The sequence below is a fragment of the Vulpes vulpes genome, chromosome 8 (assembly GCF_048418805.1).
Source record: "Vulpes vulpes isolate BD-2025 chromosome 8, VulVul3, whole genome shotgun sequence".
In the NCBI taxonomy this organism is placed as follows: domain Eukaryota; kingdom Metazoa; phylum Chordata; class Mammalia; order Carnivora; family Canidae; genus Vulpes; species Vulpes vulpes.
This window is the reverse complement of record NC_132787.1, coordinates 2581533-2703925: the sequence shown is the minus strand read 5'-3', so window position 1 is coordinate 2703925 and position 122393 is coordinate 2581533. Positions and strand designations below refer to the sequence as shown.

General features: G+C 50.2%; 7 protein-coding genes and 1 pseudogene across 8 annotated transcripts in view; all 8 read right to left on the bottom strand.

Moving 5' to 3' along the window:
* Positions 1–3847: 3847 nt before the first annotated feature.
* KRT84 (keratin 84) lies at positions 3848–11688 on the bottom strand. The gene is made up of 9 exons (XM_072765089.1): positions 11152–11688; positions 9519–9727; positions 8835–8895; positions 8199–8294; positions 6956–7120; positions 6669–6794; positions 6328–6548; positions 5817–5848; positions 3848–4191 (listed from the first exon to the last, which is right to left on the bottom strand). Exons 1-9 carry the CDS (start codon positions 11686–11688, stop codon positions 3848–3850), a joined length of 1791 nt encoding a protein of 596 aa, XP_072621190.1.
* Positions 11689–20131: 8443 nt separating this feature from the next.
* Positions 20132–32020, bottom strand: KRT82 (keratin 82). The gene is made up of 9 exons (XM_026000499.2): positions 31559–32020; positions 29537–29745; positions 27162–27222; positions 26407–26502; positions 25876–26040; positions 23778–23903; positions 22075–22295; positions 21816–21847; positions 20132–21305 (listed from the first exon to the last, which is right to left on the bottom strand). Exons 1-9 carry the CDS (start codon positions 31961–31963, stop codon positions 21064–21066), a joined length of 1557 nt encoding a protein of 518 aa, XP_025856284.2. The 5' UTR covers positions 31964–32020; the 3' UTR covers positions 20132–21063.
* Positions 32021–34081: 2061 nt separating this feature from the next.
* On the bottom strand, positions 34082–48502 carry LOC112920998 (keratin, type II cytoskeletal 75-like). Its single transcript, XM_026000035.2, has 9 exons — positions 47630–48502; positions 45607–45815; positions 42436–42496; positions 41528–41623; positions 39253–39417; positions 38374–38499; positions 37682–37902; positions 37037–37071; positions 34082–35940 (listed from the first exon to the last, which is right to left on the bottom strand). Exons 1-9 carry the CDS (start codon positions 48104–48106, stop codon positions 35738–35740), a joined length of 1593 nt encoding a protein of 530 aa, XP_025855820.1. The 5' UTR covers positions 48107–48502; the 3' UTR covers positions 34082–35737.
* Positions 48503–49794: 1292 nt separating this feature from the next.
* On the bottom strand, positions 49795–60088 carry LOC112920997 (keratin, type II cytoskeletal 75). Its single transcript, XM_026000034.2, has 9 exons — positions 59465–60088; positions 58692–58906; positions 57695–57755; positions 57209–57304; positions 56202–56366; positions 54221–54346; positions 53855–54075; positions 52434–52468; positions 49795–50502 (listed from the first exon to the last, which is right to left on the bottom strand). Exons 1-9 carry the CDS (start codon positions 59960–59962, stop codon positions 50264–50266), a joined length of 1656 nt encoding a protein of 551 aa, XP_025855819.2. The 5' UTR covers positions 59963–60088; the 3' UTR covers positions 49795–50263.
* An 11810-nt stretch (positions 60089–71898) lies between these two features.
* LOC112921258 (keratin, type II cytoskeletal 6B-like) lies at positions 71899–73639 on the bottom strand (annotated as a pseudogene).
* Positions 73640–81170: 7531 nt separating this feature from the next.
* On the bottom strand, positions 81171–86854 carry LOC112920999 (keratin, type II cytoskeletal 6B-like). The gene is made up of 9 exons (XM_026000036.2): positions 86052–86854; positions 84945–85159; positions 84540–84600; positions 84290–84385; positions 84002–84166; positions 83383–83508; positions 82328–82548; positions 82077–82111; positions 81171–81963 (listed from the first exon to the last, which is right to left on the bottom strand). The coding sequence occupies exons 1-9, from the start codon at positions 86589–86591 to the stop codon at positions 81710–81712; spliced, it is 1713 nt and encodes a 570-aa protein (XP_025855821.2). The 5' UTR covers positions 86592–86854; the 3' UTR covers positions 81171–81709.
* An 11915-nt stretch (positions 86855–98769) lies between these two features.
* On the bottom strand, positions 98770–104647 carry KRT6A (keratin 6A). The gene is made up of 9 exons (XM_026000037.2): positions 103660–104647; positions 102343–102557; positions 101938–101998; positions 101688–101783; positions 101400–101564; positions 100796–100921; positions 99783–100003; positions 99532–99566; positions 98770–99418 (listed from the first exon to the last, which is right to left on the bottom strand). The coding sequence occupies exons 1-9, from the start codon at positions 104197–104199 to the stop codon at positions 99165–99167; spliced, it is 1713 nt and encodes a 570-aa protein (XP_025855822.2). The 5' UTR covers positions 104200–104647; the 3' UTR covers positions 98770–99164.
* A 17168-nt stretch (positions 104648–121815) lies between these two features.
* The window catches only part of KRT5 (keratin 5), a 7479-nt gene continuing 6901 nt past the window's right edge, over positions 121816–122393 (bottom strand). For both annotated transcript variants that reach the window (XM_072765217.1, XM_026000038.2), the window contains one exon: positions 121816–122393. This exon is cut by the window's right edge and continues 90 nt beyond it. In XM_072765217.1, coding sequence (XP_072621318.1) covers positions 122179–122393 — 215 coding nt within the window. In that variant the 3' untranslated portion in view covers positions 121816–122178.

Below are 122393 nucleotides of genomic sequence, written 5' to 3'. Positions count from 1 at the left end.
CCCATCAATGACTTTTAAACTTCAAATGTGGTATTTTTTTTTAGTTCTAAAATTTCCATCTGGTTCCATTTTTATAGTTTCTTTTTCTGCTGAGAATTCTTAACTTTTAATTCACTTCAAATGTGTTTACCTTTCTCTTATGGAACATTGTTATAATAGTGATTTAAAATCTTTGTGTGATAGTTCCAACATCTGTGTCATCTTGGGATTAGCATCCGTTGTTTTTCTTTCCCCTTGAAAATTGGTCACAATTTCCTGGTTCCTGGATGTCAAAATAATTTTAGATCATATCTTGGAAAGTTTAATGATGACGTGTAGACTCTTGGTCCTGGTAAATCCTATGAAGAGTTTTCTGTTTTGATTTATTTGTTTGATAGAGAATCTGCCTAATTAGGTTCAGATTAAAAGTTCTTCATCTGTGGGAAACTTAGTTCAATTTCAATTTTCAAGCCTTTCTTTGCTTGCTGATTTGTGTCTGTCCTGTGTCTATTCCACTTAGGGTTTGTCTGAAACGTGGGCAGTGACTTAACTGTTATTTAGTTCTCAAAGCTTTGGCGCGCTGTTTGGGTCTCCCTTGCACGTATAGCTCAAGGGAGAGCCCAGGACTTGTACATGTGTGGATTTACACACAGAGGAATACCCCTCCCCAGTTTTTCTCTCTCATTTCTTCTCCCAAATGGGGGTCTCTTTTCCTGGCTTCCCCTGCCAAAAAGATCAGGCTTCTCTTGGAGTTTCTCCTACCAGATTCTGGCTGCTGCACAGCCTCATGACTGGGATCTGCTCTCAGGCAAAACCATGAGAGAAAAGAGAAAAACAGGAGGATTCCCCCTATGTATTTTCCAGCTCACAAGCACCCTCTTTCCTGCTTCCCCTGGATAGAAAGATGGACTTTCTTTCTTTTTTAAAAAAAAATTTATTTATTTATTTGAGAGAGAGAGAGAGAGAGAGAGAGAGAGAGATAGCAAGAGAGAGGATGAATGGGGAGGAGAGGGAGAAACAGGCTCCTTGATGAACAGGGATCCCATTGTGTGGCTCCCTCCCAGGGCTCTGGGCTCATGACCTGAGCTGAAGGCAGATGCTTAACTGCTGAGCCACCCACATGCCCCAGAAAGATGGGATTTCTATTAGAGTTAATGGCTCACAGCCTTACTACTGGTCTCTTTGGACAGGGCACAACCACTGCTCACTGGATTCCAGAGAAGTCATTGTGGTGTCGCACTGATGGAACTTGCTGGAAATCTCCCATCCAGAACTTACCAAAAATCCACCCTCTAGGGTGCTGGGGAAAGTTTTTCATAAAGAGTGCTGGAGGAACTCCCTTTGAAATTGCCCAAGACGGGTGCTGGGGAAGCTGCTGGCTGCTGGGTGCTCTGCTGTGCATTGTGGGGTCTTGATATTATCTGGCAGTAGAGAAACTGCTGAGACAGCTCAATGGAAGGAAAGCCCTACTCCTGCAACGTCTCTCCGTTGATTCTGGAAATGCCTACTGACAAGGCTTATTTAACACCTTGCCAGCTGGCAAAATAAAATTTTTAGAAGGATCAGATCCATTTTCACAGGGGAGGCAATAAGGGTGAATTTGGAACCAAGGCAAGAAATTGATAACCAGCACAGGGTAGACGTGGGTCTGGCTGAGGAGACGCACCAAGGCCAGACGGGGGCTGCCTTGCTGTCGCTGCTACCTGAGGGGCGTGTGTGACTTCACATGGCAGACGAAGTGTGTAGTGTGGAGCTCCTGGAAGCAGGAGAACAGGTGGGCTGGGGAGCCCCGGGTCAGGCAGGCCTTAGACTGCGAGCAGAGCGACATGTAAGTTGTCAGGTTGCTGGCTGAGGTGTGGGCGAGGTGGATTCCATAAAGGTGAAAGGTGTGCTTCTTGCAGAGGAGGGCTCTCGAGGCGAGGCAGAGGGCAAACAGTCCCTGTGTGAGCCGTGGGCCCTGATGGAGCTGTGCCCCGGGAGCCGATCCTGAGTGCGTGTTGTCTGACTCCTGTCCCCACCTCTGCTGTCACTTGCGGGCTGTGTCATTCAGCCCCAGCGAGATCTCCAAACTGGGCACGCTCTCTCCAGCCTCTTGGTTTTTGCACACCCTGTTTCCTCTGATTGGAGCACTTCCTCCTCCTTAGTATGGCCAATCCATCGGCCTTCACATCTCTGCTGGGACATGACATCCTCCAGGAAGCTTTTAATAATGCCCCACGTCTAGGTTGGGCCTCTCGTCTGTGGGGTGCAGCATTGACTCCACTCTGAACACGGCACGTAGCATGTCAAGTCACAGTGCTTGTCCACCTGTCCGCCTGTCAGCCTGGACTGTGGGCTCTCTGACGACAAGGACCACGTCTCATTCACTGCTGTTTTCCCCGCATCGTGCCTGGCATGTAGTAAGCATTTCACGAGCATCTGTTGGGTGAAGGAATAAAGGATGAGAGGCCAGAGTGTGGTGCGTGGAGGGATGGCACGGGGTGGAAGTGCATGGGCAGATCACTCAGGGCTTATATGCCATGTTGAGAAGTTTGGATTCTTTCTGAAAGGCAGTGGGGAGCCACGGAGGGCTATTAGTGGGGGTGGGGCATGATCAGTTTTCTATGAGTGAGGCCTTTCTAGCAGCATCATGATGAGTGAGCTGGATGGAGACAAGAGTGAGGGCAGAAGATGAGTGTCCCACAATGATCCCAGAGGAAGTGGGGCTGGGACAGGACCTGGGGAACAGGGGGAAGGGTTTCTGTTGGTCAGGAGGTGTGGGGCAATGCCTGGAGAGAAGTGGGCTGCTGGGCACTTGTTCTTGGGGCCTCTGCTGCATTTCTTCTCTCCCTCACTGAGTCGTGAGCCCCCGCAGGGAAGGGCCTGAGCCCTCTTTCCTCGGTGCTTCCTCTGTGCCCAGGACAGCAGCCTCTGCCCTTGGCAAGTCCCTGGGGCGGTGGGGGTGAGCGCATGGTGGAGAGGGCAGGGGTTGGAGTGGTGGAGTCCAGGAGGCAATGTCTCCCATCGGCAATGTGATCCAGAAGGAGAGGCCAGAGTCCTAGTGAGGTTAGCTTGGCAAGTTTATTGAAAACCCAGCAATGCAAAGGATAGTACAAACAGGCACCCACCCCACCCCAGACCCCCTGGAGTTGCAGACATAAACCCTCCTGCAGCACACGGGGCTTGGGCCTCCCTCACACCACCAACAGGGGCAGGGGCCATGCAGCATAGCAGAGCCCACCTCTCCATTTGCACCCACCCACCACGTGCGCTCACATGCACATTAAACCAACAACGCAGGAAGAGAAGCTGCTGGGACGTTTGCCACTTGGAGAAGAACCATCTCAGGGGACTTAGGGATCCCTTGGGCCACCAAGGACTGTGGATCCTTTCGGGTGAGGAAGAGAAGGAAAGAACCTTCTCCTGCCAGGGAAAGGAAGGAGGAGGCAAAGGGCAGTGGGCTAAGGACGCCCGCAGTGTGGACAGCCCACTCTCCATTCTCCAAATTAATCCCAAGCCATGGATGGCGATGGTGCCTGGCACATTCTTTTTGGCTTTGGACTGTTCCTTTCTCCCCGGGGCCCTGATTTGTGGAACTGTGTGGAATGAGCCTTTCTTCGGGACTGAAAGGTGAAGAGTGATCTGAAGAGTGGAAATGGGGAGTCAGGGAGAGGCCAGTCTACTGGGGCTGCAGACGGAGCATCCGGGTGGTGGAAAAAAATGACCCGAGGACAGGGCCCGGCAGATCAATCCCTGGGGAGAGCGGCGTTGCCTGCCTGGCAGGAGGGGTGGCTGGAGCTCCCTCGGGCCCAGAGTCCAGACGCCTCTGGGACAGAAGCAGGTGACTTTGAGGTGGCTCTTCTCGGGCAGTGGCTGGCTGGCGTGGCCTCTAGTACTTGGTGCGATGGCAGGTGGTGGTGGACACGAAGCGGACGCTGGAGCTGCGGCTGCCTCGGCCCCCACTGCAGCTGCTGAAGGCCCCGTCGGGGGGCAGCGGGCAGGGGACGCTGGGGGCGCAGGCCTCGCCCCCCAGCACCGAGCCGCCCCGGGAGCCGGCGCTCAGCAGGTCCCCGCTGGCCTTGATGACTCGGGTCCCCCCCAGGCTGGAGGCGCAGGTGCTGACGGAGCGGATGCCGCTGCCGGACGGGCAGGTGGCTGCGCTGCGGGACAGGGCGGCGCTGGCGGCCAGGGCCTCGGGCCCACACACCGTCCCGCCCCGGGAGCTGCTCACGGCTGCGGGCGGGAGAGGGACCTGTCAGCGGGCAGGCCGCCCACTCCTGGGGCCCGGGGCCGTGCCCTGTGCTGGCGGGCACCGGGGGAAGGGCCCGCGCAAGCCGTCCCTCTCGTCCACACAGACAACACCCCCCCCCCTCCTCTTGTCTGGGCGACTCTAGGGCTGTGACTCCCCTCAAGTTAAACGTTCAGATTAAAATGGGAGAATTTGGGATCCCTGGGGGGCTCAGCGGTTGAGCGTCTGCCTTCAGCTCGGGGCGTGATCCTGGGGTCCCGGGATCGAGTCCCACATCAGGCTCCTTGCACGGAGCCTACTTTTCCCTCTGCCTGTGTCTCTGCCTCTCTCTCTATCTCTCATGAATAAATCAATAATTTTTTTTTAAAAAAAATAGGGAGAACTCAACCAATTCCCCAGGTGGCATAGAGTTGTAAGTTGACTGTCATACATATAAGGCTGAAGTCAGGTTGGGCAGAGAGCTGGATTATCCAGACAACTGGAACAGTAGCTCCTACAAAGCCATGGGCTTTTCTCTCCTGATTATAGCATGTCCCTGGGGGGGGTCCCCACATTGTCCCTCCAATAAGAGTCTCTCGTCAGTTCTCTTTTGACCCACTGACGTCTTTGCTCTGTAGCCCTCTGGTATCCACTGGGGATATCTCCATGCTCCAGGGCACCAACCCAACTAAGATCCTTGCTTAGAGCAGCCCCGTCTGTGGAGGGGTCCCCTCTCCTTCCCTCTCCTTTCACCAGAATCCTTCCTACCTTCTGTGACCTCCATTCAAGCTTGACCTCTTGCAGGAAGCCACACCTTCTCCGAGGGCAGGCTCATCCGAGGACGAGCAGCTCTACCCGCCTGACCCCCCCAGTGTAGCGCTCACCCCACCAGACATCCATGTAGGTTTGTACTTTTGGATCAGGAATCTGAGTTTGAATTCTGGTTGTGCCACTGACCAGCTTTGTGACTTCTGGCAAACCACCTATTTTCTCCAAGTGAGCACTAAAGGGGTGCTCATGCCTCTCTTCAGGGCTTTGAGGGTCAGGCTGACAATGGGTAGGGCTCATCTCAAGAAGATTATAGTTCTAGAGAGCAGGGGGTGGTCTTGCCTTCTCTGTGCCTGCCCCCCCACTTGCCGCCGGAAGTGCCCAGCACAATCCCCTGCATGCTTTGGGCACAAATGAGGCTTTGGCAGCAGCAGCAGCAGCAGCAGCAGCAGCAAGAGTTGTGCTCATCCTTGTCCCATCCCCTGCTATGAGTGGGGGCAACTCCTGGGCACAGGCCTTTTCATTCCTTCTCTGACCTTTGTCCCTGAAGGACAGGACACTCACAAGAGAAAGGCTGACTCTCTTCTGGGACCTTCTCCCACCCATTCGACCCTGCAAACCTTTGTGATTGCTTCCTCTGGGGAGATCTCAGACCTCAGCTAAGGGATGCTCCCAGTCCAGGGGCTAAATGGTCCTTGCCTCCCTGACTATCACGGCCAAGCCCAGCATGGGTTCCGGATCCCAACGCAAGCCTGACTTCAAAGGAATTTTGCAGAGCAAAAGTGTGAGCAAAAAAAAAAAAAAAAAAAAAAAGATTTTGCAGGAGAGAAGTGTGAAGAGGAAAAAAACTCAAGTTTCTTACATATGTTGACTGGTCCAACACCTTCGCAGATCCTGGGGAGAGAAAGAAATAAGTCAGTTCACAAGCAGAGTTGTTCCTTGAAAAGCTGCCTGCTATCGGGACGGCTTTCTTGCAGAGTGAACCCACCCATGGTTCTTACCCTTGGCTTACAAGCATCTCGGGAGCTTTGAAAAAAACACATTCTGCTAGACTCTGCCCCAAAACTATTGAGTCAAAAAATTCGAGGAAATGTGTTTTTATTATTATTTTTCAACAGATAACCCATCGCAGAAAATATCCCATGATTCTGGTGCAGCCTGTCTACAGACTTGCATTTTGGAGGCAAAAATCTAGAAGCATCTTCTAATTCCCTGGCAAGGGCAACCTGACTAATACTTGCAGGGAAGCTACTGCTGCCTGTAGAGATGGTTCAAGCGGACGATTCCTCACCTGGTCCCCTTCCCCACGCAGTTGGTCTAGAAGTCTAAGTCTCACCTCACCCCCCACACACCCCCGCACTGGGAGCTCTCACCGGATCTCCTCGCCCTCCAGCAGGCGCCTGTACGTGGCGATCTCGATGTCCAGGGCCAGCTTGACGTTCATGAGCTCCTGGTACTCGCGCAGCTGCCGGGCCATGTCCTGCTTGGCCTGCTGCAGGGCGCCCTCCAGCTCGGCCAGCTTGCACTTGGCGTCGGTGAGGGCCGCCTCGCCCTGCTGCTCCGCCTCGGCCACTGCAGCCTCCAGCTTGGCCCGCTGCGGGGAGGGCATCAGGCAGGTGGGCTTTGGCCGGGATTAGGGCCAAATCCCTGGGTGAGGCTAGAAACAGAGCCCCTCCTCCTCCCTCTGAGGCTTTCTCTCCTCTCCTTTGCCCACCTGAGACTTGGCGTGCTCGATCTCCGCCTTCAGTCTCTGGATCAGGCGGGTCAGCTCATTGATCTCATCCCGTGTGTTGCGCAGGTTGTCACAATGTTGACTAGCTGTCACCCGCATCTCCTCATACTGTGTGCGGGGGGAGGAGGTTATAAGGCCAAAGTCTGAGTGAAGACTGCAGCCCCACTGAGTTGAGGGCCTTAGACCTCCACTGGGTCCACTCCATCGTACATGAGTCTTACTCTAGGGCTGCCTACACCCCTTCCTCAGCCCCCCACTCCCTTTCCCACCTTGGTCTGGTACCAGGCTTCAGCATCAGCCCGACTGCGCCTGGCGACCTCTTCATACTGGGCCTTGATTTCATCGATGATTCCATCAACGTTCAGGTCCCGGCTGTTGTCCATCTTCACGATGACCGATGTCTCTGAGATGTGTGACTGCAGCAACTGGATTTCCTGTGTTGGACGATCAGCAAGACAGATGGGCTCAGAGTCTCATCAGTGGCTGGAACTCTGCCCAGGAGTAGCTTCAGGAGCCGAGAGCATTGCTCATTTGTTCAGAGCAAAAAGATGGAGCTGACCATCCAAACCCAGGATGAAGAAGGAGACGTGAACCATTTCAGTGTGAATTTAAGCCCTTGTTATAGGGGTGGGTCCGTGGTTGAGTGTCTGCCTTTGGTTCAGGTCCTGGGATTGAGTCCTGCATGGGGCTCCCCGCAGGGAGCCTGCTTCTCCCTCTGCCTGTGTCTCTGCCTCTCTCTCTCTGTGTCTCTCATGAATGAATAAAATAAAATATTTAGGAAAAAAAAAGTGACCCCTTGTTATATGCTCGAAGATACCCCTTTAACACCTTATTTGCTTAGGTGAATACACGGGGCCTAGGAACTTGGCAGAGGGGAGCGAGAGCCATGCTAGGGTTGAAACTTTCCTTTGGCTTATCCACAGAGTGACTGTGGTGGTCATGGATCACTGAAAGTTAATAATGTTCTAGAACATGATGGTCTAGGAATTCCTGTATCTCCAGTCCTTAAAAGAACCAGGGGCTTAGAATTGGCCGGTAAGGGCTCTAGAGAGAGCTTTCTGATGCCTTTCCACTCAGAGCCAGACATTAGCTCTGGCTGGCTCTGTACCAGACCAAACAGACCACTTACGAAACAAAAGATAACTAGTTCATTTAGTTAATTAGATCAAACACAGTTTTTCTTACATCTTCTAGCAAATCAGTTTTCCAGATTCTTCTGGTAGAGAGGAAGTGACACTCTTAGAGCCCAGTCTTTGGTTTGGCCAAAGAGGAGTCGCATCATAGACCCAAAGAGTTTATTCATAAACCTGAGTCAGGCTGCTGAGAAGCCTTACTTGCTTACCTTCCCTTCTCCCCTTGTGGATACATCGACATATAGAGAGGATATGGATTGGAACGGGAGGAAGATATATGGTACTAAATGTTAGAAATTATGCCAGTCCAGACGAAGTCCCCCAGGAGTCCAGGCTGAGCACTGATCTCCTTGTTTGGCTCAGAGGAATGGATGCTTACCGCCATGTATAGAGTTTTCAGAAAGTCAATTTCCTGAGTTAGGGTATCCACGTTGGCCTCTAGGTCAGACTTATTTAAGAAAGCTGTATCCACATCCTGCAGACAAGAGAGGAGGATAAAATGGTCATGACTTGTGCACTGTTTAAACTTGGTGGGGTCTGGAGATGGGTGGGAAGATCAGGCCAATCCGCATAGGGCCAGGCCAGGCTTTGGGATGGGTGGGAGAGTCCCTGGAATGCAGTTTAGTGACTGTTGTTCTTCTCCCTACTATGACATGAAAACTCCCCTGGGGGCTCCTGGACATTTCAAATGCTTATTTAGAGACAAGAAGAATATGGATAACCTAAGACTCTCTCTCTCTCTCTCTCTTTTTTTAATCTAAGACTCTTACAAGGTCACGTCTTCAGACCTCTGCTCTTGTGAAGACCCAATCCTAAATAATCTGAGGCCAAATCAGAACTCCAAAGGGAACCTGTTATGACCTTAGAGGTTCCACCTTGTGTGGGTGGCCCTAGACTCCACTGGGCTTCCCTGGGCCATTTATAGGTAAGGAGTTGGGGGTGGGAGCAGGTTTTGTCTTCAGAACATTTTCCTGTCTGGGGGAGAAGTTTGCTTGGACCTGTTGGTCTGTCTTACCTTCTTCAGAGCCACAAACTCATTCTCAGCGTTGGCCCGGAATCCCACCTCCTCTTCGTACCTGGTTGATAAGGATTGAGAGGGTGAGTTCTCATTCTGAACTGAGAAGCAATTACTCCCAGCAACCCAGTGAGCCTCTTAAGACATCTCTGTTACGTCCAGGAGCATGGGTCTCTGTTGCCACCTATGTGTTCTCATCTACTTTGTCTCATCCTTAGGACCATTTGTGAGCCTATGGCCTTCAGTTTTCCCAAATCTCTTTTACTTTCTCAAATTAGATTTGGGGTCTGAAAATGTGGACCATTGTTAGGCTCCTCTGCCGGAAAAGACTTGGAGTCATTGTACTTGAACATAGAGAAAGTAGGACCCCACTCACTGCTGAACCCGAGCACTATTCTTAAAACCAGAGGGCTCCTTTTTCTGGAGTCCACTCTCCATTCCCATAGACAAGACTAGGGATAAACCATGCCCAATTCCAAAACTCCTTTTTACTCAGGACCTGCAGAGGGCTTTCTCCTCCTTCCCTACTACATACATATCATTGCCCCTACTCCCATCTCTAGGCTGAGTATTGAAACCCACATTCAACCCCGATCCTTCCAGCTGCTGTTATCTGAGCTTGGCAGCTGCTTTGGGGACCAAACCCTGGTGGTCCTTGTTCTATGAAGTAGAGATGCCACTTACTTCTTCTTGAAACCCTCAAGGACATCCTGCATGTGGTTCCTTTCAGCCTCAAACCGAGCCCGGTCACTGTTTGCTACGTCCAGCTGCCTCCGCAGGTTGGTGATATAATTCTCGAAGAGGGGCTCCAGGTTGCTCCTGGCACATTTCTGCTCTTGGAGGAAGTTCCACTTGGTCTCTAGGAGCTTATTCTGCTGTTCCAGGAACCGCACCTAAATCCGCAGGGACAGAGAAATGGCACCTGAAGAACTTGATGGGGTCGCCTACATGTCGGCCAGTTCTTCAGGTGGCCAGAGATGACTCTGAGCCTTACGTTGACGTTGTTCTCTTGTCTGTTGACTTTTTTAAAAAATTTTTATTTATTTATGATAGTCACAGAGAGAGAGAGAGGCAGAGACACAGGCAGAGGGAGAAGCAGGCTCCATGCACCGGGAACCCGACGTGGGACTGGATCCTGGGTCTCCAGGATCACACCCTGGGCCAAAGGCAGGCGCCAAACCACTGCGCCACCCAGGGATCCCGTCTGTTGACTTTCATTCCTCCTGTAACTCAGTAGAAGCTGTAAAAGTATGTCTGCAACCCCCTCCTCATGCTCAGCCAGGCTCAGCTGCAAACAGAAGCTTTCAAACCAAAGCACTTCAGTACCATTTCCTCTCTACACTCCAAGAATGGTGTAAGCCAGTCCACTGGAAAGTTTGAAAAATTGATTTTACCTGAGCTGGGATTTGCCTATATCTAAAAATTGGTATCGGCCATCTCTCACCGAGAATGAGGAGCAAAGTATATTGGGATAGGATAAGGCATTAGGAGATGGGAATTCTCAGGTTATAAGTCCTATCCACCATCCCAGATACTCCATCAGCTGAGAATTGTAGAGCTGGAGAAGAACTTGGATCATTTGCTCCACCCGTTCATTTCAGAGATAGGAACCTGAAGCTCACAGAAGGGGGTTTCCATTCTCAGAGAGAGAGGATTCCCACTCCATGGAGGCATGGTTTGTGGGATGTCAGTTCCACATCATCAGGGTGTCACTGTTCCTCTCATCAGTCTGAAGATCATGACTTTCTGGGTGGCTTCCTACTATTTCCTTCTATCTAGGCAACTCAGCTGGATCTTGGTATATAGCCCACAGGGGAGAGCATATATTCTTTCTGTTGTGCAAAAATCACTCAGTTCCATTCTCTACTTTCCTGATCCTGAACAGATGTGGTTACCCAGCCTCAGAGACTGTGACAATTTCAAAAAGAGCACAAAAATCTTAAAGGATAAAACGCTTTAAACACGTAGCCAACATTTGGCCTGGCCAAAATCTTAAGGTTTCTAGCCCATCTGAGAGATATTTCTGAGTGACTAGGTGCTAGGACTTAGTTTGTCCAGGTGCCCTCAGATTTGCCTGGATGTTTCTCTTTCCTCCAGAAGACACAACCACTGTCTTAGTCTACCCCATCATGCACCATTTCCTCAAGTTTGTCCTTGTTTTGCAACAAAGTGACCCAGAAATCACACTGCAGTGCCTGAAGGATGTGGGTCAAGGCTGATGCCTCAGGCCTGGGCTATTTTTTCTTAAGGGAGAGGACACTCCAATGCATTTTAGCTCTTCCCATCCCAGATCTAAAGATTGAGCTGTCATAGGTACCTTGTCAATGAAGGAGGCAAATTTGTTGTTGAGGGTCTTGATTTGATCCTTCTCATCCTTCTTCACCCTCTGGGCATTGGGATCAATCTCCAGGTTGAGGGGGGTCAGCAGGCTCTGGTTAACGGTCACTGCTGTGATAGATGGGGCTGCTGGGATTCCACCTCCTCCAACTCTGTAGCCAAAGCCATAGCCAAGGCCCCTGCCGGCTCCAAATCCCAGGCCAACACAACTGCTGGCCCCGAAGCCCATACCAGCACCACTGCCATCACCAAAGCCAAAGGCCATCCCACTGCCAGCACCAAAGCCAACGCCACAGCGGATGGGACGAGGGCCTACAGCTGCTATCCGGGGTGAGCACGATCCAAAAGCCATGACGCTCCGACTACCAAAGCTGCCAAGGCCCCGGAAGCTAGTCCCACTTCTGCAGGAGACAGAGCTTGCCCGGAAGCGGTTCAGTTTCTGGGGGGTCACTGTGGAGCAAGAGCTGAAGTTGCCCATGCGGCACCCAGAGCTGACTCGGTAGGAGCGGCAAGACATGATGGCTTCCAGAGCGGGGATTGCAGAGTGGGGCGAGCTGGAGCTGGGAGTCCCTCTGAGGCTAGTGGATCTCTTTCCCCCTTTTATGTGTCTGAGAATCTGAGGATTGGCCCCATAAAAATGCAAAAAAATCCATTTGGATGCATTTATGAGCTTGGGTAGTTAGCAGAAACTCTTCATGCCTGTGACCTTGTTAATAATGAGCTAATCTCAGACACACCTATTCTCCTCAGGATCCGGCTATAACATCAAGCCTATAAAGATTAAAAACACATAAACACATAAACATTATGGTCCTATTTTCCCCCCACAAGTTCACCACAATTGCCATTATGGGGACATAAATTTGCTTTGGTCATAAATCCAATGGCCTTTTTCACTGCAGGTGCGGCTAACCACCAGAAAGTTAGGATGGTACGATTCCAGCAAGAGGCTCAAAAGAGATGCAACCGTATGGATGTTACCCCCTAAATAGATGGGGTGTGAGAGGGGTATGCAGAAGAGACAGGGTCTGCACAGCTCTGGGTCAGAAATGATACAGCAAGAATATGGCTTGTTGCATCTCTGTAGATGGACTAAGTAGTCCAAAACCCTTTTGTACTGTCTTATCTGTCCTCCATGCTCTGGTTTGGTGGTTTACAGAAGAGCTGAATCTTCAGCAAAGCTCACTTGGGTTGGTGTAGATGCACGTCTGATTTGAGACACTCAGAAGAGACTAATTCATGAATTCATTACTTCACTCAACGATGATCAGTTGTCCCTGTGTCCCAGGCAGTGTGCCTGGTGCTGAGGATGGAGAGATAAAAAGACAGTCTCTGTGTTGGGGGGAAGATTTATGTTAAGGTCTTCCACTGGTCAACACTTTCATGGCATAATTTGAGGCCAAAGCATGCTGATGGTTTAACCATGTATCTATGTGGAAAGTTAATTACATGATTTTGAATCCCCAAAAATACACATTAAGGCTGATCTATAGGCTTGTGTGTGGGTTTCTTGTGCTGATGAATCTTTGGTTAGGGTAGAGAGACCCAAAGCCATGAGCCTCTGGTCTAGGGCCATACCATCCTGAATGCATCTACCTTGGAAGCTAAGCAGGGTTGGGCCTGGTTAGCACTTGGTGGGAGACAAAGCAATAAGTCTCTGGGTAGAAAAGGAAGAGCTCTAAGCAATTGGATATTATCAATTGTTACCAGTATTGCAGATATTTCAGGATGCAGGGCAGGTGTTCGCCTTTTCTATTCCAGCACGTGACATGGTTCATCCTACTTGTCCATCCTACTTGTATCTGGTGGAACTTGGGCTTGACTGGATGTTCGGGATTCTTTGGGATGCTTGGGATTCTACTTGGAAGGGGATGCGTGCTTTTGACCTGAGCTATCCAGCCGGGGTCTTTGCCATTTTCTTCCTTTCCAGTCGCAAAGGGGCTTATTTCCTTTGGTCTTACTGTATTAGCTAGGACTTCCAGTACAATGTTGAAAAGCAGTGGTGAGAGAGGACCTCTTGGCCTTATCATTTTTATTTTTAAGGTTTTATTTATTCATGAGAGACACACACAGAGGCAGAGACCTAGGTAGAGGGAGAAGCAGGCTCCCTGCGGGGACCCCGGGATCACAACCTGAGCCAAAGGCAGACACTCAACCACTGAGCCACCCAGGTGCCCCACTTGGCCTTATTTTTAATTTTAGTCGGAAAGCTTCAAGTTTCTCACCATTATTAAGTAGGATGTTAGGTGCAGGCTTTTTTCTGTAGATGTTCTTCATCAAATTCAGGACACTTCCCTCTGTTCCTAGTTTACTACTATTTTCCATAGACCCAGCTATCAGGCATATGACTGAAGAGAGAAGCAGGAAAGTAATGACGAGAGAATCCTTTTCGTGAAGATGCCAGTGATCCCCGTGCTGCTAACCGGGCTCTCACTTAGCTTCTCAGCAATATTCGATCATTTCTCTTTCCTTGAAACACTTTCTTCTTTTGGTTTCCAGACACCGTGCTCTCCCGATTTCCTTGCCATATTACTGGCAGCTTTTTTTGTTTTTTTTTGGTTGTCTTAGCCAGTTTCTCCTCCCATCCCCAACCTTTACACACTGCAACATCCTTCGGCTCGGCCTTTGTACCTGTTCACATCTTTATCTGCACTCATTCCCTTGGTGACGTCATACAGTCTCATGTCTTTTTTTTTTTTAAATTTTATTTATTTATGATAGTCATCACAGAGAGAGAGAGAAAGAGAGGCAGAGACACAGGCAGAGGGAGAAGCAGGCTCCATGCACCGGGAGCCTGACGTGGGATTTGATCCTGGGTCTCCAGGATCGTGCCCTGGGCCAAAGGCAGGCGCTAAACTGCTGAGCCACCCAGGGATCCCCCAGTCTCATGTCTTTAAGTACCACCTCTCCACTGATGACTGCCGAGGCATATCGCTGTGCTGAACATCCCTTCTGTTCTCCGCACATAAATTTTAATGAACATCTTTATTTGGGTGCCAAGTAGGCATCTCAACCTTAATGCATCCCAAACTGTTTTCCCAATTGTTCCTGCTACATACATTCCACTTGCCAGGCTCACCATCCATCCCTAGAGTGGCTCCGGCCAAAAATCTGGCAGTCATCCTTGGGTCCTCTGGGTTTTTTCTCATGTCCCACATTCAATCCGTTGGCTGATCCTCCCTTCGGAACATTTGTGGGTTCCTTCTCCCTCTCACCACCCCACTGCTGCGCTGTTGCCCCAGCCCATCACTTCTCACTGGGTCCATTGATGTGTCCTCAAGCTAGTCTCCCTTTCCCCATCATCGTTTTCTTGAACAGCGCAGAGCGATCCTTTAGCAACGTGTTAGATCATGTCATCTCTAGGCCCTTCTGGTTTCCCATCCCACTCAGGGTAAACGGTGTACAGGACCCTCCACAGTCTGCTCTCCTGCTTTCACGGACTTTGTCACCCTCTGTCCACCCTAACTGGCTCCCGCTGCCCTGACCTCCTGGTTGTCCATCAAACAGGCGGGAAAACTCCTGCCTCGGACACTCCCCGCTTGCTTTTTTCTCTGCTGGAAGCTCCTTTTCCTCAAATAGCTGCATGACCAGGTCCTTCAACTTCCAGCTCTTTGCTCATATGACACCTCCTACTTCAAGCTCCCTTCCGCACGTCCTCCCTACCCCCCCTTCCCCTAGTAGTTGTCACCATCAGAGGTGCCCTCCTGCATCGATTTGCTTGTTTCTCTACTGTTCTCTGGCTGGGACAGAAGCTCCAGGATGCAGGCACTTGGGGTGATTGGTTCTGCATCCCCGGTGCCGAGGAGAGTGGGGCACGTGGAGGGAACACTCCCGCCCTGTAGAATGCAGGAATGCCCCTCAAAGAGTCAGGGTGGGAAGAAAAGGGGGAGAAAGGAGCAGAAAGTCAAAAGAAGAGAAATTCCAGCATCTGGTTTTGGAGATACATCACGAAGAGGAGACTCCAGCCTCTAAGGTGGGTGGGCACGGCCCTGAGGACACCGCTCGTGCAGAAACTCATGTGCTCCCTCGGGAGCCAGCACAGTTCGCCCTCTGGCTCTGGCCTCTTGAGCTCTGAGTCTGGGCTGCTTGGAGGAAAGGGCCAGGCCAGGGGATCCAGGAGATTGGGAGGGCGACTGGTGGATCCCTGGGGAGGCAGAAGAAGGGGGAGGAGAAGCATCGAGAACACCAACGAGGGTGCCAGGCCAACGACAGAGACGTGACACAGCCCTCGGAGTCAGATGGACCCGGGTTCAGTCCCGTTTTGCCACCTGCCAGTGGAGTGACCTTGGCCGGCGGTGCACCGAGGGCAGGGTGGGGACAGGACTCTGCTCCGGACTCTGCTTATGTGTAGAGAACTTAGAAATGAGAATACGAGGGGCTGAAAGTCAGTCTGCTTTTTAGTGTCACTGTGTGCCGGCCATTTGGAACAGTGTGGGGCAGCGAGCACGCACCCTCCATGGAGTAGCGGTGACCTGGGGACGTCCCTTAACCTGCCTCAGCCTCAGTTTCTCCATCTGTAGGGTGGACTGACACCTCCTTCTCCTTCACAGTATTGTAGGGATGAACGTGGAGGTGTCTGGGCCGTGGCAGGCGGCTGGCTACCCGCAGCTATTTCCGCCCAGTGGCCTCTCTGCTCCTCCCCTCGCTTGCCCGGGCCTCCCCTCCCTGCCAGGCGGGCACCCTGGCCCGGTTCCTGCCCACAGCCGTGCTTCCACCGCCCGCCAGTCTGGGGCTGTCCCCAGCTGGGCTTCCCCGGGCCCCAGCCGGCGGGGCCGGTGGGGCCTGTCCTGGGCTGACGAGCCGCGTCAGCAGTTACGGTTCTGAGGCATCATTTCGCCAGGTGATGCCAGGTGATGCGTAACACAACCCTCAGCCCTTTGCTCGGGGTGGCACGCGGGCGGGGCGGGGGGCGGGTGCCCCGGGGCCCCGGGCTGGCTGGAGCCTCTGCGGCCCTGGCGGTTCCTCCCTCCTGCCCGCGGGTCTGGGGGCTGGAGATCTCCCGCTGTGCTGCGCGGGGCTGAGATGCCCGGGTGCGGGCACGGGTGCGGGAGCGGGTGCAGGTGCAAGCCCGCGGGAGGGGAGGAGCGAGGCCGGGGATCCCAGGTGCTGGGAGGCTTTGCTAAAAGCCGCCCTCTTCAGTGTTTCCGTTTTGCCTGGAGACAATGTGTGCTGGGGAGAGACGGCACCGGGCGGTGTTCGCGCCGGGACCTGCCGCTGTGGCAAGGGAAGCTCGGGGTCCCCCAGTGGAAGGAGGGGGGCAGCGGGGAGACGCCGAGCTCACCCTGCCTAGACCCTCCCCCCTCTGTCCTCTCAGACTAATGACACTGTGATGGAAGCTAAACACCCCCGCGGGAGCGAGAGAGCCCCCCCTTGTTCGGGGCCCCCACTCTTCCAGGCAGGATGATCTCCTCTTGCAGGTGTGATCCAGATTCCTCGCGTTGCCCACGCAGCTGTCGCCTGTCCAGAGCCAAAACGATGCTCCTGGAAGGTGCATGGCTCAGGCCGCTTTCACGGCCGCGCTGGGGGCCACTGGGCCTGGCGTGGCGGTCACGTGCTGGCACCGCTGACACCCAGCTGTCTTCCTTCCCCGACACGGAGGCCCTGTTCTCTCAGCTCCGTTCACAGGGCCGCTTCTGAAGCTGCTCCTCCCAGTAGAAGCCCTGGCTGGAGAGCGGCAGTGGTGGGTGCACCTGGGCCACCCAGGGGACTGGGATGACGAAGGGGTCCTGGCAAGACAAGGGCCTCTGGGGGGCAGAGGCAGAGGGCACCTGAGGGAGGGGGCAGTGGGGCCTGGAAGGGCCTCATAGGGGGGAGAGAGGCCCCGGGGTGAGGACGGACATGGGAGATGTTCTGGGGAGGCAGGCCCAGAGACAAGGAGCTCCATTCTGGGTGCTTCCATCCTCCCTGGGATGCTGTTCCCGTCCTGTCCTCACACGGGTGCTTGGGGGGGGGGCAGGGTTTGGATTCCTGAGGCCCAGTGGAGTGCAGTGAAGCTCGGACCCCGTGCAGTCCCCCATCCTCTCCGTACCCTCGCACCTGCACCACCTACACCAGGCTGGCCCTGGCTCCTGGCTTCTCCCGCGCTCAGGAGCCGCTTGCCACCACTAGGAGGCACTTTTGTCCTGTCTGCCTCGAGTCAGCTCCTCAGTGCGGAGGAAAGGAGATTGGGGTGCTGCTGCATAGCACTGAAGGGGACCCCCCGGCATATGGTCTGGAGGGGCCACCAGGCCAAACCCACCTCACAGTGAGGGGGGCAGCCTCCCCCCACCCCCACCCCCACCTTTACCCGGTGGCGTGTTTCCTGGGCCTCGGCCTGTGGGCTGGAGGTGGAAGGGCCGTGCGGACTCCTGGCCAGAGCATCCTTGCAGTTTTCAGGGCTTCGCGTGTTCGTCAGCAAGGAGCTCCACTGGCTCTGGGACCAGGTCCAGAGTGACAGGGCTGCAAGTGGGGACTGAGGCGGGGAGGCCCTGCTCTCCTGTCCCCCTCCTCCCCTCTGCATGGTTGTGTGGGCCTGGACTCCAGACTCTCACCGGCGTGGGCACGGTGCGCTCGGGCTCCCGGTCGCTGGTCCCTGAGCCTGGAACAGCACCTGCCCCGCCCCTGCCGCCGCCACCACCAGGCTTCCTTCCCCGGAGTCCAGCTGCCCTTCAGGGTCCAGCTTGGGGACCTTCCCAAAGCCCAGGACCAGGTAGGACCCCCAGTCACGTCCCCCTTGGCAGCCATCCTCACATCTTTAATTCCCGTCCCAGGTCTGCATGCCCGGCTGGGCTGTAAACCCTGTGCGGCTTGCATCGCGGGGGCCGCACTTAAGAAATCCACAAACAAACAGCTGGGTTGAGATACAATCCACAGGCCATATAATTAGCTCATTTATTGTTTTTATTGTTATGTTTTGAAGATCTTATTTATTTATTTTAGAGAGAGAGAGAATGCAGGCGTGAGCGGAGCAGGAGGGACAGGGGGCGGGGAGGGAATCTCACCCAGACTCCCCGCTGAGCGTGGAGCCCGACGTGGGGCTCCATCCAGGACCCTGACATCATGGCCTGAGCCAAAACCAAGAGTCAGACGCTTAACTGACTGAGCCACCCGGGTGTCCCTATCATTTGCTGATTTAAAACGCACAGTCGGGGGCAGCCCGGGTGGCTCAGCGGTTTAGCACCGCCTTCAGCCCAGGGCGTGATCCTGGGGTCCCAGGATCGAGTCCCGTGTCCGGCTCCCTGCGTGGAGCCTGCTTCTCTCTCTGCCTCTCTCTCTGTGTCTCTATGAATAAATAAATAAATAAATAAATAAATAAATAAATAAATAAATCAATCTTTAAAAAATAATGCACAGTCGGGTGGTTTTGGTATATGCTCAGGCACATGCAACCATCACCATAGTCCAACTTAGAACGTTTTCACCACTTCCAAAGGGAACCTTCAGCCGTCACCCCCCACCCCATCTTCTCCTCCCTCCAGCCCTAAGCAACCGCTGATTTGCTTTCTGCCTCTATGGATTCCCCTCTTCTGGACTTGCATAGGAAAGGACTCGTCGAACAGGCGCTCTTCATGTCTGGCTTCTTTCACTTGCCATGTGTGATGTTTTCAAGGATCGTCCCTGTGGTAGCACGTGTGAGCGCTTCGTTCCCTTTCACCACCGGATAGTATTCCATTGTGTGGACAGACTACGGCTGTCCCCACCCTCTGGCCCCTGTGAATAATGCTGCTACGAGCACTCACATACAGGACTCTGTGGGGACATGTGCTTTCATTTCTTCTGGGTGTACATGGCCACCAGGGGAAGTGCCGGGTCCTACGGCCGCTCCGTGTTTAGAGGAAACGCCAGGCTGCTTTCCAAGGTGGCTGCACCATTTGGCAGTCCCAACCGTGGGCTCTAGCTACTGCGTCTATACTACCTGTTGAGCAAGTCAACCCTGACTGGAGCTGTCTTGTTCATCACTGTGTCACCAGCCGCGGGGTGGCCTGACCCATAGCAGGTACTTGATAAATATATATCGAATGAATGAAAAAGTAAATGAATGGGTCCTTTTGAATATGCTGCTCCAGACTTCCACCCAGACTCTCTCCTCCTTACAAATCTTCTCTGTGAACCTCTCTCTGACCCCCTTTCCGGGCATAATCATTAGTTGCCTCTTCTTGTTGCTCCCATACTCTCTGCCTCTCATTATCTATGACTCCTCTGTGAGGCCAAGAGTCCCTCCAGGGTTAAGAGAGGGTCTGAGTCACCTCTGTATCACCCGCTTCTCATGCAGGGGTTGGCACAGAATAGATGCTCTGCATGGGGCCGTGGGGGAAGGGGAGCTGCACCCTGACACTCAGGAGAGGGGAGCCCCCACGGGGAGGTTGCAGTGGGCAGCTGGTTACAGGGGATCAGTGAGGCCACAGGAAGGATGTGGGGGCCCCACAGAGGGTAGATAGAACTGCTCCTACCAACTCTCATCTCTAAGTCTTGGGGTTCCCAAAGAGGGAAAGGGGTCTGGGGGGTCCTCCTTTTTGGCTGGGCTTCTACCCATCTGCACAGCTTTCCCCAGGCCTGTCCCTGACCTGCCCCGAGACTGGTCCAGGATGGGGAAGCAGAACCCAGGGCTTGGAGGCTGCTAAGTATAGACATGATAGCCCCCTCCCCACAACAGGCTTTCTCTGGGGCCTGTGCAGGGGACCAGGAGGTGAGGAGGCCTATGTGCACAAGGCCATGGTTTTAACATGGCAAGTGTCTTGCAATCTATTGGGGTGTGATATGTGGGTTTTAAATGCAATTTGTATGGATCTGCATTTATTCCACAGGCTGCTTACCAATCATCCAAATGTAGGTTTTCCATCTGTATGATAACCTTCATTTCCACTCCCAAGCCCCCCTCCATCCCAGCTCCCAGGTCCCAAAGCCTGCTCATTGGTTCCCCTTCTGCCTCCTTGTACCCCACAGAGCAGGTGGGGGTGCAAGAAATAATCCTGATGCCTGCAGTCTGTGAACAGTCAGTTTATTGGGAACAGAGAAGCCCAGAGGCTCATGGCAGAGATGGTGGCTCCCTGGGTGGGTGGCAGGATGCAACACTAGGGGCCTCTGGGGAGACGGGGTCAGTGCAACACCTTCTGTGCAGCCTCTGAGCCAAAGCCTCCCAGTTTCTGGGCAGCCCCATATCACTGTAGCCAGGAAAACCTGTTCACATCAGCCCGAAAGCAAGAGGTTCTAAAAGGAGACAGAGCAGGAGGTGGGGGGTTGGCCTGGGGCCTGGGCGGGCTATGTACAGAGGGTGGGGCGGGGGCTTGATTCCGCTGAGCCAAGGGTGTCAGCTCTCGACCGTCTCTCCGTCCAGTAAGTTCCCCTACATCCCCTGGCCTTTGTTTTGGCATTTCCCGGCCGTCAGCTGCCAACGGGACTCAGGAAAAAGATGTATTTTCATAGTGTGAGTTCCGCACCCCTGAGCAGGGAAACCTAGTGCCCAAAGACGGCCTCTTGATTCCGTGTGCCAACCGAGAGGGCCGTTAACAGGTCTAGAGCGATCCTGAAACGCGGGCACCTGGGTCCGGAATTCAGAGTGGGATTCGGGTGATCGCCGCGGTGCGTGTCAGCTGGGTGTTGAAAGGGGTTCGCTTTTCTGGGTGCACGAGAGCCGTAAGGGGGCGGGGAGCCTGCAGGGGTGTGGGGCCGGGAGACTGGCTCTGTGGGGAAAGTTGCAGGGGACGGTCCACAAAGCGGAGCTTTGGTGCGTTCACCCCCAGGGGCTGGCTCGGGGTGGCGCACAGCTAAGTGAAAGGTGACTCCTGACGATGCCCGAGGGGCGCCTCGGTACAGGAAGGCGGGGTTTGGAAACATCCTTCAGCCCTGGTGGGGGGACGGCATCCAGGCTGCGGGCTGGAGGCCTGTCCCTGGGCTTCCAGCCTCTGGGGCCGCGCTAACACTTGTGGGGGGAGGCGCTGCCCCCAGCGCCCACCTTCGTGCTGGGGCTCCGGCCGCTCACGCAGCCCAGTACCCCTTGGGGCTCGCAGGGGATGTAGACTTCGCCGGAGCCCACCACGCTGCAGGCCCCGCTGCTCTTGAGGACCCCGGGGGCCCCTGGGCAGTATTCGGTCCTCAGGACGGGTGTGCTGACCATGCATGGCTCGTAGAGGACCGCGCCTTTGGAGCTGCTCACAGCTGTGGGAACAGGGAGGGCTGCTTAGGGTCCTGCGGCCTGTGGCTCTAAGGGCATTGCCCTGAGGTGTCTCAGCCAGGCCATCCCCCCGCCTGCTGCCACTCGCCAATACGGACACCCCCACGCCAGCCACCGACTTTCTACTCTAGCCACAAAAAGTGCTTAGAAGCTCTCCTCTTCCTCCCAAAGCCTCGGCTTCCGCTTCACGCTTGTTTCTACTTGTCTGAGCCTGCTTCCCAACTGCTTTCTCCAGAGAGGCATCCCCTCGTCACGATGGTTCCCAGCAGCTTCTAGACCCCAAAGCACTGAGGCCCTGCTGTATATCTGCTCCTGATTCTGCCCCCCAAAGTGAAGTACAGCCTCTCCGTCTGGCCAGGAGCTCCCGGCAGACAGAGCTCCTCCGGGAGGGGGGGGCATCCCCGCAGCCTGGGCAGGGGGCAGTGTGACCTGTCCTTGTTGGGTTGATCGGCCCCACGACCCCAGAGCCCCCGCAGGAATGCTCATCTACTCACAGATATTCACGGGCCCGATGCCCTCGCACAGCCTGGAGTGAGGGGAAGAAGACACAAGGAGACCGCGTCAGAGAGAGCAAGGCTGATGAAGGGGGGGGCACCCATCCTCCTGCCCCCACCGCGGCCCTGCACTGCGTGAAGGGGTGGCACTGGGGATTCTGTGCCCTTTGGGCCTTCCCCCTGACCGCAGGGTGGGCAAGCGGAGCCCCAGGGAGCAGAGGGCGGGAGGACCTGGCCTTGATGGGCAGCGGGGCCTCACCTGTGCTCCTCGCCCTCCAGCAGCCGCCTGTACGTGGCGATCTCGATGTCCAGGCCCAGCTTGGAGTTCATCACCTCCTGGTACTCCTTGAGCAGGCAGGCCATGTCCTGCTTGGCCTTCTGCAGGGCGGCCTCCAGCCCCGCCAGCTTGCACTTGGCGTCACCGAGGGCCGCCTCGCCCTGCTGCTCCGCCTGCGTCACGGCAGCCTCCAGCTTGCAGCGCTGGGGGCGAGGGCACAGAAGGGCATTACTGGGGGCTCCCTGGAGCCCAACGCTGACTCTCAGAAAAACGGGGAGAACATGGTCATTAGGAGATAATTAAAAAATATATATATATAGGTCTCTGCCTCCAGTTCCTGGCACAGAACCCCAAAAGTCTTGCAAATCTCCCAAGTGGTAAGAGCATTAGGAGCATCTTTTGTTTTGATATTTGGTCTCGGACCTTGGGTTCTGACACAAAGTTCTCAAATCCCTTGGGATTCGTGGATGATAGCAGTGTCTTTTGTTCCAATGAGGTGAGTCTGGGTGAGTCCCGCATGGCTCCTGGATGGCGACTGGTCACCAGAACAACCAAGCCATGCCCAGAAGCTTGGAATTTTCAGCCCCCCCGGCCCCATGACCAGAGAGAGGGGAGGGGCTGGAGATGGACTTAATAACTGGTCATGCCCAAGAGAGGAGGCCTCTGTAAAAATCCCCAAAGTATGGGATTCACAGAGCTTCCAGGTTGGTGAACAAGCAGGGGTGCTGGGACGGTCGTGTGCCCAGAGAGGGGCATGGAGGTTCCACGTCCTTCCCGTCTAGCCCGCCCTATGCCTCTCTTCCACCCGGATGTCCATCCGGATTCCTGATCATATCCTTTTATAACAAATGGCTAAATAGTAGCTGAACTGTTTCCCTGAGTTCCGTGAGCCACTCCAGCAAATTAATCGACTGGAAGAGGGGGTCGCGGGAACCTCTGATGGGTCAGAAGCACAGGTGACAACCTGGACCTGCCATGGGCATCTGAAGTGGGGGCGGTCGTGTGGGACCCTGACCCTGTGGGATCTGACCCTCTCTCCGGTTAGATAGTGTCGGAGCGGAGTTGAGGCGTAGGACACCCGCTGGGGCGGCATAACCGGCTGTGTGGGCAGATTTGTGAGTGTGGGAGTGAGGCGACAGTAAAGGGAACACATAGGAGAGGAAGGGGACTTCCTTCCCAGTCGTGGTGACATGCCAGCTTCAAAGCTGCTGTGCATCTCGTCCTGGGGCCGTGACATCTGGTTTCTCCAAGGACATGGGTCCACCTCTACCCGTGACACTTCAAGGAGATCTTGGGGCTAAGACTTCAAGTGCCTGGCTGGGTTTCACCAGCCTCGGAGAACAGAGTGGGTCTGTTTATGGACCCCTGGGAGTCACCTGGAATTTTTCAGGATCACAGGACTGGAGTCCTTGGGTTAGAAGGGGCCGTGGCGACCACCTTTTCTGCGCCCGCACCTAGGGGAGCACCCTTGCTATTTCCCCTGTGACCAAAGGTTGCTTAGGGTCCGTCGGGACCTCGCTGTTTCCCAAGGCCGCTCCTGCCTGCGGTGGGCCAGCTTCTGTACCACGGCCTGCACCTCCCGGAGTGAGGGCCAGACGTCCATCCCTTCCTCCCCGCGCTCCCAGGGAGAACGGAGCCGCCCGGGACCGCGAGGTGGGGCCTCACACGAGGCTTCCTGGCCTCACCTGGGCTTTCACGGCCTCAGTCTCTTGCTGAAGCCGCTGGATCAGCTTGTTCATCTCCAGGATCTTGTTCTTGCGGTTGCGGAGGTTGTCACAGTGGTTCCCGGCTGTCAGCCGCAGCTCCTCATACTGCAGGGACCCCGGGAGCCAGCGGTCAGAGCCCGGGCCCCCCAACCGGCACCCGCCCCTGCAACGCAGCGCCCCTTCTCACAGTCGGGAGCCCCTCCTCCCGTGGCTGCCTCGCTCAGGCTCTCGGGATTCTCAGGCTTGGGCTGCTCCCCGCCCCTTTGCATCTCTGGTCACTTTGGGGGTCCTTTCCTGGGCTGCTGCTTATTTCCTTCCCCAGCTCCGAACCTTCAAACTTACTAAACGCCGCCCCTAGCTCTCCTTCTCTCTGTTTAGCTGTTCTGCGGCTCTTCTTTGTCCCCCTCGCCCGGAGCCCCAGGGTCTCCTGAGCGCTCCTTCCCCTTTAGACTTCCCTCTTGGATCCTAGGAGGGGTTTCTGCGCTTGGCCTGCGAGGCCTAACGGATCCAGGAGTGAGGACAAACCGCATTGGCCTCACCAGGGTGAGAACCTTCGGATATTCTCCTCCAAAAATTGAAAACAGAATGCAACGTTACTTCCTACTCTGGCTTAACTTTTTTTTTAAACCATTGCAGGAAAAAAAAAAAAAAAACACAAAAACCATTGCAGCTCCAAAATCAATCTCTGAATCATGTTTTATCGATCACACCTATAGATGCAAAAAATTAGCCGACTTTAGGTTTTCTGCCCATGATGGATGGGAGCACTTTGCACAGAGAAGGCAAAATAAGTGATTAAGCACAAATCACTCCCTTGGGCTCTTTTGTTATTCGGCTGCTGCGACAAAGCCTACAGCTGCCCAACCAATGTGCACCCTCTTCTTCCAAAGAACTCTGTTTCTGTTTGGGGTGGCAGCGAGCCTCAGAAGGGAGGCCTGGCTTTTGCATTAATGAGGTCTGTGGGTCAGGCTTCCAGGAAAGCTGTTTCAAGTGGGGGAGAACCCAGCTGGCCTGTGTCTTTTGCCCCGTGTTCTTCTTCCTACCCAGAACGAGCATGCGAGATTAGCAACATGGCAGCCTCATTGGGACATGAGGCGACCGTGGGGACTATGGCAATGATAAGGACGGCGGAGCAGAAAGCTGGAGGGAGCCGTGTCCCTGACGGCAACAGAAAACCCCTGTGTCATCTGTGGGCAGTCTATTGCTGTGGCCTCTTTGCGGGCAGGGACGGTGTGACTCTCAGTATCCTCATGGTCCCTCCATGCCACCCCAGTAAGGCTGCCCTTTCCTGGCCGCCCTATTTAAAACCTCATTCCCGCACCACTCCCTTCACTTCACGCTGATTGGTTTTCTTCAAAGCACACGCCACCGCCTCACACACATCCACGGTACTGAGTCACCCCGTTTATCACCAGCCCCCCCCCCCCCGCTGCCCCTGCCTCTAAAAGGAAAGTGACCCGAAGGCAGGGTTTGCCGTCCGTTCTGTAACCTGCTGGGATCCAGCCCCTAGGACAGTGCTTGGCTTATGACGGATGCTCAACAAACGGTTGTTGGATGAATAAATGACGGAGCGAATGAATGCCTGGTGCCTTTCACAGACAGGGCGGGAGACACGGAGGTGATACTAGTTGTGAAATCAAGTTGCCCTCGGGGGTATCAAGCTCCCTCCCAGCAAGCGCCTGATTCCCTAAGTCTGGGGCCGCCTTAACGACCGCTCGTGCCCTGCCATTAGCGACCGTTGCGCCACTAGCCTCCCCGACGCCCCGAAGCCCAGGGCCCTCTTTGCAGCCCTTGCCAATTAGTGCCTCCTGAGTGATGCTTAGAGGAAGGCCTCCAGGGCGTCTGTGCGTGGGGAGCGCTGGGAGGCCCCGGCGCCCTGATGACAGGCCTGGGCTGTCGGTGGGGTCCCCTCCCACACCCTCTGCGGGGACCTGGCCTGGGGCCTGGCAGAAACGACAGGACCCGAGGCTCATGGGGTTCCCTATGGCTGTGGTGCAATGCAGCCCTCGTCACCCTCTCACTCACTCCCTGGGGGACAGGGGGCTGGGGTCCCCACCCCGTCCTGCCCGGGCCTCACCCGGCTCTGGTACCAGGCCTCAGCTTCGGCTTTGCTGCGGCTGGCGATGTCGTCATACTGGGCCTTGATCTCGGCGATGATGCCATCCACGTCCAGCTCCCGGCTGTTGTCCATCTTCACAATGACGGAGGTCTCGGAGATCTGAGACTGGAGCAGGCACATCTCCTGGGGTGATGGGGGGGGGGCAGGTGGGAAGGCGGGAGTATTTTGAGGATGGAGACGGGAAGGGACAGCTCTTGCCTTCCCAGAGCAGATTTGCACGGCACCTTGCGTAGCTGTCTCGAGCCTCCCGTCACCAACCTGCTCCTCGTCCCCCCTCTAATTATGCAGACCCAAGAGCCGAGGCTTGGCCCCTTTGACTCCTGGGAGCCTCCCCGCCTGAGAACCAGCTGTTCGTGCTGATTTCTTCCAGGGCTCACTTTTGGGGCTGCCTGCCCCGGACAGCACCCGCTGGCAGGAGCGCTCCCTCCCCACCGTGCCCACCCAGCCGGCCCCTGACTGAGCATCTGTGGGCGGTGGGGCTGCAGGTACCTCTTCGTACAGGCCTTTCAGGAAGTCAATCTCCTGGACCAGAGCCTCAGCGTTGGTCTCCAGGTCAGCCTTTATCAGGAAGGCCGTGTCCACCTCCTGCAGCCAGAGCAGAGACAACCATAACCTGGGGCCGGGGGACCACGAGACGGCCACCCCCTCTTCCCACTGGGCCACCTCCCCCAGGTTAGTGGCGGGTGTGAGACCACATGCAGGCCCGCGTGGAAGTGGAAAGGCGACAAAGCCAAGGATGGAGGGAGGGGTCCCAGCCCAGGACCCCATGCCCGAACCTGGAACCCTGATGGGGAAGGCTCTGATGGAGCTGGTTTTGAAGGGGCCTTGACTGTGGCTTCCCTGAGTCCGCTTTGTGAAGCACGGGCCATAGAGCACCTCGGTGCTATTGTTTTCCTCTTTTGTGGTCCGAGCCAGTTTGTTTGATTTTTGATTTGGCCTGGGCTATATCTCTAACCGCTAGGGCAGGTGTATGTACGACCCTAACTGGGTCGGGACCACGTGAGTCAGGAGTGGAGGCGGGTCAATCACTGCCTTTCTGCAAGAAGTGGGGGAAAGCTGGCTTTCCTCTTTCCCAGGGTCAGTGGGATTGGCCCTAGGCCCCGAGGGGTGAGAGGCCCCGTCAGGGAGTGGGGGGTGGGCTGCGGACACGTGTGGACCCCATCAGGGGCTGAGTGCGGCGAAGCCACCTGGGCTGGCTTGGGGGGCTTCTGTCTCCCTGTCTTCCCTGGGACCGACCCCCTCACCTTCTTCAAGGCGACAAACTCATTCTCGGCGCAGGGCCGCAGGGAGAGCTCCTCTTCATACCTGGTGGATGGGCGGGAAGAAATATCCTAGTCTGGCTTGGGGTTTGGAAGCAGCCTTGGTATCCAGCCTGAGGGAGGGCCGGCGGGGGAGGGAGGAGGGGAATCCTGCCTCTCACTGCCTTAACGCCCTAAGGAGCCCGTCGTCACTGGACACCTCCAGGCCCTCCAGCCGCTCAGGACAGAGCACTGTCGCCATGGCCTCTCCGTAGCCACCTTGTGTGCTTATCTCCCTCCCCGCCGCCCAGTAGCCTGTTCCTGGGATTAGTCGTCTTCTGGGAAGTCCTTCTTAAGGCCCCCTTCATTCCACCTTGCTGCCCAGGAAGCCCATCTCATCTAGCTGTTTGCTCTGGGAAGGTGCTGAGGAGTTGGCTGCCTGCAGCTGGCACCTCTGTCTCTCCTCGGGGTGGTTCTCAGATCGGGCTGCAGACCCTGGAGTCCCAGCCCGCCCGGTCCTTCCCCGCCAGGAGAGGTCTGAGCCGGGCCTCCACTTGCAGCTCCCTTGCAGAGGTAGCAATTACCCACTTTACCGAGCTGTGGAGACAGCCCGACCATCTCCTCCAGGCTCCGAGGGAGCTCCTCGCCCACTCACTGTGGCCCTGGGCAGCGGAACCAGGGCCAGGGGGTTCCGTGTGGCCAGGATGACTCAGTCTGCCGAGGGATGTGGAGCCATTAAACGCCTCACTGAGCTTCCCGACGCTCGTCCTTCCTTATCCCGGCCTCAGCGTGGGCCCGGCAGCCGGAGCCTTCTGTCCGGGTGCGAATCCCAGCTTGGTCAGGTGCTAGCCACGTGACTCTGGGTAAGGGACCTGGGTCGGGGACCTGTGGGTGCCTCAGCTTCATCACGTACAGAACGAGAATAACCCCGGTCCGGCCTCACGGAGCTGCCGCGAGCCAACACGGGCCACGGGTTAGTGTCTGTCCGGCTCGCGGACGCCACCAGTGCTGGCCGTGACCGGCCAAACGGCGCTTCGTCTCATCCCTCTACCCCCACCGCCACTTCCCCAGCCCAAAGTCCTCCTTGTGAGCTGCAAACCACATCTCCCGCCGAGAAGGGCATCGCCCCTGCCGCAAGGGCCGGCCTCGCCGTGCCTCTCCTGTCGGGCTCCGCTTGAGTGGTCTCACCTGGCGCACTCTGGCCCCTCTTGTCACCTGCTCCCATCCCTTCCCCTTTACTGGGATCTACTCTGGACTCCCCTTTCGTGAGGCCCAACTGGAATGAAATTTCATCATGGCCCCGAGCAAATGGCACCTCCTCCTGGGAGCTCTCCTGGGCCCCGTGTGCGCTCTCACTGTCTGGGCTTTCTTCTCCGCCTCTGTCCTGTCTCCCGTCATCACTGTTGGATCGTGTGCGTGGAGGTCTGTGCCTGACGGGGGCATCTTGAGGGCAGGAGCCAGCTCAGCACAGGGTTGGCACCAAGTAGGCATGTGACCAACACCTGCAGCTCAAGCGCCTGCCACGTGGCTCCATGACGCTGATGCATGTCCCCTGGGAACCACTGCTCTGAGCATACTTGCTCTGCTTCTTGTCAATGGAAACGTGTCTCTCTCTACCTTCCCCCAGCAACCTGTGCTCCCATGGGACCCTGGGCCCAGAGACACCCTCCCAGGAGCCGTGAGGCAGCGTGTCTGGGCGTCAAGCCTCTTGTGGGCACTGGACCTAGAAGCCTGCTCTTAGTTGACATCCATTTCCCGGCTACCTTCTCCTGCAAGTCAGGCCGGGAGCCGAACCTTAACCACAAGAACTGGGGACGTAGAGCCCTGAAGGTGAGGAGGGGTGATGGCTTCCAGCTGTGGACACCGGGTCTGGAAGCTGGGTGTTGGGGAGTGAGAGGAAACGTGGGCTGTGGTGGCAGCTTGGGTGCCGTCCCGAGAGGAGCCGAGGGGGGCTTATCGGGGGAAGGGACAGCGGGAGCAAAAGCTTGAAGGGAAGAGGGTTTGGGGGGCGAGTTTGGGGAATGAGACATAGTTCCGCATCTGGACGGGGATGGTTGGAAGATACAGCAGGGCGAGTGGTGGAGCAGAGCCCCGGCTGCTGGCAAAGGGCGGGAGCAAGAACACGTACCACGTTGGGACGACTGAGCGAGCGTGGGGCAAGGGAGGTGCAGACAAACACACAACCTCAGAGCTTCTACCGCGAGCTCTGCCCCACGGGCGGTGTCCCCGGGGCTGTGCCTGTGTCATCCCACTGCCCTGACGCCTCACCTAATCAACCAAGTTTTAGGCCTCCCGTTGCATAGGTGGGGAAACCGAGGCCCAGGCTGTTGCACATGCCTTGCTCCAGGCTCCATGGAGGGGTGAAAGTGGGCCACACTCACTTTTTCTTGTAGCTTTCCAGTGCGTCCTGGAGGCTGCAGAGCTCCGACTCCAGCCTGGCCCGATCGCCCGCCACGCAGTCCAGCTGCCTCCGAAGGGCGCAGATGTAGGCCTCGAAGATGGGCTCTATGTTACTCTGGCAGCATCTCTGCTGCTGCATGAAGTTCCACTTGGTCTCCAGCAGCTTGTTCTTCTGCTCCAGGAACCGGACCTGCAGCCAAGCACAGGACGTCACCGGAGAGCAGGGAGCTGGGGACCACGGCTGGGAGCCGGTAAGAGGTGGCGGGTGGGTGGGCAGCGCGCTCTTGCTCCCGGCACGCTGCCGCCAGCCAGCTGCAATTTTCAGATGAGGCTGTCCGCATAGACTGGCCCCTGAGGATGTGTCTCCACAACTCCCCTGCCCCAGGGGAGCTTTCATAGACCCCCACCTTCCACCCAGGGGTCGCGCATTGTCATGGAAGGAGTAGTGGCCCCAGCGGCCTGGGACAGGTCCACCTTCCAGCGCTGCCTGCCGACCTCCCACGAGCCTTGCGACCTTGGCCAACACATCCTGTCCCTCGAGCCTCGGGTATGGGAACCGCTTCGTGAGTCCTCATACTGATGTCAGCTGGCGACACTACGCCTGGGAGTTCAGGCTTGCTTTGGTCGCAGCCCAGGGACACTCAGGGGAGGTCAAGTCGAAGACTTTGTCCCAGGACTCCAAGCCCTTTCCCCTGACTCTGCTGCGCTCTGTGTGGCTGCGTCCAAAATGTGTCCCTGTCACGGCAACGGGGAGAGCTCCCGCCAGCCGGGCTTCTCCCTTTGTGGGCTTAGAACCCGAGATTGGGAGAAGCCGAGTGAGCCCATCACGGCCACACCATCGGCCGCTGGCGGAGGGAGCACGCGCCCGATCCTCGAGAGGAGTCTGCGGGGCCAGCGATGTGGCCCTACGTCCGGAGCCGCCCCAGAGGTGCTGCGATGTTGCTGACGATCAGGGCCCAGAACCTAATGAGCTTTAAGGGTAAAACTGGGAGCAGCCCTGGTGGCTCAGCGGTTTGGCGCCGCCTTCAGCCCAGGGCATGATCCTGGGGACCCGGGATCGAGTCCCACGTCGGCCTCCCTGCATGGAGCCTGCTTCTCCCTCTGCCTGTGTCTCTGCCTCTCTCTCTCTGTGTCTCTCATGCATAAATAAATAAAATATTAAAAAAAAGATAAAACTGCAAGTGGGACAGTTCTCATTTACTAAAATAAGTTTCTTTCTGGAGCACTTTTAGGTATATGACCTAGTTTGATTCCCCACTGCCACGGCCCTTCCCTGCGGGCGGCCAGCGCCCTGAGGCTGAGAAGTGACAACATTGGCACAGGGCCTTGGGGATCCGGCAGGAGTGGGGCCAACGCCAGGGCCCAGGCTGCCTGACTTCTGACCCGGGATTCTTTGCCCTCCGTCCGGGGCCGGGGGCGGCAGAAACACTGGCTCAGCCCCTGATCCCAAGAGCCTCCCCGGGTGTCGGGACAGGTGCAAATGCACCTGCTTGAAGTCTGCTTGGTCACTTCTGTGCCTTTCAAGGCTTGGGTGACAGCGACCCTGTGTTCCCAGCTCTGAGTGCTCCATCTTCTCCTCCTACCAGGCCTACACCGGGGGCAAGCGTGGGGTCAGGGGGCCCATCCCTGCCTCCAGACCCAAGGGTCTCGCCCCCGCTCAGGCACTCAGAAGGCGGCTCTATCGTTAGAGCCTCCTCTGCCTCGTTGGTTTTTCTTTTCGGCTCTATCATTGCTTTGGAAGTTCCTCTTATAGTCTGACTGCAGGCAGCCCTGGTGATTTCATCAGATGTTGTTCAGAGAGAGATGACAAGAGTAAGACAAGAAGCAGCAGGTGGAAATGTCTAGTGCTGAGCCCGACCTAAGCGGCTTTCAAGGGTTCGTGGTCATGCCGTGCAGCAGAGGCCAATCACCTCGGCTTCCCAGTTGCCTCTCCCTGCCTCCCTGGACCAGACGCGAGGTGCTCTCTGCCCCCACAGCCCCGGAGCGTGGCGCCTCCCTGTTACCTTGTTGATGAAGGATGCAAAGCGGTTATTCAGGCACTTGATCTGCTCCTTCTCGTCCCTCTTCACCCTCTGCACGGCCGGGTCGATCTCCAGCTCGAGCGGGACCAGCAGGCTCTCGTTGATGGTGACCGGGGCGATGCAGGCCGAGGGTCCACAGACGGCCCCCACTCGGTACCCGAAGCTAGGCAGGCCGCACCTGGAGGCCACCCGGGGCCTCCCGAAGCCCACGTTGCACAGGCTCCGGGAGCCCAGGCAGCCCAGGGCTCGGAGGCCCCCCCCGCCCCCGGGCCGGCACGGCCCCTTGCTCACTGCATGGTGGGTGACCATCCGGGGCAGCACAGCCGAGCACGAGCTGAAGCTCTGACCGCCGCACCTGGAGCCCAGCTGGAAGGAGCGGCACGACATGGCGGGAGAGAGGCAGAGAGGCAGAGAGGCGGCTGGCGGGGAGAGCTCGAGGGCCCAGTTATCAGGCCAGCCCGGCTTCCACCCTTTTATCTGGTGGTGGACGGAGGGCTGGGCAGGGCCAAACCCCAAATCACCATTAACAAGTTTATAAGCTTGGGATATTGGCAGCTGCTAAGTACCAAGGTGGATAATTAGGGTAGCAGAGAGCAAAGGGAAGGAGCCAGTGGACAGTGCTGGTGTCCTCTTTCCTTGTTTATGGGGCTGACGAAAGCGGCCAGCCAGACAGGCGTTTGGCATGCTGGGTGGCTCAGCATCAAGGAAAGGGAGAGTTAGGACTTCATGCCACTTCATGGCAGGGAGAGGCATGAATTATACGCCCCTGTTGCCCAAGACTAGAGGCCAAATTAACTACGCTTGGGGATGCTCTATTTCCCCAAGGCTGCTTTTCTGCCAACGTGCCAGACCCTCCACGGGTTCCTAGGTGCCCTAGAAGCTCGCTGGGAGAGAGGATTTTGGAGTGGGCGAAGCCTCCCCAAGCCAGCTGGGCCCTGCCCCTCCTCAGGTCAGGCGGGTGCTGGCTGTGGCTTAGTGTCACCAGGGCTCCCGACGTTGACTCTTGTCTGTGGGGCCCGTTTAGTCCAAAAGAGCCTGCAGGGGACTCAAGAGGAGCTGCTTTGCTCCCCGGGGAGGGGAGAGGAAGGGGGACGCTCCCCCCAAGACTCTTTGGATCCTCAAAGATGGTATCAGCTTTATGTTGACACTATTGTGTCATCAGCCTCTTGCCTTTTGTCCCCACCTCATCTCTAGCCTCCACTGTCCTGGCCTGGGGACATTCCCAGGGACCGTTGCTGACCTCAGGAATTGCTCAGATGCATGCGGGATGCAGGCTTCATCCCCATCACCCAGGTCACAGCCCTTTGGAGATGCTTGAAATGCCCCCTAATCCTCTAATCCTCTTCCCTCCTCGTTTCCATCAGTTCTATCCATGAGGCATCTACTGTGGCCGACGGTCTTACCCCGCCACGCTGGCTGCTTCTTCTTTTTTTTTTTCCTTTTCCAGGTCACAATTAAGCCAGTAATAATAATAGTAACATTTATGGGGCGTTTACTGAGTCCTGGGACCACTGCGAGCTCTACACCCACGATCTCATTTAATTGTATGACAACACCATGGTGTCGTTTCTGCTTTACATAAAGATGAGGAAAGTAAGGAGCAGAGTGATTAAAATTAAGTACCCCAAACCACGCAGCTCCTCGTGGTAGGCTGGGATTCCATCCTATTCTTTCTGACGTCCCCGTGCCCTGCTGCTCTAGTGGAGAGAGGCCTGGTTGACGTTGGGCGGCTAAGAGAGTAGTTATAAAGGGGGAGAAGGGTCTCCTGCCCATGTGCATTATGTATTCTCTGTCCCACCTGAAGATTAGGAGCTTGGAGGTCCAGTTTTGGACTAACTGTGATGTTTCACTGTCCCCTTTCCTGTAGTCTTGACTTTAGGTCCCAGAAGGCTGGGGAGGGAAATTGGGGCTCGGGGAGGTCAGGGACGTCACAGGAGGCCACGGGCAATGGTGGGAGGCTGAGGTGGGTTGGGGTGGGTCTTGGTACTTGACGGCAGGACAGGGGGATTCCCATTCCACCCTGGGGGAAGTGTCCCAAGAGGTGGGCTCAGGAGACGGAGTCAGAGGGGATGGTGACACCAGGAAACCAGACTGGAGAGCATCCCCCACCGCTCCCAGGCCAGAGCAAGGTGCAGTGGCACGTTGGGTCCCCAGGAGCCTGGGGCCAGAGCTGGGGATCAGAGAGTAGGATGGTTGGCTGGATCTGTTGTGGGTGGAAGGCTCCTGTTCCCAGAGAACACCAGTTCTTTTTTTTTTTTTTTTTAATTTTTATTTATTTATGATAGTCACAGAGAGAGAGAGAGAGGCAGAGACACAGGCAGAGGGAGAAGCAGGCTTCATGCACCGGGAGCCCGACGTGGGATTCGATCCCGGGTCTCCAGGATCGTGCCCTGGGCCAAAGGCAGGCGCCAAACGGCTGCGCCACCCAGGGATCCCTGAGAACACCAGTTCTAACCACCAACCTCCCCCTCAAATGTGAGATAAGACGCGGACTCTACCAAGACCTAGACAGCTCAGTGATGCTTTATTGAAGCAATTTCAGGAAAGGGGCACACACGGGGAGCAGGCAGGTCAGGAGGGTCTAGGACGACCGGATGGGGGTGACTTTGTTTTCTGACTTGTATCTCTACTGTCTTCATGTCCACAGCGGGCAGCCAGTCCCTGCTTGCCTTTGGGATGCATGCACGAGGGCATGGCAGGTGTTTTGAGGACTCACAGCTCCTCAAGGAGGGAGACCACACCATGAAGGCCAGCCTCAAAGAGATCTCTTTGCCTATGTCTTCTTCCCTCTCCCACGGCTCCTCTACTTCTGCTTCCTCCACAGACCGAGCAGGCATCCTCTGAGGGGGAGGAAAGACGCCGGAGGACGCTCAGCCTCTCTTCTGAGTCTGCCCAGTTAGGTGTCCCCTGTGGGGCAGGGGGTTTGGTGGACTGCCCTCAAGAGTGTCATTTCTAGCCAGGCCAGGGGCACAGGCAAATCCACACTGTAGACGTTTCAGAGACAGGTCAGGAGAGAGGGAGCGGGAGATATATCGCCAAACTGATGAGTGGGAGGGCAAGAAAGGAGAGCAGTAAAGGAGCAGAGAGGAGGGGTGGAGAGAGAGGAGACGCACAGGGCGGTGGCGGAGGGGGAGACGAGGAGGGAGGGGGGAAAGAGCAAGGTAAGGAGGACAGAGAACTTTCCAGAAAAGGGACATGGATACCAGAGGGAGGAGGACGACTTCTGAGCCTGGAGGGTTATTCTGTGGGAGGAGCGTCCCAGGGCCGCGCGGACACAGCCTAGCTGGGCTCCTCTTCCTGGCGCGTCTGCTGCGCGGCCGCCTCCCCACGCCTGGCACGAGCCTGCCTCCCCCCGCTCGGCAGCAGGGCGGTTCTGCACGCGGTGGGAAGTCTAACGTTGGCTTAAGTGAGGCAGATTTGGAAGGAATTTGGCTGTGAGCTATCACGGAAGGCAGCCCCGGGACGTGGAGAACCCTTGGGTTCTTGGTAAAATCCTTCTGTTCTAGTATGAACAATCGAGTTGGTCATATTTTGAAGGGGGCTGGTTTCTTATTCCAATAAGATGGTGGGAGTTGTCAGGGGAAGTGGGTGGGGGCCTGGCAGGGGACAAGAAGGAAGGAAGTGAGGGTCCAGTAGACCCGTTGGGTTGGCAGCGTTCCCTGGTCTGAGAGGGCCTGCGGGGAAGGGTCCCGTCTGTGATGAGAGAGCACACGCGGCGGGGCTCTGGCCTACATAGACTACACTCAACTGCCTTGGGAGCACCAAGGTCAATTCTAAGCACCTGCCCTCCCCCGTAAAGGACTGTGGGTGCTGTGGATCTGGCTCCCCTGGGGAGGAGAAGACCCTCCTGCACCCCTGCACTGGAAGCTGCTGATGGACAAAGTCCTAGCCTGGGTCTTGGCGCAAGCAGTTGAGTCGGCATTAGTTGGAGCGGATGTCTGGGGACCCTGGAGGGCTCTGGGATAAGGAGCAAGAGAGGTACCTCTGTGGGGACCCATCTGGAGGCAGAGGGATGGACAAGGTGACCTTAGAACTCACGGGCCACTCCCCACGCCTCCTGCTGTTGATTTTGCATGTGGGGCATCAGCAAAGCGGCAGGTCTTAGGGCTGGGAACGAGGGGGTGGGGGTCTGGAGGGGGCAGCCGAGGCTGGTGCGGCCCTTTAGCTCCTGTAGCTCTTCTTGGTGGACGACGTCTTGGAGATGATGCGCACGCTGGAGCTGCTGCCGCTCATGTTGCGGCCACTGGTGGAACTGAAGCCACCGCCCGAGCTGTAGCCCAGGCTGCTGCTGTAGCCACCGCCGGTCATGCACAGGCTGCCGCCACCGGAGCTGTAGCCCGTACCCCCACTGGAGGAGACCACGGCTGTGGAGAGAAGGCACAGGGCACGCTGGCAGGCCCTCCAGGTCCCCAAGACTCCCGTTCCCTGGCTCTGGGCCCAGGAGGGCTCCCTCCCACTTGGCTTCCCAGAGGAAAAATGGAGATGCAAAGACATCAAGTGGCATGCCCAGGGCCACACCTGCCATGTCCATTCCTCATCTACTTAGACTCTCAGATTGGACGGAGCGTGAGGCCTGGTGTCCTGAGCAGGACATGTCGGAAGTCTCCCTTACTGGAGAGGCCCCAAGGCCATCCAGGTAAACCTTCCCCCATTGGAATCACCTCTGATGCATCACCCAAAGGCAATGGCTAATAGTGCTTGCCCAGACAGGTTAGTGAGGGGGAGCTCAGTACCCTGGGACGCATCACCCTCCGCCTGTCAAACATTTGAAGACGCCTCTTTGACTTTCCCCCTCTGTCCAGCTCTCCAGGTGAAGCATTCCTGTTCCTTTGTATCAACTGGTTTCAAGCTCTCCCCCTTCCTCGGTTTCTGGCCTCCCTCACGTGGTCTGAGCCACATGGGGCCCAAGGAGACCCTACTTCTCTTGCCTAGGACTCTGTGCTCCCTGAGCACGTTCCCTCACCCTGCTGGGTCATTCCGAGAGATGCTTCTCCCCACCTCTCCCCTCCGTGAGCTGAGGCCAAGCCAGGTCGGTCACTGCTCTACTCGTTCCAGTAATTTGCTTTAATTCTAGATACGGCCCTTTTCATTTAACCAGTTTACTGGCCTCTTGTTAGTTGTGTGAGTTGGAATCCTGCCAGAACTAGCTAAGGAATCATGGCCAGGCTGCGGACCCCTCACTCCTGGAGTCGTCCTGTCCTGTAACTGGGGGTCCCCTGGGGTCGGGGTGAACTCCTTCCCGTGGACAAGTGACTCCACCGGGACTGGCGCTGGGGGTGGGATCTCATCACAAGTCTCTTGAGCCCACAGAATGGAAAGGCCCAAGGAGATAGGGTCTCCCCAGAGCCTTTGGGAGGGTCCTCATGACACTCCCCCCACATCTATCAGCATCGCCTTGTTACGATGCCATCGCTTCTCTTTTGACTCCCACTTCTCTATTATCCCGAGACATTTACTCACAGATGTTCACGGGTCCGACGCCTTCCCCGGTGAGTCTGGTGAAGGGAGGGAGGGGGAGAGAAAGAGATAATTCATTTGCTGAGAAGTGGAAGGGCCCTGGGCTCAATGTATTTGCCGCTATCAGCGCACAGAGCTTACTGCATGCCAGGCCCCACGCTTAGCAAGCCTTCGTCCGTCTAGCTAATATGAATCTTCCCGGGGACTCTAGAACAGAGCCCGAGTCAAAGTACATAGAGAAATGGGAAGAGCGATGCGTGTTTACTACCTAGGCAGGGATGGTCAGACTGTAGGCATCTCTGGGCAGACGGGGGGCCCCCGAGGCCCTTCCCCAGTGTGGCCGGGTGGCTGGGCAGGAATAGGCCCTGCTGTGGCCTTCCAGGTAGTCGCGGGCCACCCCTGCCTGACACCGTCACCCTGACCCTCTGCCCCGGGGCCCAACAACAACTATGGGAGAAGCTGGGACTGCAGGATGCCTCTGGGAGAGCAGCTGCATTTTAGCGCTGTCGCCACCCTTGGAATTTCTATCTGGGGCCTGACACTGTGGGCCTCTTGGGGTCTGTGGCATTGGTGCTCCAGTGGCATCTGTTTGAGCCATGGTGGGGGGACATGGTACTTGAGCAGCCGCGGTCGGGGAAGGCCCCCCACCTGCACTCCTCGCCCTCCAGCAGCTTGCGGTACGTGGCGATCTCGATGTCCAGGGCCAGCTTGACGTTCATGAGCTCCTGGTACTCGCGCAGCTGCCGGGCCATGTCCTGCTTGGCCTTCTGCAGGGCGTCCTCCAGCTCGGCCAGCTTGTGCTTGGCGTCCTTGAGGGCCAGCTCCCCGCGCTGCTCGGCGTCGGCGATGGCGGACTGCATCGTGGCGCACTGCCGGGGGCACACGGGAGTTTGTGAGGTCGCCCGCAGAGGATACAGGAAGATGTGCATTTTGGGGTAAAAATATGGGGGCGTTTCCTGAAGTGGATTTCATGCAAAGGAGGTTGGAGCTTCATCATCTTTAAAAATAAGATCAATCTCTGTCCTCCTTGGATAATTTGAGACTTAGCCATAACAGAGGAAATGATTTGGGGGGGGGGGTCCTTTCCGATGCCACGCTTCTCTGGATAGTTTTGCCTCGTATGCACAGAGGACAGACCCTCCTCTAGAGGAGCAGCCGCTGGGCAGATCTCGGAAAGAAAGTCGGGACCTCCTCTGTGGGGCGGGTGGCCCCACAGTCACATTGCTGCAAGGTCACTCCTCTGGGGAGGCTTCTCTCTGGACGGGCCGAGTTGGGCCCAGGCCCAGGCCTGTCGGGGGGCAGGGGCATGGATGGGACGTCTGCTGGGAGCTCAGCCCTACCTGCTTCTTCAGGTTATCGATCTCAGAGCGCAGCCTCTGCATCACGCGGTTGAGCTCGGAGATCTCCATCTTCGTGGTGCGGAGGTCATCCCCGTGCCGGCCGGCAGACCGCTGCAGCTCCTCGTACTGGGGACGGCGGGCCCGAGGCAGGGGTGGTCAGGCCAGAGGCGAGGTGGCCGTGGCCTCCCGGGGCCCGAGAGGCTTCCAGCATGCTGCCTGGAAGTGCCTCCCTTTGACCCCACTGCTCCTTTCCATCAAATTCCATCTGCCCCTCACTCTCCACGCCTGCAGGCTCCACCCCACAGCTGGGCCCTTCCTGTGTCTGGTCTTCGTCCTCCCTGCCACCCGCCATCAGGGATCTCATCCCCACGAGCTCAGCAGTCCGAGTCTTAAGCCGCTTCCTGCTTGGGGCTCTCCAGCTCAGAGTGTTTGCTGGAACACCTGGAAAAATCTCTTTGTGGCCCCTGTTCGGTGCCTGCTCCCAGGCCCTCGGCCGCTGCCAGCCGCACGTCTCTTCTCTGGACGCAGGAGGCTGAGCCTTGCTCTCGCTCCTGCCTTCCCTCCCTCACTGCTGCTGCCACTGGAGGCTGGCGCTGCCTGGCTGTCCCTTGCCGGCCTCGACAGGACACCGGAGGTGGGTCCACTCCCCCCTCCCTCCCTGCAGAGGACCGACTGCTTCCTGCCTTCGTCTGGTTGCTCTCCTGGGCCCTGAGGGTGCTGCTGAGGGACGCTCCCAATAGAGGGCAAACCCTAGGCTGAGCTCCTATCCCTTTGACCCCATCAGACTGGGGCACCTGAGAGGACAAAGTTTTCACCTAATTTGCTTTTGAAATCCCAGTTCTCGAAGACTGTTTCGTGCACCTGACCTTGACGTCTCACCTTGGTCTGGTACCAGGACTCTGCCTCGGCCCGGCTGCGGTTGGCGATGTCCTCGTACTGCGCCTTGACCTCAGAGATGATGCTGTCCAGGTCCAGCTTGCGGTTGTTGTCCATGGACAGGACCACGGAGGTTTCTGAGATCTGAGCCTGCAGCTGAGCCAGCTCCTGTGACGGGGCCCAAACGGAAGAGCTGAAGGAGCGTGTGTGAGTGTGAGTGTGTGTTGGGAGACAGTGGCCCTGGGATCGAGGACCTCACTTGTGTTGCTGGGGTGCAGCATCTAGTATGGGCCGGAAGGGCCGGGAAGGACACATTAGGGAGGTCGCTGAGTTTACCGGGCTTCATTGTCACCTCATCTGCACACAGGGAGGGGAGCTCTAGCTGGTGCTCTCCAGAAGTCACCCCCACTTTCAAGGGAGCACACCTTGCTGGGACCTGTCAGTGCCGGGATGTCTCATGTTCTGAGAAAACAGCCTTTCACACCAAATAAAGAAATCCTCTTGTGACAGAAAACGGAGTCAGAAGGAGCCAGAAAGCTCTGCTGCGTCTCAGTCCCGTTCCCATCTTGGCTCCTCCCTGCTCCTTGGGGATGGGAAATGGAAATAAGCTCCAGAGGGCAGAAAGGTCAAAGCACTGGAGCCTGGGATCTGCCAAGGGGGTTAGAGCACTTCTCCGTCTCGCGGGGGCTGGTCCTACAGAGCTTCATACGCTTTCTGCGAGGATTAAATCAATCCATGTCTACATAACACGGTTTTTGAAACGGTAAACCGTAATGAATTTGTTAATGATCAGTTTCTAGAATCATCTAAGGTGGCGCTTCCCAGAATGGGATCCTGAGACCGGCAGTGGCAGCCGCTGCAGCACCTGGGAACTTGCTTGAGATGCAACATTTTGGTTCCTACCCCAGACTCACTGAATCAGAACCGGCGTTTTAACAAACTGGAAGATTCTGACGCACTTTAAAATTTGAGGATCACCAAAGCACAAATCTTGGTAAAAATATTCCTTTCCTTTGTTTATCGATAATTGGTTCATGCACCTCCTACTTCCATAAATTATTATTGTGAGTTGTTTTGAAATACATTTTTCCTGGGGATCCCTGGGTGGCTCAGCGGTTGAGGGTCTGCCTCTGGCTCAGGTCATGATCCCGGGGTTCTGGGATCAAGTCCTGCATCAGGCTCCCCGCATGGAGCCCACTTCTCCCTCTGCCTGTGTCTCTGCCTCTCTCTCTCTCTGTGACTCTCATGAATAAATAAATAAAATCTTAAAAAATACATTTTTCCCAAATAGTTTCCCTGGTAGCTGACCTCACTGGGTGGGCGTCTCAGCCCACAGGCTTGCAGTTGTCAGCGTTGTAGTAAACAAGCAAAGAAAAATGATGCCTTTTTTGCCCTATGCGGGTGGCAGGGCGGTCACTGAACCTGTCCGAAGACATGGGGCTCGTGTTCCTGCTCCCAGATCATGACCAACTTCTGTTGGGCCACCAAACAAATGCAACACATGGGCATGTCACCTGTCCTTACCAGGCCTACCTGGAGGTGCACAATGCACCCTGCACCCCTGCCTTGACTGCGCTGACCCCCTCTCTACCACTCTACCTCACTCGCTCTCCTCCGACCACCTTGGCCTCCTCCCGGCATTCCTGGATCCTCAGTTCTGCGGTTCCTCTTCAGATATCGCCCACCTCCTGCCTGCCACTGTTCCTTATTTCTCTTCATCAGCCCTACTCTGCCTGAAATGGGGTAGTTTCCATCCTCTCTGTGCTGCCTGTCTCCTCCGCCGTAATAGAAGCTTCCAAGAGCCTAAGGGCTTTGCTGTGTCTGCTCAGCACTGCCCCTGCAGCCCTGAGGACGGTGTCTGGTGTCTTCAGGAGAACCGGGCAGTTGTGCCGGGTGCTTCTAGAACTAACTGCCACTTGGTTTGTGAAATTGCATCATTCTGCAGCCTCTCTAGGAAGAGGAGCTGGTAAGTTTGAGCTGCGCTGGGTGAGCCAGGTTGTCCAGCGACTTCTTTGGAAATCACACGCGATTCAAACCCAAGCAGTCTTTTTTCTGACCAACAGCACATGCTTGGACTGAGTGGTCAAGGTTGAATTCCTTGCCTGAGCCCCTAGCGGCCCTAGGGAGCCTCATTTTGTTCCTTTGTAGGCAAAACGGCATCGGCTCCATGAATTCCAACCTACAGACCAGGTGGGGAGCAGAGAGGAGACCGAGGAAGGTGCCCAGCCCAGGCCCCAGCCTCAGACCCTTCTGAGGGGGAGCCCCTGGCACTGCTTACCGCATCATAGAAAGCTCTCAGGAAGTTGATTTCATCCATCAAGGCATCCACCTTGGCCTCCAGCTCCACCTTGTTCATGTAGGCGGCGTCCACGTCCTGGGCACAGAACATGCTGTTACTCTGAGTCCCATCCATTGTGAGGCAGCCAGCGCCTCTGGCTGAGAGTGAGGCTAGAGAGCATCAACTCCGAGGGACGAGGGCGTTTCTTTGTTCCAGGTTATGGAGTGGAACTTGCAGGAGGGCCCAGGCTGTGTGGGGACCAGGCTCTCAGGGAATGCTCACCTGCTCACCTGCTCACCTGCTCACCAGCTGGTGCCAGATGGACAGATCTCTTAGGTCACCTGCATGTGGTGAGGTCAACCCCATCCTGGGCCCTTAGGCCTCCACTGCTCCTAGGCTCTCCCAGCCTCTCCCCAGGCCCTCCTCCTCCTCTCACTGTCAGCCCCTTCCTGTGCTTCACACACCGCTGCTCCGTTCCCCCTCCCTTAACTGGTCCTTCCTCCCTCTGCCTGCCCTTGTGGAGCAGAAGGTCCACCACTCCGTGGAGCTGATCCCTGCCCTGCCCCTGTCCTCCTGAGCCTACCGTCATGTCCTGGAGCCTGAGCTCAGCACACGGCCCATTTTACTTGTTTCTCCCCAAAGGGACTCCACATAGGGTGGGGCTGCTGTCACGATATACAGCTGGGACTCCTGAGTCCTGGATTCTGACTCACTTCTGATTATCTGGGTAACCTCGGGCAACTTACTTAACCTGCCTGAGCCCAAGCGTTCTCACTTCTGAAGTAAAACCTGCTTCAAAGATCAGCTGCATGAATCAAAAGTTGCAAGGCCACTGGCTTCAGTGGTGTCACTCCCAGAAGGGGCTCCTCCAGCCTGGGAGCCCCAAGGGAGCAGCCCTGTCCCCTCACCTTCTTGAGCACCACAAACTCATTCTCTGCCACTGTGCGCCTGTTGATTTCTTCTTCGTACCTGTGGGAAGGTTCAAGAAGTGAGTTGTCAGGGTGATCATTTTTTTTTATAAAGATTTTATTTACTTATTCATGAGAGACACACAGAGAGGCAGAGACACAGGCAGAGGGAGAAGCAGGCTCCATGCATGGAGCCCGATGGGGGACTTGATCCCAGGACCCCGTGATCATGACCGGAGCCAAAGGCAGATGCTCAGCTACTGAGCCACCCAGGCATCCCGAGGTGATCATTTTGTAATATACAAAAATATGGAATCACGATGTTATGCACCTGAAACTAATATAATATTGTACGCCAATTATAAGTCAATTAAAAAAAAAGTGGATCGGCGTTAGGAGCAGAGTTCTAGGAGTGAGGTCAAACACCGGGGGCCGTAGGTGGGTAGGCTGTGTGGGTCCCCAGAACAGACCCGGGAAGTGCACTACTGGAGCAGCTCTCCCATTACACATTTGCCCCCCAGCCCAATTCAATCGCACAACCACGTCTGTCCAAATAAAACTCAACCGCCCCCCCCAAAAAAACAAAAAACCTCCAACCCCAAACAACAGTAAAGCAGAACCAACCCTCTTTCCTTCTGGGGTTGTGTTTCTCAGGGCTCTGCTCCATAGAGCACTGACATCCCATAAATGGACCAGCAGGCTTCTATTTTTGCCCCCTGGTGTTGCCCCAAGCGACCCCAGGTCACCTGGGGCATGTGGAGTTGCCCCCTTGCTCACTGAGCTCTGGGAAGGAAGCTTCCCTTCTGCTCTAGGTGACCCATGTGCTCCCCAGCTCTCCTAAGCACCAGTGAATCCTACCCTCTTGGCAGCTCTGGGCAGCTGGGCTTTGTCTCTTGTACCGTCCAGCCGAGTGACCTGGGGCAGCCACTTAACCTCTCAGAAGCTCTTCCTCATCTATGAATGGCTTGCCATTAGTTTTTTAATTTTTTTAATTTTTTATTTTTTTAAAGATAGATTTATTTATTTATTTATTTATTTATTTATTTATTTATTTATGATAAACAGAGAGAGAGAGAGAGAGAGAGGCAGAGACACCGGAGGAGGGAGAAGCAGGCTCCATGCCAGGAGCTCGATGTGGGACTCGATCCCGGGTCTCCAGGATCACGCCCCGGGCCAAAGGCAGGCGCTAAACCGCTGCGCCACCCAGGGATCCCCGCCATTAGTTTTTTTAAAAACCACCCAGGACTATCCCACATCAAGTATATGCAGGATCCCCCTGCCTTTATGTTGCTTCCACTGTCCAGTAGGAGCTGAGAAAAGCCCTTTCCCGCCATTGCGTCTTCGGTACTACGCCTTCTCCCAAGTTCTCTGGGAGAACTGGCTGGTTCCCTTACTGCCTCCTCCCGCTGCCTTTTAACTGAATCTGAACAACTTTTCCTCACTTAACTCCATTCAACCGTCCTCGTCGTCTGTGTTTTCTAGCTCACAGTCCCTCCCCCTGCATGGGCCTCTTAGGGGCCTGTCACGGGAACATCGCTGCCCGTTAGGGGAATGCGCTCTTCAACTGTGCCCTCTTCCGTCTCCACCTTGAGTTTTGGTCTCTTCCTCCAGGAAGCCTTCTTGGACTGAAACACTGTTACTCTATGTTACAAATTATCCATCTTTTCTGCTTTTCTTGCCCGTGTCTGCATCACCACATACCTAATCATCCATTTAATAAAAAATAGCTAATACTTATTCACAACTTACTATGTGTCAGGCGTTGGGCACCCTACCAAGTATTTCACATACAAGTTTTAATAAAATATCCCCGACCCCAATGAGGTGGGCCCTGTTAGTATGCCCTTTAACAGACAGAAGAACTGGGGTTCAAAGAGTCTGAGGTCAAATCCACTGACTCTTGGGGACGCCCGGGTGGCTCAGTGGTTGAGCCTCTGCCTTTGGCTCAGGTCGTGACCCTGGGGTCCCGGGATCGAGTCCCACATCAGGCTCCCTGCATGGGTCCTGCTTCTCCCTCTGCCTGTGTCTCGGCCTCTCTCTGTGTGTCTCTCATGAATAAATAAATAAAATCTTAAAAAAAAATAAATCTGCTGACTGTAGATTCTATAGCGCTGCCCAACAGAAGTTTCTGTAATGATGGAAATACTCTAGAGCTGCATCCACTCTGGAGCCCATCAGCCAGCCCCATGTGGCAACTGAGCACTTGAAATGTAGTGCAACTGAGGGGGGAGGAGCTGAAGTTTAAGTTTTATTTAATTTTAATTAATTTAAATGTAAATAGCCATGGTTGAGTATCGGCCAACCCTTTAAACTCAACTCAGTCCTGAATTCTCACTACATTATACAAACTCTAACTGAAACTGTTTATCAAGTCACTTATTTTGTTTGGACCAAGAGCATTAGAAATAAGTTAAAACTGGGGATCCCTGGGTGGCTCAGCAGTTTAGCGCCTGTCTTTGGCCCAGGGCGCGATCCTGGAGTCCCGGGATCGAGTTCTGCGTCGGGCTCCCTGCATGGAGCCTGCTTCTCCCTCCTCCTGAGTCTCTGCCTCTCTCTCTCTCTCTATGTCTATCATAAATAAATAAACCTTAAAAAAATAACTTAAAACAATAAATATAAGCAGCTGCTTGAATCTATAGGCACGAGCATGCCATTGGGTGTGGGGGGCTGTGTGTGTGTGTGAGTGTGTGTGTGTGTGTGTGTGTGGTTCCAGGGGGAAGGCAGCAGGTCCATCCCCTTTTGCTTTGTTCCTGGCCCCGGCCAGGGCTGAGGTGAGTGCATGCACCCTGTGTAAGTTAGCAATGGGAGCAGGTTAAACAAATGTGAGAGCAAGAGTCTCTGGGTCTCATCCTTTAACCCATGAGTTGCCACCCGTACCATGTTGGCTTAGTCAGTGGCTGTCTCCGAGCCTTACTGTCCCCATCTGCGAGTTTACAACGAGGTGGTGCAAACCCCAGTCTCTGGGCCCGTGCCAGTCCTCATCACTCCAGCCCTACCCCTCCCCAAAGCCTCAACATTCTTGCTCCCAGACTCCCAGTTCTTTCTCTGATTCCTCCTGGCTGCCCCGAGTGTGCATCACATGCCCCCCCTGGACTGGCACTTGTGGAGAGCGGGGCCTCCCCAGGACCCTCAGGCCGGGCCCCCCCAGGACCTGGCTGAGTGTCCACTCACTTGTTCTTGAAGTCCTCCACCACGTCCTGCATGTTCTTCAGCTCCGACTCTAGCCGAGTCCGCTCACCGCCGAGGCATTCCAGCTGCCTCCTCAGGTTGCTGATGTAGGCTTCAAACATGGGCTCGATGTTGGCCCTGGTGGTTTTATGCTCCTGCAGGAGGCTCCATTTGGTCTCCAGCACCTTGTTCTGCTGCTCCAGGAACCGCACCTGCCCCGGCCGGAGGGGAGAGACTGTGAGCGCTGCCCTCGCGGCCTCCCGGAGGGCTCTGGGATACGCCACCCGCCCCCCCTCCCCCTGGACAGGGCAGGGAGGTCCTGCAGGAGCCTGGAGTCCAGGTGGCAGGCTCCTCCCATTGCTGGTGCAATGGGCCCGGGAGGTGGGCAACCGGGTTGGTGTGGAGGTGGGAGAAGGAAGGAGGACCAGGACCAGAGGGGCTGCAAGCCGTGTTCGTACACCAGGCCACGCTGATGTGCGCTAGCTGAAGAAGAGAACGCTCCACCATCGCCTTCCTGGGTGGCATTTTGATTCCCATGAAGTGGGCAGGAGGTCCTGGCAGAAGATCTAATCTGTCTATTTTCTTTCCTACGTGATTTCTCTAGATCTAGAATCTGAACTCAGTCGCCCGTATAGTCCGGGAACACTGAAACGGCTCACTCTAAAGTCGCGCTGAGGGGACCTGGGCACAATCCCAGCCGCGTCGTTGGCCAGCTGGGTGGCCTGGGCAAGGCCCCTCTGCTCTCAGATCCCTTGTGGTCTTGTGCTACGGCTCTGGTTTTCTTGAGTCGCACTTGTCTGGCGGCTCCCCCGCCTGGGAACAGCCTTGGGAATGCGCGAAACATTTCTCCCTACACAACTTGTTCCTTTGGGAGTCCCTAGAAGGGCACACAGCCTCAGAACGAAGGAACAAAGAGATGGCCATGTGCCTACAGCGGGGCTTGAACACTCGCCCCCCCCGCCCCTCCCACCTTCCTCCTCTTGTTAGAGGAAGGAGGGCAATCTGGGCCCCAAGTCCCTCCCTACCACATCCCCTTCCCCCTGCATCCCCTCCAGGTGAACCAAGCAAACGAGGGCCCGCACGGTCCCCTCAGAGCCAGTCTCCTGGAAATCTCCCATCTGTTGGTGCAAACACCAGGCCACGTGGGGTCACATGGGTGATCAGATCGAAGAACCACTAGTTCAATTGGTGTGATTTGCGTGTTCGGAGACCTGGGACCCTATGATGAGGCATTTCATAGCCTGTTACACCTGCATGGTCACCTTAGAGTCTGTCTGTCCGACCCACCCGAAGCCCAAGAAGTTAGGGGATGTTCTCCTAGCACTAGAGTCTGGGTTGGAAGCGTCTAGACTCTTCTTTCCAGGTCCCACGCATGGAACCTGAACAAACTAGAGCCTGGAACCGGTTCTTCTCAGACAAAGCAACCGGCTCAGCTATGAACAGGGGGTGGAATAAAATAGGGTTGCTGCTTTCCCCGGAACTGGGGAAATCCCTAGGAGTCCCGGCCACCCCGCAGGGCACACTCAGGGCTGATATCACAGCTTAACTCCCACCAGGGAAAAAGTGGGGAAGCCGGCCGCTCGCCAACCACTCAGCTTCCCAGACGTACCCAGTTCACCAGGGAGGTCTCTGCAGGAGGACCTGCCCCCTCTTAGCTGCGCAGGAAAAAGGGACCCCAGCCCGCTTCTCATAACCTTTCATTCCTCCATCCCTTTGCTTTTAAAATGATCCGCTTTGCTGTCTAACTTTAAGCCCAGGACACCTCCCTTGTCCATCAAAAGAGCAGGGTCCTTGCAGTAGGTCTGACGGCTCCGGAGGGTGGAGATGAACTTTTCCTGCTTCCACCTCCACAAGGTGGGAAACCACTCCCTCCTTCGCTGGGTCAGCAGGGCTGCAGGTCCCCCAGGACCCCTGCAGCAGGGCTGCAGGTCCGGGGCAAGTCACAGTGAACCTCAGAGAAGCACAGAAAGCGGAGCTACCCCGGGCACCGGCTGCTTTCCCGGTGGGGACCCCCCTTGCCTCTCACCTTGTCGATGAAGGAGGCAAACTTGTTGTTGAGGGTCTTGATCTGCTCCTTTTCCTCCTTTCGCACCCGCTGGAGGGAGGGATCAATCTCCAGGTGGAGGGGGGTCAGGAGGCTTTGGTTGACAGTGACCTCCTGGATGCCGGCGGAGCCAGACATCATCCCACCTCCAAATCCATACCCTCCGAAGGCTCCCCCGGCCCTGTAGCCCATGCCTCCGAGACCCAACCCGTAGCCGGCACCCCCGCTGGCCCGGCTGCAGCGGTAGCTGCCGCTCATGGAGATTCTCTTGCTCCCCCCGAAGCTGTGGAGGCTCCTGGTGCCGAAGCCACCCCCAAAGCTGCCCCCGAAGCTCTTCCCGCCCTGGGACACAGAGACGGAGCTAAAGCTGGGCCGGCAGCCCGGGAGGAGGCTGGCCGAGGAAGCACTGAAGTTCCGGGTGCTTCCTGACTTGATGGTGACAGAAGATCGTTGGGTCATGGTGGGAGCTGGTGCCAGAGCGTCGTCAGAGGAGCGAACGTGTCACAGGGATGAGGAGCCTTCCAGGTCTAGCTGTCCCAGACTCTCCCTGACTTTTATCCTTTTCAGGAACTGGGCTTGGCTGGAGAAGATCAAAGACCACTCTGTTGAGTTCACCTCAATGGCATGTCTGGCCAGCACCCATCCTCCTGCCCCCTAATCATCATGGGGAACACCCTACCCAGGGCAGGACCAGGCCTGGGGATTCGGGCCCAGGGCAGGCCTGGATCCTGAGCCCCCCGCCCACCCAGGTTCGCAGGCGCACGCTGCAGCCACTCCCACTGTTTCTCCGCTGCTCCTGTCCTCTGATTCCCAGGTCCTGGACTCTGAGCCCAAGCACTGGATTATGCCCTTCCTGTCACAGGGAAAAGAAAACAACAACAACAACAACAACAACACACCTCATTTACTGAGGACTCAGTCTGGGCCTTATGTCATATTCAATTCTCATAATGACTTTCTGAGGGCGGAGGGCAAGAGTAATAGCTGCCAACGTTTATTGAGCAGCTACTATAGGTAGCTGCTTTACACCCGTCTTCTCGTTTGGTCTCCACAGAGCACCATGGGGAGGCTATCCTATCATGATTTATTCTTGTTTTGTTGAGGCGTCGCGTTCTTGTGAAACTTGGCCGAGGTCACACAGCATGTGCGTGCTGGGCTCATGTTACGGCACAATGGTCTGACCGCAGGATCTTTGCACCTGACACCGGTGGGGGATTGGTGGCTTATCTCAGGGCAGTAGACTCAGGATTTCTCTCCAAACCCCTGTCCCCTCTACTCCTCTCATCCCTGGGGACCGGGGACATTTAGCGATTACCCTCAGCGTCACGTCCCTTCCTGCTATCCCTCCCAGCCCTTCCTGAGCTTAGCCCCTGGTTCTACACTCATTTTCTCCCGGTTCCTGGCTTCTCTCCTTCTGCCACTTGGCTTCCTGCGCAGCATCTCGGTTGGTTGTGGTTCAGATTTCCGGTTCCGAGCTCCCTCCGGTTCTGAGCATGCTCCTGAGCCCTGAGCCCACTTCTAAGACCCCATGAGCGGCGCCCCCCCCCCCCCCGGGGTGATGCCAGGCCCAGGCCTTAACGGGAGGGGTTCAGGAGACTGTAAACTTAGGAATGTGGGAGCTTCCTGGATGTCTCACTGCTGCCTGCAATTATGGGTCTTAGTGGCTCCTCTGCTTGGGCGAAAGCATTGCCCCCAGGGCTGACTTTTAACTCCTCTCCTGGCCTGTTATTTCTCTGCTCAGGTCTGCAAGTTTGAAGCTGTCAGGGAACAATCAGCCCCTTTGCTGGAGGAGGGCTGGGCCGCCCACCCTACGTCAGTGTCCTCAGGAGGCAGTCTGGTTTGGGGAGGGGACGGCATTGCTCTGAATGACACACACAGTAGGAAGGACGGAGCTGCCCAGGGGCTGGGGCCTCTCCAAGAAGGCATCCCAGCAAGAGGCAGGAGGAAGAGGGTAGAGACGCCAGGATGGAGTCTGGCTGGTGGTCCTCCCCAGCCCCCTTCATCTCTCCCATCTCCCCAGCCCAGCATCCTCTGTTCTGAGGGAGGCAGGGAGGATCTGATGTGCCCTGGGCCCTCTATGTGGCCTGGAGAGGAGGCGGATTGTTCTGGGCCGCTTCACTGTGCCATACAGAGGGCTGGACACCAAACACATTACACATGCATTTAATAGACACATTGGGGGGGGCGGGGGCGGAGAAAGAGAGAGAGCCCTCACTCCCAGCAGGCAGCTGATAAGCAGCGTGAAACAGGCGGGCGCCAACCCGCATTGAGCCGGCCTGGGAAACACCCACTCCCCATCTCTGCCTCTGGAAGGTGGGGAGGAAGGAGGAGGCTCTGAAGGGGGAGTCTCCGCAAGATGCTGAATGTGGATCGTGAAAGAGGGCGGGCGTTGGCACAGAGGGTGCAGGGGCGCTCTGGGGACTGTCGGGAGGCTGGGGGCTGGCTGGCGCTGGGGAGTGGGGTTTAGCCAGGACGCCAGGCTTCCTTCCCAGCAGCACAGGTGGGCCAGGGGAGCCGAAGGAGAGGGACCCAGGGATCCTGTCTGCGAGTGTAGACAGGCGAGGTCCCCAAGCAGGCGGGCCTCAGGGCAGAGGAAGGGGAGCCGAGTGGCTGCACCTAATGCTTGTAGCTCTTCCGGCTGGAGGACGTGGTGGAGACAAACTTGACACTGGAGCCGCTGCCACCGAGGCCCCGGCTGCTACTGGCGCTGAAGCTGGAGCCGCCCAGGCCCGCACCCAGGTTGTGGCCGGCGCTGGTGGCGAAGGAGTAGCCGCTGCCCCCGCCGAGGCCCAGACTTCCGCCTCCCATGGCGCTGCCACCGCCGTAGCCGCTGGAAACGGTGGAGGTGACCACGGCTGCCGGGAGGGAGGGGACCGGGTCAGAACCGAGGGCGGGAGAGGAGGCCGGGGCGTCAGGGCCTGTGGCCTGAAGCCCCTGGGGGTGCGGGTGGGGTGGCCTCTCGGGCAGCCTCTGCCTCCTTCTAACCTCCAGGCCCAGGTAGCGAGCTCCGACCGCGCTCGGCCAGGTTGTCCGGGCGGCAGTGCCGCGCTCTCCGGCTGGTTCGGCCTCCTGCCTCCCCTCTGCTACTTAATGCCTCGCTCTTCCTTCCAGAACTTAATGGAGACTTCTCGCCTCCAGGAAGCGATTCCTTCCCTTCGATCCCTTCGCACTCCCCTGCTCTGTGGGCCTGGCTCTGGTGTCTCTCTCCCTTCCTGGGGGGAGGGGGGCGGGCATGCACACACCTCTGTGGGTGTCCTCAGCCTCCGTCCCCCGAATCTCAAAGTAGGGTGACAGACGACCCACGGGCTGGCCCACTCTGCTCCCGTTCTCTCCATGACCTGCTCTTAACTTTTATAACCAACCACCACCTTCAACCTCTAGTGCCCTTACGTTGGGCTCTTCAGAAGGGAAACTGAAATAAAAACGGACTGTTCTGGAATGAATTGTGTCCTCCAAAAAAGTATCGGAGTCAATGCCTGTGAATGCAACCTTATTTGGCAACAGGATCTTGCAGATGGAATCCAGTTAAGATGAAATCACGAGGGAGGGCCCTACCCAATGGGACTCGTGTCCTTATAAGAAGAGGAGGGGCATCCACGTGAAGACAGACACATAGGGGAAGGGCCGTGTGACACAGAGACGGAGATGGGACTGATGCGGGGCAGTAGCACCAGGAGTTGACAGGTACCACTAGGCGCTGGACCAGGTGAGGAAGGAGGCTCCCCTACAGGTTTCAGAGGGGGCACGGCCCCGCTGACACCTGTTTTGAATCTCTAGTCTGCAGAAGTGTGAGACAATACATTTCTCTTGTCTGGAGCCCCCCGGTCTGCGGTACCGCGGTGCGGCCGACTGAGATGGCGCACAGATCACAGACTTGCAGGTGCTTTCAAGAGCAGGGCAACTTCAGAGCTTACGGCAGCCTTCCTCACGACTAGCGGAGGGTCTCCGGGGCTGCCAGACAAGGACATCAGCGAAGGAGGACAGCTGGGTCATTCAGAAGGCTCTGCCTTCTAGAATCATCGGTCAGTACAGTCACTGGTGTTGTGAATCCCGCATCAGGAAAGCCACACGCACTCGTAGGATGCAAGCGGTAAAGCTCATCCCTGTGGGCCTCACGAGGCCAGCAGTGGGCTCTGCAAGTGACTTCTGCTCTTAGCGGCGTGGGCTGTGGCCGCTTGCTCCCCCCACTCCTGTTCCTGAACGGCTGCACCCGCTACCTGCCTTATGGACTCTCACCACCTTGGAAAGGTTGTTTGCTCTGCAGACCTAACCGGAGCAGCAGGGCTTCTCCCCACGCCGTTCCGGGAAGGGGCTGCCTTCCTGGCCGTGCCCTTGGGCCCGGGATGGAGGCATCTTCCTAAGGCCGAGGGCATACTAGGGTTTCGTAAATCCTGTCTGCAGTGAACGCTCGTGTCTGAATTAGACTTGCACCCCCAGCAAGAAAGGTGTGGGATCCCCTGGGAGGTGGTGGGGGGGCAGGACCCGTGCATTGTCTAAACCCATGCAGAAGGGTCACAGCAAACCTCCTATCACCCTCTCTGTGGTGCTCTGTCACAGGCAAAGAGGTAAAAATTGGGACATTAAGATCTCTCTTCTAAAAAATAATAATAAGACTCCTAATATGGCTCTCATCTTAATAAATTCAAGACCTCACACCTCAAAATGAACCTTCTCCGTGGGGTCCCCTCCAAAGGCTCAAGCACTCCCTCCAGCCTCCCGCAAGACGCCGCGTCCCTTGCCCCCAACCACACGCATGCCGACTGACACAGGAGGATGTCATACTCACAGATGTTAACTGGAGAAACGCCCTCTCCGCTCAGCCTGATTGGGAGCAGGGGGGAGAAGGAAGGTTTGTTACTATTATGTCCAGCAGCTTGTGAGCATTTGAAATAACATTTTTGCAATTAAGTGCATTTAAAAAAAACCCCTTTATTATTTTTATTGCAGAACTAAGTGGAGGTTGGAATTATTTAAATACTAGTAGTACTAAAAATAATAATCTAATGCATGACACAAGGCGGAGTTGAGGTTCACAGGAGGAAGGCCTGTAATCTCAGAAACACAGTTTTTGGTTCAAACTGGGTAGACACTTGGAGAAAATTAAAGCTAATCATACACTAGGGCTGTTTGGAGAGGTAGGGCTCGTTAAGGAACAAGATTTCTCTCCCAACAATGGACTGTTGTCGTGCACAGGGCAGTGCTGGGGTGATGAGAGGTGTGGGGCCCCATCTGAGTCATAAACATAACAATGACAATAATCAGCCTGTTATTGTAGCAACTGGAGTGATTTTGCTTTCCACGCTGAGGACAGAACTGGCCTTCGTTCATACACACATAGTCAGAACGGTAAAGAGGGCTGCCTACCTGCCACCTGCATCGTGCCACTTAATTCTCCCCATGACCCCATTAAGCAGCTATTGCTACCTCAGTTTGGTGGATGGGGAAATTGAAAGGTTAATTCACTTGCTCACGGTCACAAAGCTAGATGTGAAGCCAGACTCATCTGGTCCCAAAGGCCAAATCTTCGGCCACTGAACCAAAAGACAGCTAGCATTTTTTTTTTTTAAACACTTGCTGTGTACGTTGTTCTAAGACCTTCATGTCTGGTCCCTTTTTTTTTTTTTTTTTTAACCCTTTTAATAACACATGGGGATAGAAACCATGGTTAGGCTCATTTCACAGGTGGGGAATGAAAAGGTGAAGCAATTCGCCCTCCGTCACACAGCTGGTGATTGGCAGAGCACAGAGCTCCCACTGAGCTTTGGGCATCAGATGATTGGGACTTTTTATTCCATCGCCGAAGAATTTGAGGACCAGGGAAGGGATACTGACTTTCCTGAGATTACACAGCTAGTTAGTGGCCGGCCTGTCTGCACTAATCCTGCGACAACCTATGCTCAGCCCAGAGCCTCTCACACCACATATCCAGACCTGCCGCAGAACCCAATTGCTCCTTTGATAGAATTTGATTACTTAGGACCGGATCAGATCCTAGATTTCTATGGGGTGCGAAAAGCAGTTGTACTCCGAATACGGGCATTTGATAATGATTCACTGGCCTGGAAAGAAATGGCACTTCTTCCCCCACTTCCTGGCCCAGTCCTATCAGCATTTGGCTCCCTTTTCCAGGAGAGGAGGGGGCCGCAGCCACCTGCGTCCCTAGGAATGCTCCGGCAGCTGGAATGGAACTAGTGCCCCTGGCCTCACCTGCACTCCTCGCCCTCCAGCAGCTTGCGGTAGGTGGCGATCTCCACGTCCAGGGCCAGCTTGACGTTCATGAGCTCCTGGTACTCCCTCAGCAGCCGGGCCATGTCCTGCTTGGCCTTCTGCAGGGCCTCCTCCAGGTCCACTAGCTTGGCCCGGGCATCCTTGAGGGCCAGCTCTCCGCGTTGTTCGGCGTCAGCGATGGCCGTTTGCAGGCTGGAACACTACAGGAAGGGGAGGAAGCCGCAGGCCTTACTGACAGCCCCGGGGCATGTGGCGCTTCTTGGGCAGGAGTCACTCCTGGGAACATGGTAGAAGGACCCTGGAGACATGGGTGGGCAAGGAGCTCTCGGCCCTGCCATACACTACCTGCTTCTTGATGCTGTCGATCTCGGCTCTGAGCCTCTGGATCACCCGGTTCATCTCGGAGATCTCTTGCTTGGTGTTGCGGAGGTCATCCCCGTGCCGGCCCGCTGTGACCTGCAGCTCTTCGTACTGACGGAATCAGAGCAGAGTCAGTCACCTCATCCAACGCCTGGACAGGGTACTCCCTGTGTGCGTAACCTGGCCCTCGGGGCCACCGGCAGGCCACCCATTCACTGATCATTCACGCACCGTCTTGCTCACTCACGGGGTGTTATTTCTTAGGCACGTGCTAGGCTCTGGGAGTATCATGGAGAGCATACTCAGACCCCTGCTTACGCTTTATTGGGGGAAATAGATGGTAATTAAATCACCACATTATTGAATTCATAGTACCCACCGGAAAAGTTCTCCGTTCATTGGAAATGAACAGGTAGCGTAACAAAGGAATCTGACCTAGACATGGAAGTTGAGGGGATGGGGTCGGGGAAGCACTTCCAGAGATGGAGGTGCTCCAGTTGCATGATAAAGGATGGGAAGGAGTGACCTAAGTGATAGGCTGGGGAGAGAACATTCCAGACAGGGGAGACAACCTGTGTGAAGACTCTGGGGCAAAAAGGAGCATGGCGAGCTTTAGGGGTGAGAAGGTGGCTTGGTCAGTGTCCTTTGGGGATCCCAATCACAGATCATACATCCAGAGCCATGTGACCATGAATTTTGGTAGCCCTCCGGATGTCAGTGCTGGGGGAGCGGGGGAGAGGTGCAGGGAATAGGTGTTAGATGGAGCCAGGCTGGAGGGGTCATAGTTCTGAAGACTTTGTATCAAAATCCCCCATCTGAGGGAACCTGGGTATGGTGCATATCCAGGATGCACTCATTTCGGAGCAACAAGTGCCCCCTGTCACTTGCCCATACCTTTCCCAAGGAAGAGAGATGCTACCCGAGTGAAGATCTGTCTGGCTTTGGAAGTGCTGAGTGGCCCAGCTCCTCCATTTCTAGATACACATGGTTAAAGGGAGCAGTCGGCCCTACCAACAAAAGGAATTGTTCACTACTAATTTCAACCACTATAAATTTCAACTTAGGGACATCTCACCTCCACTCGCCATCTGCCTCTGCCTCTGCTTCTGCCTCTGCGGTGTGCACCCCTGGCACTTGAGACCCTCTTCCTTTCTACTGCTTTGCAGTGGTAGGGACTAAGGCAGGGCACACAGCAGGGCAAAGGATGGAAGCCACACGTAGGTGAGCAGCTGGCTCTGGAAAGGGTCTGCATTGGGCAGGGAGCTGGTCTCATGGATTGGACTGCCCAGTCTACTCCGCCCTCCAAAGCCGAACCTTCTTCTGGTCATCTGTGACTTTGGACAGTCGCTCTCCATGGTCATCCCAAACCCCCCTCTTCCTGGTATAAACTCTGTTCCTTGGCAAAGTGCTCATGTCTGCCTTCCAGCCCCAAAGAACTGCTTGTGCAGCCTTAAATACCTCCCCCGTCCTTGGTAATCTATTGTCCGTGGATGCTTCCAAATGGAAGGAAGAGCCACCTCTTCTTGGAAGCTTTTTATTAACACGGTCTTTCTCCTTCCATGACCCCCCCCCCATTTACTTCATAGTCTCTCAGACCAAAAATAAACAGTTTGCAATTTGCTTATTTACAACTCTGTAACCCTATGTGTTGAATAAATAAGCCATTTAGAAATAGCTCTATGACTATTTCTGGGTTGCGTTGGAGTCTCACCCAGCCCCGACCAGATCCTAAGTGATATGGGGACAAGGGCTGTCCTGAGCACCTTGCATTCCCTGAGCACATGTTAGTGTGTATGGTTGGGTTTCCACACCCATTTCAAGTTGACTCTTCATGGTAAGGGACACTTCTGCCCCATTGAAAGAAACAGAAATGCTCATGTATTTCCTGACATTCATGGATAAATGATTATTTGGGGCTTCAGGTAACAGTCATCCTGGAATCTATCACAGAGATGCCCACACTGACCTTGGTCTGGTACCAGGACTCAGCCTCAGCCCGGCTGCGGTTGGCGATGTCCTCATACTGGGCCTTGACCTCAGCGATGATGCTGTCCAGGTCCAGGCTGCGGTTGTTGTCCATGGACAGCACCACGGAGGTGTCACTGACCTGGGTCTGCATCTGGGACAGCTCCTGCAGAGCCAGTAAACCCAGCGTCACCAAGGCATAAAAAGAAAGGTTCTTGAAATCACGCTATTGACTACCTGTCCAGGTCAGGAGTCCCTTCTTTGGCATCCCTGGCAGGGGTTATTCCAGCCCTTCCTTGGGCACTTGCAGCCATTCAAGAACCCCCATGCCAATCCCTGAGAAGCTTCAGGGTCCCAGATCAATGTGATGGGGGTGTGACCCCCAGGATGGCTTCTCAAGACTCCCACTTGGGTGTTTTCCCTGAGTATGAAGGGTGGGTCACTGTTCTCTGGGCCAATAATATTGAGTTGAATATGACATATGTTGCTTCACATGCCAGCATAAAAGATTTCTTTAGGATGGAGAGAGTTTTAGGACCCTGCTTCCCTCTGTACAGTATGACTTCATCACTCCCACTTCCCTCTCCCCGTCAAAGACCCAGGTCTCTGCCTTCCCAGTGGTAGTGCCCAGAATGAGGCATCTTCAGAGGGCAGGAAGCACCCTGACCAATGAGTTGAGGGGCAACTTCTTTTTGAACTTTTCTGGGAGGGGAGAGGGAGAGATCTATCTTGATTCCTTGGGAATGCTACCCAGGGACCTGGGATTCGAGAATCGGCACTCCCTCCATGCTATGCTGTGGGGTCGGGGGAGCAGCCTCAGAGCTGGAGCTGGGTTTAGTGTGGCAAGATACCAAGCAGTTCTCCCAGGTGCTCATGACCACCCAAGTCCCAAATTGGAGCATCTGGGGCCTGATGGGTGGAGGCCCTACATAGATGACATTCTCTGCGCCATCCTTTTCTTTCCAGGCTCCAGACCTAGGAGGAACAAAAGCATCTGCAGGCTCTTACAGCCTCAAAGAACATCCGCAAGAAGTTGATCTCATCGGTCAGAGAGTTGACTTTGGCCTCCAGTTCCACCTTGTTCATGTAGGCTGAGTCCACGTCCTAGAACAACAGCACAGGATGCTCCTCTGAGACCCCAGCCCCAAGCAGTGAGCCCAGAAGAAGTTGGACCGACTCCTCCCTGGCCCTTCCAAGTTAGATTTCAGCAAACTCTGAGTCTGGGCTTTGGGGTGGGGGTGAGTGATTGTGGAGAACAGGGGGCTTGAGTTCCCTGAGCTCACAGAGACCTTACAGAGTTAGTGGGGCCCTATACCGAGGGAGCATTTGGGCAGATTTGAGCTCTCCAGATACTCTCAAGGGTTATATGAGTCCCAAGGGTCATGTCTCCCCATAGTCCAAAGATTCAGGGTCTTGGGAGTCCCAAGGGTCACGTCTCCCCTACTCCAAAGATTCAGTTTAGAATCTTCTCCTTTGAGAGACACTTCCACCCACCTTCTTCAGGGCCACAAACTCGTTCTCAGCGGCGGTGCGCTTGTTAATCTCGTCCTCGTACCTGTAAGCACAGAGGAGAGGGGGCGTGCGGTTGAGCAAGTGTCCAGGTGAACTCTTCCCGGGCTGAGGAGCGTTTCTGGTGTAGCAAGAGCTCAGAGACCTCAAATCCTTTCCGGCTCTTCTGCTGACCTATGTGTGACTTGGGGTGATTCACTTAACCTTTATTTCTCCCTCTATAAAAGGGGAATCATTTCGTCTGCCAGAAGTTCTTTTTTTTTTTTTTTTTCTCCTTCTTCTTCCTTTTGTAAGACTAGAAGGTGAGCACGGAACTACAAGAATAGAAATTTGTACTTATGAAACTCTACCTTGTGACCTTTAAAACACTTGGCTGCCTCAAGTGGCTTCTGGAACTATGGGGTAAATTTTGCTTGTTCAGGAAGGAGACCGTTCCTGGTAGATTTTGCTGTATTTTTACTGAACCTCAGAGCAGCCATGTGAGCAGCGGGTTTTTTAGTAAACAGAAGTGGCTCTAACTCTGAAGCCATGGGTCGGCCATCCCTTGGGAGGACCATCCCCTTTTGTTGGACACCTCACCTACTGTAGCCTGGATGATGGCCAAATTTTGCCTCCCTCGGGACGAGGGAGCTTGTACACTAGCGAGTCTCCTGGGATTGCATCCCCTCAATAATAGGCAGTGCTTTGGGGGTTAAAGAATACTTTGGCTGTGAAATGGTATTTTGCCTTTCAGAGTATCAGTGATGCAGACATCACTTTGCAGTCATGTGGACAGGTCAGGGTAGGCTTCTTGGGAATAGTGATGCATGAGACGAGAGTCCCTTTGTCGCCCTACACCGTGCTATCTTCAAATCACAGAATGACGCCTGCAAGTTCCAAGCTCCCTGCTGGCACTGGCCTTTGCCCCTTTGCACCTCGCTGCTCCTTATAGAGACGAGTCCCGGGACTACTGTGCGTGACCGGAAGCCCGTCTTCCCCTTACCTGACTTTGAAATCTTCCACGACGTCCTGCATGTTCCTCAGCTCGGCGTCTAGCCTGCCCCTCTCCGTCGTGACGCTGTCCAGCTGCCGGCGGAGGTCGTTGATGTAGGCGTCGAAGAAGGGCTCCAGGTTCTGCCTCACTGTCTTGGAGCCCTGCTCCTGAAGGAGCTCCCACTTGGTCTCCAAGACCTTGTTCTGCTGCTCCAGGAAGCGCACCTGGAGGGGGCCAGAAGGAAACCTTGAGAAACTGGGGAGGCAGAGCCAGACACTCCAACTAATAAGGGAGAGAAGAAAAATATACTTTGTCACCTGATACCCAACTGTCGGCTACATAACTGATGGCTCCAAATTGGAATGAGAAAGCCCTTGGAGCTACCCCACAGGTCTCAGGGGCTTCCACCCATACACCCGGGGCTTCCAGAGAACTGATGGGGTGGGCTTGGGGGTCTCTATGGGGAGGCTCTCCTCTTGGGTTGAGTGTCTCGACAACACCTGCTCTGGGTGAGGTTAGTTTGCTCAATGGAAACTCCTCCTGCGGAGAACAACTCGACTCTTCCCTTCGTGTTGGCTGAACCAACCACATGGCTTCCAGGGAAATGAGGGAGATTTCAAGGGCCTCTGGGGCAGTCTGGCCCCACTTGTGAGGTACCTGTGGAGCTGATGCATTTTTCCACAGGGAGGCCGTTGTGATACTGCTCCCTGTCGGGGCGAGGGCCTCTCCAAGAGTTCCTGCCACCCCGACCCAAGGGGCGCGCATGCGGCCCCCGGCCTCACCTTGTCGATGAAGGAGGCGAACTTGTTGTTGAGGGTCTTGATCTGCTCGCGCTCCTCTTTCCGCACCCGCTGGATGGCGGGGTCGATTTGCAGGTTCAGGGGAGTCAGGAGGCTCTGGTTGACCGTGACCTCCTGGATGCCTCCGGGGGGGCACACGGTGAAGCCCAAGGCCCCGTAGCCTCCTCCGGCTGCGCCCCCATAGCCAAATCCACTGCCGGTCCCAAACCCGCCGCTGGCCCTGCCACCAAAGCCACTTCGGAAGCCGCCGCCACAGCCCCCAGTGGAGAGCCGCCGGGTGCCCCCCACGTTGTAGAGGCTGCGGCTCCCGAAGGCGGCCCCCCCGCTGCTCAGCCTGCCCGGCCCGGTGCTGCCCCCCGTGGAGCGGGCCACGGAGAGCGAGCTGAAGCGGGAGCGGCCCACGGCCGGGGTGGAGGCCGAGGCCGTGCTGAAGCTCCTGCGGCCGCAGGGCTGGAAAGTGACGCTGGGCTGCCTGGACATGGTGGCTGGGCGAGGCGGCGAGAGCTCCTGACACGGGTGCGTGCGAAGGGGATGGAGAGCACGGGGCGCCCTGGCTTTTATGGGGCCCCGGGAGGGCGGGCGCTGCTCAGGCGGCCTCTGATGGCATCCCCCAGGCATCCGCCCCTCCGGGCCGTGTCAGGGCCACTGGCTGCCTCCCTGCCACCCCCCTCCCCCCGCCGTGGAAACTCCTTTCCAGTCGCAACTTGATCAGCAGACGGATGAGAAGCTCGCTAATTGCCTTCAGTCATGTCCTAATCATGCATCTAATGGGCTCTAAAAACACCGCCTGGTTTCTAAACCGCTTTCTTACGCTTGGGACCCACTCCCTCCTGTGCAAACATCGGTGTCAAAACAAGTGTCTGTGATGCCCTGTTTCCCAGGCCCTCCCGTTCCTCCTCCGCTGTGCTCCTTGCTCCTGAGCCTTTGCTCAGCAATTACCCGCCGTGTCCCCTGCTGCCCCCGCCCTCCCGCTGTCCTTCCAGGTCCTAAAAATCCTGCTCGGCGCTCATCTTCCTTAGGAAACCACCCGGTTTTGATTGCCCCTTGGTTTTCCTCATATGCTTCCCTCTGTGTCGTGCAGGTCACACCTGATTTCCCTGCGGCAGGAGCATGTGCTCATGCACACACACACACACACGCACACGCACACACACCCCTGCGCCCCTACATCCTGTCTGCTCCACTAGGGGACTCTCCGGACCAGACCCTCTGTCTGCTGTGGAGACAAGTTGTGAGTATGGGGAAGGTGGGTTTGAGTCCCGGCCCCGTCTCTTACTAGTCGTGAGCATGTATGACTGAAGGGTCAGCAGCATGTCCGTCCTGGGGCAGGGTCAGTGGGGATTTGAAAGGAACACCACACATGTTCTTTTTCTCCATAATTTTAAAAAAAGTTTTTATGTGTTTATTTTTATGTATTTATTTTTTTTATGTATTTATTTAGAGATAGATGAGAGAGAGAGAGAACCCAAGTAGGGGGAGCGGCAGACAGAGGGAGAGGGAGAAGCAGGCTTCCCGTGGAGCAGGGAGCCCGACACGGGGCTCGATCCCAGGACCCCAGGATCATGACCTGAGCCGAGGGCAGATGCTAAACCGCCCGAGCCACCCGGGCGTCCCATCTTTTTCTTTAATAACAGGCTTGGGGTCCTGGTAGGAAGATAGCACTGAAGTACATTAATTTATAAAAAGCTGCTATACCATAAAGCACTACCTCCCAGCTTTGTCTGAGGCTGCTTTATTCCAGAAGCTTCCCAGGCTGGCCATCCCCATTCAAGGCCGGGGATCCCTGGCTTTCCGTCTTCATCAGAAGAGCTCCAGTAGTTGCACCGAGTGGAGGGCGCCCGAGACATTGGTCTTGCTTTCCTTGTTGGTCTTGTGGACTGTGCCCTGCAAGCTCCTGGCCTCGCCCTTTTCTGCATCCCATCCCCTGACTACCGTGGGGGGAGAGCCAGACAGAGAAACGGTCAGATTTTGTTTTGTCCTCCTGACCGCTTACTACCCGCAGTGGTTTCGAGAGCGAGCAGAGTGAGAGCGGAACCCAGATGTGTTCAGTTTCCGGACACAGAGTCCCTGAATCGGCAATTAAGCGGACAGTGGTCCTCAGCTCTGGAGAAGCAGAGCCCGAGTCCGTGACCTTCCCACACGGGTGTCCTTTCAGAGACACACGTGTAAGGCTGGGGTAGCAGAGGCTCACCTGCCTGGAATGACAGCTGGGCACTTGCAGTGGCGGCTCTGTTCACTGAGCTATTTCCTCCCTGGGGCGGAGGCAGGCAGGGGAGGTGGGCGGTGGGCGGTGGGGGGTGGGGGGAGCTTTCCCTCTGTTGAGAGATCGTTCGCGAGTCTCGGTTTCCAGGGAACCTATGAATCATGGCTTTTGTTGATACAGGGCAAGAGGAGCATAGGAGCTCTCCCGCCTGGCTGCTAAGGCGCTCGGGCCCCGCCGGGTGGTGCGTGCGTCTGGGGCGGAAAGAATAATCGTCTTTGTTTTCCGTAGTCATCGCATGATAATCTCTTTCTCAGAGAAGAGGCATTTGTCTCCTGACCTGTGCTGAGCAAACCCTTCGGAGCTTTCTACGGAACAAAGGCCGAAGGAGCGTTAGGGCCCAGGGAGCGCCTTAGCCCACGTCCGCGGGAATGGGGGTCACCTCTGCTGCCTCCCATCACACTTTCCATGAGGCAGCTGACCCCAATCTGCCTCCCTTCCCAGGTCGTTCCTTTCTTTCCACGCCGTCTCCCGGGAGCCCCATTCCCAGGCTTTACCTCTCATCCCGTTTCCATTTGCCTCCGTGTCTGGGGCTGCCCATTTCTTCTCTTCTCTTCTAATTTTCCCACCCAAACTTGTTTCCGGAGCTGGACTGTCCCACTCACTGGCCTTGGTGACATTAGATGGAAATGGATAACGTCTTTCACGTCTCTTCTTTCTTTACCCCCTTTTCTGTGACCTTTGACCTTCATCATGACCTTCCCCGTCCCCCCACGCCCCACCCGGTGAACGTGAATGCTTAGGACACCCCAGCCCCCTTGACGGCCTGTGTCACTGTCTGCTTTAAATTCTCGAAACTTAAAAATAAATAAATAAATAAATAAATAAATAAATAAATAAATAAACAAATAAATTAAAAAAGCCTCGAAACTTGAGACTACTAATACTGTCTCTTTCCTTTCTGCCGTGGGAAGTTTTCTGTTTCGGTGTTGACGCCCTTTATAATTCTGCCTAAAACTCACCCCCGGGAAGGCTTCTCAGATAAACCACACGCAGGTACTGATGCCTCCCTGCCCGTTTCCTGAGACCACCTGTGTTTGGCTTGCGAGTCCCTGGGTTTTTCCACTGCTTTGGTTTTCTGGTCGTCCTGGAGCTAGTTTACCTGTGAGGGTTAAGGAGGTTCCTTTCCTCCTGACTTGCCTCCTAGGACCCTAAATGGAACTGTGGCAAAAGTGCACCCAAGCTGGGTTGTCCAGCTTAGAGAAGAGCTGCATGTTCCCCTCTGCTCTCTACTTCTGAATTCCTCTGACTCGCTGTCACTGAGTCTGTCCGGAGGCATTTTCTTGAGGTTTGGGGGAGGGTGGATCAAGAGCCGTGGCATGTGCTCCGCTGCCCCAGGTTGGGAGGCCAGACTCTCTGGTTTCCCTGTTTCCTGTCCGCCCTGCTCAGGGTGGGCTCTCCTGTCCCCAGAGGCACACTGAGGTCCTTGGCTGTGGTAGGTTTTGAGGAGGTCAGGCTGGGCTGGCAGTCAGGACTGTGGAGGTCAGGGGAGGCAGAGAAAAAGGCCATGGAGGCCGAGGGGGTCCGTGGGGAGCACACCAAGGAGCTTTGGCTTCCTACTAGGCCAAGGCCAGAGAAGGGCAGGCTGGATGGAGATGGAGGGGGTTAGGTGATTCCTTAGAGCAGACGGTTTTAATGCACAGAGCCAAGTCCCTGACCCAGTATCAGAGGACCCAGCCCCCAAACCCTGTGCCTCCAATCCCTCACTACACCGGGACGGGCGTCTCGTACTATCTTTAGTTAAGAACTATTGATCAGGGGATCCCTGGGTGGCACAGTGGTTTAGCACCTGCCTTTGGCCCAGGGCGCGATCCTGGAGACCCAGGATCGAATCCCACATCGGGCTCCCGGTGCATGGAGCCTGCTCCTCCCTCTGCCTGTGTCTCTGCCTCTCTCTCTCTCTCTCTCTCTGTGACTAACATAAAAAAAAAAAAAAAAAGAACTATTGATCAGCACCTACTGTGTGCCGGATGTTCCCTGTTGCAGGCATGGGGGATCCAGCAGTGAACAAAGCACACATAACTCCTTCTTCCTGGAGTAGACGCTGAAAGAGAAAGGGGAGCCGAGGCTGTCTGGAGGGGCAGCCACATGTGGTTCTGCGGGTTTACAGCTTCCAGGGCCTGAGCTCACAGAAGATAACTCTGTTGTGGTGCCTGAGACATCGCGACCAGAAACCCTTTCCTACCTGGGCTATCGGTGCATGCCAGGGCAGCCGGCTTCTTTCAGGTTTGGTACCTCTGAGAGTCGCCACCCACCCTGCCTCTGCGGGGGTCAGACCCTCCACCCCACAGCCCCCTTTGCTCCTGCTTTTAGTGGTAATATCTGCTCTCCAAAGGGCACTTTATGTGCCAGTCAATCTCAAGAAGCCACCAAGATTCAAGACTTGGGATACCTAAGGGCTCATGGCCAGACCTCGCTTGGTCTGCTCCCTTCTGCTGCCGACACAACCAGGCATTTCCCTGGGGTCCAGATTTGATGGGTAGGCAGCCCTCACGTCCCTTTCAGACAATTCTAGCAACAAAATGGGGGTGCTCTTTTCATTCCAGCTTGGGTTTAAGCAAAGGTGGAACAATCCCTTCCTTCCACAATCAAGTTCTTCAGACGCACCCAACAGACGTGCACATGGCAAAGCATGAACACATGGACACGCATGTCTTTTTTTAAAAAAAGATTTTATTTATTTATTCATGGGAGACACAGAGAGAGGCAGAGACCCAGGCAGAGGGAGAAGTAGGCTCCCTGTAGAGGCCTGATGTGGGACTCGATCCCAGGACCCCGGGGTCACGCCCTGAGCCGAAGACAGATGCTCAAGCCCTCAGCCACCCAGATGTCCCAGACACGTGTGTCTTAAGAACAGTCACAAAACAGTCTAGATGTGACGTGGTGGTGCTGAGTGTGTCCGGGGAGAGAAGTGACATGAAGGGGTAGAATCAGGTCTTTGGAGCCTGAAGGAGCCTCAGCGATGAGGAGACCCGTTACAAGAACTGTCTGAAGGTGATGCACCTGTTTGGTAGCTGAGCTGGGATCCTGACTCCTTCTGCTGCCATTTGCCTGGATCCTGCCCCCCTTCACAGCCAGTGAGAAAAGCCCCTGCTGCCCAGGAAGCACAGTTGGGGCCCCTCCTGGAGGGAAGGGGTGGTACGATGCCAGAGTCTCAAGGGGCGCCCTGTGGGACCCCAAAGAAGGCACCTGCAGGGATTTAGACAAGAAAGGCTTCAGAGGTGTGTCTTGGCCAGCCACCGCTAACCCCTTTAATGGCTTCATTTGTTTGCCAGATCAAGGTGCTTCACCAAGAGTCTCCAGGTGCTGCTGAGGAGCAGCGGCCAAACAGGGACACTGCTGGGAGAGGAAAGTGGGGGATGAACGGGATGCCCCTGTGGCTCTTCCTGGGTGCCTGTGAACAGAGAGCTCAATACCTAGAAGCCCTGGCCAGCTGGAATGGCGTGCCCCAGCCTGTGGGCATAGGCTGGGTGGGCTGGGTGATACTGGTGCACTGCGGGAGGCTGTTGACACCATCCACTGGCTCCTTCCGGGGCTCCAGGGTGCTGTCGAGGTCTGGGGTGTGTGTCACAAGCTGGGAAGTAACAGCCGGAAGCCATGCAGGGCTTGGCACCATGTCACTGTCTCATAAACTTGGACATCATGGAAGCCCTTCCCTCCTTCTTGCCTTCCAGTGTCATCATCTCTCACCCCCCAGTTATACCCGAGAGGCACTGCTGGCTGAAGCCTTCATCCAACATGCGTCTGTTCATTTGTTCATTTATTTTTTCAACGGAATATTCATTGAGACCTACAACGTGCTGGGTCCTGGGCTATGACAGTGGAGGAGGCGCCGTCATCCACACTGCCTCAAGGAAAGGAACCACGGTGGTAGGATGTCATCATATGAATACGAATAGGCCCAGCATGTGTACAGGGAACTCTGGGACTCCAGGCAGGGACACCCCCTCCTTGCAGGCCAGGCCACGACCTGGGGTCTAGACCCCCCTGGCCCTTGTCATTCATTTCAGCTCCAGAAAAGTCCACGAAGTATACCTTAAAGAGGTTCCCTATTTCTGGATGATAAGAGTGAGGCCCGGAGTCCCACAAGAAGCGGAGAGTAAAGCTGGAAGTAGGGTTGTTGTTTCCTATCCTCTTGCACAGTGTCTGTGCCCATGGCACACTGGTCCCCGGTGTGCTAGACACGCAGTCATGGTTGCACGTGACTCTCACCCCCACGGACCTGCTGGGCTGTGGGGAAGAGAAGATGGACGCATATGGCACAATGAGAGACATACAAGAGGCCAAATAACAGAATTTAAAATATGCAGTTCAGATAATGTGTGTCATGATCGATCACATGATGGACCTTAAGGGCTTCAGGTGAGCCTTACTCTCCCCATGGGCTCCGAAGACCATGTTTCCAGCACACACATGAGGACGCAGCCTGGCATAAAAGGAGAGGCTGGGGGCCCTGGTTTGGTTTAACATTCCTCATGGATAAATCACAGAGTGAATCCGTCATGGATACTCAAGATGGGATTGCATCTATCTGCTGAGCGCACACCCACCTTGTCTGTAAAGCTGTGCTCCTGAGACATCTCTGACGCATCATTTACCTGGGAGTTTCCATGGGCAGGAGCTTCTGCATGTGGGGCTGTGTTTTCCACCAACCCCTGGAGGGCCGGACCCATGGAGCACCCAGCTCTGTGACCTAGGAGTGCCTGCCTCATGATGAGTGTCATGCTGGGCCACCTGACAGCTGGCCGACCGGTGGGCACCACGTGAGCACACACGGATGATGAGGACAGTGACAATGATGATGATGATGATGTCTGGAAACCGAGAGCCATTAAGCCGGGAGTGATTGGCTCAAGGTAAACTAGAGAGTAGATACCTCTCTGTGCTCTGCTTTAGGAGGGGTAAACATTCAAAGGCACAGAGACAGAGGGTAAAAAATTAAGGCCCATTAAGGGCTCATTATTACAAAAGAATTTGTCTCTTAGAAGAAGCCACTCAGGGATCCCTGGGTGGCGCAGCGGTTTGGTGCCTGCCTTTGGCCCAGGGCGCGAACCCGGAGACCTGGGATCGAATCCCATGTCGGACTCGCGGTGCATGGAGCCTGCTTCTCCCTCTGCCTGTGTCTCTGCCTCTGTCTCTCTCTCTGTGATGACCATCATAAATAAATAAATAAATAATATTAAAAAAAAAAAAAAAAGAAGAAGCCACTCAGCAGAGGACTCTTTGAATTAGCTGGCTTTCTTGGTGTGCACTCGGAGGACAATGGATGGATATGCAGCTTTGCAGGGGATCTTGTAGGGTGCAGAGCCGAGCATGCTTCTGGAATCAATTGTGATTAAGCAGTTTTGAAGGGGCCAGCACCACGTGTGTGATGCGGGTTACATCTGAGCAGCCAGGACACTGCTCTCAGCTCCCTTCCTGGAAAAGGGCTGAAAGGAGGTGTGACCCCGCAGACAGGTGTCTCTTAGTGGCCTCTGTGAGATTTCCTCTGGTGGGCATTCTGGATATGGTCCGATCTGGCCAATGAGAGGCACTAACTCCTTTTAAAGGAATGTGTCTAAGGGCTTTTCCTTCTCCCTCCCCCCCTGAGAACTGGTTTATCAAGCAAGAGTTGACCAACTTGGAGTGAACCCAGAGACTAATGAATATGACGAGGGAATTGGGAAATAGGAGGTATGGGGAGCGGGGAAGGGCGTTAGGGTCGACCAGTCAGGCTCTTGGTTGTTGTCGGAGCCACCAACTGATACACTTCAACCCCAGCGAGAAGAATTCAAGTCGGAATCCAAGGGCCTCTGGGCTTTACTGGTCAACGGGGAAGTCCTCTCTCCAGAGAAGTGCTGAGGCTTCTGTAGATTCTTTCTGGAATGATTTAGAGGGCGTGATTCTGCAATAAATGGAGTTCTGTTTTGTTTGTTTTGTTTTGTGGAGCATTTAATGTCTCGATGAGATAAGCACCTATGATTCTGCACCCTGATAAGGTTGTTAAGGCATCATGGTATCTAATTTTAAGCTACGATTTTCCTACATCTTTAAAAATTTCCCCTCGAAGGAACTGACATCCACTTAGCCTCTCCAAAGTGTACCTACCTTTCTTTTTTTTTTTTTTTAATTTTTATTTATGATAGTCACACACAGAGAGAGAGAAAGAGAGGCAGAGACACAGGCAGAGGGAGAAGCAGGCTCCATGCACCGGGAGCCCGATGTGGGACTCGATCCCGGGTCTCCAGGATCGCACCCTGGGCCAAAGGCAGGCGCTAAACCGCTGCACCACCCAGGGATCCCCTGTACCTACCTTTCTTAAAGTTATTTGCAGTGTCTACAGCCCAGCTATGCCACAGGGAATCTTAAGCGGCTTTGCTGGGTAGCTTTGCTGGGCTGCTGAGTCACATAGGACCTGTATAAGGCTGGGCAGGCACTTTGTGAGGCGGGGGTAACACAGCTAAAGGTAGTCACATTCCACTCATCACTCCCTCATCACTGAGGAATGAGCGAGGAGTCCGAGTAGGGGAGATGAGGCTTCAGGGACTAGCGGGGGTTTTAGGGAAAGGCAGGACAAAATAAAGCTTGGACAGTGTCCAGGGCCGGGGGAGGAAAGAGCAGTAAGCTTGCCAGCTTGGGCAAAAGCAGTCATTCCTCTTCCTTCCAGTGTGGGCTGCGATTCTCAAGCCCAGGGGCAGCACTGCGTGGTGTTTGCCCGCTGCGTGTGAGTGTATGTCACCAGCTGATGTCATCATCTGGCGGACGTGGGCAGACGCCCCAACGAGGTGAGGGGCGCACTCGGGTGTCTGCGGGCAGCAGCCCAGGGTAGTGGCGCCTCCACCAGAGGGCGAGCAAAGCAAAGAAGGGGACCGGGGTGGTGGGGGAAGGCCAGGTCAGGGCCTCCTCTGCTGCACCTCTGCCCGTGGCCAGAGGGGGAACTGATGGAGCCAGAGTCCGGGGTGGGGCGAGACCACGCGGACCTCCCTAACACTGGGGGAGACCCAGATTCCGACAGGAGGGAGGTGGGTCCTTGGATGCTGGTTTCTGCCTCTTAGTCATTTATAACCTCATCATTACAACTGGGATAAAATGTCGTGACATGAGTGGGTCCAGAGATAAAAAACTCTCAGGCACTGCCTTCCTGTAATTAGAAAATATGATGAAGAGACGGGGTTCTCATTCACCACGAAAACTCTGAGACACCTAGGGATGCCTGACAGCGACAGTACCAATGAAGCAAAATGCGCAAGAACAACCGGAAAAGATTGAAAACGAACCAAGAGGAGGAATTGCCGTCCCAGAAATCAATAGTAATTACAGTGGTGTGATCGCATGAAGAGATCAAGGGAGCAGAAGAGAAGATGTATGAATTCAGCGTGTAATGAAAGGGATACTTTTTACTTTTAAATAAAGTAAAACTTATTTTTTTTTACTTTATTTAAAAAGCCTGTGTGTCTGGGGAGATGAGGATGCTTATCTTGACGCAGCAGAAAGGTACAAAAAGGAAAATAGCGATGATCCAAATTCCCACCCTTTAGAATCAATCACTATGATTATTTTGACTGATTTGTTTTCACCCTTATTTCCATGTTAATGTCTTTTAATAAATCACATACATAAGAAGCAAACACAATGTCCCTTAAAAACAATTCATGGCTCCAGTTCCTGCTAAGATGGTCAATCAGTTGGACCTGGTTTGTCTCCCTCCCTCAGGATCAATTTTGAGAAATTTTAGAAACGCGTGGAAGGTATGGATGCTTGGAGCTACCAATGACAACCACAAGAACTTCCAGGAAGCCCAGGGGGTGTCCGAGGCTGTCTGAGCTGATTGTAGGGGCAGGTGGGTAGCAGCAGCCTGAGGCCAAAGACTAAGGTATCAGGGAGGGGACAGTTTGGAGGGAGGAGTCTGAAGTTTGGTCCTTGCCTACTGTTTGCCTCTTTATAATAGAAATCCAGGGCGGTGGCCTGACCCCCAGCGTCCGTGTCTGCAGGTCAATAAGACAGTAGATTTATCTACGTAGTAGGTAAGATCGCTAGATTTACCCAATGAAAGTACAAGATACGCAGTTCACTTTGAATTTCAGGTAAATGACACTTAAATTTTCAGTGTAAGTGTGTTCTGTGAAATATTTGGGTGATCGGACTAAATTTTTTATGCCGCTTATGTGATATTCAAATTTAACTGTATGTCCTCTCTTTTGACCCAAATCATAGGTGACTGGAATAGTAATCCTCCCCCACGTATCAAGCCTCCTGGCATGTAATTGGCCTCCACAGGGCTGGGGACTCATGTGGCCTTGACTCAAGGGTGTACGGCCTGTAGGTAACCTGCTGTCATGGAGTTTCTCACGTGGGGAAGGAGAACCAGAGCCTGAGCCTGGCTCATGGGGAAGTCGCTGCCAGCTTTCGGGATTTTGTGCAGAGTGGCAGTTCCTGAGTTTTTCTTGCATGCCTTGGCCTTAAACTCTGGAGCTGCATAATAGCCTCCCCCAGCTCCAAAGCTTCTGCTTAGCCGTCTGTTCAGCAGTCAGACCACTGCCCACCTGTGGACAACCACTGAATAAGGTTACAAGGCAGCTTGATTCATGACCCAGGGGGGCGGGTCTCTGCTGTGGCTTCAAATTAAACAGAAGTGGTTGTTATTTTTTTTGTGTGTGTGTGAATTTTTTCCCTCTGCTTAATTCCTTTACATACTGGTAACTCGTGGTATGGAGTGTCTGGTTAGCCGGATTCTAGAATAAACTTGTGTAACACAACCTATAAGATAGAAAGTCCATTTCTGTGTCAAAGTCAACATTATGACACTGATATTGGAGAAGATTTGAAGGAACCTCCAAATCTGTTTGTGCTTGCCAAAACTTGCATAAAGTTTACACTAAAAATGGCTCTCGGGTGTCCGATCACAAAAGGAGAATGTTCCCAGGGGAGAACCGCCCCTTTGCTAATCTAATGGCATCTGTCAACAGGGACCATCTTTTGCCAACCGCACTTCAAAACAAAGTCTCAAACCAACACTGCTTGGAGGTTTTTATTGGCTCATTCTATTAACTTTTTTGACTGCCTCACTTTGTTTCAAGGATATCATGACATAATTTAAAGATAGTCGAATTCCCTGTTTTTAGGGGTGCAGTTCTATGGATTGTAACCAGCATGTGTCAAGTTCTTCAGCGAGACCTCAATGTCTTTGGGTGCAAAGGAAATCTATTTCAACTCAACTTACTGCTCTGCTCCTGGGCTTCCAATGTATTCAACCCAGGACTGGGGATATATCCCTTTTCTGCAGCAATTAGTTCAACTGATACATCTCAGAAGTTGCTCAAAAGCAACTTTGGGGCAAACCTTGGTTATCAGAGAGTTGATAATTTGCCTTTCTAGAAATTGGCCTCAGTTCTGTTGGATTACTGCAGTGTTTTCTTGGCAGTGGCTGGGGCTGGGGTTGGGAGAGAGCAGTCTGAGGACCAAGCCACTGAGAGACCGATTTGGAAAACCTAAACCCCTCAGTTATCATATTATGCTGATCCAATTTCCAGGAACCAGACCTTCCTTTCTTCCCTAAAGGTTTTTAGAAGACTCCATTTTGAGAAAGAGCCCTGAGCAGTGGAGGACTGAAGAGTCGTTGGTAGTCATACCACCCACAGGGTCACTAAGTATCACATAATGTTGACTGACAGGAGATGGGTATGAAGCAGGGTAAGTTGTCAGTGGGGCTGAGAAATGGTTCTGCAAAGACAAGGATCGGAACCAATACATGACCAGCTGCATAATCTAACACAATCTTTGTTAGAAATCTGCTTTATTTAACACAATGAAAGAAAGTAGAGAGCAGAAACACTCATTCTGTAGCATGATCCACAATAAGTTTCAGTTTTCAGAGAGGCATAGGTCATTTTCACCCCAGAATCATGGGAACCCGATAGAGCTGATCATACGATGGACACGCCAAGAGGACATGTACTTCTCTGAATGTCAGTGATTTTGAATCTTCTGATGGTGAAAGATGGGAGCTCAGGTAAAGCAGGTGTAGATAGTGGAAATGAGAATGAGGCCACTTCAGCTGTAACTCAGAGGCCAAGGGACGTTGGAGGCAGGGGAGAAGTAGCTTCGGAGAGGGCAATGCAGCTGTAGACTTGGACAATGTGGGACCAGGACTTAGTGGACTTAGGCTTAGTGCTTGGACTTAGTGCTTGTAGCTCTTCCTGCTGGAGGATGAGGTGGTGGCGTATCTGATGGTGGAACTGCTGCCTCCAGAGGAGCTGAAGCCACCCCCCACGCCTCGGCCACTGCTGGAACTGAAGCCACCTCCAAGGCCGTGGCCGCTGCCATAGGAGTAGCCGCTGCCTCCACCCAGGCCTGAGCCACTGCCCATACTGCTGGCACCGCCAAAGCCACCAGCGCCGCCATAGCCGCCGGAGACGGTGGACTGCACCACAGCTGTGGACGGGAGACAGACAGGGACACACGAGACACGGTGAGCTCTTCCTGCCAGCCTGAGTCCAGCCAGAAGAGCACAAGGGCAAGGGAGGGAGGCAAGCAAAGGTACTTACAGATGTTGACTTGTCCAACGCCTTCTCCACTCAGCCTAGGAAGGGGGAAAACACAGGGAGCATGAGACCTCAGAGCCACCAGTGGGCAGAGTGGGAAGCGTCAGTGTGAGGCTAGCCCACGGGGAAGCCGCCTTCCAAATGGTCCTGAGAGCAGCCACTGTGGCCATAGCTAGAGGGCCTTCAGCTCGGGCTCCTGCCAGCCTTTCTGCACATGGATCCAGATGTTGGAGGGGCCTGTGTGAGGTACCCACCTGCACTCCTCGCCCTCCAGCAGCTTCCTGTACGTGGCGATCTCCACGTCCAGGGCCAGCTTGACGTTCATGAGCTCCTGGTACTCCTTCAGCAGCTGGGCCATGTCCTGCTTGACCTTCCTCCAGCTCAGCCAGCTTGTTCTTGGCATCCTTGAGGGCCATCTCTCCACGCTGCTCAGCATCAGTGAGGGATGACTACAGGTTGGCGCACTAGAGGAGGGATGTAGGCAGAAAGGACTGGCGATTCAGTCCTCCAGAGATTAAGCACGCTGCTGCTTTCTAGTGAGGAAGAGTCCTAGAGCATAGAATTGGTGGAGAGGGAATCCTGAATCTTCCTGTCTAGCTGTTTGACTAGCTACTAGTCTTTTCAAGTCTCTGAGCTGGTTATCAAAGTCTTATGCCTTTTGTATTAACCGCCTGCATAGGACATGGGTGGTCAGTAATGGAGCACCCTACAGTCTACACGTTAGAAGAATTGGACAATTGGATTAATTTGAGTGTTGTCTCCAAAGTAAAATCTGGACCACAGACAATTGTGTCCTGCATGACTACAACTAAATTTGCACAACATTACAAACATGGTGCAATGAGGAAGTGAATTTTCCATGAGACTATTGAAACCTGCCCTACTCCCACCTCAGAGTCACTTACATGTTTGGGAAACCCTGTTCTCTCCTTTCACTCTTCCCGCCCCCTTTTTTCTGAATCATGAGCACATTTGCAAAAACCTTTCCTCAGCTCTTATGGCCTGCCTTTCCTTCCCATTTGTTCTTTTGCAGCTCCCAATACAATCATTCCTCTAAGACCAATATTATCTCCATACTTCTAGACCAAATTCTACTCTTGTGACCAGGAGAGACATTTCTATGTGCTTGTTTCATGTTCTTGGGATTGGAGCCACTCCCCCTGAGAGATCCAGTGGAACCTAGTAAGGACAGCATCTTTTTTTCCTCCCTTATATTTTCCAGAGCCCAGGGATGTGTCCAAATGATGGTTGATGACTGGCTGATGGTCTAGCAAGGGGATAATGCTGTTCTTCGCTTCCTCTCTCCCACCCTCTGCTCCAACCTACCTGCTTTTGGGTGTCATTAATGTCAGATCTCTCTTTCTCTCTCAGGATCATGTGACTTGAATTCAGTAGTCTCCTTCTTCGTGCTGTGCAGCAAAGTGGTCTGCCCTCCTTCACCTGCAGGAGTTCAGAAGGAAAGAAAGGCAGGTATGGGCTTTCATATATGAACAATGACTTTCAATTCCCAATCATAATAAATTTGTACCAACCAAATGATGTTATATCTCTAAGAAAAGTAGATGGTACAAGATTATTTGCTGTTGTACAACTGAGTAGCTCTGGAGGGTTATTGAGCACCTAGTTTTGCAGTAAATTAAAATATGATGTTCTTCATATCTATGGGATTCACAATCAGGAAGAGGTTAAAGGCAAAGCTTGGAAGTACAATGTCGTTAGAATATATATATTTTTTATACTTTGTCTCTTGCTTTTTACTCTTCCAGGCTTCAACAAAGGGATTGAGACACCTAATCTTGATGAGCTCATCTTCTCCTTTGCATCTAAGAAGATTTTGAAGAGAGATGCTTGAATCAGTGAGTAAAGAATTTTGAAAGAGCCTGTCTTAACCCAACTTTCACATTAAATGGATGATTCTTGTATTGAACTATTAGTTCATGGAGCCTAGAAAGTGACTGCTCTCTCATTTTCTCCTCTAGCATGTACTTGGTGATGAAGTCCATTGCCTATTTTATTCATTCTATTTTCCTTGGGCAATACTTTACCATTTTCAATTCAACTGGATATTTTCCCTAAGGAATCATGCCCATGACTGGACCTGGCCACTCATAGGCTTGAAGTGTGGGCTTCAGAAACAAGCTCCTTTCTCCTCTTTAACTCATTTTTTTTTCTTGAAGTCCTTCACCAGGACTGCATGTATTTAAGCCCTGAGTCCAGGCAATCACTAAAGGCGGGGAGACATTCCGGTTGACTCCTGAAGTTGTTGGGGTGCTGCTCACACAAAGGCTCCAGGTTTGGCTTTATGATGTTGGTGCTCTGATCTGGAAGGGGGGGTCCACTTGGTGTGTAGATACTTTTCTTTTTTTTTAAGATTTTATTTATTTATTCATAGACACAGAGAGAGGCAGAGACACAGGCAGAGGGAGAAGCAGGCTCCATGCAGGGAGCCCGATGTGGGACTTGACCCCAGGTCTCCAGGATCACACCCCAGGCTGCAGGCAGCGCCAAACCGCTGCGCCACCGGGGCTGCCCTAGAAGGGGGGTCCACTTGGTGTGTAGATACTTGTTCTATTGCTCCAGGAACCACACCCAGAAGAAGACAGAATGGTTATTTCTCAGACATAGAAAGTAAGATATTTATATTGTTATATTTCTAAATAGGCCAGGGTGGTCTCCATGGTGCTGGGCTACTAAGACAACACAGAGAGGCTCAGTCTGGGAGGCATGCTCCCCCAAATCATTTTCCTTCTCAACCCACAGATCTCACAAGTGAAATTCACCAACAAACCTTTGAGATTTTCCTTCCCTATAAGCTACTGTGTCCATCAGTGATTTTTCATCACTTCCTCTCCTTCTCTTGACAAGCAGAATCACAAATGTAATTTAAAATAGGTTTTATCTGATATATTGTGCAAAGCTTTTATTTTCTAGGAGATGTTAGTAAAAGGAATGTTGAATGTGATCTAATGATTTAATTCTAATCTAAAAAGATTTTATTTATTTATTCATGAGAGACACATAGAGAGAGAAGCAGGCTCTGTGCAGGGAGCCCGATGTGGGACTTGATCCCGGGACTCTGGGATCACGCACTGAGCCAAAGGCAGATGCTCAACCAGTGAGCCACCAGGCATACCCTAATCTAAATTTCCATTTAGAGCAAGTATCTCTTTGAAAACTTTCTTTATGGATGGTCATGCTCTGTTTCTAGAATAAATTCATTTTGTAAGGGATTATCCATACTTGTGCATCTCAAATATTTCTCTCAAATGGGCAGAAAATAATTTTATCTTTCTTTTCTTCTCTTTGTTTTTCACTTTTTCTTCCTACCCAGAGCCTCAAAGCAGGTTATGACTGATCTTTTCTTTGTATCCAACCACAGACCCTTCAGTGGTAAATGCTAACCCATTCTGTTTTATTTTGCTTCATGCTTATCAAAACTAGACTATTCTTCCCTGGTAGAGATGAGGGACATTTAAGAGACCCAGTGGGTTTTTATTTATTTTTGTATATTTTTTATTGGAGTTCAATTTGCCAACATATAGCATATCACCCAGTGCTCATCCTGTCAAGTGCCCCCCTCAGTGCCCCTCACCCAGTCACCCCAATCCCCCACCCACCTCCCTTTGCACCTCCCCTTGTTCATTTCCCAGAGTTAGGAGTCTCTCGTGTTCTGTCTCCCTCTCTGATATTTCCCACTCATTTTCTCTCCTTGCCCTTATAATCCCTTTCATTATTTCTTATATTCCTCATATGAGTGAAACCATATAATGTTTGTCCTTCACTGACTGACATACTTCACTCAGCATAATACCCTCCAGTTCCATTCATGTTGAAGCAAATGGTGGGTATTTGTCATTTCTGATGGCTGAGTAATATTCCATTGTATACATAGACCACAGCTTCTTTATCCATTCATCTTTCGATGGGCATAGAGGCTCCTTCCACATTTTGGCTATTGTGAACATTGCTGCTGTGAACATTGGGGTGCAGGTGTCTCAGTCTTTCATTGCATCTGTACCTTTGGGGTAAATCATCAGCAGTGCAATTGCTGGGTCGTAGGGTAGCTCTATTTTTAGCTCTTTGAGGAACCTCTACATGGTTTTCCAGAGTGGTTGCACCAGTTCTCATTCCCACCAACAGTGCAAAAGGGTTCTCCCTTCTCCACATCCTCTCCAACATTTGTGGTTTCCTGTCTTGTTAATCTTCACCATTCTCACTGGTGTGAGGTGGTATCTCATTGTGGTTTTGATTTGTATTTCCCTGATAGCCAGTGATATGGAGCATTTTCTCATGTACTTGTTGGCCATGTCTATGTCTTCTTTGGTGAAACACCATACACAAAGATAAACTCAAAATGGATGAAGGATCTAAATGTGAGACAAGAATCCATCAAAATCCTAGAGGAGAACACAGGCAGCACCCTTTTGGAACTTGGCCACAGCAACTTCTTGCAAGATACGTCTATGAAGGCAAGGGAAACAATAGCAAGAATGAACTATTGGGACTTCATCAAGATAAAAAGCTTCTGCACAGGAAAAGAAACAGTCAACAAAACTAAAAGACAACCTACAGAATGGGAGAAGGTGTTTGCAAATGAAATATCAGATAAAGGGCTAGTATCCAAGATCTAGAAAGAACTTATTAGACTCAACAGCAAAGAAACAAAAAATCCAATCTTGAAATGGGTGAAAGACATGAACAGAAATTTCACCAAAGAAGTGACCCAGTGGTTTTAAATGATTTCTATTACCTTCTGCTTGTTGTGAACATGGAGCCACAGTGGCATCCCAGGGGAGAGCTGGTCTCCCTCCCTCCTGAGTGTCCCCCTGGTAAGACATTCGTTGGTTGTATAGTCTGGGGGCTCTGAAATCCCATGGTGGCTCCTTATGGTGGATTTGCTAGACATGGTTCCTGAAGAGGAGAAGGCTGAAGAAAGGGTGAGAGGTTGGAGGGTAGAACTGACAAGAGGTGAAGGAACATGAGATACCTTCTAGCAGCCACTGTTTAGGGAAGACTGGGCTAGGCTCATCCTGAAAGTTGACCTTGCAGTTTGGGAAGGGTTGGCTTTCAAAAACAGTGAAACCTGGCAGCCCAGGGGGCTCAGTGGTTTAGCGCCGCCTTCAGCCCAGGGCCTGATCCTGGAGCCTGCTTCTCCCTCTGCCTGTGTCTCTGCCTCTGTGTGTGTGTGTGTCTCATGAAGAAATAAATAAAAATCTTTTATAAATAATTATACTTAAATAAATAAATAAATAAATAAATAAATAAATAAATAAATAAATAAAAACAGTGAAACCTCATCCTTATTATTAGAAAAGTTATGAAATATGCAGATAGCATTTTTGGCTTCCGTTAATCAGGGGAAAATTCTCCTATCTCTGATCTTTGATTGATATCAACACAATAAGACTATTCTGAATTCACTGAAGCTAGGAGTTAGGCTTTGTCTCAAACAAAGGTTCAGAATATTTTAAATGTATATCAGAATATCCTAATATTCTCTCTAACCTGATCTTTTGTGATGACTGAGAGCTAGAAATCCAAAAGCAATCTATTGCTAATGTCCTAATAAAAGATGACCATTTTCCAATAATTGCAAATATGTTGTTTGAATTGTTTTTTTCTGTTTTGTAAAATATTGGATAGGTAGAAAAGTATAAGAAGAACTTAATAAACCCTTGGATACCTTCACTCAGATTTTACTATTGTTATCTCAAGATCAGCTTTATTTTATTCATAACTTCACCTTCTTTCTTCATCCACTTTAAATATATTTGAAAGGAAATTCTGAAGGATCATATGATTTTACCAGTAAAAATTTCAGTTTTTCTGTCTAAATGGCAGATTTAAAAATTGACCAAAATGCTATTTTTATGTCTTAAGTTTGTTAATTCTTTAACATCATGAAGTGTCTAATATTCAAATTCCTTGTATTCTTATTGATTTTTTATAATTTTTCAATTCAGGGTCTAAACAAGGTCCATACATATTTGTTTGAGTGATGTATCCTCCAAATATGTCCTTTAAATCATTTAATCTTCTCTTTTTTTTTTTCAACTTATTTCTCAAGTAAACTGGGTTAATTGTCCCTAGAGTTTTTTATTCTTTGGGTTTTGTGATTCCATCCACTGGTGTCATTGAATATGTTACTCTCTCCTCTCTCTCCTGACAGTATTCCTGTCAATGGGTACTTAAATCTAGAAAGGTAATAAGTTTATTTTACATATTTAAACTTTTCCAGAAGTGGATGCAGTTTAAAGTGTATGAGAATGAATATTGTCACTGGGGTGCCTATATGATTCAGTCAGTTAAGTGACTGACTCTTAGTTTTGGTTCAGGTCATGATCTCAGTGTCATTAGATGAGCCCTGCATGAGGCTCCTCACTCAGCATGGAATCTGTTTGAGAATCTCTCTGTCTCCCTCTGCCTCTCTCCCCACTTGCATGTTCTATAAATAAATAAATAAATAAATAAATCTTAAAAACAAAGAGTAAACATTTTAAAAAAGAATGAATATTGTTACTACAATATTTACATATTTAGAAATGACTAAGTAACATATGTTTGTCTATCAAAATAAATGTTCAAGGCTAGTCCCCAGCCATGTAATTGAAGATATTTCTGTGCTTTGGGGGGACTGTTGGTGTGTATGAGTTTGTGTGTGTGTGTGTGTGTGTGTGTGTGGGTGTGTGTGTACACACTTCCTTTAGGTATTCCAGTTATGCTTGTGTTGGACCCACTTTATCTGTATTTCCTCTTGACTCTCCTTTGATATTCTTTGACTCTTCAGTTCTACTCTCTTTTCTCAATATTCTCCTGTATGTCCTTTATTGTGTGCATTTAACATACCTATTGCCTTTTATACTGATACTAAATTGGCCTTCATTTGCATTGTGGCTTTATTTTTCTCTCTGTCTCATATCTGACCTATAAGTAATGTTTTAGCTGTTATTGTCTCATTATATGGTTTTTATTCTCAAATTTAATAGGGGGTTTACTTGATTAATTTTGGTAATATTTTATAGTAACTTTGTGCTGGTAAGTGATTATTATCTGTTTTTTGTTTTTCATATTCATTTCATTTTCAAACAGGTGTTACGGCTCCCCAGGGCTCTGTGGGTTTGTAGTCTTCCTGGCAGTTCTTCCCTGATGTGTCTCTTACTTTTCTTATCTAATTTGGACTTATGTGAAACAAAGATGAAAACCTTGCCTTTGTTCTTCAGAAATCCTTCAGACATGTTGAAGAGACTTGCACAGTTATTTGCAAATAGGGTTTACAACTGCTTTCTCTGGTTCAAGGTGTATGTGGTGGGGGAATTAGAGGCAGAGAGTGTGGGGAGAAGGTGGAGGGTTGAAGGAAGGAGAGAGGTTGGGGAAGAGTTCAGGAACAGGCTGCTGCCTACTCAAGACCTAAATTGCAATAGGTAGAGAGTAGAACAGTTGCTAAGAAAAATATTTTTAAAAGCTTTACTATAATTATAAAGTTGCCTATTCTTGATTGGGCATTTGTTTAGTTGTTGTAAACTTTTGACTGTTTTCCAGAGCTCCTACAGAGTTTACTCAGACAGTTTCTGGTTGTTTTTGATGTTTCTGGGGGCATAAGGAGAACTTGGAGGTTTCCAGCCTGTCATTCTGCTATCATCACCTGCACCATAAGACTTTAATTAAATAAATCTATGTATCTATACTGTTTTTGCAACTTCTTCTGTTAGATGCTGTTTTCTGTATAATTTTCCAGGTCAGTTGTTTCCTTTCCATTATTCCTCATGAATGCATAATAATATGAAAGTTAAATGGGCTTAGATTTTGGAACGCGTCATCACTTTATCTGTTGTTGGGAAGTCCTGGCAGAGGAAGAGGAGGTGCCAATGGGAGAGGCTGCGCATGTGTTAGAAGTGAACACAGGAGAATACTGATACAACAGGATCCAGAAGCACCCTCTATATAATATTGGATTGAAGAAATTTTCTCTTGTGATGTGAGAGCCTGGGAGCTAGGAAGATAAATGATCACTCATGAAGAAAAAGGAACTGATGTGATTAAGAGCAGGACAAGTTGAATGATGAGAGGAGCCATACCCTGAATTTTCATTTCCCATTCATAGAGGTCAAACCTGGCCATGCCACACCAGAGGGGTAATGTGGAAACATCTCTTCCAAGTACCAGGGACCCAGCTTCATCCGTTTCCATGAGAGCCTTAGGGTGTGGCAAGGTGGGAATTTCCATTCTTGTTTTGCCTTACACTTCAAGAAATCAGCATATGATTTTTGTACCTGAGTCTTTGGATTCTTAATTTGAGAACCTCTAGTATGTTCAATTTTTCCATGTTGTGAAGATTGTCTGGATTCACATCCACATACATACAGCTACTCACATTTGTGCTGTTTCCTCAGTACACATTTCTAGAGGATAATTGGACTTCAGAAGTACAAACACTTTAATTTCTCTTGATATACGTTGTCAGGCAAATTTCTTGATCATGAAGCTAATTCCAAGAAAAAATCAAATATTTATACCTTTTTTAAATGTCCTTTTGATCTTATAGGCCAGAAATATATTTCCCCAACTGATAATTTAGGGTTTCAATGCTGGGAGGTGTAGTGAAGTGGTCTTAGAGGCGAGGGAAGTGAGGCCAAGCCATTTCTGCCTGGTACAGGCAATAAAAAGCAGAGTATACAATGATGGAGGACCAGGTTCTTCCCATTTGACTTGCCAAAAATTTAAACAAAATCTTATCCACGAAGGAAATCTCGTGTCAGGACACCAAACTGTAGGCTTTTGTATCTCTTTCAAGGAAGAGACTGAGGTTTATGGGGACTGGGAGTATCTTTAATATGTGAATAGGCATTGTCCATTGAAAAAAACCTCAAGAAGAACTGGTGACAAATCAAAGACATAAAACAATGCATTATGTAATAAAAATGCTTTATTTAGCAATTAGAAGAAAGCAAAGGGAAGAGGGAACTTCACAGAGATACAGATTCTACGTTGGAGAACAAGTCACTTGTGCTTTCAGGACCACTGCAAGGAAGGAGGAACCCAACACTGGGAAATTGGGGAATTCCTGGTTACCTGGAGGCAAGTGGGATATTGCCCTGTTCTAGAGTAGGACCCAGGTAATGTTTCAGGAATGAAAATGTGGAGAGGTAATTCCTTATAATGCTCAGCCTCATATACCAAATAATGGAGGCAAGAGAGTACTATTTTGGTAACAAAGTACAGCCCCACTTGTGTTATATAATGGTGTAACTCAGAGGTTGATCTCCTATGGTGAGCAATGTATGCTCAGGTGGGGCAGGGATAGGCAGTGAGGAGACACCAAGGCACGCAGAGACTTGAGCTCAAACTCAGAAAATAAGAGAAATCAGAGACAGGGGAGGAGAAGTAGCCTCAGAGAGGGCAATGCAGCTGTAGACTTGGACAACGTGGGACCAGAGCCGATGGCAGGACTTAGTGCTTGTAGCTCTTCCTGCTGGAGGATGAGGTGGTGGTGTATCTGATGGTGGAACTGCTGCCTCCAGAGGAGCTGAAGCCACCCCCCACGCCTCGGCCACTGCTGGAACTGAAGCCACCTCCAAGGCCGTGGCCGCTGCCATAGGAGTAGCCGCTGCCTCCACCCAGGCCTGAGCCACTGCCCATACCGCTGGCACCGCCAAAGCCACCAGCGCCGCCATAGCCGCCGGAGACGGTGGACTGCACCACAGCTGTGGACGGGAGACAGACAGGGACACACGAGACACGGTGAGCTCTTCCTGCCAGCCTGAGTCCAGCCAGAAGAGCACAAGGGCAAGGGAGGGAGGCAAGCAAAGGTACTTACAGATGTTGACTTGTCCAACGCCTTCTCCACTCAGCCTAGGAAGGGGGAAAACACAGGGAGCATGAGACCTCAGAGCCACCAGTGGGCAGAGTGGGAAGCGTCAGTGTGAGGCTAGCCCACGGGGAAGCCGCCTTCCAAATGGTCCTGAGAGCAGCCACTGTGGCCATAACTAGAGGGCCTTCAGCTCGGGCTCCTGCCAGCCTTCCTGCACGTGGATCCAGATGTTGGAGGGGCCTGTGTGAGGTACCCACCTGCACTCCTCGCCCTCCAGCAGCTTCCTGTACGTGGCGATCTCCACGTCCAGGGCCAGCTTGGTGTTCATGAGCTCCTGGTACTCCTTCAGCAGCCGGGCCATGTCCTGCTTGGCCTTCTGCAGGGCGTCCTCCAGCCCAGCCAGCTTGTTCTTGGCGTCCTTGAGGGCCATCTCTCCACGCTGCTCAGCATCAGCGATGGCGGACTGCAGGTTGGCGCACTAGAGGAGGGACATAGGCAGAATGGACTGGCAATTCAGTCCTCCAGAGATCAACCAGGCTGCTGCTTTCTAGCGAGGTAGAGTTCCAGAGCCCGGGTGTCACGGAAAAGGACATCTGCCTTTTTTGCCCCGTCTTGTTCTGTTCTGCACAAATTATCTAGTCTGGGTGCACATGAGAAAAACCTGTGCCCTTTTTTAATGACCCTGGACTACACTGGATGAAACACCAGCAGATTTAGAAGAAATGGACCTACTCGCTTGTTTCGAGTGCTGTCTTCATAGCCAGACCAGGAGCTTTTGTGCTGAGCTCATGTGGATGCCACACTAACTTATACAAAATTAGGAGCGTCCTCCCTTAAGGACGTGCATTTCACATCTAGCTGCTGAGATCTGGGCATCCTCACTCCTAAGGGATTCTAACGCGCTTGGGCAACACTGATCATCATCATAGGTCGTTGCTCAACTTTCTTTTTCAAGTGAATCTTGGGCAGATTTGGAACAAGAAGTACCCCTCTGCCCGCCTCCCCTTTTCTTTCCTGACTGGTTTCTGGTATTCCTAAACCAATCCTTCTCCTTCAGCAATGTCTTTTAAAGGTCCAGGCTACCTTTTTACAGTCTGACTAACTGGGATTGTTCCTGTCACCTGACAGTATCATTGTCTGGTGTTGGCATCTGTGTGTCCTAACCTGTGGGACCTCACTAAGGCTGGGAGCTGCGTGTCCTCCTCTCTCTGCTGTTCCCTCAATTCCCAGCATTTCCCAAATGGCGGCTGCTGACCAGCTGGTGGTGTAGCAAGGAAAGGATGCTTTTCTTCTCCAAAGGCCCCCACCGTACCTGCTTCTTGACATGGTCGATCTCAGATCTCAGCCTCTGGATCATGCGGTTGATCTCGGCAATCTCCTGCTTGGTGTTGCGCAGGTCGTCCCCGTGTCTGCCCGCTGAGACCTGCAGTTCCTCGTACTGGAGTCCAAAGAGAGAGCAGGTGGTGTATATGGGCTTTCACATGCCCACGGTGATTTGACCTCTGAGTCAGGAATTTCACACCCTTGGACCTAGTGGCTTCTCCCCAGGGGGCTTTAGGGAAGGTTGATGTGGCAAGGTCATTGGGTACTGGACATTGATCACAGACCCTCTTTTGATGAGGCCGCTGATAGCCTGTCCAGTTGGGACCAACTGGTTCTGTGTCATGTTTCTGAGAGCCAGCATCAGGGTGGAGACAAAAGCAAAGATCACTAGGTCCTTGGCTATGCAGCTGTCGTCCTGCACCTGGGTTCTTTGACTTACTGAACTTGGACATAAAGTCTGCAAATGCCGACTGTATGAGAGCAGGGGAGCCATCCTACGAGAGAACATCGGCTTCCCCGCAGCAGACTTCCCAGCAAAGGATGTAGCCTTGCTGGTGTTGAGGGCGGGGACACGGGCACTCCTGGGCAGCTGCCAACTCAAGACTCACCTTGCTCTGGTACCAGGACTCAGCCTCAGCCCGGCTCCTCTGGGCGATCTCCTCATATTGGGCTTTGACTTCAGCGATGATGCTGTCCAGGTCCAGGTTGCGGTTGTTGTCCATGGACAGGACCACGGAAGTGTCGGAGACGTGGGTCTGCATCTGAGACAGTTCCTGCAGAGCACAGGACAGTCAGATCATCTCTTGCTGTGGCCTTCACAGCGGTATCCAACCCCAAGCTCTTCCACCCCCCGCACTGTCCCATCACAGCAAATGCAAGAGGACTGAGATGCTTACTGCGTCATACAAGGCTCTGGTGAAGTTGATCTCATCTGTGAGAGCATCTACCTTGGCTTGCAGTTCAACCTTATTCATGTAGGCAGCGTCCACGTCCTGGGGCACAAGGCAACAATGTGGAGTCAGCTGAGCCCCCCTTCCCAGTCTGAACCCCCTTAGCCTCCCCGTGGGCGCCCTCTTGGATGTGTGCAGGGACCCAGAGTCCTCTCCCTCTCCGCGGAACACGGCCCCCTGGTGTCCACCTGCTCACCTTCTTCAGGGTGACAAATTCGTTCTCTGCTGCCGTGCGCTTGTTGATCTCATCTTCGTATCTAGAGTGAGAACGGGGTGGGGGACGCTGGGCCAGTGGCCAGGACGGTCCCGCAGAAGCAGCCTGGCATCCCAGCTTCCATGAAGCAGATATATCCAACTTGAGCCTTCCCGCCACTGAGCCCCAGAAATGATTTCCTGTGTTCCCTAAAGTTTTTGTGTCTTTTCTCTCCCCGTCTATCTCTATGGCCCTTTTGTTGCTTTGGGGTTGTTTTGAGGCCCTAATTGTGATTCTCGTTGCCATGGACCTGTTTCCCTATGGGACCATATCCACCTCCGGCCAGAGCAGCTGGCGGTCTTCACGTGCGCATTTCAAGAACGGAGCCCTCCATGCCCTTGAACTCACTTGTTCTTGAAGTCCTCCACTGTGTCCTGCATGCTCCTCAGCTCCGAGTCCAGGCGGCCCCTCTCCCCCAGGATGCTGTCCAGCTGTCTCCTGAGGTTGTTGATGTACTGCTCAAACAGGGGCTCCAGGTTCTGCCTCACGGTCTTGGTGCCCTGCTCCTGGAGCAGAGTCCACTTGGTGTCCAGGACCTTGTTCTGTTGCTCCAGGAAGCGCACCTGGAGGAAGACAAGGTGGTCATTTGCCAGAGAAAACAAGGGAGAAAGAGACATGAGCTGTCCCCTGGATGTCACCCAGGTCCTGGGCTGCCTCAGAGCATGTATGGAGGATGAGGCTGACAATGCTGCACCCTCAAACCTATTTCCTTCCCACTCCAGCAATCCTAGTGTGAGATTCCTCCAGTGGACCCCTGGGGTCGTCTCACTACGACGCTCTGCAGCCTATCAGTGACATTCCACAGTCTTCTCTCTTTATTGAAAAGCACCATCACACGTTTCCCTGTTCCATCACACAAAGTGTATTAAAAATCAGACCTCAGTTAAAGGAATGTTAAATATGCAGAATGTGACAATTAAATCCAATTCAGTAATGATTGGCTTCCGACTCCTTCTGCTTTGGTACCCGGTTCTCCTCTACAACGAATGCCCTGATGGTCATGCTCTGGTTCTGCACAGTTAGTATTTCTATGGATATAGAAATATTTCTGAGTCTTTTTCTTCTAATCCAAGCAGAATCCTTTTCTTTTCTTTTTTCTATCACTCTTTTTCCTCATGCCCGGAGCCCTAGAGCAGATTTCCACCTGCAGTATCTTTTAATCTCTTGGAATCTTCAGAAGGTCAACCTAACCCATTCCGTTCTCTCACTGCCTTAATTTGCTTCCCACTTCCCCCAAGTAGAGTATCCTTCCCTGGTGGGCTGAGGGACATTTAAGGGACCCAGGGCATTTAGATGATGTCCATCACCTCTGCCTGCTGTGAACATGGAGCCCAAGCGGCACCCCGGGGGAGAGCTGGTCTCCCTCCCTCCTGAGTGTCCCCCGGGTTGGACATTCATTGGTTGTCTAGTCTGGGGGCCCTGAAAGGCCAGTGGAGGCAGGTGCTCCTGGCTCACCTTGTCGATGAAGGAGGCGAACTTGTTGTTGAGGGTCTTGATCTGCTCGCGCTCCTCCGTCCTCACCCTCTGGATGGTGGGGTCGATTTGCAGGTTCAGAGGAGTGAGGAGATTCTGGTTGACGGTGACCTCCTGGATGCCTCCGGGGGGGCACACGGGGAAGCCAGAGCCCCCGTAGCCACCGGCAAAGCCAGCTCCACCACCGAGCCCGAAGCCACCACCAGCTGCACCCCCAAAGCCAAATCCGCTGGCAGCTCCACCTCCATAGGCAAAGCCACCTCCAACTCTGCCACCATATCCGCCGCTGATGGCACAGCTGCCGCCTCCGATGGAGATCCTCTTGGAGCCGCCCAGGCCATAGAGGCTCCTGCTGCCAAAGCCAGCTCCGCCACACGCTCCGCCAAGGCCACCACTGCCCCTGGAGCGGGACACGGAGACGCTGCTGAAGCCCGAGCGGCAGACCCCGGGGACCCTGGCCGAGCTGGCGCTGAAGCCCTGGTGGCCGATGCTTTGGCTCCTCATGGTGGATCTGCTAGACATGCTTCGTGAGGAGGAGGAGGCTGAAGAAGGCGCGAGAGGCTGGAGGGTAGAGCTGAGAGGAGCAGATCTGTGAGATGAGCCTCCCGGCAGCGGTTTATATAGGGTGAAAATGGGCTGGGCCCGTCCTGGAAGGTGAGCTTGCAGATTGGGAAGGGCTGGGCTTACAGACACTGATGTAACATCTGGATTATTAAAAAAGTTATGAAATATGAAGATTGCATTTTTGGCTTCCTTTAGTCAGGGAAAAATTACTCCTGCCTCTCAGCTTTGACTTGATCTTAGTACAATGAGACTATTCTCAATTCACTGAGCTTGGAGTTAGTCACTGTCTCGAACAAAGGATCGGCATGTTATGCTTGTACATCAGAAGGTACTAAGGCTCTCGTCTCCACCTGTGTTGGACCCAGCAGAGACAGGGGATTGAAATAATATATTGCATATGCTGTCATTAAAAATTTCATCTTTTTCATAATTAAAAAGTTAAATATGACTTTTTCCCTTTTATCTAAAACTTCACCCACGTAAAGGAGTAAAGTCACAATGTAATTGGTCCCCATGTTCTTATCTCCCAGTTTTATGAAAGTCATTGTCTCATGGCCAGTTACTGCTCCGTATTCCCACAGTATTTCCTTAGCAATTGTAAATTATTTGAACACAAATACCAGAGATCTAATTGTCTCTGTGGCACATAATTCTACATGTATGAGTAAATGAAAGACTCTTTTTTAAAAAAAAAATTTATTTATTTATTCATGAGAGACACAGAGATAGGCTGAGACAATGCGGAGGGAGAAGCAGGCTCCCTGCAGACAGCCCAATGCAGAACTTGATCCCAGGATCATGACCTGAGCCAAAGGCAGACACTGAACCACTGAGCCACCCGGGCATCCCTATATGAGAAACTCTTTAAAAAAATAACTAAAATATCATTTTTATTATTCCCCCAAATTTATATATTCATTAATATCGACAAATATCGATTCAATCTTCAAATATTCATGTTAGTATTATTCATGCAGTATATCTTGGCTGTCCAAGTCAAGATCCAAATAAGTTCCACACATATTGTATGTGGATGATATGTCTTTTAGGTCACACATCTTTCAAATTTTTTGAGTCATTAGATCCTCCTTCCTAATTTTCCTGTAATTTATCTGTTAAAGAAATCAGGTTATTTTTTCCCAGACAGATTACGTTCTTGGATTTTTCTAATCGCATATTCATTGTGTCTCGTTTAACATCTCTTTGTACCTCCTGTATATCCCATAAAGTGATAGTTAAAGCTACAAACTTAATATGCTCTATGAACATTCCAGATGCCGATGGAGTAGACTCCCTACTGATATATTGAATGTTATTACTTACAGTCGTTTGTATGTTTAAAAGTTGAGGAAGGAATAGATGTTCGAGGAACAAAATACATGCTCCAGGCTGTTGCCCAGCCGATCAATTCCCATATATGGGTGCAAGCAATATTTCCCTTTCCTGTGTGTCTTTGTAGTAATCTCACTTGGACGTGGTTCTGTGTTTTTTCCTGGCACATACGTGATGTGTGTGTTGTGTATGTTTATGAGAGAGACTGAGAGAGAGATGGAGAGAGATACTGGGTGGGACTGTATATGTACAGAGGGAGCTCATATTGTTAAAAAGCATTATTTTATGCATATTTATGTATATATAAAACCCACCTATATATTCTCTTTTCAGTTACACCTGCGTTGAATTTTTTGGTGTTTTCTCTTCATTCTCCGTGCTGGCTGCTTCCTGCCTGCTTGGTCCTCTTCCCTCTGTCTGCCTCCCCTTCCGAGTCCATTACTGCGCCTTCAGCAAGGCCTGGGCCTCCTTGCCTGTTTCCAGCTTGGCCTATATTTCTATGATGGCTGTCTTGTTTCTTTGCTCCTTTTCTGAGCTCTACAAGCTCACATTTTCTTTTTTATTATCCCATCCAATTGCCTCTTCATGCTCTTATTTTATTTTGGTGTCTATTTCGTTAAGTTTTGGGTAATATTTTATTGGAACTTTTTTCCGTTGAGTGTTTTTCACATGTCTCTTGTTTTTCTCATTCTCTGTGGTTTTTAACATAAGGTATCTTTTGTGGGTCCTGGAATAGTTCCTTTCTGACCAGTGCTCATCTTTTTTTTTTTTTTTTTTTTTTTTCCAGTGCTCATCTTTGAGTGAGGTCAGACCCTCCTGGGCTTGCCATTTGCAAGGTGTCTTCTGGGAGGGGGCCAGAGCCATATCCAGGCTAATAGGGATTCTCATTATGACAACCAGCCTCGTGAATAATTCCTTTAAGCTTTCATTCAGACAAGCCAACAAAGGTCACTGGAGAGTGGCTCACAATTCATTCTCAGGCTTCTTTGCTTCACCAACACAATGCTGCCAATAGGCCTCAGCTGATTCCTTATTCAGCATTGCCTTTACAGTTTCTAGAAACTTCATGACAAATGGGGTCCTGCCTCTGGCCCACACGCCCAGTTCTGACTGTTGCAAGCAAGGGATTCCTGGATTTGCCCCTGATGAAGTGTCCTTTACAGTGAATTGGCAGGAGCTCAGTGAGTCAGCAGCGGCTGGCATGCGGGAAAACCTGTGTTAGCTTTGTTTGCTGTTCCCATGTGGTTACTGTGTTGTTTGGTTTTGATTTGTCAGTTTGCTCTAAGTGCTCTTCACTGAGATGTGTAGCTGAGGCCATCTTCCCTCTGAGTTTTCTTAACAGCCGTGCTTGTGTGTCTTAGAGAATGTTCCTCTTCTTCTTCTTCTTTTTTTTTTTAATGGGATTTTAAGATTTTTTTCATTTTGGTGGTTGAGGTGAGGATGGAGTTTCCCTTCATATTTCTTATTCTTCTTGTCATTTTCAGGTAATTTCTGGAAGGGGAAAGACCTTCCTTTCATCTGCTAGGTTCCATTCAGAAGTCTCCTGTTCACATATTTTTTTTTTCAAAGATTTTGACTTATTTATTCACGAGAGACACACAGAGAGAGGTAGAGACATAGGCAGAGGGAGAAGGAGGCTCCCCGGGGGGAAGGGACTCTATCCTAGGACCCCTCTCTCACACTTCATAAAAATAATTTTATTCAGTGCAGATGTCCTTGCCCTCAGGGTCACCTGACAGTTTTCAACAAGACACCATCATATTTGCCATCCGTAGAAATTTAATCCTGAATGAAAAGCTCTCCTCAGTGTGACAATTTACTTAATTGCTTAAATAAAATTTGTGTCATTGAACATTTCGAGCAGATACAATCACAGAGAGTAGCATATAAACCACCAGGTACCCATCACCCAGCGTAAACAATTATCAATGCTTTCTCATTATTGTCTCATCTAACCCCCCTTCTTTTTATATCTGAGTCCTCTACTACTTTTGTGGAAATAACTTAAAGGAAATCCAGACATCAAGGCATTTAACTCATAGATATTTGCAGGCAGGTCTAAGGAATGACAACTTTTTAATCCAACTGCGTAACAATACCATAGCTTTCTTAAGCAACAGTCCTTTTAAAATGACATCTAATACCCACTTATATTTGAATTTCTCTGATTATCTCAAACATGTCTTTATCCTGGTTCGCTGGAAGCAACATCCTAACCAGGTTCATATATTGCATTTGACTGCCGTGTGTCTTCAGGTTCCTTTATTTGGTAACAAACTCCTTCCTTTTCTTTCATATGCCATTGATTTGTAGAGAAATTACTTTTCCTGTGGAATGTCTACATTCTGGATTTGGCTCACCGTTTCCTGTTGGTGTCGTGTAACTTCTAGCCCTAGTGTTCCTGCATACTAGTAGTGGTACTGGAGTTAATTACATTTATTTCCATGGTGTCAGGCAAGATTAGTACTAGCCGTGCTCTGTACTCCTGATCTCATCAGATCATGACATACACAATACTAGCTGGTCGATTTTTAGTGATATTAAGGCTAATCAGGGGACTTCTGTGGTTCAGTCATATCACTTCATTGAAAAGTACACAATAAAATTTCACCTAAGATCGTGGCATTCACTGATCACTTCCTAGACTCAGCACTTCATGAGGAGTTGCAAAATGGCAATTTTCTGATTTTATCATCCTGCCTCTGCATTGATTAGCCAGGACTCATATATAAAGAAGGACTCTTCAGGTTTACTCTTTAGGTAAACTAATAGTAAATTCATCCATGAGAGTCAAAATAAGTACTTGATTCTTTCTTTTTTATTTATTTTTTTTTACATTTTATTATGACAGTACAAGAATAATCATGTAATGTCACACTCTATCAAAGGTATAAATCCTATTGCATCCAGCAACATCACAATACTTCTTTTGCTGTAACACTGGTGTTAATGTTTACTTTTTAAAAAAAAAAAATTTATTTATTTATTCATGATAGACAGAGAGAGAGAGAGAGAGAGAGAGAGAGAGAGGCAGAGACACAGGCAGAGGGAGAAGCAGGCTCCATGCAGGGAGCCCGACACGGGACTCGACCCCGGGTCTCCAGGATCACTCCCTGGGCTGAAGGCAGCGCTAAACCGCTGAGCCACCCGGCCTGCCCAATTCTTTCTCTTTTAAAATCACTTTCTAGTGGCCTCTGGGCAGCTCGATCAATTAAATTTCTGCCTTCAGCTCAGGTCATGATTCCGAGGTCCTGGGATTGGGGTCACCCCACCCCGATCAGGCTCCCTGCTCAACAGGGAGTCTGCATCTCCCTTTCCATCTGCCCCACACCCTGCTCAAGCTCTCTCTCTCTCTCAAATAGATAAATAAAATCCTTTTTTTAAAATCACTTTTTAGACCAATGGATTGGAAATCTGGCAATTTCCAAAGGTAACCAAGGAGGTTTTTAGTTTAGTCATTCATTTTGTTTTAATTTTTGGTATAATTATAAATTCACAGTTTAAAAAATATAGATTTGATATATTTTAGTCCATTGCAGCCATTAGTTCTTTGGGTGCTTGAAAGTGTCCCATTTTAGGCCAGTGGGAGTTTTTCAGATCGGCTTCTGTGTCCTTTTGACGAGACTCACTCGGTTTCAATAGCGCCCTTGTTTTCTGAGATAAGGTGTCTCCAGCGTACCTTGTACTTACCTTGCAACAGACATGGAATCAGTCATTTTGGCAAACAGCTCTGGCTCCTTTTATTGGGAAATAATATTCATACACTAGAATTTCGATGATAAGAGCACTCACCGGTACTGGGTTGTCTCTGCTTTGAAATCTTTTCAATGGACAGAACTACGAAAGATGTAAGAAGATATTTAAAAACAAATCAAAAGTTTGTAGTAATATTTTCAATTCAAACAAGGTTGCAGGATGACTTTATACCCGTATTTATTGTTTCTCTCACTGAAATCTTGGCCCTGAATGACATAAACATATTATTTATTTGCTTTATCCTGCACCGTACCTATGGTAGTCTCAAAATCACAATATCAATGTTACTATTAAAAATAAGTCCACTGAATGCACTTTGTGATTTCTCTGGGGCTACTTTCTCCAAGTATATGAAGAAAAACAAATTAGGAAAAGGGGATGGAAAGAGAGAAAGAGGTGAAAGAAAACTTTCATGAACATTCAGATGAATTCTAGGCTGACAGTCTCAGACAGGAGCAGGAACACAAGGTCCTCCTTTACCACAACTGTTGAAGCAGAGTTTCTTCAGTGAGAGGAGCACAGATACAGAGGACAGTGACCTTAAGGAAGTAGCCTACAAAAGGAGCATGAAGAGGTTGGGAACTGTAAAAACGTTGAAGGAAATGGAGTCTCTGAGTGGATATGCTTCCAAGACCTGAAGTGGATGGTTTTCCTGCCCATCCCTACTTGGTAGTGCCGAAGGGATCGTGGGGCCCCTGGAGTCTAGTAAGTGAAAGCATCGAGAAGGGACTGCCCAACAGGAGTTACGATCCAAAAGGGCTGCAGCTACTTCCAGAGATGGACACCTCAACCCTTTTGTCCTCCTATGCTTGGATCTACTGCCAGTTTTTCATAAGTCAAATACAATGACTAGGTAGCTAGCAAGGAAGTCTGTAGGGATTGCCTCCTGGGGCATGGAGCAAGGCAGAGAAAAGCAGCCTGCGCTCAACCGCTCTCTGAAGCATTCCATCCCCTGACTGTGCTGCACCCTTCCCTTCTATGAGATGTGCACCCTCCCATGCATTGGGATGTGCTCAGAATTGTACCCAATGCAGCTGGAATCTACCTTGGACTGCCCACTAGCGATCATGCTGGATCACAGAGGATTCGGCTATGGTAGACTTTGGGTATGTTGTTAACTAGCAAAGAGTTCTTCTACTTGAGTGTGTTGTTAAAAAGATGTATTTCTTATCTTTTCCACATACATGGACTCTGTACTGAGGAAGGCAATTGGCGAGGCTTCTCAGGAAGTCAAATCCAGTATCTAACCACCATTGTACCCAGGGCTCATTCCTCACCTCAAAAACAACTCTTTGCTGTTGCAAAAGAAATCCATTCCCTCTTACTCAGTCCTCAGTGGGGAAAGGGATAAAATGCAATGTTTTCTTCACAGGGATACAGGTAAATCTAGAGTTAAATCTTTTCTCCCTTTGTACCAAAAAGCAAAACCACAATTAACCCCAGATTTCCTATAATGAGGACATCCCTGGGGCACTCTTTTTTATTCCCTTTTGAAACAATTTTCAATGATGAAATTAATACATGTTCAACATTGGAATATTCAGAAAGTACACAATTTCAAAGAAAAATGGGTTATTTACATTAACATCAACTTGAGCTAACCAATATTATTATTTTAGCATACGTGCTAAACGCTAAAGTAGCATACGTTACTTCTCTCTGTTTCTGTCTGTCTCTCTCTACTTTAGTTGTTTTATAATTTTGTTTACAAATTTGGCATTTGTTAAAAATATAGACATAACTTTAAGGCTTCACACTTAAAAAAATATTTTATTCATTTATTCATGAGAGACAGAGAGAGAGAGAGGCAGAGATACAGGCAGAGGGAGAAGCAGGCTCCATGCAGGGAGCCCAGTGTGGATCTCAATCCTGGGGCCCAGGACCACACAACCAGGCCCTGAGCCAAAGGCAGATGTTCAACTGCTGAGCCACCTAGGCATCCCTGGAGGCCTCACACTTTAAGCATTTTTTGTGATAAACTTTTTATTTTAGAATAATTTAAGATTTACAAACAATTTGTGAAGATAGTTCAGAGGTCCTGTAGACCCCACACACCCAATTTCCCTGTTATTAATATCTCACATTAGTATGGTACATTTGTCACAATGAATGAACCAATATAAATATATTATTAACTAGTCCATACTTTACTTGGATTTCTTTAGCTCTTACTTAATGTCCTTTTTTCCGTTCTAGGATCTCATCCAGGATACTACACTGCATTTAGTCATTCTATCTCCTTAACTCCTGTTGGTTGAGACTGTTTGTCAGGCTTTCCTGTTTTGATGACCTTGAAAATTTTGAGGAGCAATGGCTAGATATTTTGTAGGTGTCCACACTTGGGATTTGTATAAGGTTTTCTCATGATGACACTGGGGTTATGGGATTTTGAGAAGAAGATGGCAGAGGTGACATGCCATTCTCATCCCATTGTATCAAGGATACATACTATTGACATATTACTGTTGATGTTAAGCTTGATTACCTGGCTGAGGAAGTGTTTGTCAGATTTTGGTAAAGTTATTATAAAGTTATTCTATTACCCCTTTCCTTCATGCTCTTTGGAACAAAGTTATTATGTAGAGCCCACACTTGGGAGGGGTGCAGTTATTCACTACCTGCTGGAAGCAGGAGCACCTATGTAAATAATTGAGAATTCTTCTGCATGAGAATAATCTATCTTCCCTCGTCACTTAATTTAATCATTTATCCATATCAGCATGGGCTCATGAATATTTATTTTGTATTTTGCATTATAATCCAATGTCCTTCCTTCCTTCCTTCCTTCCTTCCTTCCTTCCTTCGTTCCTTCTTTCCCTCTTTCCTTCCTTCCCTCCTTCCTTGTACAAATTGTTCCAGTTTGGCTATTGGAAGCTCTTTCAGTGGGCTTTTTGATTTTTTCCTAAATTTTTGGCACTGAAAGATATTCCACAGTTATCTTGTATATTTTCCACCCTAGGCCTCGAATCAGTCATTTCTCCAGGGAGACTTCTTCATTCCTAATGATATTAGTTAGGGTTTGCCAAAGAAACAGAACCAAGCAGACTTATGCATGTATATATATATGCATATATATAAAAACACATTATAGATTTATGACATATATAATACACATAATTACACATAAATACATGTAATTCTATATATAATAAATCTATAATAAATGTTTTTTATATATATAATCACATGAGTCAGTTCCTTATAACAAATCTTTCTTATATATATCTATATATGCATATCTATATGATCCTTGTATGCATGCATACATATACAAAAAGAGATTTATTATAAGGCCTTGGCTTATGTGATTATGGAGGCTGCCAAGTCCAAAATCTGCATAGCTGCTGTTCTAGTTCGAGTCTGAGGGCTGGCAGGCTGTTGCAGAGCCAGGAAATGCTGATGTCCCAATTCAAAGGTCATCAAAGCAAGAGTATTGCTTATTTAGTGGAGGGTCAGCCTTTTGTTCTCTCCAGGCCTTCAATGGCCTGGCTGAGGCTCACCCATATTATGGAGGGCAATCTACTTCATACAGACTACCAATTTAAATGATAATCTCATCTAAAAACATCCTGAAAGAAATGCCCAGAATAATTTTTGACCAAATATCTGGGCACCTTGTAGCCTAGTGAACTTGACACATAAAATTAACCACCACATTAATAGTGGGTCATGGTATTAGAAACCAAGATCTGGATGCTAGCTGTGCTCATTGGTACTGGAGTGTCATTGTTTCCAGGTGCCCTTAGATGATGGAGCAAAAAAACAATGTGTACATTCTAGCATTTTCCTGCATATACACGCATCTATCAATGCTACCACATGTAACTAAACTAACCATAAGCTCATGCTGATGTCTACAACTTTAATTCATTACCATAAGGATTCTTTTAGCTTTTGCCTTTACTTATATGTACACTCAATCCAATGATGATAAAACTGGCTCTAACCATCTGCCATCCATTTATTTAATTTTTCAATCCCAGTATATGTGTAGAATGGCTTCACAATTATCAACACCTTGTCCCTGTGGGAATCAATGTTACCAACTACAGTGTTTATGCACAGTTCCTCTTGCCTTTAGTCTTACAGTTTCTGCTCATTGCCAGAGTTACTTAGGTCAGCCTTTTTTTTATCCCCAACCCCTTTCATGAGGTGGTTTTGTACATTTGTAATACTGTAGTTCTTTTTTTCACATTCTACATTCCATCCTGAGATTGCTCTATCTCATAAATTATTCCTTTTTAATTTCAAATATTCAAAGTTCACTCGTGCTACCAAATCCTATGAGCTTTGATAAATTCAGTGTCATGAATTCACCATTACAACATCATACAGGCCAGTTTACCCTCAATAAGTCCTCCTGTGCTTCACTTATTTAACCTTGCAAAAGCCTTTTGCCTTTCCATATAAGTTTTAGAATCAACTTGTTGATAATCAACAAAAGAGCTTGCTAAAATTTCAATTAAGATTGTGTTGAATCTACAAGCCAACTGGGAAGAATTGACATCTTAATAATATTGAATCTTCTAATCCATGAATATGGATTCATGAATGAATGAATATCTATTCATTTATTTGCACATTTGATTTCTTCCATCAGTATTTTATAATTTTCCACACAGAATCTCTTACCTTATTTGACTAGATTAATACCTAAGTATTTAACTTTTCAGTACTACTATAAATGATACTTTTTAAAATTTCAGCATTCAGTTCTTTACTACTGGTATATAAAAAAACAAATGACTTTTTTAAATAGTAATCTTGTGTACTACAACTTTGCTATACTGGCTTGTTTATTTCAGAAGGTTTTTGACAAAGTCAGATTTTCTACATAGACTATCATTTCATCTGGGAATAAAGACAGTTTTATTTTTTCACCTGTAATCTGTATAACTTATATTGTTTTCTCTCATCTTATTGTATTAGTTAGAACTTCCAGTACAATGTTGATTAAAAGTGGAGAGAGAACACACACTTGTCTTATTCTTGACCTCAGAATAAAAGGGTCCTGTCTCTCATCACTCAGTATGATGTTAGCTATAGGATTGTTTTTTAATGTCCTTTACTAAGATGTGGAACTTGTCCTCTATTCCTTGTTAGGTGACTTTTTTTTTTTAAATCAATAGATGTTGGATTCTGTTCTATAATTTTTCTGCATTAACTAACAAATCATGATTTTTCTTTAGTATTTTGCTGTGGTGAATTACATTGATTTTTGAATGTTGAGTCAGCCTTGTGTTTCTGGAATAAATCTCATTTGTTGTGGTATAGAATTCTTTTTATATATCACAGGACTCAATTTGATAATATTTTGCTGAACGTCTTTATGTCCATGACCATAAGAGATATTAGACTGTAGTTCACCTTTCTTTAAATGCCTTTAACTGGTTTTGGTATTAAAGTAATGCTGTCAAATAAATAAATAAAGTAATGCTGTCCTCATAGAATGAGTTAGAAAGTGTTCTTCTTATTTCTATTTTCTAGAAGAGATTGTCAAGAATTGGTACCATTTCTTTTTTATTTTTTTATTTTTATTTTTTTTCATTTCTTTTTTAATTGTTTGGTATTCCAGTGAAATACCAAACCAGTGAAACCAGTGAAAATATCCAGACCTGGTATTTTCTTTTTTGGAAGATTATATATTATTGATTTGATTTCTTTAATAGGTACAGGACTAATCTGATGATCTGCTTCTCCTTGTGTCAGCTTTAGTAGTTTTATGACTTTCTAATTTGGCCCATTTCATCTAAATTATCAAATGTGTAAGTATAGAATTGTTTGTAGTTTTTCTTGATTATAGTTTTGATGTACATGCACCATAAGATTTTAATTTAAACCCATATATGCTTATACAATTTTTTGGCCTCCTTATTGTGTATTGCAACATCCTAGATAGATTTCTTTGCTAATTATTTTACGTCCCATTATTCCTCATGGGAATATTATTAGTGTGTGGTGAGTGGACTTAGATTTTGGAAGCCAAATGTCACAGATATGGTGTTAGGTAAATTCTGTGCAGAAAGTGAGTTGGTGCCAAAATGAAAGGCTATCCCTGCTCCCTGCGGGAATGGTTAGAGGGGAACACAGTAGGATCCAGAAACACCTTTATGAATTAGCCAATCCATGGGAATTTTTCCTATGCTGAGTTAGAGTTAGGGGTATGGAGAAAATGGACTAGAAACAGTAACTGGCCTTTAGAAGTAGAGGTTAATAGACCATCTTTGCCCTGTATCCTGAATTTTCCCTTAACCATTCTTAGAAGCCAAAACAGGCCAGGACACACCTAGAAGGGATGTGTGACCATCTCATCAGAGCAATAGAACTTCTTTAAGTCCCTATGAGAGGCTGATAAGGTAAGGAAGAGAGAGTTGCCATTCTTGTTCTGCCTTCGCACTTTAAGAAATTAGCATCTAAGTCTTGTGCCTCAGTTTTTGGATCCTTAATCTGTCCAGCTGTAGATTTTCAATTTTTTCATGTTATGAAGATTAATGGGATTCACATCCATGTAGATATACCTTCCTGCATTTGTACTATTTCTCAGGATGTATTTCTAGAAGCATAATTCCAGTTCAGAAGTATACATATTTTAATTGCTCTTGATACAAGTCAGGCAAGTTTCTAGGTCATGAAGGCAATTGCAGGTAAAAATCAAATATCTCTCTCTTGTCAATGTTCTTTTGCTATAATTGGATGGTAAAATATTTCTCTGAGCATGAGGGGTGGCAGTTGAGGCAGGTGGCAGAGAAGTCTTAGAGATCAAGTTAGAGAGACGAAGCTGCTACTACTCAATACAGGTAGTAAAAATAATTTTACAATGATGCTAGACCATATAAGTGCCACTTGACTTGCCAAACATTTATATGGAAGCAGATCTGGGAAGGACTCCTGATCATTAGGATACCAAACTGCACTTTATTGAAACTATCTGAAAGAAGGTGGTAGGGTACATGGGTATTGGGAATAGCCTTCATAATAATAAGGCATTCCACCGATTAAAAAGTCTAAGAGCCAAAGGTGAAAAAGTAAGTCAATACCACACCATAAATCATATTATAAATCTGCTTTATTGCAATTAGAAGAGATCAAGAAGCAGAAGATAAACACAGGGATAAAAACCCTGTTTATCACACACCTGGACACTTCTACTATCATAACCATTGTGAGGGAGGACCTCAACATTAAAGAGATGGGGAAAGCCTGGTCCAGTGACAGCAAAAGTTGCCCTATTCTGAAATAGGACCCAGGTAGTGGCCTTTAGATAGTGAGCAATGGAAGCTCAGGTGGAGTAGGTATATCAGAGAAGAAAAATGAAGGCACTCAGTAACTTGAGCTAAAACCCAGAAAGTGAGAGAAATCAGAGACAGGGGAGGAGAAGTAGCCTCAGAGAGGGCAATGCAGCTGTAGACTTGGACAACATGGGACCAGAGCCGATGGCAGGACTTAGTGCTTGTAGCTCTTCCTGCTGGAGGATGAGGTGGTGGTGTATTTGATGGTGGAACTGCTGCCTCCGGAGGAGCTGAAGCCACCCCCCACGCCTCGGCCACTGCTGGAACTGAAGCCACCTCCAAGGCCGTGGCCGCTGCCATAGGAGTAGCCGCTGCCTCCACCCAGGCCTGAGCCACTGCCCATACCGCTGGCACCGCCAAAGCCACCAGCGCCGCCATAGCCGCCGGAGACGGTGGACTGCACCACAGCTGTGGACGGGAGACAGACAGGGACACACGAGACACGGTGAGCTCTTCCTGCCAGCCTGAGTCCAGCCAGAAGAGCACAAGGGCAAGGGAGGGAGGCAAGCAAAGGTACTTACAGATGTTGACTTGTCCAACGCCTTCTCCACTCAGCCTAGGAAGGGGGAAAACACAGGGAGCATGAGACCTCAGACCACCAGTGGACCAGAGTGGGAAGTGTCAGTGTGAGGCTAGCCCACGGGGAAGCCGCCTTCCAAATGGTCCTGAGAGCAGCCACTGTGGCCATAACTAGAGGGCCTTCAGCTCGGGCTCCTGCCAGCCTTCCTGCACATGGATCCAGATGTTGGAGGGGCCTGTGTGAGGTACCCACCTGCACTCCTCGCCCTCCAGCAGCTTCCTGTACGTGGCGATCTCCACGTCCAGGGCCAGCTTGACGTTCATGAGCTCCTGGTACTCCTTCAGCAGCCGGGCCATGTCCTGCTTGGCCTTCTGCAGGGCGTCCTCCAGCTCAGCCAGCTTGTTCTTGGCGTCCTTGAGGGCCATCTCTCCACGCTGCTCAGCATCAGCGATGGCGGACTGCAGGTTGGCGCACTAGAGGAGGGACATAGGCAGAATGGACTGGCAATTCAGTCCTCCAGAGATCAACCAGGCTGCTGCTTTCTAGCGAGGTAGAGTTCCAGAGCCCGGGTGTCACGGAAAAGGACATCTGCCTTTTTTGCCCCGTCTTGTTCTGTTCTGCACAAATTATCTAGTCTGGGAGCCCCGTGAGAAAACCTGAACTTTTTTTTAATGACCCTGGAATGCACTGGACAAAACAGCAGCAGATTTAGAAGAAATGGACCTACTCGCTTGTTTCGAGTGCTGTCTCCATAGCCAGACCAGGAGCTTACAAAATTAGGAGCGTCCTCCCTTAAGGACGTGCATTTCACATCTAGCTGCTGAGATCTGGGCATCCTCACTCCTAAGGGATGCGCTTGGGCAACACTGATCATCATCATAGGTCGTTGCTCAACTTACTTTTTCAAGTGAATCTTGGGCAGATTTGGAACAAGAAGTACCCCTCTGCCCGCCTCCCCTTTTCTTTCCTGACTGGTTTCTGGTATTCCTAAACCAATCCTTCTCCTTCAGCAATGTCTTTTAAAGGTCCAGGCTACCTTTTTACAGTCTGACTAACTGGGATTGTTCCTGTCACCTGACAGTATCATTGTCTGGTGTTGGCATCTGTGTGTCCTAACCTGTGGGACCTCACTAAGGCTGGGAGCTGCGTGTCCTCCTCTCTCTGCTGTTCCCTCAATTCTCAGCATTTCCTAAGTGGCAGCTGCTGACCAGCTGGTGGTGTAGCAAGGAAAGGATGCTTTTCTTCTCCAGAGGCCCCCACCGTACCTGCTTCTTGACATGGTCGATCTCAGATCTCAGCCTCTGGATCATGCGGTTGATCTCGGCAATCTCCTGCTTGGTGTTGCGCAGGTCGTCCCCGTGTCTGCCCGCTGAGACCTGCAGTTCCTCGTACTGGAGTCCAAAGAGAGAGAAGGTGGTGTATATGGGCTTTCACATGCCCACGGTGATTTGACCCCTGAGTCAGGCATTTCACACCCTTGGACCTAGTGGCTTCTCCCCAGGGGGTTTTAGGGAAGGTTGATGTGGCAAGGTCATTGATCACAGGCCCTCTTTGACGAGACCGCTGATAGCCTGTCCAGTTGGGACCAACTGGTTCTGTGTCATGTTTCTGAGAGCCAGCATCAGGGTGGAGACAAAAGCAAAGATCACTAGGTCCTTAGCTATGCAGCTGGCGTCCTGCACCTGGGTTCTTTGACTTACTGAACTTGGACATAAAGTCTGCAAATGCCTACTGTATGAGAGCAGGGGAGCCATCCTACGAGAGAACATCGGCTTCCCTGCAGCAGACTTCCCAGCAAAGGATGTAGCCTTGCTCGTGTTGAGGGCGGGGACACGGGCACTCCTGGGCAGCTGCCAACTCAAGACTCACCTTGCTCTGGTACCAGGACTCAGCCTCAGCCCGGCTCCTCTGGGCGATCTCCTCATATTGGGCTTTGACTTCAGCGATGATGCTGTCCAGGTCCAGGTTACGGTTGTTGTCCATGGACAGGACCACGGAAGTGTCGGACACGTGGGTCTGCATCTGAGACAGTTCCTGCAGAGCACAGGAGAGTCAGATCATCTCTTGCTGTGGCGTTCACAGCGGTATCCAACCCCAAGCTCTTCCACCCCCTGCACTGTCCCATCACAGCAAATGCAAGAGGACTGAGATGCTTACTGCGTCATACAAGGCTCTGGTGAAGTTGATCTCATCTGTGAGAGCATCTACCTTGGCTTGCAGTTCAACCTTATTCATGTAGGCAGCGTCCACGTCCTGGGGCACAAGGCAACAACGTGGAGTCAGCTGAGCCCCCCTTCCCAGTCTGAACCCCCTTAGCCTCCCCGTGGGCGCCCTCTTGGATGTGTGCGGGGACCCAGAGTCCTCTCCCTCTCCGCGGAACACGGCCCCCTGGTGTCCACCTGCTCACCTTCTTCAGGGTGACAAATTCGTTCTCTGCTGCCGTGCGCTTGTTGATCTCATCTTCGTATCTAGAGTGAGAACGGGAGGGGGACGCTGGGCCGGTGGCCAGGACGGTCCCGCAGAAGCAGCCTGGCATCCCAGCTTCCATGAAGCAGATATATCCAACTTGAGCCTTCCCGCCACTGAGCCCCAGAAATGATTTCCTGTGTTCCCTAAAGTTTTTGTGTCTTTTCTCTCCCCGTCTATCTCTATGGCCCTTTTGTTGCTTTGGGGTTGTTTTGAGGCCCTAATTGTGATTCTCGTTGCCATGGACCTGTTTCCCTATGGGACCATGTCCACCTCCGGGCCAGATCAGCTGGCGGTCTTCACGTGCGCATTTCAAGAACGGAGCCCTCCATGCCCTTGAACTCACTTGTTCTTGAAGTCCTCCACTGTGTCCTGCATGCTCCTCAGCTCCGAGTCCAGGCGGCCCCTCTCCCCCAGGATGCTGTCCAGCTGTCTCCTGAGGTTGTTGATGTACTGCTCAAACAGGGGCTCCAGGTTCTGCCTCACGGTCTTGGTGCCCTGCTCCTGGAGCAGAGTCCACTTGGTGTCCAGGACCTTGTTCTGTTGCTCCAGGAAGCGCACCTGGAGGAAGACAAGGTGGTCATTTGCCAGAGAAAACAAGGGAGAAAGAGACATGAGCTGTCCCCTGGATGTCACCCAGGTCCTGGGCTGCCTCAGAGCATGTACGGAGGATGAGGCTGACAATGCTGCACCCTCAAACCTATTTCCTTCCCACTCCAGCAATCCTAGTGTGAGATTCCTCCATTGGACCCCTGGGGTCGTCTCACTACGATGCTGTGCAGCCTATCAGTGACATTCCACAGTCTTCTCTCTTTATTGAAAAGCACCATCACACGTTTCCCTGTTCCATCACACAAAGTGTATTAAAAATCAGACCTCAGTTAAAGGAATATTAAATATTCAGAATGTGACGATTAAATCCAACTCAGTAGGGGAACCCTGGGTGGCGCAGCGGTTTGACGCCTGCCTTTGGCCCAGGGCGCGATCCTGGAGACCCGGGATCGAATCCCGCGTCGGGCTCCCGGTGCATGGAGCCTCCTTCTCTCTCTGCCTGTGTCTCTGCCTCTCTCTCTCTCTCTCTCTCTCTCTGTGACTATCATAAATAAATAAAAAAAAAATTTAAAACAAAATCCAACTCAGTAATGATTGGCTTCCGACTCCTTCTGCTTTGGTACCCGGTTCTCCTCTACAACGAATGCCCTGATGGTCATGCTCTGGTTCTGCACAGTTAGTATTTCTATGGATATAGAAATATTTCTGAGTCTTTTTCTTCTAATCCAAGCAGAATCCTTTTCTTTTCTTTTTTCTATCACTCTTTTTCCTCATGCCCGGAGCCCTAGAGCAGATTTCCACCTGCAGTATCTTTAATCTCTTGGAATCTTCAGAAGGTCAACCTAACCCATTCCGTTCTCTCACTGCCTTAATTTGCTTCCCACTTCCCCCAAGTAGAGTATCCTTCCCTGGTGGGCTGAGGGACATTTAAGGGACCCAGGGCATTTAGATGATGTCCATCACCTCTGCCTGCTGTGAACATGGAGCCCAAGCGGCACCCCGGGGGAGAGCTGGTCTCCCTCCCTCCTGAGTGTCCCCCGGGTTGGACATTCATTGGTTGTCTAGTCTGGGGGCCCTGAAAGGCCAGTGGAGGCAGGTGCTCCTGGCTCACCTTGTCAATGAAGGAAGCGAACTTGTTGTTGAGGGTCTTGATCTGCTCGCGCTCCTCCGTCCTCACCCTCTGGATGGTGGGGTCGATTTGCAGGTTCAGGGGAGTGAGGAGATTCTGGTTGACGGTGACCTCCTGGATGCCTCCGGGGGGGCACACGGGGAAGCCAGAGCCCCCGTAGCCACCGGCAAAGCCAGCTCCACCACCGAGCCCGAAGCCACCACCAGCTGCACCCCCAAAGCCAAATCCGCTGGCGGCTCCACCTCCATAGGCAAAGCCACCTCCAACTCTGCCACCATATCCGCCGCTGATGGCACAGCTGCCGCCTCCGATGGAGATCCTCTTGGAGCCCCCCAGGCCATAGAGGCTCCTGCTGCCAAAGCCAGCTCCGCCACACGCTCCACCAAGGCCACCACTGCCCCTGGAGCGGGACACGGAGACGCTGCTGAAGCCCGAGCGGCAGACCCCGGGGACTCTGGCCGAGCTGGCGCTGAAGCCCCGGTGGCCGATGCTTTGGCTCCTCATGGTGGATCTGCTAGACATGCTTCGTGAGGAGGAGGAGGCTGAAGAAGGCGCGAGAGGCTGGAGGGTAGAGCTGAGAGGAGCAGATCTGTGAGATGAGCCTCCCGGCAGCGGTTTATATAGGGTGAAAATGGGCTGGGCCCGTCCTGGAAGGTGAGCTTGCAGATTGGGAAGGGCTGGGCTTTACAAATAGTGAGATCAGCCCCAGCCTCTTAAAGGTATGAAATATGAAGATTACTTCTTTGGCTTCCTTTAGTCATGGAGAAATTCTCCTGCCTTCCAGCCTTGACGATCCCAACACAATAAGGCTGGATATGAATTCACTGAAGTCATGAGTTAGTCATGTTCTCAAACAAAGGAGACAAGGAGCTGATCTGTGATAATTGTCCCTTCCTTCTGCTTACTCAGACACTCCTCTGTGTGCCCCCTTCCCACACAGGTTTTCTCCTCTACCAGCACCACCCTTCCCATCAGGGTGGGACTGACCGTGAGTTCTTATAGGCATTTGCCCAAAGGCCTGAGCAAGAATTGGCCTGCAGTGATTTTCACCATGTCTATACCTGTCCTTCTAGAGCTCCCGCCTGTTCTTCCTGGTGGCCTAGGCATGGAAGTGGGGGCTGTTTGGGGACAATATCGTCCTTTGAAAAACAACAAAGGGATATAAAAGTTGAGTTTTTATACTGTGAGATCAGCATTTGCTCCCCGTCCCGTGCGATAAGGTGCCCAGTTGGCAGTTTTCCTGAGATTCTCTGCCCAGAGACCTGACTTCTGCACTTCCCTCCCCAATTCTTCTTTTCCACTGATCTGTTATTATGCAGAAGTTTCTTTCCAACTAGAGTCCATAGACATCTTTTTTTCTCCTGTTTTGGTATGTTCACTTGGAACTTAAGGAATCTAAGATGTGTAGGACAAAAATCATTGAAGCATTCACTGACTCTGGTTCTGATGGACTTCGACACTTCTTAGGAATCAAGAAGCAGACACCTTAATGGAGTGTGTACGGAAAGTTGAGGGGCATATAGAAACAGTGAATCATAAAAAAATGTGCCCTTACATGTGTGATTACATCACAAGTAAATTCCAAATTTATATTTCTAATCTCAGTGCTTAAAATCTGAAATGGCTACACATCTCAGAGTGAGAGAAGGCTGTGAGTGAGTGTGGTGTTTGGCCTAGAGAGGAATGAGGTCCGTTTTCCCCAGCCCACACATTAAGGACCGAATACCAGGAGCATCGAGAGCAGTTGCAGGCTTGCTGTACCGTGAGAACCCACGAGTACGTGGCAACCAGCAGAGGAAGGACAAACTGGCATGTGGAGATGACCTGAGAAAAACTCTTGTTACTATCTTACAAATGTCCCATTTCTCCAGTGTTTTGGGGTGCACAATATCCAGGAGGACAGGGCATTCTGTGCCCAAAGGAGGTTCTTCTGAGCATAGGGAAGAGGTACCTTCTCAAGACAACGGAAACAGCTCCCTCCTCTCCACCCTGGTTGCACAATGGCTGACCAAGATATGTGATTCCACCCACGTCTGGGAAAGAAGTATCCCTTCCCATGGCATGGTGTTCTGCTTCACTCTACTCTCTTGGGATAGGGGCTCTAGGCTTGGCCTAGATGATGTCAGGAGGGGTAGGAAGGGTTGGCAAGCCAGGTAGGAGCAGCATGCATTGTGCCCAATATTTATATCTGTAGCTGCTTTCACACTGCAGTGGTGGAGTTGGGTGGTTGCCCCTGAAAGTGTGTGGCTTGCAAATCCTAAATGATGTACTATGTGTCCCTTTAAAGAAAAAGTTTGTCAATCGCTGGTTAAGAGCGTGGGCTCTGGAGACAGAGTACTCAGGCTCATAACTAGACTCGTGTGTGTCTTTTTAAGAATTATTCATTTTTACAGCTGTATAGTGGGCATGGAAATAATGCCTACCACACAATGTTGTGAGGATCGTGGGAAATAATGCAGAGGCCTTAGCACGGGGCCTACACGGAAGTGCTCCATGAAGATGAGATAATATCGTTGCTATAATGCAAGTAGGAAGAAACTTGGGAGGTTCAGGGACGCACAGAATCCTCAAGAACTGGCGCTCAGGTGCAGCTGCGTGTGTGGCAGAGGAGGTGGGGATGGAAGAAGTGATACCAGTGCCGCAGGTCTGTATCATATTGGTAAGGACCTGGAAGCCACACATGGAGGTTTACCCTTGTCCTCAGAAGTTGCATAGTGCCACGGAAGCTAGAAGAACACCAGGGGCAGGGGCATATAAATTATGATTTATAAGCTTGCTGGTGCCCAGAGCAGCAGGACAGAGAAAATCTCTGCTTTGGGGCAAATGCAGCTCCTTGCTCAAGTGGCTGGAAGGAAACTGTGGCCGGAGAGAAGGAGGGTCTGTGACTTTGGCAGGAACCCAGCAGACTGCTGTCTCTGCCCTACGTGGAATCAGGCTCCCCTGGGCCACCCTTTACTGGGCCTTCTTCTGTCCTCAGGGCTGTGCGTGCAGGGACAGGCTGCCATCAACCAGCACAGAGACCGGATCAGCGCCTCCTTTAGTATTGATTTTATGTCTTTTCCGGGTGGGAGAGACTCATCCCTGAGTAGAGTGTGTAATTCAGTTGCAGCAGGAACCTCACATTCAACCAGTTAGTCGGTCAGAGGATGGTTTAACTTGAACATATTATCCCCTTCCCTGCTTGGCATGTGCACCAAAGAGCACCAGCAATATGAAGCATTATATTTTATTTTCTGACCAAGTATTTCTCCTATTGATAGCTTTCTAAGACATTCCATAGTATATTATATTCTCCTAATATGTATGAGGATACATTTTTTTTCCAGCAAATTCTCATCACTACCTGCCAGGGAATGATGCCCTGGGAACCAATTCCGGTGACCCTGACCATGAGTGAGGTCAGCTAGGAGGGCTCGTGAGAGTTGCTGCAGGCTCCTACGGCCGTGGAGGGTGGTGGTTAGAGAGAAGGGGGGCTCCATGGAAGGTTCACTCTTTTCCTGTCCCGTCACCCTGAAAAGGTCAAGTTTGTACCCAATTCATTTGCCCTTGATTTTCTAGATCTTTGGCTGCCGGGGGGTACCCTGCCTTCCGTTTCTCACTTTTCCACTACCGCCCTGGGCCAAGCTGTACCTTGTCCTCCTCTAGAGTCCAGCCTTCTGCCCTCTGCTCCTGCTTCTGCTCTCAGGAGAGGGCTGTGCTCATAGGCAGTGGGGACGCACTGGATGGGGACAGAACTGATTCCTCCAGTGAAATCTCCCCAGTGTTCCTGAATCCTGTCCCACGGTGGTTATATTTTCCCAGGGAAGCAGGGTGGAGAAGGCCAGGCCTTCATAACAAGATTCAAACAAAGGGTGATAGTTCAGGCAACTATGTGAGAGAAACTAAAGCAAGCAACGTGAGTAACGCCGATGACAGCTGGCCTCCTCCCCGGCAGGCTGCCGAACCCAGCCTCTTCCCTCTGCCAGGGCAGCCTCCGTGCAGTGCTGCTGTCTGAGCGCCACGGGATGAAGAAGGCCCTTTGTTCTAGGCACAGGGGTCAGCCTGTACTCCTTGCATGCTCCCCAGCATGGAGGAAGGCAGGAGGGGAGCCCCGAAGCCCGAGCCCTTGCAAAGTCGGCCTCGAGAGCATTTGCCTTGTGTTCCTGCCTCTCTGGGTGGAGCTGGCAGACGAGACTGAGGGATAGGCTATTGTCATCACGCATCCAAAGTTTAAGACCTGCCAGCCCTGGTGCAGGATGATGCTGTTCAGAGGGAATCCCACAGACCCAGTCCCGTCCCTAGGGAGCACCCACTGAAAGAAAAACATATGCAGCCACATGTGTAAGGACTGTAGACAGCAGCACCCAAGTTGGAGAGGAAAGTCAGCCTTCTGGGATATATAGAGAGGTTGAGACAGTATGGAAACTTCCAAAACTGTATAAGCAGGCTGGCGTGAGCATACGGTGTGCACTAAACTGGAGTGCGGAGCTTCCCTTGTATTTCTCAATTTCCACACACACGGTCCATCCATATTTGCCGAGAACACAGTGACAGGGTCATATATCTGGACACAAAATTTGAGTGGCTTTACCCACAGCTGCTAGAAGTTTCTGACAACTCCCATCTTCCGTGGGATGAGGCTCTACCTAGAGTCAGTCATGGGGTCCAGAGGTCACTGAGAGAACACTTTTCAGGGAGCTCAATGGGATGCTTGGTTCAAAGCACTGCCTGCCTCTGGAACTGTGGTCCCAAACCCCCTGACGACACTCCATGTGACCTTTAGTGGGGAAAAGTCAAGAACCTCATATTTGTCCTGCTTCTCCCTCATAGCCTGGAGGTAGGTAGGGGCATTTGAATGATTAAGTACCGATAGATGCATGATTGGGGCAAATTCAGTTGAAGGGGACAATGCTTGGCTTTCCTAATCAACACGGAGAGACTAGTTGGAGGAAGTGAGTCATCTGGAGGTTCTGAGGGAAGAAGCGATTTTGGAGGCAGAAAGAAGATGAAGACCTTTTGAAAAGATACGAGGGTGGGAAGAGAACGAGCCATACAGTAAGGCTGGTGTAGATCATGCCTGGGATGGGCAGGGTGAGAGGACATGGGTGAGGGGCCAGAGTTTCCTCCTGTTATGTGTCCAAGGTCCTCCATAGCAACTGGAGTTGAGGAGAGCCCAGCCAGGCCTCCCCAGGGGTTGAGAAAATCTCCAGGGGTTGCCAGTGGCCTGGCTTCTGTTGTTCTGCATGGCCTCCATCATGTCCCCGCCGCCTTTCTGCATCCTGCCTCCCCTTTAAGGTTCTGGTTCCTGCGTCCTCACCACTGAAGGGTCCACCTCACTATCCTGGGTCATTAAAAAAAATGTAGTTGGTAAAATGTTCCAGCAACTCTCCAGTGAGATTCACAAAGACCTGGTTTAAATACTATAAGTGGGGGCAGCCCGGGTGGCTCAGCGGTTTAGTGCTGCCTTCAGCTCAGGGCCTGATCCCAGTCCCGGGACTGAGTCCCACACTGGGCTCCCTGCATGGAGCCTGCTTCTCCCTCTGCCTGTGTCTCTGCCTCTCCTCTCTCTCTCTGTGCGTCTCATGAATAAATAAATAAAATCTTTAAAAAAATACTATAAGTAGTTGGATGAGATGCAGCCTATGGGATGATATCTGCCTTCCAATGAGACCCCCTTTATGTCAGTAAGGGGAGAACGTCTAGTTAATGATAGATACATTGGATATTTTCCCCCAATTCAGGATAATTTGGAGTAATTCCTATCCAAAGTGTGCATCTCAAAATCATCTGACTCTTAGTATGAATATCCTAGAGAGCAAACATGCCTCACACCTGCTCCTCCGAGGTGTCTCGGCATTTGGTGGCAACTTCCATCTGTTAATCCTTTGTAATCTCAACTTTAAGCCTGGGGTTGGGATTAGTGACAGATCTTCGATGATGTGATGTGGGCCAGGAGCTAACGGTCAAGAAAGAATTCTTCAGATATTTTTGGGGCAAAAAGGTGCTTTTATTACAGCAAGGGGACAGGACCCATGGGCAGAAGGAGATGCACTGGGGTCATGAGGCCTGGCTGATTGTGTACCTTCTAGTTAGTGGAGGCTAAGGACAGCAGAAGTCTCTAGGGAATTTGGAAGGAAGGCTTCCAGGACCGTGAGGGGCTACCTGCTGCCAAGATAAGGTCATTTACTACCGCCTAGTAAAACGTCGGTCTTCAGACCCTTCAGATGTGTATCAGTGGCACGTCTGCTCTGGGGGTCGTTGCCAGTATATCCTGGGGAGTGCTTGCAGCTCTCAGGGAAAGTGACACGCGTGAGAGCAAAGCTACAGAGGTGGGCACCTGGCGGGATGAGCCCTGGGTGCTAATCTGTATGTTGGCAAATTGAACTCCAATAAAAAAATAAAATAAAATAATAAAATATAAAATAAAAAAAATAAAGCTACAGAGGTAAAGCAATGAAGCTCTCTCCTTGAGAGAGCTGACGGCTGCTGCAATCCGTAGGCCTCAGGAATTCTCTCTGGAGTCTGCCAGCCGAGTCTGGCTTTAGCTCCCTTTTTCTCCCATCAATAGATCCTCTGGCACAAATCTGTGGAACTAACGTGACCAAGGGGGATCGGGGGATCTGATAAATTTAGCTTCTTTCCCATTTTCCTCTCCCCCTTCCTCAGCTGCTTCCAGGAAACAGCCTGGGATTTTTCCAAATAGGCACAGAAGAACATTCCATATGGCTTTGAGTGTTTGGCCCTGTAGAGGAATCTGTTGACTGGGTATTCTAGATTTCATTCCCAGTCCGTCCTCTTTCTATCCCATCTCCAGTACAGAAATGTAAAAAGTGAAGCATCATTTCTCTTAAATTAAAAAAAAAATTATTTGGTATAATTTACATACAGTGAAATGCACAGATCTTAAGAGTGGAGTTCAATCAATTTTGACAAACTCACGCGCCTCTGTAACACACATAATATCAAGATAGAGAACATTTCTATTACTCCAGGAAATCTTCGTGTGTCCTTTTCCTATAATCCCGCTGCCCGCAGGCAAATCACTCTTTTGAACTTTTCCACCTTGGATTGACGTGTTTATTTCAGAACTTTAGATAAATGGAATCATGCAGTATACATTTTAAAATACATGTTTATTAGTTATTATTTATATTTATTTATATTTGTGTGTCTGGATTTATATATTATAAGTTACTTGTTATATATATTATTTATAGATTTGTGTGTCTGGATTCTTTTACTCAGCAAAATGTTTTTGAGATTCATCCAGATTGTTGTTGATAGTTCGTTATTGATTGATAGTTCAGTCCCATTTATTGCTGAGTGATGAGCCATGGTATGAATATATATACCATAGTTTCTTCGCCATTCTGACTGATGGGTATTTCCACTTTATTACCTTCCATAAAACGGTTATGAACATACTCATGAGGTTTTGTGTGGACATATGTTTTCCATTAACACAAATAAATACCTGGAAATAGAACTGTTGAATCAAAACTAATGTATGGCCAGCCCAGCCAGACACGTCACACGTGTACCACACACACACACACACACACACACACACAAAGTAAACATATTTTAGTTTTCCAAAATGATTGTACCATTTTTTAAAAATTGACTTTAATTTTAGAACAGTTTTAGGTTCATAGGAAAATTGAGCGGGAAGAACAGGGTTCGCCTGTGCTCCCTGATCCCTCACATACACAGCCTCCTTCACTATCAACATCCCTCACCAGAGCAGTACATTGGTTACAGCTGATGATTCTATGCTGTTCATAAACGTCACGCATAGGTTTTTTCATAGACATGAGTTTTCAGCTCATTTGGGTAAAATGATTTACAGAGGAGCATGATTTCTGGATCATATGGTAAGAGTGCATTCAGTTTTGTAAGAAACCACCAAACTGTTTCCAACATGGCTGTACCATTTTGTATTCCCATTAGCAAGGAATGGAGTTCGTATTGCTCTGTGTCCTCATGAGCATTTGATGTTGTCAGAGTTTTGGATTTTCCCTATTCTAAAAGGTGTGTAGTGGAATCTCATTGTTTTAACTTGCTATTCCCTAATGACATGTGATGTGGACATGTTTTTATATACTTATTTGTCATCTGTGTATTTTCTTTGGTGAACCGTCTGTTAAGGTCTTTGGCTTATTTTCTAATTGGGTTGTTTGTTTTCTTTTTTTTTTTTAAGATTTATTTATTTATTTTAGGTGGAGAAGGGCAAATGGAGAGAGGGTGTCAAGCAGCCTCCACGCTGAGTGTGGGGCCCTATCTCACCACTCTGAGATCATAACCTGAGCTGAAACCAAGCGTCCCAACTCATAACCGACTGCACCACCCAGGCACCCTGGGGTTGTTAGTTTTCTTATTACTGAGTTTGAAGAGCTCTTTATATTCAGACAACAGTCTTTTTATTGGATGCGTTTTTTGCAAATATTTTCTCTCAGTCTATGGCTTGACTTCTCATTCTCTTGACAGCGCCTTTTGCAAAGTAGTTTTTAATTTTAATGAAGTCCAGCTATCAATTCTCATCTAGATTTTCTCCTTTGTTAGCTTTTAGGGTTTATAGTTTTGCCTTTTTCCTTTAGATTTATTTTGAGTTAATTTTTGGGAATGGTGTAAGGTCTGCATTTAGAATCATTTTTTGCATGTGGATGTCCAGTCATTCCATTACCGTTTGTTGAAAAGATTGCGTCTCCATTGTATTGCCTTTGTTCCTTTGTCAATGACCTGTTGACTATATTTGTATAACTTTACTTCTAGGTTCTCTATTCCATTGACCTATTTATCTATTCTTTCACCAATAACACACTGTCTTGATTACCATAGCTAGTCTTAATTTGGATAGTGTCAGTCTTTGACTTTGTTCTTCTCCTTCAATATTATGTTGGCTATTCTGATTCTTTTGCCTCACCGTGCAAACTTTAGAATGAGTTTGTCAGTATCCAAAAACAACTTTCAGTGATTTTTTTATTGAGATTTCATTGGAACCTATAGATTAAGTTGGGAAAAACTGACACCTTGACAATATTGAGTCTTCCTATTCATGAACATGGACTGTCTCTTCATTTATTTAGTTCTTTGATTCTGTTCATAAGAGTTTTTTTAGTTTTCCTCATATACATCTTGCACATATTTTGTTAGATTTATGCATAAGTAGGTCAGTTTGGGGTTGCAAATGTAAATGGGATTGAGTTTTTAATTTCAATTTCAATTTTTTATTGATGATATACAGCACACCAATTGACTTTTATATATTAATTGCATATCCTACAGCCTTTCTGTCATCACTTATTAATACCAGGATTATTTTTGTCAATTCTTTTGCATTTCCTACATAACAATTAAGTCTTCTATGGACAAAGACAGTTTCATTTCTTTCTTCCTCATGCGTGTACTTTTTATTTCCTTTTCTTGTCTTAATGCATTAGCTAGGAACTCCAGTGCAATATTGAAAAGAATGCCTTGTTCCTGATCTTAGGGGGAAAGCTGCTAGTTTTTGACTATTAACTGTGATGTTAGCTGTAGATTTTTTGTAGATACTCTTTATCAAGATGAAGAAGTTACCTTCTATTTCTAGTTTGTTGAGATTTTTTAGTCATAAATGGTGTAGGATTCTGTCAAATGCTTTTCCTGCATCAACTGATATAATTGTGTGATTTTTCTTCTATAGCCTGTTGATGTGATGGTTTTTGGATATTGATCCAGCCTTCTACATACCTAGAATAAGTCCCACTTGGTCATGGTGTATAATTCTTTTCATATATTGTTGGATTCAATATGTTAATGTTTTGCCGAGGATTTTTAAATCCATGTTTATGAGAGATTTTGGTTTATAATCCTATAATAATGTATAATAATATAATCTTTTCCTATAATGTCTTTGTCTGGTTTTGGTATTAGGGCAATTCTGGCCTCATAGAATGAGTTAGGAAGTATTCTTTCTGCTTCTTTCTTCTGAAAGACATTATGAAGAATTGGTATAATTTCTTCCTTAAAGATTTCATAGAATTCACTAGTGAACCTACTTGGGCCTGGTGTTTTTTATTTTGGAAATTTATAAATTATTGGTTTGGCTTCTTTAATAGATAGAGGCATATTGAGAGTGTCTATTTCTTCTTATGTGAATTTTGGCAGGCTGTGTCTTTCAAGAAATTGACCCATTTCATCTAGGTTATCAAATATGTGGGCATAGAGTTGTTCATAGTATTCCTTTATCATCGTTTTAAGGTCCATGGGATCCATAGTGATGTTCACCCATTCATTTCTGTTATTAGTAACTTGTGTCTTTTCTCTTTTGTTTTCTTAATTAGCCTGGCTGAAGGCATATTAATTTTATTGGTTTTTTCAAAGAACTGTATTTTGGTTTCATTGATTTTTTATGTCAATTTCTTGTTTTTATTTCATTTATTTCTGCTCTAGTTTTTATTACTTATTTCCTTCAGCTTACTTTGGAATTAATTTGCTCTTCTGTTTATACTTTCCAAAGGTGGACACTTAGATTATTGATTTTAGATGGCTCTTCTTTTCTAATATATGCATTCAGTGCTATAAATTTCTTTCTAACCACTCCTTTTTTAAAAAAGATTTTATTTATTTATTCATGAAAGACACAGAGGAGAGAGAGAGGCAGAGACACAGGCAGAGGAAGAAGCAGGCTCTATGCAGGGAGACCAATGTGGGACTCGATCCCAGGTCTCCAGGACCATGCCCTGGGCTGAAGGCAGGCGCTAAACCACTGAGCCACCCAGGGATTCCCTCTAACCACTACTTTTGCAGCAACCCACAAATTTTGATAAACTGTATTTTCATTTTCACTTAGTCCAAAATATTTTGAAATTTCTCCTGATATTTCTTCTTTGACTCATGTGTTATTTAGAAATGTGTTATTTAATCTCCTCACACTTGGAAATTTTTCAGTATCATTAATTTCTAATTTACTTCTGTTATGGTTTGAAAAGGATAGATTGTATGATTTCTATTCTTTCTATTCTGGTGAATGTTCCATGTAAGCTTAATAAAAGTGTGTATTCTGTTGTTGTTGGATGAAGTATTCTATAGATGTCAGTTATATCCAGTTGGTTGATGGTGTTATTGAATTCAATTATGTCTTTACTGATTTTCTGCCTCCTAGAGCTGTTCATTAGTAATAGAGGGGTGTTGAAGTCTCCAACTATAATAGTACAGTTGTCTATTTTTCCTTGCTATTCTATTAGTTGTTGCCTCAAGTATTTTGATACTCTGTTACTGGGTGCACACACATTAAGGATTATTATATCTTCTTGGAGAATTTATCCCTTTATCATTAGGTAATGCCTCTATCCCTGATTATTTTTCTAGCTCTGAAGTCTGCTCTTTCCGAAATTAATACAAATACTCCAAATTTCTTTTTTTTTTAAAGATTTTATTTATTTATTCATGAGAGAGAGAGAGAGAGTGAGAGAGGCAGAGAGAGACATAGGCAGAGGGAGAAGCAGGCCCCATGCAGGGAGCCCGACATGGGACTCGATCCCGGGTCTCCAGGACCACGCCCTGGGCCAAAGGCAGCACTAAACCGCTGAACCACCCAGGCTGCCCCAAATTTCTTTTAATTAGTATTAGCATGGTATATCTTTCCCCATCTCTTTACTGTATATTTATATAAATGTTATACGTTCTGTATGCTATATATATATGCATATATATATATATGCAGATACATCATCATATCATCCCATCAAGTGCCCTCCTTAGAATACTTTATATTTAAAATGAGTTTCTTGTAGCCAATCTTTAGTTGGGTCTTATGGTTTTGATACATACTGATGATCTCTCATCAATATAAATATGGTATGTTTAGGTTGTTGACTTTTAAAGTGATTATTGATATAATTGGATTAATATCTACTGTATTTATTACTATGTTTTAGTCATTGTCTTTGGTAGAACTCCTAGAGACAAAACTCACAAAATGTGGATATCCTCAAAAGACTGAGCCCCCTTGAGGGTTTTTTTTTCCCCTTGAGGTTTCTTAACTCTCAAAATTGGGACACTTGGGTGACTCAGCAGTTGAGCCTTCGGCTCAGGGTATGATCTTGGAGTTCCAGGATCAAGCCCCACATCAGGCTCTCTGCATGGATCCTGCTTCTCCCTCTGCCCATGTCTCTGCCTCTCTCTGTGTGTCTTTCATGAATAATCAATAAAATATTTTAAAAACCCTCTCAAATTTATCCACACTGAGCCTCCAACAATTAATTATACTTCAGGTTTTTCTACCCAGTGCTAGCTTTAAAACAATTAATAAAACCTCAAAACAAGTGTTGGTCAGAGACTTTGTTTTGAAATGCCATAGACTAAAAGATGAAATTGAAAGATGGTCCATGTTGAAAGTGACATTCAGATTAGCATCAGGGTGGTTCTGGCTGGGGAAAATTCTCCTTTTGTGGTAAAATGTCTAAAAGCCATTTTCAACATAAACTTCTATGCAAATTTTGCCAAGCAAGAATTGTCTCATTCACATCTTCTCAGATATCAGTCTCATGGTTGTAATTTTGACTTTTTGACAGAAATGGACTTTCTCTCTTTTAGGCCATGTTTATACAAGCTTATTCTAGAATTTGGCTAATCAGACATTCTATACCATGGTTTATCTATATGATAAATAATAAAATGCAAGAAAAAATTCCACAGGAACAACAATAACCAATTCTGTTATAATATTTTCCTGATTTGAAGCCAATGCAGAGACCTGCCTCCCTGGGTCATGAATCAAGTTGCAGTCTAGCCTGATTCCATGGTTTTCCACAGCTGGGCAATGGTCTGGCTGCTTGAATAGCTTAGTTTGCTAGACAGAGGCTTTAAAGCTGGGTGAGACTTTTGAATATTAGTGACTTCCTTATCTTTCTATTATGCAGCTCTGGAGTTTGAGGTCAAAGGCATGGTGGGGTGGAAGAGGAGCTTAGGAACTGCCATGCTGCACAAAATCCCAAAAGCTGGCAAAGAAACTTCTCAATGAGCCAGGCTCAGACTCTGGTTCTCCTTTCCCATGTGAGAAGCTCCATGACAGTAGATTACCTACAGGTCTCCCTCATACCCTTGAGTAAAGGCCAGATGAGTCCCCAGTTCTATGGAGGCCAACTACAGGTCAGCAGGCCTGATACTCAGAGCAGGCATTACTATCTTGGTCACTTATGAATTACACCCAGTCAAAACAGAGGACATACAGTTAAATCTGAATTTCACATAAGCAACATAAAAACTGAAATATAAGTATGTCCCAACTATTGCATGGAATATACTTACATTAAGAATTATGTGTCATTCATCTGAAATTCAAATTGAACTTCACATCTCATATTTTTATTTGCTACATCTGGCAATTCAGACATAGACTGACATAGATCTTCCCTCATACTGGACTACAGATAATGGTACTGGTGATTAGGTTGCTCTGGATTTCTATTATAAATGAACAGGCAATAGGTAATGACTAAACTTTAGACCCTTTCCTTTAAATGATCCCATCATTAACTAACTCATGGGTTACTTAGAAGTATTTGATTTAGTATCCAAATAATTAGGATTTATGAGATATTTTATTGTTTTTTTGTTTCTAATTTAATATACCACAGTTATAAAACATAGCCTTTATAATTTCAATCTTATAAAACTGGGTCAGAATATGATCTATCTTTGTGAATGTCCCATGTATACTTGAAAAGAATGTTACTGTGGACAGTCTTTTGAGTTTCACATAAATGTTATACGTTCTGTATGCGATTTCTTTGAGAGAGATATATATATAATGTACACATCTTTTCCTGGGTTGTGGCTTGATGTTTTGGTCCTTTTATGTTGTTTTATGGGCAGAAGTTTATACTTTTTCTAATGTAAGCAATTTTTATGATGTTTGGAAATTTTGTCTATCTTCGGGTCATCATGAAAAATTCTGTTTCTTTTACATACATTATCATTTTACCTTTCACATATAAGACTACATAATACAGAAAAAATTGACATTTATGTATGATACGAGTTAAGATTCATGATACAGTTTTTCCCATATGGAGAGTCAACTGACTTTATACCATTTGTTGTACAAAGCTATTCTTTTCCTATTACACTGCAGTGGCACTATTGCTGTAAATCAAGTGAGTCTATATGTGGGTTGTTTGTAAAGTCTATATATTGTTCCACTGGTCCATTTTTCAGTCTTTTCCCAACAGCACACTCTCTTACTTAAGTATATTTTTATAAATGTCAATATCTGGAACTATAAGAACTTTGGTCTTTTTAAAGATTTTTTTTTTTTACTATTTCAGATTTTTTTCATTTCTATACAAATTTTAGAATAGTTTTATCAGTTTACATAAAATACCATCAGAATTTGATTGAAATTGCTTTGAATCCATAGCTCAAATAGGGGAAGTTGACATATTTATAATACTGTTTTCTAATCCATGAAGATTGTATATACCTCTCTTTATTAATTTTCTTTAGTCATTTTCAATAAGGTCCTGTAGTTTTCTGTGTCTATGTTTTGCATATCTTTATTCTTAGGTATCAGATATTTTTAATACTACTAAAAATGGTATCTTTTATATTTCATTTTCTAAGTGTTTCTTACTAGAATATAGAAATCCAAAGATTTTTATATTAATTTTCTAGTGACCTTGATACATATTTTTATTAATTCTAATAGTTTAGAGAATCTTTTGATTTTTTACATACATAATCATGTCATATGTGAATAACTGCAGTTTGTTTTCTTTCTTTCTAATCCTTAAGATGTTTATTTCTTTGTCTTACCTTATCACTTTAGCTATGATCTCTAGGATAATGTTGAATAATTGTAGTGATCACAGTTATCTTTGCATCCTCCCTGGTCTCAATGGGAAATTTTTGGTCATTGAATATGATATTTGCTGTCTGGGATGTGTGTGTGTGTGTGAGAGAGAGAGAGAGAGAGACAGAGATAGACAGAGACAGAGAGACAGAGAAAGAGAGAGCAAGAGAGAGAGAGCATTTGATTTCTCTCATTTTATTCTGTTAACATTGTATATTATATAATTGTGTTTTTTCAAATGTTGAGCCCCCCTTACCATAATGATATTTGACAGCTTCTAAGCTCTATTCTTCCCTCTTCCCCTCTTTCCACATCTGAGAAAACCTGGATAAGAAAGCCTGGATATTCCCTCTTTTTGTGATTAGTGGGAACTTCAAGCCCTATGTGGTAATCCTCAACCTGGCCTCATCCCTAGTCACCATAAAAATCTGCACTCCATCTCCATTCCCTCCTCTTTCAAGCCATATTTGGATTAGCCTGGGAGACCTCCTGTTCTCTCCCCAGGGAGCCTTATTATGTGAACAATATATTTTCATACTATCTTGGTGTGTATGTGTACTGTCATCAATCTCAATAGTTGAACCAAATTTTGAGTGGAGATTCATCCTGCCTCATAGAGTGGCCATAATAATTGGCACAGTGAGCAGTATGTCTAGATGATGACTGTTACCACTGGGGTCTTTCTTTTCTTACTTTGCCTTGCAATATAGCTCTGCTGTGTACTTGTGAGCATTCATTTTGAGCTACTGCTTTATGTCTAGTAGGTTCTTTGAGTTGTGTAGCTGCCTGATATCAAACTTGCACTCTGAGCTGTGTTTGTGATACATTTACTGAGTTCTACCAAGGCATCTGTTATAGACCTACCTGACTTATGTCAGAAGTTTCAACAATTGTTATTTAGAGGCAAGAGAATGGGACTGGGGCACTCCTTAATATGGCACTGGGTCATGCACTCAGACCAGACCTTTCTATAGTCTCATATTGAATTGTGTTTCTGGATTCTCCCATAAAATATGACTGATGCTAAGATCATGGGAATGACTCTTACCCTGTGACCATTAGTGTGTGTCTCAATATGTTGGTCTCCATTCTATGAAGTGCTCAAGGGAAAGATCAATAATATGTGCAATATATGGTCCCATCAGGTGGTCAGCCTTGTGGAGAAAGACCAGTCCCTAACCAAAATTTGGTTCAACTATTGAGATTGATGACAGTACACATACACACCAAGATAGTATGAAAATATATTGTTCACATAATAAGGCTCCCTGGGGAGAGAACAGGAGGTCTCCCAGGCTAATCCAAATATGGATGGCTTGAAAGATGTGGCATGCTGAAGCCACATCTGAAAAGCAGGTAGTTTACTAGGACCCTGCAAATGTGTTTACTGCTGCTGCTGCTTCTCCTCCTTCTGTTGCCAAAAAAGATCCTTATCCTCAGAGCTCTAGGGGAAAACAAATATGTCACAACTGTGATATAACTAAGAGGTTATTTCAACTATTTCCATGAGGGAGGCCCCAAACCCTGATGATACCAACTTGAGGCTCTCTGGAGGAAGATATGGGCAAGAAAGAGAATAATCCCTCTCTCCCACAAGTATATCAAATAAACACAGCAAAGAAAAAGAGAGAAAGAAAGAATGGGAGAGAGAGTAGAAGAAGGAAGGAAGAGAAGGAACAAAGGGAAGAACAAAGGAAGAAAGGAAAGAAGAGAGAGAAAGAGAAAGGAAGAGAAGAAGAAGAAAAAGGAGAAGAGAAAAGAAAGAAAGGAAGAAAAATCTGGAAACAGGAAGCAAAGAACTGAAACAATTTAATGCAATTGGAAATTTGAAATTTACTAAAAGAATTTTTACATCGAAAAGATAAAAAAGAGCATGGATTGGCTTTGTGCCTCTAGCATATGGGTTCTGAATTAACTTTAATATCTGAAATACACTAATTGGCCAATCTTTGTGGCCTTGATCCATACTGGAGGCCAAATTACACTTAGGCCTGGGATCTCACTATATTTAAACACGGTACCCCTGTAATCTTGGGGTAGTTAATGAACCCAAAATAGAGAACAGACAGATATGCCTCACCTTAATTATCAGCACTATTGACTTGCCTAAATTTCATGCATGGCCCCCTAAAACATCTCACAGCGGTCACGCACACTCAAACCCAATGAGTAACGAACTAAAATTAAATCAAGTCCTTGACACTTATCCATTGGCTTGACAAAATCAGACTCCATAGACCTTCTGCTAGTTAAAATAGTGAATATGTCTCAATGTAAATTAGAACAGGGCCTTCAAAGAATGAAACCCATTTTATGGGATCTGTTTAGAGAAGGGGGATTATGCTTACTGTTTCTCCATTCAACAACTCAATTTGGCTTGGTTTTAAACTTGGAAAGAATAAAGATACCTCATAGTGAAATATTACAGCCTTAATATGATGAGTCATTAAGGCCCCTACCCAATATTAATGAAATTGCTGACTCTACCCAATCAGCAACTGGCAAATACTTTGCTTTCATGGATTTGGCTAATAATATTCTGTTCAATACCCATCCCCACAGCCTTTCCGTCAGTTTGCCTTTACTCCAGAAGGGCACAATACATCTTTAACTCAGATGCTCAGGGAATGCCTCAAGAGCCCTGCCATTCCCACAATCTTTGCAGGCAAGACCTTAAATGCATCTGACTTTCTACGGGAGCACAGGTATGCTATTACACTGACAAATGCTCCTCGGAAGAGATTTACTGGACACACTCATTCAGGACATGCAAATACAAAGGAGCTCACAAAGAGGATGAGCCACTGCTCTATAAATAGTGCAAATACTTGCTGCCTCAGTTAAATACCTGAAATTATCTGGTAATCCTAAAGCCACCCTGACACTGTCAAGAAACAGCTATTGACCTGCTTGGTACTCATAATACCAGAATAGTCCTAGCATCCTTTAGGCTATTTTAAGTTCTGAAGGTAACATATTCTTTATTTAAAATTTTTGCTTAGGCCCATTTATGCTATTGCTTGCAAATCAGCCCACCTTGAATGGAGCCCCTCTCCAACAAAAAGCTCTAAAATCTGTCCAAATCGCAATACAGTGGACATTACCATTCATGCCCATCAGACACTCCTTCATTCTAGAGGCTTTAACAACCTTCTCTCAAGCCTCTTGGAGTCTCTGGACCACCCAGGATGGCCAGTTTGCCATCCTCAAGGGTATTCCATTCTCCCCATGCATCATCAAAGGAACCAATCACATCTGAACAGATTGACCCTCGTGGGGTTTCTAGGCTGGTTATATGCCTTGAAAAAACAATTCTGCACAAGAGATTATATTATAAAAGCATTTTATTGAACACATTCTGGAGGTAGTCAGAACCAGAACAAAATTTGGGTTTGGGATGGGGACACTGTTCTGAAGGTTTAGGTATTAAGAAACTTTGGATACTTTTCTCATCAAGGAACATGCTATAGACACCTAAAGACTGATTTGAAGCAGAACACAGAATCATGACAGGGGAGACTAGAGACCAGGGATTGGGCCCTTTGGGGAACCAAGAATGTGGCTCTGCAAATGGTGGTTTAAACTACACTCCAGAAAAAGGGAAAACTTGGTTTGGGCAACCGCCTGGAAGAGGCAGTCACCTCAGGCTGGATGGCTGCTCTTGGGAGGCAGTGACTTGCAGCAGGCTCTTAACTCTTGAAACTCTTCCGGGAAGAGGAGGTGGTAGAGACAAACTTGACACTGGAGCTGCTGCCCCCGCCACTGCCAAAGCCCATTCCCAGGCTTCGGCCACTGCCTGCACTGAAGCCAGAGCCCCCTACACTGAGCCCACCACCCAGGCCGACGCCTCCACTGCTGCTGGAGTAGTAGCTCCCGCTGCCACCTCCTCCAAGACCACCGCCCA

Coding starts and splice junctions, on each gene's coding strand:
- KRT84 (XM_072765089.1), bottom strand. CDS start 11,688: ATGTCTTGCCGCTCCTACCGAGTCAGCTCTGGGTGCCGCATGGGCAAC. Junction 9,728..11,151: donor TTGCCTCCTTCATTGACAAG/GTACCTATGACA, acceptor CTGCGGATTTAG/GTGCGGTTCCTGGAACAGCA. Junction 6,549..6,668: donor TCGAGCACGCCAAGTCTCAG/GTGGGCAAAGGA, acceptor CCCTCCCCGCAG/CGGGCCAAGCTGGAGGCTGC.
- KRT82 (XM_026000499.2), bottom strand. CDS start 31,963: ATGTCGTGCCGCTCCTTCCAGCTGGGCTCCAGGTGCGGCGGTCAGAGC. Junction 22,296..23,777: donor CTGAGGCCGTGAAAGCCCAG/GTGAGGCCAGGA, acceptor CCTCGCCCCCAG/CGCTGCAAGCTGGAGGCTGC. Junction 21,306..21,815: donor CATCGGGCCCGTGAATATCT/GTGAGTAGATGA, acceptor CTGTTCCCACAG/CTGTGAGCAGCTCCAAAGGC.
- LOC112920998 (XM_026000035.2), bottom strand. CDS start 48,106: ATGACCCAACGATCTTCTGTCACCATCAAGTCAGGAAGCACCCGGAAC. Junction 45,816..47,629: donor TTGCCTCCTTCATCGACAAG/GTGAGAGGCAAG, acceptor CGGCCGGGGCAG/GTGCGGTTCCTGGAGCAGCA. Junction 38,500..39,252: donor AGTCCTGGTACCAGACCAAG/GTGAGACGTCAA, acceptor CGCCGTCCCCAG/TACGAGGAGCTGCAGCGGTC.
- LOC112920997 (XM_026000034.2), bottom strand. CDS start 59,962: ATGTCCAGGCAGCCCAGCGTCACTTTCCAGCCCTGCGGCCGCAGGAGC. Junction 58,907..59,464: donor TCGCCTCCTTCATCGACAAG/GTGAGGCCGGGG, acceptor GGCCCCCTCCAG/GTGCGCTTCCTGGAGCAGCA. Junction 52,469..53,854: donor CTGGAGGGCGAGGAGTGCAG/GTGAGGCCAGGG, acceptor GCTCCCAATCAG/GCTGAGCGGAGAGGGCGTTT.
- LOC112920999 (XM_026000036.2), bottom strand. CDS start 86,591: ATGTCTAGCAGATCCACCATGAGGAGCCAAAGCATCGGCCACCAGGGC. Junction 84,386..84,539: donor AATTTGTCACCCTGAAGAAG/GTGAGCAGGTGG, acceptor CTTGTGCCCCAG/GACGTGGACGCTGCCTACAT. Junction 83,509..84,001: donor AGTCCTGGTACCAGAGCAAG/GTGAGTCTTGAG, acceptor TTTGGACTCCAG/TACGAGGAACTGCAGGTCTC.
- KRT6A (XM_026000037.2), bottom strand. CDS start 104,199: ATGTCTAGCAGATCCACCATGAGGAGCCAAAGCATCGGCCACCGGGGC. Junction 101,784..101,937: donor AATTTGTCACCCTGAAGAAG/GTGAGCAGGTGG, acceptor CTTGTGCCCCAG/GACGTGGACGCTGCCTACAT. Junction 99,567..99,782: donor CTGGAGGGCGAGGAGTGCAG/GTGGGTACCTCA, acceptor CCCCCTTCCTAG/GCTGAGTGGAGAAGGCGTTG.